The 144,179-nt window shown below is 33.4% G+C and overlaps 13 protein-coding genes across 13 annotated transcripts; 5 read left to right on the forward strand and 8 right to left on the reverse strand.

Annotated features, from left to right (window-relative positions):
- Positions 1-67: 67 nt before the first annotated feature.
- LOTGIDRAFT_165782 (hypothetical protein) lies at positions 68-5,240 on the forward strand (the record flags this gene model as incomplete). The annotated part of the gene is made up of 3 exons (XM_009062802.1): positions 68-137; positions 1,508-1,843; positions 5,185-5,240. The coding sequence occupies 3 exons, from the start codon at positions 68-70 to the stop codon at positions 5,238-5,240; spliced, it is 462 nt and encodes a 153-aa protein (XP_009061050.1).
- A 1,053-nt stretch (positions 5,241-6,293) lies between these two features.
- On the reverse strand, positions 6,294-6,467 carry LOTGIDRAFT_60240 (hypothetical protein; the record flags this gene model as incomplete). The annotated part of the gene is made up of 1 exon (XM_009062688.1): positions 6,294-6,467. A coding segment is annotated over one exon (174 nt), but the record flags the coding sequence as incomplete, so codon positions are not given.
- Positions 6,468-11,529: 5,062 nt separating this feature from the next.
- Positions 11,530-16,528, forward strand: LOTGIDRAFT_219437 (hypothetical protein). Its single transcript, XM_009062803.1, has 10 exons — positions 11,530-11,566; positions 11,995-12,170; positions 12,523-12,651; positions 12,842-12,958; positions 13,595-13,742; positions 14,120-14,292; positions 14,706-14,808; positions 15,310-15,407; positions 15,596-15,750; positions 15,971-16,528. The coding sequence occupies exons 1-10, from the start codon at positions 11,551-11,553 to the stop codon at positions 16,050-16,052; spliced, it is 1,197 nt and encodes a 398-aa protein (XP_009061051.1). The 5' UTR covers positions 11,530-11,550; the 3' UTR covers positions 16,053-16,528.
- Positions 16,529-21,107: 4,579 nt separating this feature from the next.
- On the reverse strand, positions 21,108-22,834 carry LOTGIDRAFT_165785 (hypothetical protein; the record flags this gene model as incomplete). The annotated part of the gene is made up of 3 exons (XM_009062804.1): positions 21,108-21,340; positions 21,799-21,884; positions 22,311-22,834. The coding sequence occupies 3 exons, from the start codon at positions 22,832-22,834 to the stop codon at positions 21,108-21,110; spliced, it is 843 nt and encodes a 280-aa protein (XP_009061052.1).
- Positions 22,835-25,849: 3,015 nt separating this feature from the next.
- On the reverse strand, positions 25,850-29,199 carry LOTGIDRAFT_126319 (hypothetical protein; the record flags this gene model as incomplete). The annotated part of the gene is made up of 8 exons (XM_009062805.1): positions 25,850-25,903; positions 26,313-26,481; positions 27,021-27,154; positions 27,590-27,679; positions 27,869-27,992; positions 28,257-28,411; positions 28,831-28,914; positions 29,119-29,199. 8 exons carry the CDS (start codon positions 29,197-29,199, stop codon positions 25,850-25,852), a joined length of 891 nt encoding a protein of 296 aa, XP_009061053.1.
- Positions 29,200-29,658: 459 nt separating this feature from the next.
- Positions 29,659-31,367, forward strand: LOTGIDRAFT_234648 (hypothetical protein). The gene is made up of 3 exons (XM_009062806.1): positions 29,659-29,838; positions 30,349-30,520; positions 30,869-31,367. Exons 1-3 carry the CDS (start codon positions 29,736-29,738, stop codon positions 30,966-30,968), a joined length of 375 nt encoding a protein of 124 aa, XP_009061054.1. The 5' UTR covers positions 29,659-29,735; the 3' UTR covers positions 30,969-31,367.
- A 3,612-nt stretch (positions 31,368-34,979) lies between these two features.
- LOTGIDRAFT_165788 (hypothetical protein) lies at positions 34,980-38,363 on the reverse strand (the record flags this gene model as incomplete). Its single annotated transcript, XM_009062807.1, has 7 exons — positions 34,980-35,189; positions 35,557-35,693; positions 36,100-36,205; positions 36,651-36,707; positions 37,135-37,215; positions 37,719-37,906; positions 38,306-38,363. The coding sequence occupies 7 exons, from the start codon at positions 38,361-38,363 to the stop codon at positions 34,980-34,982; spliced, it is 837 nt and encodes a 278-aa protein (XP_009061055.1).
- Positions 38,364-44,364: 6,001 nt separating this feature from the next.
- Positions 44,365-58,303, reverse strand: LOTGIDRAFT_219442 (hypothetical protein; the record flags this gene model as incomplete). The annotated part of the gene is made up of 9 exons (XM_009062808.1): positions 44,365-46,510; positions 47,765-47,882; positions 49,942-50,040; positions 50,338-50,497; positions 50,940-51,068; positions 51,195-51,261; positions 51,563-51,688; positions 52,212-52,319; positions 58,247-58,303. The coding sequence occupies 9 exons, from the start codon at positions 58,301-58,303 to the stop codon at positions 46,343-46,345; spliced, it is 1,032 nt and encodes a 343-aa protein (XP_009061056.1). The 3' UTR covers positions 44,365-46,342.
- Positions 58,304-58,775: 472 nt separating this feature from the next.
- LOTGIDRAFT_126173 (hypothetical protein) lies at positions 58,776-73,446 on the forward strand (the record flags this gene model as incomplete). Its single annotated transcript, XM_009062809.1, has 23 exons — positions 58,776-58,900; positions 59,346-59,421; positions 59,711-59,785; positions 60,146-60,241; positions 60,749-60,909; positions 61,073-61,139; positions 61,332-61,514; positions 62,199-62,369; positions 62,564-62,661; positions 62,899-63,025; positions 63,750-63,812; positions 64,324-64,456; positions 64,968-65,020; positions 67,958-68,125; positions 68,662-68,914; positions 69,821-70,036; positions 70,202-70,419; positions 70,523-70,608; positions 70,950-71,059; positions 71,645-71,814; positions 72,306-72,348; positions 72,577-72,759; positions 73,157-73,446. The coding sequence occupies 23 exons, from the start codon at positions 58,776-58,778 to the stop codon at positions 73,444-73,446; spliced, it is 3,165 nt and encodes a 1,054-aa protein (XP_009061057.1).
- Positions 73,447-79,311: 5,865 nt separating this feature from the next.
- Positions 79,312-82,155, reverse strand: LOTGIDRAFT_165792 (hypothetical protein; the record flags this gene model as incomplete). Its single annotated transcript, XM_009062810.1, has 3 exons — positions 79,312-79,546; positions 80,067-81,729; positions 82,086-82,155. The coding sequence occupies 3 exons, from the start codon at positions 82,153-82,155 to the stop codon at positions 79,312-79,314; spliced, it is 1,968 nt and encodes a 655-aa protein (XP_009061058.1).
- A 4,976-nt stretch (positions 82,156-87,131) lies between these two features.
- Positions 87,132-87,314, forward strand: LOTGIDRAFT_79466 (hypothetical protein; the record flags this gene model as incomplete). The annotated part of the gene is made up of 1 exon (XM_009062695.1): positions 87,132-87,314. A coding segment is annotated over one exon (183 nt), but the record flags the coding sequence as incomplete, so codon positions are not given.
- Positions 87,315-88,818: 1,504 nt separating this feature from the next.
- Positions 88,819-90,662, reverse strand: LOTGIDRAFT_234653 (hypothetical protein). Its single transcript, XM_009062811.1, has 2 exons — positions 90,560-90,662; positions 88,819-89,708 (listed from the first exon to the last, which is right to left on the reverse strand). Exons 1-2 carry the CDS (start codon positions 90,610-90,612, stop codon positions 89,120-89,122), a joined length of 642 nt encoding a protein of 213 aa, XP_009061059.1. The 5' UTR covers positions 90,613-90,662; the 3' UTR covers positions 88,819-89,119.
- Positions 90,663-111,484: 20,822 nt separating this feature from the next.
- On the reverse strand, positions 111,485-112,167 carry LOTGIDRAFT_165795 (hypothetical protein; the record flags this gene model as incomplete). The annotated part of the gene is made up of 2 exons (XM_009062812.1): positions 111,485-111,501; positions 111,876-112,167. 2 exons carry the CDS (start codon positions 112,165-112,167, stop codon positions 111,485-111,487), a joined length of 309 nt encoding a protein of 102 aa, XP_009061060.1.
- Positions 112,168-144,179: the final 32,012 nt, after the last annotated feature.

Below are 144,179 nucleotides of genomic sequence, written 5' to 3' on the forward strand. Positions count from 1 at the left end.
AATTACTGAAATCAACGGCGAAAGAGGAATTACAGGAACTCTAGAGTCTAGTCTAACCCTCTCAACAATGTATGCAGGTTGGAGCGAGCCGCCACAAGCTTCTTTTACTATTCCCCATGTAACATTCCTTGTAAATGGTAGGTTTGTTTTACTATATGCAACACTTGAATAATGATAATAATAATACGATAATAATGATAATAATAATAATGATGATAACATTATCAATAATAATCATAATATTAATAATAATAGGAGTAAAATGGTCCCGTCTAACATTCAATCAGCTATGAGAGAATCGAGCTGCGTTAGCTTCTAAAATTAATATTTAAACGAATTTATCTCTTTAAGTTAAAGTAACTTGACAAACTTTCAGATTGAAATAAACAAACAGTTCACATGATCTAACTCTACTAGATGACGAGTATAATGGCCACCGGAGTATTTTTTCTTTATTATGGTGTCTAAAAAAAGTAATTGTTCAGAGCGTTTGCATTTCAACTTTGCAATTTAATCATTTAATTTATATAATAGTAACCAACCATGATCCAAACAAAAATAAACAAGTAAACAATAAAACGGGGTAATAAATTAATATCGTGTCAGACATTCAAGACTATTGTACAATGGTGTGGGTTAACTTTAATTATTTCCCGGCTAATTATTTCAAATATTCCCTTAATTAAATGCAATAATGGTCACGATCGCCCGATGAATGGTCATAAAGTTACTTTTCATATCAACATTAACCTTAAATTTTTCTAAATTAAAATCTAAAAACATTGTCAGAGGTCATCGCGTGATGACTGGCGATTTAAAGCATTTCATTGAATCATATGCAATTGGCATGAATGAACCATTCATTTCGAGAAAAAATATAGTCGACTATTTGTTGTCACGTAAAGCCATTATCGAGCAGCGAATAGACGAGGTGCTGTGTCTGATGCGCTGTAGGATATTTGGTAGGGAACGGTATGTTTCTACTATTTTCTAGATATACTACGCCTAACATTGTCATCTTTTTGCAAATTCATTGTCGTCATTTTGTGTTTTTCACTCTAAGGATTCCATAAAACCAACAAACACACAGGTTCCTCTTTTCCAGTCGTTTTCAAAATTTAAGCATGCGCCCAAATTTTGGACGAATACCCACTCTAGTATGCAACCAAGAAAATGATTCAATCAAAGATTTAGAACTCATATTTAGAAAATTTCTAAAGATTTTCTGTTGATGTTTCAGAACTATAATAGCCTAGTAAAATTGTTAAATTGAATTTTGTCCGATCAATACCGGTTTGCTGTGTAACTTTACATTTTAATTTTTTTTAATAATCATTTGTTCATAGGATGGAATATTTAGGTTGTTTAAAAGCACTATTATTTTGGATGGGGTGTTATAGTCACTTACAAAAAAGATAAGCGAAGCAATATTCCGAAAGGACGGATTTGTTATTTCTTTTTTTGATTTTTTTGCTTGTCTGTAAAATCTATTTTGTTTTCATTTCAGGGCAAAAACATCAGTGTTTCAACAAAGTATCTTCCACAAGATATGAAATGTGCACTGAAAGTCGATCGTACACATTTTTTCATGAAATATTCGAGTCAAACGAAGGTAAACCATTGGATGCTGTTGTATCGTTTCCTGATGTCTTGTATGTTTTCTCTGGAAAGGTTGTGTACTATGTCAAGAAAAATAGCACTAAAGTGGATCAAAACGTCAAGTACATCGCAGTTGAAAAGGCAAAAGTCGACGATCCCGCGGACTCGAACATGTGGACCAATATTCCGATAGGTCATACAGCTATTACCATGGTTAATGAGAAAATGGCGGTCGTTTTTACTGGTAACAAATATTACTTGTATGATACTACAAGCAAAACTGTTCTGGCGGGTGGTTATTTAGATAGTCAGACAGATAAGTACCAATCATGCAAAATCGAGTCACAAAAGAAAGAAAGTTTTGCTGAGAAACCAACAAATACTGAGACTTTTGCTGAGAAACGAACAAATACTGAGACTTTTGCTGAGAAACCGACAAATACTGAAAGTTTTGCTGAGAAACCAACAAATACTGAAAGTTTTGCTGAGAAACCATCAAATACTGAAAGTTTTGCTGAGAAACCAACAAATACTGAAAGTTTTGCTGAGAAACCAACAAATACTGAGACTTTTGCTGAGAAACCAACAAATACTGAGACTTTTGCTGAGAAACCAACAAATACTGAAAGTTTTGCTGAGAAACCAACAAATACTGAAAGTTTTGCTGAGAAACCAACAAATACTGAAAGTTTTGCTGAGAAACCAACAAATACTGAAAGTTTTGCTGAGAAACCAACAAATACTGAGACCTTTGCTGAGAAACCAACAAATACTGAGACTTTTGCGGAGAAACCAACAAATACTGAAGCTTTGGCCGAGAAACCAACAAATACTGAGAAACAAACAAATTAACAGCGAATTTCAAACTGATAAAGCAAAAATCATTGGGTTACAGACAAATGCTGAGTAACAGACAAATACAGATCTACCAACAAATACTGAGTTACAAACTGAGAAACCAACATATCCTGAGTTACAAACTGAGAAACCAACACATGCTGAGTTACAAACTGAGAAACCAACACATCCTGAGTTACAAACTGAGAAACCAACAAATACTGAGTTACAAACTGAGAAACCAACACATCCTGAGTTACAAACTGAGAAACCAACACATGCTGAGTTACAAACTGAGAAACAAACACATCCTGAGTTACAAACTGAGAAACCAACAAATACTGAATTACAAACTGAGAAACCAACACATCCTGAGTTACAAACTGAGAAACCAACACATGCTGAGTTACAAACTGAGAAACCAACACATCCTGAGTTACAAACTGAGAAACCAACAAATACTGAGTTACAAACTGAGAAACCAACACATCCTGAGTTACAAACTGAGAAACCAACACATGCTGAGTTACAAACTGAGAAACCAACACATGCTGAGTTACAAACTGAGAAACCAACAAATACTGAGATGAAAACTGAGAAACCAACACATCCTGAGTTACAAACTGAGAAACCAACACATGCTGAATTACAAACTGAGAAATCTCTATATCCTGGAAATGAAATAAATTGTTAATTAAAAAATTGTACAAAAAATTAATATGTAAAATCTATTATCCGATTGTAAATATTAATCTATAATTATTGCTTTCACATATACTCTGTGGCCTTTGGCATAGCATACAAATACAACTATTGAATTATTATGTATAAACCTTCAAATACTGAGTTATAAAATGAGAAACTTACAATTAATTGTTAACTGTTTTAATCGTAGTATTGTTTTAAATGTATAATATGGTTATTGTCATTATATTCATTGTATATGTATTTATATTGTATCGGTATATATGTTTATCATACTATATAAGCTAAAGCCTTATAAAACTAAAATTAAAAATTGAACAAATAAGCTACGTATTGAGAAACAAACGAATTCCAAATACCAAACTGTGAAATCAACAAATACTGAGTTACAAATTGCCAAAAAAAACTGGTTTACAAACTAAGAAACTAAGCAATCAACAAATGCAAAGATACAGACAAATACTGAGAGAAACCAGCTAATTCCAAATATCCCACTGAGAAACCAACAGATACTCAGTTACAAATTGGCAAAAAATACTGAATTGCAAACTGAGAAACAAACAAATATAGAACTTCAAACCAACAAACATTGAGTTTCAATCTGATAAGCAAACAAATTACATGTTCCAAATATAGAAACCAACAAATAGTGAGTTACAAACTGAGTTACAAACAAATACTGAGTTACAAACTGAGAATTACAAATTACAAGTCTCAAATATAGAAACCAACAAATAGTGAGTTACAAACTGAGTTACAAACAATTACTGTGTTACAGACAATTACTGAGTTACAGACAAATACTGTGTTACAGACAATTACTGAGTTACAAACTGAGAAACCAATAAATTACAACTACAAAACTGAAAATGTAAAAATTACTGAGTTACAAACTGACAAAAACAGCAAATACTTGGTTACAAGCTGAGAAACAAAAAAATACAAAGACTCCTACAGAGTAACATATACAGGAATGTTGTAGTCATGGATTCCAGGGTGTTGATTTATGATGAAGATTCAGAGAAAAAGTTCTTGTCACAGTTGACTGGGAAAGAAAGAAAGAAATAAAAAATGCAATCAATAAAGAAAGAACGATTTCTTTGGGGACTTTTTGTACAATATTGACATAACTGCAGACATAAAGTCTGAACCAGTTATTACGAAAGAAAATGTTCTTTTTTTTTGTCAAGGAAATGCCCTGTTGGTATATATTTCTACTAAATATATGTAGAATTATATGTATATTTAGAACTGTGATAAAAAAAAAAAAATTTAATGTCGGCTATTAACATATCAGTCGATGATCTCATTTTTCAACAAGAAAAATTTTTTGTGGTCGATATTATCCATTAAAAGTCTATATTTATCGGAATAAATAACTAATAAAAAAGACGTTCTGTGACGCTTAAAGTAAAGTAAAACACCAAATTTAGTGCAAACTGCTAACTAATCAATAAGTGCATTCGGTTTTTAAATTACTCTTTTTAATATTCAGGTTGATCAAGTAGATACATAGTAGTATAAGAGTATATTTTAGAAATCTTTTGAAAATATTGTACAAAGAAGTAATAAGCATTTTTTTAAACTCTTGGTACAATATTTGTCGTGTAGAACATGTTATGGCCATTTTAGCATTTATTGAACGTTTTAAACTTATTTCGTTTTTTCACAATATTACACAAGCTAATTCCTGAAATTTAGTATATCATATTATCTTTTCGTTTCTTATTGTGACAATTGATGCATAAAAAGAACCATTTTTAAATGAACCATCATGGCAGAATGTAGAATTCTCAAATTAACATTTTTTATCAGTTTGAACTTATCAGTTTTCAGTTAGTTCTCAGACTTTATCAGATTGTTGTATCAATATTGTAAAAGGGGCCAGGAATGTCTAATAATACGTTAATCGCTCTACGCTCTACGCTCTACTTCTACAGTTATCAGATGTATAATAATTCAACTTTTCATTCATCTTATGTTTTATCCTTTTAATTATATAAACATTTAAAAAACCAGATTCTTGTTCAACTATATCCACAGCGCATTATCGTACCACTCCTCCTGACCCGCTGGCAGCCACAATAGAACAGTTTTAATAATGAAATTGTGAATATTGTTCAGTTAAAAGGGCGTAAACTGGTGTCCGTGAGTTGAAACAAATTTAGGTACGACGATCCCGCAGTTCTCATCTCAGTGTCTGATAGCTATCTCGACAGTTGTTGTTGCCTCGGACAGCTGTCAGTGTCAGATGTTTCAGTCTAGTTGAAGGTCTTAGTGTAAGACAAATTCTAATCTAAAGAAAATTTGATGTGTTGACACAAAGCTGTTAATTCAAATGACAGCTCAGATACGCAACTCATGATACAAAATTTGAAGAATGTGGAATGACTCGTAGCTCTGTCATCCTGTTCTCTCCAGTCGTAAATGTTTTTTGTCTCTATTTGATATTGATTTGAATATATTACCGACATTACTTGTAGAATGAACTGCTTATTTCAATCTCTTTACAAGTTTTATATAAGACATTCCCTTGTGGCACTACAAAAGAATCTCTCCAAAGATGGAAGGTTTAACATCTAATGACAATAAGAAAATCGTGACAGTTATTCATAATGTGTTTCTACATTACCAGATAGAAACCTATCCCTTTCTGCTTTTAATAAGACATTCATGAACTTTTACATGTTTACTTGATTTAAATATTGATAACATACAAAAATAGAAGAGATAACAATCAACAAGTTCATACAGGTATAAAGCATATAAATTTTTAACAACCGTTCCTCTGCAATACTCTAGTTATGTTACGGAAGTTCAGTTCAGTTGTTGAGGTCCTTCAATTGTCAATAATCACGTGAGTACATAATTAATAAAAAAAGAACTAATAATAGATAAATAACAATCTGACATAGATCTTTCAGCAGGATTTTGTCACAGATGAATAAATAACATACAATAACATTTAAGATAAATAACAAAAGTTCTCCATCAGATCACACAGAAACAGAGAGTCAAATAAATAACAATTGATAACAAAGTAGACCCCCGAGCACTATCATAATCTGTATATTGAACACACCCGTTCACACAAACAACCCATACTTTTCTTGACGTTTTCGGCAGGCGATAGCGGAAAGGGTCTTGGTATTTTTTGAACGATTTCTCTTGTTAGCAAACCATTTTCTAACCTGACTATAGGTGATGCCACAAGCATTAGATAAATCTTCAATTACTTCATTGTTGGGATAAGGATGCTCTTCGTGTGCTGTGTACCATGCTTCGAGCTTCTGGATGGTGGATTTGGAAAGTACTGGTCTAGATCTAGCGATCGATGAGTTTGTCACAGGTGGGGTTACGGGTATGGAACTGGTGGTAGTGGTAATCACTTGATTAGGAACAATGGAACTGGTGGTCGATGGACTGGTGTTTTTCGGTGTTGGGGAAGCTTGAATTAGGTTAATCAAACCAGGAGACGACAAACATCTGGCTTGAGATTGAACAGCAACCGAGGCTGTTGGAATTGGCGTAGGTGCACCCATCTTAAAAGGTGTTGATGTACATGGTGTGGTAGACGGTTCCAAATAAATGGCATTGTTGATGACGCTGTGAATAGGATAACTCACTAGAGACTGACACAGTAATTGTACACTTTGATGGACACGGTTGATGATTTGAACTCTTTGGTCGTCGTAGTGGTTGTTGAGAAGATCACTGTAGTAAATATCACGACTATTCTTTGATAAAGCAGCGAAACGTTCCTGTTCGTTGGCAGCGGTCTGGTACTGGTACATGGTACGTATAGTTGTCACTTGATAAGGATTCACTGCCTCGAGAAGTTGTAACTGATCATAGAGTTTCTTTTCCATGTCAGCGATGTTCGGTTTCGTGGTGACCATCTTCTTCAGTTCTAAATCCGTATGGAGAACATCACACAATGCTGTAAAATATGGATGATTTGAGAGGGGACTATCATGTGGTACGGAAGATAATATAGAAGAAGCATTCCTGGTCGATCGGGTTCCAAAACTATCAGGAAAGGAAAAGGAATCATTAAGCGGACGACTTTCAACAATAAAGGAACCATCTAATGAAAAATTTATGGATGAAGTAGAGGAATTGGTGGCTGTAAGAGGTGACTGGAATGGATCAGTTAAAGATGCCAGGTCTGGTGTAGTTGGTGGTTCAGAATTGGAATCCATGGACGCAGACAACATAGCTAAAAACGTATCCGAGAAGAGGCGGATTTTTGGTGTAGCGGGCGGAGTTGGATGTGAACCATTCTGGTAGTCTGAAAAAGTAAATTAATTATTCAATCGCATGTTATGTATCGGGGTTCAAAAGCACAAACAACGTCCCTATCTATAATGTATATATATGAAAGATTAAATTGGTGCTCAATGGTGCTGGTCAGATGAGAGGCAAAGGAGGCTGGTGCTGACTGATGCAAAGAATACACTGCTGTGTCCGCAGACACAGAAATTGAAAAGAATCCTTGCTTACCACTTGAGCTATGAGCGGGTGTCAGATTGACAAGCTGAAACGTGTGACCATCAATAGGGATAGCTGACAAACCACAATAATTGGTTTTGGGAGCGAGGTCGGCTGTTTGCTGACGAAAATCCATAACGTATTGTCACGGTAAATAATTGGATGGTTAGGTGTGCTCAAGTTGAGTAACCGAGGATGGTATGATGAGGAATGCTCAAAAAATATATATACCTTTTCGGCATCCCTTTCATGGTGGCATCGGCAGAGTCCAAAACCATTCTGGGAAACCATTATCAAACATGTCCGCTTATCCTTTGGTATTCCCATGTTTATATTGCACACGGAGAAACCCTCGGGATCAAAGCCAATGCAAAATATGTTTTCGTAGACTCAATATCGAGAGGGATTAGCCTTTTCCGCCATGATTGTTAATTGGTCAATCAGATACTGTATAGATTAATGGAATCATTAAGCCTAATTAATCACCTTGCTAATTAGTAATCAAGCTGTTTTATTTCAGTAATCTTTATTATATGAAATTGATATTAATAAATAATTATCATTGCTATATATAAATTGAAATCCGTCATTGACAAATAAACATGTTAAATTAAACAAAATTCGGTACTTTCCTATAATCATTTTTTTTCTATAAAAAAGCAACTCTTCAATTTGAAATTTTAAGACACATATATGAAAATAAAAAAGATTTTAGTTTCAATTCTGTACCAAAACCCCATTTTCTCATTTCTTACTCAAAAAGTTTTTGTTAGAAAAATTCTAATTCTAAGGAATTTTCTCTAGAAATCATTTTTACTTATTTTAGAAAATCTATGTACAGTTGTAAAAAAGTTGACGAAAGTTGTACTTTAAAAGGCAGAGGCCGAGGTGGCAATGTAAAAATTTCGCTGAAAATCGCCATGTATAGAAACCCTTTTATGCTACGTATTTCAATATTACGTAAATCGAATCATTCCTGGATGACTGCTTTGATTGTCGGAGCAACTTGAAATGATTGTTTCAATCATCATAAAAATCGATGGGTTGAATGTAACGTTTCTTGTTCCATGGCCATACTCTAGGATCATAAATTTTTCTTCGAAGTTCGGTACGAAATTTACCATCAGTCATCTCCTCTTCCAAGATCTGCAAATCTCGATGAAGACCTTCCAGTCTCTCATGGACATATTTACTCCGTTTCTGAGCAACTTGTTCTGGTGTATCACGAATGATGTTCCGTTTGTTAAAGATTTTCTCGCGATCTTCGCCAATGGATTTTTCTAATAACAGTGGATAATGAGTTCTATAAAACTCAAACGTTTTCGCCTGCGATTCGTCAATGATAATGGGTCGCAGTTGTGTAGAATTGGCCAATGACTTAAAACTATCTTCACTCACTAAAATAGGAGGAGGAATCATAGTTGTTGGTCGACGTAACATAATGTGGCTGTTTGACTTTTCTTGTTCTTCCGAAACCTTTGGAACCTCTGTGGTGGTCTTTACTGTTGCATATTTTGCAAAAGGTTTCTGTTTTGTTTCTATTGATGGTAGGATCGTTTGTGATGAATCATCGTTTGTTCTCTTGGAAAGCTTGGTAGAAAAATGAGGTTGGGTCCAGGGATACCCTTGTTTGTTGTGACCAGCTGAATATCTGAAGCATCCCTTTTTAGAATATACAGGTGATTGGTGACTTAGTTGTTTACTGGCCTCATTTCTTATGCGAGTTTCTGAAATGAAAATGAATGAAAAGTATGAAAATACCATTTGCTATCTTGCTCACGTTATGCTTTCTTGTCGTCAAACTAAGTGGTCAGAATATTTTGCTATCACCTAAACCAATTGTTCGCAGTTACCAGTAGTCTTTTGTTCACATCGATTGCAACCGATCCGGTGAGATCCTCTGATTAGCCAGATGACAACTTAAGTTCACGAAGGTTCTTTTCTACCAGCTGGTCCTTGGCCAAACCTCTTGTTATTGACCTTTCCAATTGTGAGTGAAGATGACCTGTTTTACCCCTCCTGTCAACTGAGATTAAAACCCACAACCAAATTTATTCTGGTCACATCTGATCTCTACACTTACTTTCAGCAGAGCCCGCCCCTGCCAAAGGGCTCTCATAAAGATTTTTCCATATTACAAGTTTCACGGCACAGTTTGATTTTATCAAGTGATCCATATCTTATAAGTAAAACATTTTCTAGTTTCATTACGTCACAATGAAATGTCGAAACAATCGAATTAGCTGAACCTCATTTGAATTATTAAGATATGCCTGCCAGACTACCAGGCTATAAAACTTATTCATCCAAAAATTTCAATTACTTTTACTTTCTTGTATCTTTGATTATTGAGCGGGGAACAATTTAGTCTATTATCTCTAGACCTATCAATGGATCCAGGATCCATCTCAAATTCCTAGACTAGCTTGAAACCATCTTATTCAGTGTGTCGTAACTTTAACTCTCCCTCGACGTTTTTCGTTTATTAACATCCCCTGAGATTTTCGTTGGTGATATGATGTCTCAGTTTAGTTAGAGTACACGTTTTACAACACAGTAAAAAAAATAATTGTGATCTACTGTAGACCTGCACCTATTTCAAAGCGACCAGGAATTATGTTTGATATTATGCCGAACGTACCTTTCTTCTGTCGCCTCTTAAATCGTTTGAATTCCGTGTATCGTGTAAGGTATTCCATCAGATCCACAATATTGCTTCTTTTATATCCTATAGCCCAAAATCGTGAACAATGTTTCAATATGTCACAAAGCTTAATTAAGGGTCCATTCCCACTGCTGTCTGTCCAAGTTACGATGCGTCATTGGTTTACAGATTTTGTTTTGATGAACGTAGAATGAAAACAATCATGGCCATACATTACACAATTTGATCGAAACAATAATTTCAGATATCGAGAGAAGTACCAACAAAAGAATGGAATAAAAAGCCAATCTGCCTATAATTTTAACAATGTGAACAGAGCTTGATATTTCGATACGATACTAGGCCTACCACTGTATAAGAAAGAAGTGGGTCCTATAGGTATATATTGATAGTGTGGTAACTTTGTTACTTTGCGTCTCAAATTACGCATTGTTTAAAATTAATCAGCCGATCGACCAACGCCAGTTATTAGCCTACTATAATTATCTTCGGGGCGCTCAATTGGAGAGTTTTGCTCGTTAAAAACGGAAAAACTAGATGAACGCCATACATAATTCAAAATGACAGAGACAGAATAAAGAAGGGTTAATTTTTAATGAGACATAGCCTATCCGGTTTCGTATCGTTCGATTGATGTCGTTAGAAGCCAGAAGTGGAACGGGCGATACCTGTACATGCTTTCTTTAAATTATTAAACCTTCTTTGTTTAAAATACATTTTATTTGGCAACAGAAGACTGATTTTAATGATCTAATAGTTTGGATGGCAAAGATTAATTTGTTGAGATTAAACTGGATAGATTTTAAGTCGTTATTAACCCTGGGATACGTTTCGTAAGGCATTTTAGCCTACTGCCGCCTTAATGATATAGTTTATAGTGTTGTTCCCTTTTATTCAATGCATGTACACCTAAAGTTTGTTTTAATATTTTGAAAAATCATACAGTATCAAAAGGTGGTTCTAGTTACTTTATTAAACGTAAAGTGAAGGAAAACCATTTACCCCCATTCTCCCCAACTTGTTTTACCGAATAGTCTTGTGATTTCTTGGAATTGTGGATGCATATTAGGCTATCTAAAACGAAGTGGCAAGACCATATAATAATATATAAACTATATAATTATATAACTCTATGAGCGAAACCAAAAATCGTTACGAAATGAGAAAAAGAACAGAACGAATTATTTGCCCAATCGGACCAAAGAACCCGACTTAACCCCAACAATTGAAGGTGAAGGTCACCTAAAAACAACATGGCGCTGTCGAGAGGTAAGCTTAAAATTTGATTTTTTGAGAAAATAATCTGAAAATCTTTCTTAAAAACAATGTCACGGATGGTTTTACGGTTATTCAACCATTTAAATCCAGACACTGTTGCCATATAGCCAAACAAATATCGGAATTCGTCGTGATGTGGAGTCTTGAGTTGTTGCAAACTTTTTCCTAATGAATTTTGGAACTTGGACTTTGGACTGAACTATGTTATGTCATGTCTATAATGACTAGGGACCAAAACCTACAGTAAAAGTGTATGTTCAGGTAATTTTGATAAATGCTATGGAAAAGGGAAAAAAACTTCTAGAAATGGAAGATCCTGCAAAAAACCACATGGGCACATGTAGGTCCTATACTCCCTGAAAAAAGTAACTCTGCAGTTGCATATTAACTGTTGTTACTTTCAGTCTTTTTCTTTTAAGCTGTAAAGGGTGTGTTTATAGTAGCTGCTAAAAGAACTGCTTTCGGTACCTATGGAGGTAAATTGGCAGGGTTGTCTTCAACTGACCTAGCTGCCTTGGCTTCTAAGAGTGCTATAGAAAGTATTAATCTAAAACCAGAACTTATTAACTCTGTTACGTTTGGTAACGTTATTCAGGTAGGTCTAAGTTTATTATTAAGTGTAAGCTTATGTCTTTATTGTGGAATTTTATATTGAATGTGCAATTAAGTTGAGAGCGACACACTAGCTCGCTATCCATTGCAACCATGTGTTCTCTCCAGAGATGATTTTCAACCTGGTTTTTTCATCCTGATACAGTTGCAGATCTTCTTCAAGATTTCCCTCGAATTTTTATCAGTCTAAGAAGTAGAAAAGCAGGACAAAAAAACTTCATTTCATGTCATTTCCAACCTAAATGAGGACGAACTGGTAGCTGACAAATTGAATCCTTTCTAAATCAAATTTTCTAACACTGTTATAATTGCTATACTCTCTCATTATTTTATAGTCTTCCAGTGATGCAGCTTATATTGCACGACATGTTGGATTGAAGTGTGGTTTATCAGTAGAAACACCAGCCTTAACTGTTAATAGATTATGTGGCTCAGGCTTTCAGGCCGTTGTCAATGGGGCACAGGTTGGTTTCTTTTACCTCATTGATTTTTGAAATGTCATAGGCAAGAAGCTATCAGAAAATATATCAATTCTTGTTAGGGGATAAAAAATATCTGAAACTGCATTCATTTAAACATAGCTTGTAATTTTGACTGAGAATCAAGTTACATTATAATGCCTATTTATGTTTATGTCATGTTTTGCTTTTGTAGGAAATAGAACTGGGAGAATGTGATATTGTTTTAGTTGGTGGATCAGAAAATATGAGTCAAGCCCCATATGCTGTCAGAAACATCAGATTTGGTACCAAGTTAGGAACAGACCTCAAGGTAACATAAGGAAATTTAGTATATATGAGTATATTCATCAGTAGACTTACCAGGTGACAGAATTCCTGTACAATCTGATGAATCTGATTAGTCAGGTCTAAGAATTTAAATGGTATGCTCATTTTAAGAAGTAGTATTCCTTAAAGAACAGTATGCAAATTTTCATATCAAAAACATCATAAATTGTACCTAAAAAAATTCTCAAAGTATGCTATTCATAACTATGTATCTTCTTAATCAAACTGTATTTGTAATAAAGGTGTTTATTTACAACAGTGAGTTTTCAGCCAAACTGATGAGTAAGGTCTGTTTCATCCCAATTGATGAATTAATGCCTGTTTTAGTCTTCTCTGATGAGTAATGTCTGTTTCAACTCTACTGTCTCTTTAGGTATTTTGATGAGTGATGCCTGTTTCAGCCCCACTGATGAGTTGTCTGTTTCAACCTGACTGTTGGGCAATGTTTGTTTCAGTCCCACTGATGAATAATGTCTGTTGCAGCCCAACTGATGAGTGTCTGTTTCAAAGCGACAGTTGAGCAATATTTGTTTCAGTCCCACTGATAAGCCGTGTCTGTTTCAGACCAACTGATGGTAATATCTGTTTCAGTTCTACTGAAGAGTAATGTCTGTTTCAGCTTGAAGATACACTATGGGCAGGTTTGACAGATCAGTATATTAAACTACCAATGGGTATAACAGCTGAAAATCTAGCTCAGAAATATAACATTAGCAGACAAGATTGTGATGAATATGCCTTTAGAACACAGACCAATTGGATTAAAGGTGAGTTTTTATGGCATGGTCCATTTGTTCAACAAGGGATGAAATGGGAACTATGCCAGAGTTCGTGAATGGAGTAAAAACAAGATACTACTTAATCAACAACAGTTCTTAGGAATATATTGTTCTAACTTTGTGACCTAGGCCTTTGCCTTTATGGAAATTTTATTCTCATATCACTCTAACAAAGGAAACTGGACATTTCACAACAAAACTGTGTAATGTTCTTGCAGGGCACTCTTGACATTAGTCTATGCTTTCGGCCTGTTTTGTAGAGAATTGGACTTGAGCTATGGATAACTGAAAGTGAGCACTAGTACATCAAATATTTTGACAAGTTTTGATTTCGTATTTATATATTGACTTCATTTATTTTTCAGCTAATGAAAATGGATATTTCAAAGATGAGATTACTCCTGTGAAAGTGAAGGGTAGAAAAGGGGAAGAAGTATTTGAAGTTGATGAACATCCTAGAGTGACACCAGTAGAAAAGTTAGCCAAGTTAGCACCTGTGTTTAAAAAAGATGGTACAGTTTCAGCTGGAAATGCCTCTGTGCAGTTTCTTTTCACTTAACACCCTGATTTCTCTTGCTTTGTAATTGGTAATGAATGGAAAATCTTTCATTCAGGCTTGGTCTGCATTTAAGAAACTTTTTTTTCTCAATCTGTTGAAAATAGTAGATTCTTTTAGTGGAAATGTGCTGAGACGGATTGACGTAAGTGTTGACAATATATGTCAATATCCGTGAACTTTTTTAGACAAATACGAAATTTTAAAACAGAGTTTATCAGTGTCCTTGATAGACATAGATTTTGAAAACGTCTTTACAATCCCTTTTGATTTCACATGACCACTATGTCAAAAGTGCTGTTTCTCTTTTGGGTGGCTCAGTGAATAGGATCTTTGCTTGCTAACCTGGGGATTTAAGTTTTTGTTGACATAATGTGAAATGGTATCTATTTCAGGGTGTTTGTGATGGTGCAGGTGCCTTGATATTAGCTAGTGAAGCTGCAGTTAAAAAACATAATTTAACTCCATTAGCTAGACTTGTTTCTTATGGCATATCAGGTAAAATTAATGTTGTATATATCGGAAGAACTCTAACTTGTTCATATTGATTTTTATGTTTTTCTTTCAACTTTTTAGAAATGAGAGTAACAAAATTTACTTATGGCTCAATTTTTGTTGTATCTTTTGTGATTTGCTTGTCTTGATGTTTTGGCATAATTTGTCCTCCTGTCTGTTCATCTGCCATCTGTACAGTGCCTTGTGCTTTATCTTGAGATCTTATATTTGACTTGGCCCTATAATGCCATAGATTGGACATACTTTATCCAAATAGCTTAATGAGGCACTGAATTTGTGTTAATATTTACAAAACAAACATTATGTAAACGCATGTAGATTGGCTGGTTTGAAAACACCTGAAATCATGAATAATTTTAATGAATACCAGTCCTTAATACCAGGTTAACCTGCTGAAGTGAAACATGGTAGATATATACAAAAGTTTCTGAGGAGCTGATGCAAAATCATGCTTAAAGTATTATTTTTGATTTTTTTCTGTAGGTTGTGACCCTAGTATCATGGGTATTGGACCAGCTCCATCTTCTAGAGCAGCATTGAAAGCTGGTGGTGTGGATTTGAAAAATATGGATCTTGTAGAGGTGAGTGCAAACTTATGAATTACACATGATGCCACATGGCAACTGAGTTTCTCAATGTCGGTCAATTTGCAAACTCTTACTTTACCAGCCATGGTTGGAGTATGTTGACATGGAAACCATTCTGTGATAATTTATAGGACTAAAATAGAACATAGAGAAATACTATGGTTTATTTGTTTGTCTTTCAGGTTAATGAAGCTTTTGCACCTCAGTTTTTAGCTGTGGTGAAAGAATTAGGATTAAATATAGATATTACTAATACTTGTGGTGGAGCTATAGCTTTAGGTCATCCACTAGGTGCATCTGGTGCTAGAATTACTGCTCATTTAACACATCAACTACGGTAAGGAAAATGGAATTTTTTGGAAAGCTGCAAAGGAAAAAGTGATATATTGATCTATTTCAGCTGGTAGATTGTTTCAATGCCTGCAGCATATATTGGATGCACCCATGTCCATCTGTCCACAATTGCTCGTTGGTGGCACAATTGATGTATTTTGACGAAACATGAAATTGTTTATTATAATATCCAAGACTCATAAGCCCTATGTTGTATATTTTAGGAGAATCAATGGTAAATATGGTTTAGGAACAGCCTGTATTGGTGGTGGACAAGGTATTGCTGTTATTCTAGAACGGGTATAAAATAACAGAACAGAAAGTTAGGAATTAACACTTAAACTACATTGAATATGCTCTTATCGAAAAAGTCTTGAGAAATTTAAACGTAGATGCGATGTGCCAAATATAAAATTGAGAAATCATTTGTCACCTTTCTCCTGTTATAATTATAGTTCCAGTTCTTGACCGTTTTAGCCATGTATAGTCCAGCAAAATTATTTGTGCATGTACAGGGAGCGGAGGTTTCAAAACATAAACAGTCCATTATTACTTTAGGTAGTTTAAGTTGTTAGGTGGTTAATATATTTCTAACTTGTATTATTGAAATGACAATTAATTTACCTCATGATAAAGTGGACTGATCAATTGATCATGTTTATGAATTAAATCGTCCCTGGATCTACACAAATAAATTGATGGTACTATAATATTTATGGTTCATGACAATTATTGTTATTGTTATTATCAAATTTTGTAATAATATAATTTATATAAACTAGACTTTTCTCTTGATTTCCCCCTTTTACAGTTGCATTTAAGGGAATTCTCTTATTCACATTCTCTCATTGTTAATTTCATTGTTGATATAGTGGTAAATTGAGGGAATCTCTCAAACAGATACTTCCAATGTTAATGTCATTGTTGATATACTGGGGTGATGAAATGGATCTCTTATTCAGATACTATCAATGTTGATATAGTGGTGTCATGTAATGGATCGCTTTTACAGATGCTATCAATGCTGTGCAATTGTTAATATATAGAGGTGCAATGAGGGAATTTTTCATGAAGATACTATCAATGTTCATATAATATGTCATTGTTGACAAAGAGGTGCAGTAAGGGAATTTTTCATGCAGATACTATCAATGTTAATATGCCATTGTTGATATATTGGTGTCATGAAATGGATCTCTTATACAGATGCTATCAATGCTATGTAATTGTTAATATTATGTCATTGTTGATATAGAGGTGCAATAAGGAAATTTTCCATGCAGATACTATCAATGTTAATATGTTATTCTTAATATATTGGTGTCATGAAATGGATCTCTTATACAGATACTATCAATGCTGTGTAATTGTTAATGTTATGTCATTGTTGATATAGGGGTGCAATAAGGAATTTGTTCATGCAGATACTATCAATGTTAATACGTCATTATTGACATAGAGGTGCAATAAGGGAATTTTCCATGTAGATACTATCAATGTTAATATGTCATTGTTGATATAGAGGTGCAATGAGGGAATTTTCCATGAAGATACTATCAATGTTAATACGTCATTGTTGACATAGAGGTGCAATGAGGGAATTTTCCATGTAGATACTATCAATGTTAATACGTCATTGTTGACATAGAGGTTCAATAAGGGAATTTTCCAAGTAGATACTATCAATGTTAATACGTCATTGTTGACATAGAGGTGCACTGAGAAAATTTCCATATACGTCATTACTGCCCTTTAACTGGTGACTGGTTGGTCTTATGAAATCTCAGTTAATTCATTAATAGATAATTCAAGTCGGAATGATACATTATACGTAGTCTGATATATTGTCTACAGACAAAGAATCATTAAAATTATAAAGAAACAGAAGCCACATGCACCATAAAGAACGTCATATTATATCTCACCACAATAACACCATAGTAAGGGAATAGTTTATTTCAATTCGACCTCTTGCGGTTGGTTTTCAAGACGAAATAAATTTATTCAATAAACATAACGATAGATAACAATGCCAGATAACATTGCCGATACAAATAATCACACATGAATATAGTACTTACATACATACTTGTTTTAACAATTTTGGATAATTGTTTTTACTGGCTATTTTCATTAATTGATTTATTTTAGACAAACTATTTAGCCTTAATCACCCATAAAACTACAAGTATTCTTTGAGCGTTTTTCAATAATTACGAAGTTTTATGGATTTATCGTATTATAGTCGAATACGCACTCTTCTTTGCCAAATTTTAGAATTAAACTTTTACGTTCACTTTAAAAGCAGTATGATGTAAGCCGACATCTGACCAATATTTGTTTTTTTTTCTCCTTTATGCAACGTGATGGCGATGGAATTTTAAAAAAAAAATTAGGAAGGCCAACAGAGTTATTTGTATTGAGATGTTAAAACAATCGTTCACATAAAATTTAAAAAAATCTATTTGCACCATTCCATTTTCAATCAGATGTTTGTGGCTCCTGCAATTACACAAAAACTTTGCGTTTTATGACGTCACTATCTCTTTGAAAATTGAAATAGTCCAAATTGTTCTAGACGTAATGCTTTTAAACAACCTCTTTACAACCCATTTAACTGTTTCATTTAGTTCCAGCAAGACTTTTCCATAAGTTAAGCCTATGCTTCGTTCTTGTCATCTTGTAAGTAACTACCGATAAGGTCTCCTCTTTCTGTTGTTACAGAATTAGGCGGAATCACTTTTCTCATTTTGGAGATAAAACTCATTTGAACTCTGAATTTGTTTATTGACGATGCTGGGTTTAATAACCAATAGCGACTCTGTCTTTTCTTTTAGTTTGCTTCAGATGATCAGACAAACGAAGCTTGTTATGGGTGACTTTATAAAAGGTCTTCGATTCAGTTGAACCCATTTTTAATCTGAAAACAGAAGGAAAGCAATACGAAAAGAGAACTAATTTCGGTTTGAAACGAAAATTTAAGTTTTCTACTGAAATTTTATGGAGTTGATTTTCAGTTATTTATTTTATTTTACAAAAGAAAATTCGACGTCCAGTTTGCCTACAATTTTAAAAGCGTATCGAGAATCTTCAGCATACAGTTCGGTATTAACATTATTTTATGCAAATTTACACTGTTTGTACTTCTGTACTTCTTTCTCTGATTGTAGAAGATACTGTACGACTACATCCGTTGTAGAAGTAATTGTTCGTTTTCATGAGTTATTTTTTCAACAGGAAGATCTAAATTACTGTCGTTGTTTTTAACAGGAAAGAAGACCTGATAGCATACGAGAAAAACATATTTTCCTTCTTAAATTAGGATTTTTGAAAAGGAAATCGCGATTCTATATTCATGTTTAGACAACTTTCTCCCACCAAAACTTCACAATATCAATCTATTACGAATTTCGTATAGTTATACCTCGACTGCACCTTTCTTGTGTCACGGATTGTAGCGACTAGATTGGATTGTACTCCAGCGAACACAGCCAATCAGATCTCTCAAGAGAAAGGCTGTCAACAATATGGCATATGTTTAAAGATTTTCTGTCGATCCCTCTTATTGGCTGTATTCGCTAACTTACAATCCAATTAAATCGCAACATTTATGTGAATCATGAAAGGTGATAGCTTGATTTGACATTGTGAAGATATTCCAAACTAAACTAACCTTTTACCTGTTACGTTTAGGTTTGTGAATGTAAAAATGTCTCCAAGTTGTCTAATTGTACACTACCAACCGAGAGAACTTAATCTAAGTTACCGTATTACTTTTCAGATATGTTGCAGACAAGTAGGACGTAAAACTCCATTGATTTCATTTTCATTTTTTTACTCTTCAGATTGAAAAATTATTCTTCGTATATTTACAATAATTTGATAATTAGGAATTAATGTTTCCTCCTAATGAATAATTCTATTATATTACCTTACATAAAATAGTTTACCATGACGTTTATTTCTTAAATCAGAACAATTATTAGCTCCTTAATTTCAGATTTGTATTGTAAAGCAAAATGTTACAAGACAATGCGAAATTTTAAGGGAAGCGGTTGGGAAATCCAGACCACGTATTCTCGAAACGATCTTAGCGCTAGGATGTCCTAGAATCACTGTTAGAAGATAAGAATCTAGGACATCCTAGTTCTAAGATCGTTTCGAGAATACATGGCCTACTTCGTAGCTCTCTGTTTCGAGACCTACATCTATCTTCTAAAATTATTTTGAGAAGACAACTAAATGGAAACGGGTTTTAGTCTTCGTGGAATTCCATTCAAACAAAAGTTAATGCAGCCTATAAATTTCGCTTTTCAATTTAAAAAAAACCCCTTTATTTCTTATCTTTTTTTCAATGGCACCATAGTTAGATACAAGAGTTTTCAACGTGGGGAATATTGTGAAATTTGGAGGTAGCCTAATGAGGTGCTTTGTAGTCTAGCATAAAATTTTCGGATAATTAGAATTTATGTGGTTTTTTTTCAGCCAGGCTATATCTCCGACATGAAAAAGAGTGCAATTAAATCCTAAGAGGAAAATCTCTAAATAGTTAGGATTTATAGGGGGAATGGGGGTAATGCAATCCTGAGAGAAAAAATGGAAAAAAGGTTGTTCAAATAGATTTTAACTTACCCGTATTTTGTTTTCGTGATAGTAGAAGACACCGATCACACGTACGGCCTTCGTTAACAGTAAGATAAGTTAACGTCCGAGCTATATAGCTAAAGCTGATATCGCAGACAATGACATCAATTTCATTTATAACATTCCACTCGCATCGGTTCTTTTAATGATTGGATAATAAGCTACTATACTAAAAATTGTATACGCCTACATAAGAATGTGGGCGTACGAACGCACTCTAGCTCCATCAGTCGGGACACTTTACTTTTAAACCCATTACTACTTAACTTGCAATGGACATGACGAACGATTAGATCTTGAAGGAGTTCGAATATGCCGACGTTTCGAAAAAATGTCTTTAATATTGCCCACAATACCTAGAAGCCTCAAAATCGGATTGTTGGTACGATCTATGCCAGAGTTCATATCCGGTTTGATGAAACTTGTGCGCATTGCCTGGCAAGCATACCTATCACAATATATAGGCCTATTATATTATAACTTTTTTTTAAAGTTTTTATATTCTCTAATGATTGTCACTTTAGTGTCCGTTTGGGATCCAAGCGATCTATCCATTTGTGTGGTTTTTTTAGGCAGGATTGTTACCCAATTTTAGGACCTATAATATTATGCGAGGGCAAATTTTGTCCATATTGAGCTAGTGTGGACATAACCGACAATAAAATGAATAAGTCTAATCTGGATTAATTCATTTCTATTTATTATATTTGACAGGAATTATACAAGGGTAGATAATTCATGTCTATTTACTGCCATGGAAACAGTTCTTCCGCTCGAAACATGACCGTCGTAAACAGGAAGCCCTTCGTCTGACCGACTCTTTTCAACTCTCCAATGGTAGATGTTCTGCATGACACTCAAAACACAAAACAACACACAGATACACAGTATGATGATACATGATAAAGCTGCTGTTGATCTAAATTTCATTAAAATGTACAAAGCCAAAGCTGAAATATAAAATAGTAATTGCAGCATTCCTCTCATTATAGTTTCCGTACACTAAATTTATACCTCGTCTAAGAAAAAAGCGATTCGTTTATTGGGCAATCTTCGGCAGTTTCTGCATCTGTCTCAATAAAGAATTTAGGTCAATTCTTGGTAGTTTCCGTAAAGCTGAATCGGTCTCGGATATGATGGTTGATTTCGTTGTGTATTCTTGGGTCTGCCTCTTTACTTCCGGCAATAATTTGTCAAGTATTAGTAAAATTGCAACTGAATATAATCCAAACCCAAACTAACAGCCTTTGCGCGATAATTCTGACAATTTCTTATGTATTTAATCCAAAATCCAAAACAACATATTGACGAAACATTGGTAACAGCTAATCAGATAAGATACTCTGAATCGCGAATTTCGCGAATGTTATGAATAGCAAAAAAAAAAAAAATTCTAGAATTTACTTACCAACCATATAAACTGGTATAGATAAGAAAAAACTAAACACTGCTATAAACCTACTACTGGAACATTCTTTAAGGTACTTGAAAGCCCTGAAATATATTTAACAACAATTCCGATGGAGATGAGATAAAAATCATTGTTTGTGACCATTTTTTTCAGAAAATCATCAAGAGTTAGTTTCCAACAAATTTGTGAACGTTTAGATGTTTGCTCATGTGGATCATTAATTCTCTGCAAGTTTTACCTTTGGATTGGTTTTAATTGTGCTTTTGCAAATAAAGCCAATCAGCCCCTAGCATCTGCCAGCTTATACAGCCAATTCAAGCCCTAGACAAATAGAATGAAAACAAAATGGCTACACGTGTACTCGAGGGCTCGAACTGGCTGTATTAGCTTGCAGACAATCCAGTTGTTGTGCTGCAATTTCAATAGTACAAGAAAGGGGCCTTAATGATGTTAAACTGAGTTTGTAATAGCGTGACATTGTGAAGATTATACCACAATGGGTATCATACCTTTCAGATCCTTCATAGGTGCGAAGAATTTTGGCAGTAAAGAAACATTGCATAGAACACACCATTAGACAGCTCAGATCGAGTCCAATCACAAGGGTGGCTAAAGATGTGGTCGCTTCATACACTATAGAATACATGGCGGACGAATTGAGCATTCCATCACCGGAAGTGTTCTTTAACCCATCTTCCAAGCTCTCAAGTGATATCAAAACTTGGAATGATAATGCGGAAAGAATTAACGAAGCCAAACATAAAACTGCCAAACTGTAGAGGAATTTGACAGCACTGTTGTCTGCCGGCTCCGCCACTGAAACGTGGGAATCACTTGCCAGACTTGGATGCGACAGGTTCAAACTTCGCCTTGAAAAACTGGATGGTCTGCTAAGATTTCCATTGGTTCTGTTTAATAGAGCTGTTATTCTGGAACCATTGTCACTCCTTGGTTCGTCTGTTTTCTGTAACAGAACATCCAATAGTTCCCTATCTCTACAACTACTATCTGTAGATCGGTTTATCTCTTGCATAATATGTATATGATCATTTTTGGTATCTTAATATTTCTGAAAGAGAATCAAATCTGAATCTACAAATATCCGAAGACAATATTAAGTATTTTCATTAAATTCTTGTAAAACTGCAAGCAGTTATCTACGAAGCCAATGAGGAAAATTGGTCAGCTTATACAGCCAATTCAAGCCCTAGACAAATAGAATGAAAACAAAATGGCTACACGTGTACTCGAGGGCTCGAACTGGCTGTATTAGCTTGCAGACAATATATGATCATTTTTGGTATCTTAATATTTCTGAAGCCAATGAGGAAAATTGGTCTGTTTGTTTTTCTAGTCATAGGAAAAATCGTTTTTTAACTACCAATTTGTAGCTGTGTGCCTTGAATGTTAATATTTTATTTCAGTCGTGAAATGCAGAAAAAATATCAATAGTAGAGCTATGTCTAGCTGTAATTTAGATTTTAAAATCAGTTTTATTTAGTGCTTAAGGACTAAGGTTCTATATAAGAGAATTTATTATCAGTTTAATGGTTGAGACCAGTAGATTAATGTCTAGCGTCAATACTCTAGGGAAATTGGTCTGTATACTCGTTACACAGCTAATATCTCATTTATATACCATTGCCTTCTCTATTTGTACAAGGAATATCTCTAAGTGTAATACAGCAATGAGGACAATATAATGGAAATCGAAATCTTGTTAGAGTTAAGGAATTTTGTTCTGTTATATGTAAGAGTTTAAATGTATGTACGCACCTTCAATAGGTCTTGAGCATCGCGATGAAACCACCAAACTATTATGCTGTAATGTAAAATATTGTTAATTTAGCCTAAACAGTAACAACTTATTCAAACGGATCTAATAATAGGTCGGGATTTTTGCATACTTTCCTTACTTTGCCCATGTATCCATAAGGGTGAACTATCAATATGCACTCTGGCCTATATCCATAATAGACTGGCCCATGTCCATTTACCGGTTGGCCTACAGTCATATAAGGAAGCTCATATGCATATACTTGATGGCGTTTAATCATAAAATTGGGAGCCTCGGTGGCTAAGTGAGTAAGACGCTTGCTCGCTAACCTGAAGGTTCGGGGTTTAATCCCGGTATAACTCGAAGATAATACCTTCGAATTTTTCAACCCAGTTTCCCCCTGTCAGTAATGAGGTAAGAGGGACTGATATGGAAAGAGCGTCTAGTCGTTCGGATGGGACAATAAACAGAGGTTTCGTTTGCTACAGGCTGTGTACGTTAAAGATCCCTCGACAGTTGGAAATCGAAAATGTCCATACTGGTGGGACCTATATCCATAATAGGTTGACTCATATATATATACCGGTTGGCCTACATGTGAAAGGGGTCCTATATCCAATTACCAGATATATATGTATATAGGCTGGCCCATATCCCATACCGGATGTACCTATATTCATTTCTAGGTGCTCTTACATCCATAAATAGCTCACTTATGGAGGTCTATCAGATGGGTGCTCCATATTCTGTTATTCAAAAACATCTGAGATTATGCTAATTGTTCTAGAAAAATTATTTCTGGGAGGAATATTCCAAAGATGTTATCTCGATAAGTGTGTTATCGCCCGCTAAAACGTCCAAGTGCTGTGGACATTATCTCCGGTGATAACAATATCTCCGTCATATATATACATTGTATAACAAACTACTTACAGATATGAATTAAGAATACTAAAAACCAAAATATTATCATGGAGGAATTATTCCTGTAAATGAATGTAACTCTTCTTTAGTAATTATCACACAGATATACCATTATCCTTTTGGTGCCGATGTAAAATATTTGTTAAAACACTCTTAATGATAAGGCTTGGATCAGTAATAAGGCTTCCAAATGTGTTTTCTATCGATGAGTGGAAATATTTTGATTCCTTCATGGATATCGACCAGCTTGAATACCATGGCTCCTCTATCCTTATTCATCTTACAGCAGAGAGTGAGAGTCTTTAGTCAGCTTTATTGATCAATTTTCGGTTACTGAATAAATCTTTAGGTTCCGTATTACGCCACTGTTAGTCCGAGCTTCTGGTAATTGTTGTAAACTAAAGTACAGAGTTTTCATATAGCATACTTATGAACTAGTGAAATCGGGGGCTTTTTCAATGCAGGGGGGAGGGGGGGCGGATTTATTCAAAAGGGGTCGGACCGTAGGTGCGAATTCGATTCCAGAGTACAGCGGCATGAGAACGTTTCAGTTGTGCCCTCAGAAATATTATAGAAAGAAATGCACCTTCTTGCATCTTACTGAATTACTGTCATCCAGTGCAAATATGCAAAGGATAAAATTCGCTACGCGTGCTCCTTCGTAACGACGCTTCTGTGGGTGGAGATGGGTCCCAAAACGAACGAATGGTTTTCCTGTCACTCGACCATAAAATGTTCGAATAGTGCGTCACTTTGATGTTCTCGGATGCCAAATTGTGCCTTTTTTACGTCTATAACAGACACTCTACTCAACCAAGCTTGGTCATTTGTCGGACACAGGAAACATGCTTAGAAAGATCAAAATCTATACGTATGTCTCCCTTACAATATATGAAAATTTTAACTAAAAGTAAGTTATCTTGTCGTTAAAGGAGCACCTTCACTTTCCGTTCGACCAATCATACCTTAGTTTCAGAAACAGGAATTCACATCTCCCCCACCCACCCACTCCTTTTCTCTGCCCTTGCTGTAATCTCTTTCTTGTCTCTTTATATTTATTAAATTATGGCCAATAACTACAAAACGATTCATCCAATTATTACTAAATTCGAACATGACCGAGATCTCAAGTGGTAATGTGGACGGGCAATGGAGGCAACAGTAGGGCCTAATATACATCCAGAATTCTATGTAGGTGCATAAAAATGAATAAAGACTTGTATTAAGTGCCAAGCCAAAAGTCTTTATAAAGGGACAATGGATGACATATATGACAACAATATTTCTCCATAACTTTTTTTATTCTTTGTACAAAATATATACAGTATATAGTCATGTTGTTCTTTACTACTTCTTACTTTTAACATTTTGTCGTCTTGATTTACCCAGTCTTTTATTGTTCTGGAAAATATAAGAATAATGTTTAGTGTTAGGAAATTTACATTTACTCGAATCATATCAACATTAAACTCTAAAAGGTAGTGTTTCCAGGTTGCTAACTAGCTACAAACCTCATCTTCTTAATGTCAAACTATTATGATCTCTGTTTAAAACAGTGGTTCCCAATCTTTTTCAGCCTTCACACCCCTGGAGCAATCACCTGGACCTTTCACACCCCGAAAAATTTGTTTCATCCACATTTCCAGCATGTGATGATGTTTGGTGCTCTCTCAATTCAAAATTAATTCTTCTCCTACACTAGTTGGCCACACCCTAGTCCCACACCCCTAGGGGGTGAAAACAACCCAGAGAAAATTTTTGAAAGGATTCTGTAGTAGTATAGATGATTGCAAGTATAAATTGCAATAACTGTATAACTTACCATTGAACCACCCTTTTTGGAAGATTTTTTAATTTTAGAAAAATTTCTTCCATATTGTTTAACATCATTGACTGATTCTTTCGTGTTACTTTTAGATCTTTTCTTCTGGCCACCAAAACCAAATTTAGCATTTTTATATATCCTTTTCTTATTGGGCCTGCATTATAATATATAATATAAACATAAACAGTTATACTAATGATTTTGCTCTGGTTATAGGTGTGAGCAAGTTGTATTTGAAAAGTGATACATATTTTGGGTGTGCTTAGGTGTGTGGAACCTACAAAGGATATAAATCTGCAGACATTTGAGCTGTCCAGTCTCTTAGGTCTGGAAAATAGAGCCAATTCAACAACCCTGCCCTACAAAGTTTATGGAACTGGTAATATCTGCCTTAAATAAATTCTCATTTTGTATGAAAGAAAATTCAAAAGATACCAGAGTTTTTCCAATCACATTGTTATTGTGTGCTGATACTGAAAAGTTTGTAACTTACGCATATTTTTCACCCTTCTTGGTCTTTTTATTCTGTTTACCATTTCTGTCATTCTCTTCAAAATCATCATTGTTCAAAAAATCTAACTTATCTTTCTGTCCTACAAACATAACAATAACCAAAATAAATTCCAGTGCAATGCATGGAGGCTTAATAATTTGAGCTTTAGAATACAGCAATCTAAAGCATCACAATATGACGTCATTTCAGAGCATTTTTCAAATTTGTATGGAAGGAACGTCTTAAAATTTAACTGACCTTTTCTATATTTCTTAACAGCCTCCAGCATATCTCTTTTTTCTTTCTGTCTCTTCTGTAATACTTCTTTTTGAACCTAAATCAATAAAAGATATAGGTCAGAAGAGTTGGAATAATTACAAGTATATCACTAGTAAATTTCCCCACAAAGTCATACAGAAAAATAGTGAAAATAAAATCAGGATATTACCTTTAAAACAGAACAGTCTTCAAATTAAAATCATAAAAAATATTAGGCTTTATATGTTTACTTTTAATCTGAAATCACTTTTCCTGACAAAAACATTAAAAATTTAGGTTGAAAATTGCTTTCTATGGTAGGTATAAAGTACAAAATGAAAATATGTGCCCATTTATATCAACTGAAAATTTTCTAAGACTTACAATATCATTTGAAGCCAATTTTCTAATTTGCTTAAAAAATAATCGGAAAAGACTTTCAACAGTATTTGTAGCTGATATTTGTAATTTTTCTTAAAAATACTGTGGAAAATTGTATTTATTTTCTTACCTGTTTACCATATTTACGTAAATCTCTTAATTTCTTAGCTTTTTCCGATCTTTCCATACCAAGTTGCTTTTCTAACAATTTTTCTCGTACCTAAAACATAGAAAAATTGTAATAATAGTGATGAAGATGCATCAAACTACTACATGTAACCTGTTATCATTTTAATCTTATTCATGACTCTAGTCATCTTATCTCACAACTCAAGTTGTCAAGTTGATATTTTTTCTAATGATTGCTGCAACTAAATCAACAAGAAAAAATTCCTTAACACAACCTTACCCTTTTCATGTGATCATCAGATTTGGCCATCTCAGCAAAATAATCTTCAGGTCTTTTAGTTTTTAAACCTACTTTATGTAATTTAGGTAAGGCTTCTAAAACTGCTGACTGTGCCTGTCTGTAACTGAAAACAAAGAAACTTCTTAAATATATAGTTGATTAAAATCCAGTGGCTGGGCCACTTGTTTACGGGGCTGCGGCTTCCACACAATCAGTAGATATAGCCCTTTCTATATTTGCCTTATCAGCTGGTAGAGCTCAATTTCACTTGTCAATATCACTTTCTACTCTATCAAATTTTACTCTTAGTTCTTGTACAATTCAACAAAAATATACATCAATTTAGACTATTATCACTTTCAATTCATTATCACAACACCAAACTTACAATGTCATTTCTCGTTTGAAATCATTATGAATATCTTGTTGACTATCCTCTTCTTCAATACCGGGTAGAACTCTGGCTGGTGTATTAACCATATCTAATCTCTCAATCCAATCTAAGTTCACTTTCATTTCATCTAACTTTTGTAACAGCCCAATCTTCAATAAAAATATTTCAAAAATAAATTGTTACTTTATGATATCCAGCTTGAGCAGGCAAATATTTAATAAATATTCACTTTCAGCTACATGTAACAAAAGGCTGGACAGCCTAGTTATTTGAGAGGCAACAGAAATCATCTCTTTTTATACAAATGTGCTGATACATAGACAGTTTCATATTGATTGGCATTAAAAGTATGCATGTTTGGAAGTGTTTAATATAAATATGAGGGGTGTCAAATACATGATAGACATGCTATATTCATCTGTGTCTCTAATACTAACAAATCTAACTTCTGGTTCACCTGAAATTTGGCAGAAACCTTAACATGATGATGTACTGATTGTCAAGTTCAAATTATTATTAACTTAGCCACTCAAACAATTCTACTGCTTCAAATATAAATTTTACAAACCTTATTCTTTATCAGCTGTTTCTTAGGAGCAGCTTCTATGACAAAACCTGATTTTAACTTGCCTTCAGCAAATGCCTTCTGCAACTGTAATATGAATGATTAATCTCCTTCAACATGTTACATCTATTAGTATTTTATTTAAGTCTCAGCAGTGTTGCCCCCACCCCTCATGCATTTCAATTTCTCTCATTTGATATGATGGGTATCCAATAGTTATGTACAAAGATCGGTAACATTGGCATGATGGCTATTTGTTTTGACCAAAAAAAAAAAAGACAAACTAAAAACCTCTTCATCGGAATCGATACTGTCAGAGTCACTACTCTCTGGGTCAGATAATTCGCCACTAAATTTTTTGAAAAGCGTCATATCTAATTTTCTTTAAAATACTTGTTATTATTTTAAAACACATGTGCATCTATAACCGGAAGTAAACATTGCATAGATGGCGCTATGTGCGTGAAACAAAAATTCAGAGGTTTCGGACTAAAAATATTTTTAAAAATATAAAATTACCAACGCGTCGAACCAAATTATTTGGAGTCATCTATTCTAGTGGCTGTTCTTTAATTATATCTTTCTACTCATGACATTTTAAGTCATGCAAAATTTTAATTTTAGTCCCTGAGTGTGTCTTAGTAATCAAGACTAGTTCAAATACGATGCTCAAAATTATTTTGATAAAACAATGCAAAATTATTTAGAGATAAAATTAAAAATTAAAAATTTATCTCTCCCTTAAAAGTTTATCTAAAAAACTACCCAATTTATCACCAAAAGATTCATTATTAAAAAAGAATCGAATTGTTGTTAGTCTATAAGGTACATCACCGAAGGTCAAGGACAAGGGTAACGATTCTGAAAGTCTGTTGACTTTTCGTTGCTCTTAACTTGTATCTGCCATCATGGGGCAAGTATCAAGTTCTCCGGATACAGTTGTTCCAGATTATAGAAAGGATCAGTCAAATGATCCTATGATAGGTTTTCCCAATGGTAGAAAGGAAAGAGGTACGACTGCCTTGTGCCTTCTGATTTATATCGAAAAAGCAAACCCATTTTATTAGGCCTATTTCTAATAAACTGTCACTTTGTAAACTTACTAAGAGCAAGGCTACTATCTTAAGTTGTCATACTCATTTGGAACAAAGACTAAGTCAAATATCAGCAACATTCGTTTTACCAAAAAATAGTATGGCAGTAGATCCAGTCTTGGAGTAATGACTGTCCAAGAATGGAAAGATCTTTTCTACCACCTAGTAAAATGCTGATGGTTAAGTTTGATTTATCTCGGTTTGGGTGAACCTTTTCTGATTTATTACCCATGACTTAATAAAAACACATCAAATTTGGCTTGTAAACACAATAAGGGGTATAGTTTTTATCCGATCTTGATGATACTTGGTGTGCATGTACCGGGTATACATTGATGAGATGATATCTCAGTCAAGTTTGAATTTGTTGATGAGACCTTCTTCATGTGAATTTAATGTTTATATTATTATTTTATTATATTTTCAGTTGCACCATTAACACAGGACCAAATGGACAATGCATTGGTCCCATTAATGTACCGTGATTATTGTGTTGATAAATATGTTGCTTTACAAAGTTGTCTATCAAAACAAAGCTTTTTCAACACATGGGCCTGTAATGCACAGTGGCATCACTTAGAAGACTGCCACAAAGCAGAGTATGTATTCAGCTTATTTGATATCACTTTCCCCTGAAAAATCACCCCCTTTCGATAGAAAAATGTATATGTCATAAATAAGCTTATAACATAATGTTTTTGCTTGTGTGATTAATAAGTATCGGAATTAAGGACAATATTTTAATAGTACTATCAAATTTTGTCTGCAATAGCAAAAGCCAGTTTACTATTGTTATGAACAGTTTATATGTTTTTGTATATTGGTATCAGAGAAATTCTATGATTGAATGGATGGTGTGATAAATATTGTTAGTACTAGATTTTGATTTGATGCATTTTTTCCCCACTTAATAGACTAGAAATTTACTTATTTGATTTCTATTTCAGTGCAATTTTAAGACATAAAGAACACGAAAGAGAGAGAAGACTATTAGAAAGAAAAAGGAGAATTCAAGCTAAAGCTAATAGTTCTGTGGAGGCTATTTAATTTACAAATAACTGAATGAGACAAATATTGTGTTAATATGTATAGTCCAGCAAATATATTTGTCCACATCTGGAGATGATTCAAAACATGAACACATGCAGCCTTTTTTTACGAAGATAATTGAACACACAAGTATGGCTTTTATAGGTTCATTACCTTTTAGTCTAAAAACCATATCTGATCTCTGATCTCTGATTGTTCACTAATACCTTTGTTGGACTATATTTGAATATCAATGTGAGCAGTTTTTGGATACATTTGAAGGACTTATGGAAAAAAGGACAACGTACCAGGTGTAGGTTTATATGATTGAAATTGTAAAATTATTTGAGAGAATTAAATTTTAGTGTGACAAGTTCGGATTTTTTTTATCTCTTTCAATAAATCAAAACCTTACACAATCTAATCATGGCATTAAGTTGAGGGTTGATTGGGGCTTGAATATATGTAAATAGTCTTCTGAAGTACTAGAAATGTACGGAAATCACTTAATTCCTACAACATACCTCAAGAAAAGACTGAGTTGTTTATTTATATTTCAAACACAGATAATTCTGGACACAGATGACATTGAAGGCTCAAATTTCGACAGTGAGCTGTGAACACTGTTATTGATTAGCTTAGCTAAAATTCAAGTTTCAGAGACTAATGTAAGACTGGTCAAATGAATGTCCTGTCCCTTTCAGATTCATACATGTAGTTGGAAATCTGTCTACGATGGTAGCTATTTGGGATGGATACAAGAGCCTTTCTTCCTTCGAAATTGGTTAACACAATTTTTATTGAACACAATGTTTCTACAAAGAATTCAACACTTGATTATTTTCATTACTATTATTTAATATGATCTCTACCCCTATATGTTCAATAAGACACACAAAGCTTTCAAATTTACTCGATCCAAATCTGTGGATACCCTTTAGCGAAACACTAGGTGCATTAAGTTATTACTAGCTTTATCTTAAACCTTGACTGTGATAGCCACCTTTTTTGTATGATAGAATGCAGCGATTTGATTGGATTGTACGCCAAAGCATACAGCCCAAAGTCCTTGACAGAAAGACTGTAAACATTGTTTACAGAATTTCTGTTGAGGGCTCTGATTGGCAGTATTTGCTAACATACAACCTAACCATCGCTGCATTTACAAAATTCCACGAAAGGTGGCTGTTGAAGTCAAGGTATAAGAGAAGATGCACATGGTTAAGCATTGATCAACTTAAGTTTTTTTTAAGTAAATTATGTTAAGATTGTCTTTACACCTAAATGACACAGAAAAATCATTGCTATTAATGTCAATATAAGGACTGAAAGTAAGTAAATAGTTCTGAATCCAATCTTGATGCTTGACAATAATATACCAACCTAGACTAGAATTCTAACACTAGGAAAAATATTTAAAAAAGCTAACAAAGTGAAAAATAAAAAAGCTTGGTCAAAAATTATATCAAAAATATAAATAAAACAGCATTCATATGAAACAGAAAGCAACCGATATAATTCTTCAAAATCAATTCTGTATTATGTCAGATCTATTCAAAACTAAAATTTGACATATTTGTTTATTTTGGCTCAGAGTACATAAAATCCTTAACCCCTAACATATAGAAATTATAAGATTCATCTGACATATAGTAATTATAAGATGCATCTGACATAGAAATTTTAAGATACATCAGACATAGAAATTATAACTAAGATACATCTGACATAAATTTTAAGATACATCAGACATATAGAAATTATAACTAAGACACATCTGACATAAAAATTATGACTAAGATACATCAGACATATAGAAATTATTAGATACATCAGACATGTAGAAATTACAAGATACATCAGACATGTACAATTACAAGATACATCTGACATCTTTCAAATATACCTCAAACTCGGAGTTTCACTTTCTATTTCTATAAAATTTGTCTTTTGTATATATCAGCGTCTCAAGAAAAGACAAGTCGTCATTTTAACTTTCAACCATGGATAATTCTGAACAAACATGGATTTGAAGGCACAAATTTCAACGGTGCTGTGAACACCATTACTGGTTAGCTCAAAGCCTCAAACGATGGGGAACCTGTCCCTTTAAAAAATGCACCGGGAGAAATGAAATCAAGAAATATACAAAGTAAATAAGAAAAACTATAAAAGGTTATTAAACAGAAGTATGTGATATAAAAAGGTGAAAAATATCTTAAATACTATATTATATAAAAAGATACACAACTGAAGCAATAAGGTAAACATGATTTTCTAAATCTCAAGTTATCCTGACAACTGAGGGTTGAAAAACATTTTATTTTTCATCAACTTTCTCCATTCCAAATAAAAATGTATAGAACTTCAATTAAATGTTAGCTATAAATCACTAACTGACCATAAAATTATTTAGAAATATTAAAGGGATTGTAAATTTTGTGTGTGAATCTTGGACACTGATAGCATCTTTCCAATTTTCAGTCAGACGTCTGTTGTTCCTGCAATTCCACTAAAACTAGTATCATAAAACACAAAGGTGACATCATCAAACACCTAGCTTTTGTGGAATTGTAGGCACCTCAGATGTCTCATTGAAATTTGGAATGATGCAAATTGATGCTATCAGTGTCCCATATACATATAAAACTTTGAGAAAACCTCTGTACAATCTTTTTAAAGGTAAAATTCAGGATACTTTTTGGCATAGTGTAACGTAATAATTCAGAATATATAATACAACTAACTAGCATGCAATATGATGGATAAATTACAAAACATATAATAACACTTTAAAAGGATACTACCTCTTTAGAAGAGCCAAAAAAGTGAAATTTTTAAACTTTGCCAATATGAGTCTTTGTTATACAGTGGACTTACATGGTGTCATTAACTATACAACAGAATCCCCTCTAAATTCCAATAAATCCATTAAACTAAGTAATTATTCATTAAACTAAGTAATTATTCATTAAAATAAGTAATTATTCATTAAACTAAGTAATATTGAAACATGCTTAAAAGCGTTTTTCAATAGTTATTTAGTTTAATGGAGATATCGTCTCATTTAGAGATTCTATTCTTTAGTCATGACACCTGGTAAAATTAACTGAAAAATATTATACTCTTTTTGACCAAGTTTGAGAATGTTATGTCCATTTTAAGAGGTAGTATTCCTTTACTATTCTCTACCTAACAATATTTTAGTAGATGATTATTCCACACAAAACACACAGTTTTATTTTGAGCAGAAATTAACATTGCAGTTTAACCTCAATAACATTATTACTGTTAGTTAAATATTAACAATCAAAATATGTAAAATAAGATAATATAATGCCTTATATCAAAAGACAATTTTTTATTACACAATTTGATCAATCGAGTGAAGACATTTTTTTGTGAGTTTATCTGCAATTTTGATAACAAAGTGACTGGTTACCATTGGTTTTCCTTTCAACAGATCAGAACAATCAATTTTGCATTTGAACTTCTGATGGTCACAATGTCACAGACTTCATAAATCACCTTTCTGGTATCACTGAATGCAGCAATTTGATTCGATTATACACCTGCGATCCAGCCAATCAGAGCTATCGGCAGAAAGATGAAAAAAATTACAATTGGCTGTATCTCTTAACATATAATCCAACCAAATTGCTACATAAACTCACTTCAGTGATAAAAGAGATGTGGCTATTGTAGTCAAGGTATAAGACACAGTCCGTAATAGTTTGACAGTGTGAAGATGACATAAAATATGGATGACATAAAACAACAGCAACACTAGGTGTTGAGTAAGGACTGAAATCGTCACACATAACAAAGAGCTCGGAAAAATCAAAGGATCCCCTATCATTGATGGAAAAAAATAACTTAATGATTATATATAATGGTCAAGATTAGGTGGAACTGATATATAATCTGCCATATCCAACTAACAATTCTATTTTGAACAATGTTTTTGCTTTTCAATATGTGTTTGCTCCTTTAAATAACAAATCATTTTCTTTAAAAAAACCTACATAATTAACTGTGCTTGGATTTCACACCGTTTTTGGTTATTCCATTGCTTTTTTTATTCTGTGAACTCTTTTGATATGCTTTACGGTAAAAATCAGCAAAGAGGGCTAAGAATATAATGGCATACAGCCCTATCCAATATACAAAAATCATGGAATAATTACATTCTATAAATAATAACTGAGATGAATGAATGACCACACATATAAACTGCGTCTGCAAAAAAACAAAAACAATTTTAGAACAAATTTCCAAACTAAAGAGTCATAGGGTTAAATCTATGTTTTTAAAGTCTGCATGAGAAAGTTTGGTGAACGTCATTTTTCCTTTCTGAGTCAGCCTTAATTGGTGCCGATAACTCTAGAAAAATGAATTACAGGTTTGGTAGACAAGATCGTTGAAAGATTAAGTTATCTCCTTTCTTTCAGTTGTAAGAATACTTCTAATGATGGCTTTTGTCTGTTCAGTACATTGAAGATGCCATCTCAAAATATACTCCGAGACAGTTGTAGCTCTTATTTTAATCTACTTCTCGCATGTAAAGTTCAATATAAGTTAGATCTGAAAGTATTTTTACACTTACAATTTGCATTTTGGTCATGTATTTTTTCCACCATAGATATTTCTGAAAGGCTGGACCGAGTGCAGCCAAACCGTAATATGTGTACATCATAAAATGTATAAAACTGTTTAATAATGCATGAAATGTTCCAAATCCTCCTGAAATTTAAAAGTTAAATTAAAGAATGAAATTCTGATGATTAGAAAAGTTAGCCGTTAAAACTCACTTTCATGTCATGTCTTATAAAAGACTATGTGATACAAGATAAAAAATTGTTTTTTACTTTTCTGCTCTTATTTGTGCTAATGAGGTTGGACAATGCCATGCAGTGTATAATGAGGGATATTTTGAAAGCGGCAGAAGTCTGCACTTTTTCTATTTCCAATTGACTGCACAAACTGTAACATACAGGGCCTAATTGTCCTATCAGGTGGAAACCAGGTAGAAATATCTGAAACTATTGTCTAGACCTATGCGAAAATTGAACCCTGGAACTAGAGGGCAAGCGTCTAACTTACTGAGCCACTACGGCTCCCAAGGAAAATAGATTAAATATCATCATACCAGGTGCAAACTTGACACCAAACCACCAGGAGAAAGGCATAATACCATGATGAAATACATGTAGAAAGGAAACCTGATTGTTTTTCTTACGTAACAAAAAGAAAACCTGAAAACAAATCAGATGAAGTCATAAAAAGAACAAAATTTTTCAACCGGGACACAATTTTTTATGGATGTGAATAACAATAAAGTTGAATGGAGTTTTACGTACTTTTCTGCACCATCTGGGCTAATTCAAGCTATTACGAACTTTGTCTTATACCTTCAGAGCTACATTTACAGATTTCTGCGATACAATAATAGTGGCTATTGTAGTCAAGGTATAAGAAGCAGTTCACAATAGCCTGACATTGTGAAAATGCCTTTCAGTAAGATATTGAATTTTTTCTTATTTCAATGTCTAGCTTTTCCTCAGAGTTAGCTCAGTCAGAAGTGAGTTAGATTGTCGTCTGCTAGTTACTTGCCCCATCTCAAGACAAGAAAATTACTGATGCAGCTATAAGCTTTTGAGGGGAACCCTTCAAAAATATAATATATTACACCAAACTTACAGTATCAAAGAGTTCTATAAACTTAGAAAAATAAAACCACCAACAAACATTAACCATCTGTAAAATAATAAAAGAAATTTAAATGAAATTCCACAGAACACAATACAAAGAAAAATGTCATCGGATCATGGATTTAAAGTGCAAGAGCTAAAAAAGCCAAAAATGACAAGGGTCTCACCTAGGCCAGGTTCTGTCGACTACAGATTTCAGATGGCCTGAGATTAATTTTGAGCATTGAAAGGAGGTAATTTTCACTACAAAAAAAAGACCTTTCAGAGGCCTGAAGAGGAGGCCCTAGCCCAATAGTCTACCCTCTAAATACACCCTAGATACCTAGGGTGGAACAAATACTTTACTGAGAATTTGGAATAGGGGATCTAGATCTGCTGTCAGATTAGTTTTCTTCTGTTAATCTTCATTATTTTTCATTTGATCTACCATCAACTATTTAAATTCATCTCAAAGATCAATATGATTTACTTACTCTTAAAGCTTTAGGTGAATGTGAATAATCAACAGGTTGACAACCATAACTATAACCAGTCATCCAACCAGATAACAAAAACTATCAAAATATAATGAAGTTATATTATTTTATATTTTAGAGCTATATGAATATAAGATTAATTAAATATTGTGAAAAATCTGACAATATTGATACTGATATATTACTGAGTGCAATTCATACAATTTTAAAACATGTTATCAAATTTGAAACTAGAATTATAATCCTTTAAAGGTCATGGGTAACCATTTTTCAAGGTTGATTTGGGTCTTTATATGTGTAAATAGTCCTCAGAAGTAAAAGAACTGCACAAAAATCGCAGTCCCTTCAAATTTCACTTCATATATGTCTTTTCTTTATGTGGCGTAGTCATCATTTTAACCTTCAAACACGGTTAATTCTGGACACACATGGATTTCAAAGCTCAAATTTTGACAGTGAGCTGTGTACACTATTACTGAGTAGTTCGGCTAAAAATTTCCATTTCTGAGACTACAGTTTAATTGGTGGAATAAATGGCAAACATGTCCCTTTAATTAATAACTTCTCCTGTATTTACTTACCTCAACAAAGATATACCCTGATAATATAACCATAGCAAAATTATAAACAACTAGGACGTTCTTTAAATTCATTGGTTCTCTCTTCTCCATGAATGATGGTCCCAGTTTAACAATAATAAAATAAGCTAGACATATAAATAAACTTGGCCATGGTGATGACATTAAAGTCCATCCTTCAACTCTAGAATCTGTAAAAATGATTATTATTACTTCAAACGCTGCACCAAAAGAGCACCAAATATTTTTACTCTGTTTTGACATCAAACGGAACCAACTCCAGACGAACTGATTGGCAAAAACCTATCTTTTTTTTGGACATAAGCAAAAAAACGCTAGAAAAAGTGCTAGAACTACTCTGACAACAGACTTATGATCAGATAATTGTTTTGGAAAAAACAGGGCCAGCCTCCTTCCTAAACCATTTCCTATTTCGCGTTGTAGTTTTGGAGAATGCTATGCCATGTTGTGTTGGACAGCAGCCCGTATGTTTAGTTAATGCATTTAAATTATTTCTATTTGTTTGTTTTGTCAAACCTTGTCAAGTCAGATCTGGTGTTTAAACCCCTTAAGAATATTAAGATACTAACCGGCTTTGGTCATCAATTCATCATAACTTCTAACAGCTGATGTTAACAGGTTGGCCATATTGCTTCAATCTCTGCCAGTACCCAATTAATCAATTATCTGAAATAAAAAATTTGATAGGTGTAGCTTTCTCAATCTGATGCAGAGCTGGATGTTTCACTTCCCATTTTTGGTGCAGGGTACTTCTCTTTCAAACCATGATCTGATGCGATTCTTCTTTAAATTGTGTGCTATGGCATATTGACACAAAAGCATTAATGTTAGTATTATCTAACCAATCAAAAATACACTTGAAAATGTTAACATAATAAATATGTAGTTTTCCAGAAATCTTCACTGATTGAAAGAAATTTCTGATAGCAAAAAAATGTTCATTCATGTAGGCATTTAAAATTTCAAATAAAATTTTCTAAAAATGTTAAATAAATTTAAAAAGTTTGACCATTATTCAACAACTTAAAAGAAACACAGCTTAAGTACCAGTACAGTACTAATGATCTGAACAGCAAATCTCAAATCCAAAATAATCAATCTTAAATGAGGAATATTTCATTATGAAAAGTGGTATCAAGTGTCTAGAAGAGTACGCATACCCTGCTTGGTACCTAAGGTTGAAATATAAAGTTTGGCCTGCATTAAAACTGCCCTTTTTCAAGGTATTTACAACCAAAATAGTAGTCAAATAAGTTTTGTTTGTTCATTAACACATATCAGTGACATAACATAGAAGATAACATTAAAGGTCATATAGATTGAAGGTTAAATAATGATGATGAGACATTTTTCACCCGACTGTACAATAACAGACAATTTTTCTCAATTGTAAAATAACAGATTTTTCAATTGATAACAGGAGATTTTTTACTTGACTGTACAGAAATGGAAAATTTTTCACTTAACTGTACAATAACTGGATATCTTTCACTGTACATAGAATGAAAGGAGATGTTTTACTAGACTGTACATAAGATTTTTTCACATGAGTGTACAATAAAAGGAGATTTTATCACTTTACTGTACAATAAGAGGAGATTTTATCACTTGACTGTACAATAAAAGGATATTTTTCATCAATAATAGATTTCACTTTTCTGTACACTAACTGATTTCTCTGACTGTACAATAACACTGTATAATAATTTTTCCACTTGACAGGACAATAACAAAGACTTTTCCACTTGACTTAAAATATAACATTTTTCCTTTGATTTCTGTCCTACCATGAAACTTGTCTGAACATTGTTGCAGGCTTAAAGGTGTCACAACAAATGATCAGAAAATTGAACAAAGGTGATCTAAAAATGAACCTAGTAGTAGAATGAAGGTACAGTGATTGTTGTTGTTGGCCATGACATGTGACAAAATCTTGAAAATATGTAATTAGTCTTCAGAAGTACTTCAGGAATTTCTTTTCCCATTTCTATAGATGTCTTTACACACATAGATTTCAAGGCTCAAATTTTGATGGTGAGCAGTGAACACTTTTACTGACTGGCTTGGCCAGAAAGCTGACGTTTCTGAGACAATGGTACAATTGGTAAAAAACAGGCGCAACTGTCCCTAAGCGTATTGGATCTCTGAAAGGTGACATACTGTTTGGACACAAATATGTTTTTGCGTGAAATTGTTGTATGTTGACTTTGCTGTAAAATAAAATTATCATATTGATAATTATATTACGCAACTTTTCAAAAATGGTTTAAAAACTTTCATTACTAGTACATAAAGTTTAAATCTGTTCAGTGGCTATGATTCAAAACTTTTTGTACATCTATCTCAGTGAAAATTTTTAGAAACTCAACTTACAACCTTTTTCTTGTGACATCAACGATATATATCCACTAACTATATTATACTTTTTGCAATATTTCAACAATTTCCATATTATAACTTTTTGCGTTCACTAGTTTTAATTACTATCGTTCTGTTCATTTATAAATCCTTATAAATATTATTTCACTGTAAATTATATCAATTTGTTTTGTCCAATTTTACTATTATTAAGTCATTTATTATATCAATTATATATATTTTTATTGTAGTCTCTTTCTTCCTGCCACAAGGCAGTCTCTAAAAAATATCGAAAACAAGACTTTGAATCTTGGACCATGGATTTTGTACTGGGAACTTACAAATATAAAATTAACCAGCTGTATCATGTAATACATATAAATAAATGGATATTTAATACTGGTAACCTCCCTATCAAATAATTAAATCAACATATCAATCAAAGGGTTTCGTTCATAACTTAATGACTCTTATCACACATTTTTGTTTTTAGTATTCATAATAAAACAACCCACAAGCCAGAAAACTTACTACTAGAGAGATAGGATAATCTCCACGAAAACATTGAACACATTTTTCTTTACTCAACAAAATTTAATAACTAAAATATATGAAGTCTGCCTAGAGCCAGTAAAGAAACTTCAATTATTTTTTAAAGATTGTTACCATAATATATCACAGGCTAAAATCAATAGAATATTTACCAAATATTTTATTGTGTACAAAAAAAATCCAAATTACTTTCGAACAAATTTAGTTAGAAAATTAGTCTGTAAATTGTTAATACTCCAGAACTCTTAAAGATGGGTTCCCTTAGTTTCATTTATAAAAATGAAAATGCTAATACATAAATGAATAGAAAGTAGAGTTGTTCTAATGTCTTGGAAAAATACCACTTTGTCTCACAGCTAAATTAGAAGAGAATTGCCAGCAGAAGTCCAACGAGTGACCGATCAAGAAAGGTCAAAAAGTGTGGCCTGAACACCTTGTTACCTTTCAACCACCCTAATCTCTGACTCTAGTCGGTACAGCATAACAATAAAGCTGGATGAATTCTATTCTAGCATTGATTGATACACACCTTGTTGGCATGTTTGAAGAGTACAAAGTCTATACAAGTACATTGTAACCTAATGTATGAATCGTTTATAAAAAACTTACTTACTAGATCTAGGCTAATTTACTGTTTGTATTTGTTACAGTAGCCTACAGTGAAATTTGCCAATTTTGATTTGAATATCAACTTTAAAACAGTACTTTAAACTTTTGTAAGTTTACATGAGTTAGAAATAGGCATACACTTCTTTCAACAAAAAAAAATTCATATCATAAATCAATGTTTACATTTTATTAAGGCAAAGAAAGTTCAAGATCAACATTTTTAGGCTAATATTCCAAATCTCATTAAAAATAATTGATAAAATTCGAATTATATAGATCTAAAGCATTTGATTTGAGTACAATAGACTAAATTCTAATGGATAACAACATTGAATTTGAGCTTACTCCTTCAGTCTTTCAGTCCTTAGCTTGGGCTTATCGCCTTACCAATACCGGTTTTCACACCCGTTATTTTCTCCCCACCAGCCACAAAGCAATGTTAATAAACTTTTAGGGCTTGTATTTTTACGTTAACGAATCAATACCTGTATCAAAATCGGCCTTATTTTCTTCTGTTTACCTTCCAAAGCCGGTTGTTACGGTGAGTGTCCCAAACTCTACTACTTAGCCATGCGGATTTTTTTTGACATGTATTTAGTCTTCAATATCCAGTCTTTCTAAACAATTTTGATTCCAGACCACAACTATTTATCATTAATAAAACATAGCTGAATGCTATTTCACCCTTATTGAAGTTAAAAAAAATAGACAGACTCTACATGAAATTATTTTTTGCAAAAGTTTATAAACAAATCAGTGCATTATAGAATAAATACCCAATCAAACTCTTGACCCGATCAAAACTGTATTATGGCGGGGGATAAGTGCCACAAATCAACATCAAACAACCATCACCGAATTACGAAAAATAAATACCTATTTCTTATTCTGCCGAAATAGACCCACTAAATGTAATATATGGCAAGACACTAAATCAATTCAACGCAAATGAATCACGTGTATAGACATAGTTTGCTTACAAATTATATTATAATTATACAAAAGTTTTAGCCAATATACACCTTCTAATCTACAATATGGCAGGGGATATCTGCCACAAATTAATGTTAAAACGCAACATAGTTTTAGACCTTGTATTCATTTCTTATTCTGCTAAAATATCCTACACATTTTTGTTTAAGATGGCATGATTTAATTCATAATAATGGCCCAGCTGGCAGCTGATATTTGTACTGTCCAAGGCTGTGTATATGTGACAAGAATACAATCAAACTGCTTAGAAAGGGCAGACTAAGGCAGACAATTACAACTTCAGATGATCCATCAAAGCTCATGTTGAACTATCAGAGAAAGTTCATTTCTGTGGTCAGTGACTAGATGGACTCATACAAAATATTTTATCCATTTAGTTAGATTGTGCTTGGAACTTTGGATAGTAATTGTGCTTTTTTGGGGTCAAATTGTAAACGGACAATCATTCTGAAGGTTTCTTGTGACCTACATGCATTGAAATTGTTTGGACTCTACTTTACAGTTAAATTGTTTCCAAATATATCACAACTCCTTATGAGGACACTTTTACATCTCATTGCCCAGAGACAAGAGAAGCATGCGCAGTAGCATATTTAAGGAGAGGGCCATTAGGTCTTATTTTGAAGTAAAAATTGAGCTCAACATTCTCCTTGGCTTATGGGAGCCTCTGGCAGCCCCTTGTCTCCCGGGCTTTACTCAGATACGCCCTTGATAATGCACAAATAGCAGCCCTCTAGTCTCAAAATTGATCTGAATGAACATACATCATGGAGGCTGAATTCAGGATAATCAAGGCTATAGTCTTGAATACAGAGTCTTGAATAAAAGAAAAGAGATGACCATTTTATATATTATTTAATATTGACATCATATATATATAGATTATTTACATGTCACATTACCACATAATTTTTACATCATATTATATGACTAATGTAAACTAATACAAATTTCACATACAGATGGATATCTTTTTTATTCTAGCACAAACTTATTGAGGTGTGTAATGACATTAATGTTGGTATTCCAAATATCGGTATCCCAAGATGGCTATTTATTATCATTTTAAGATATCCTTGGAACTTCAACACCAAATTTGGACACCATGGAAATTGCCAAGGTGTTATGACATTAATATGGATATCCCCGGATATTTTTTCTCAGATTACCAAAGATGTAATGAAATGTATATTGGTATCTCAGGTTGTTCTTTATCAATCATTACATTAAATAGTGTAATGAAACCCCAATAGGTATTAGAGTCAAGCCGTAAATACTATTATTAGTGATAACACTGATGTCAAATTCAATATTAATTTTAAATGTACCTAATAACAAACATAACCCAAATATGTTCTAGTGAAGCTTCTATATACAATTCTATGTAATTGAGCGTAAACCTTTTTGGAACCCCAAATTCTCTCCGCCAATGAAAGGAACTTGGGTACGCATTGCCATTGCAGTATACATCTATCCTGGAAGGAAAGGGTTCCTCAAGGTTTAGCATGTCTATGACATCTACTTACAATGTATTGAATGTGAAGTGAAATAGGTGGACACTAAAGAGATAGTAATAAGGTCTCCTAAATAGTTTATCTGTATCAGGGACACTGATATCACCGATTTGCACCATTCCAATTTTCAATCAGATGTCTGTGGTTTCTGCAATTCCACTAAAACTAAGTGTTTGATGACATCACTGATTGCCAAAGGCATTGTGTGATAAAGCATATTTGGTGATGTCATTAAACACTTAGAGTGGAATTGCAGGAACCATAGATGTCTGATTAATAATTTGAATGGTGATACACATAAAATTTAAGAAAACCTCTTTACAACCCCTTTAATAGTACACATTGAAATAGCATTTAGATTGAAAGATGCATGTATGCGCATATTAATGCATGTACCTACAAATAAGATTATCATATATATATTGTTTCAGAAAGTATACAATGCTGTATAATAGTGCAATTGTAGCAAACACTATAAAGCAAATGAACCCGCAATCATATTAAAGGGACAGATTTGCCATTTTCGGGGATTTATTTTGGGTCTTGAATATATGTAAATAGTCTTCAAGAGTACTAGAAAAATATGAAAATCATAATTCCTTCAAAAATACCCTCAAAAACTAGGAATTACGCTTTCTTTTAAAAAAATGGTGAACCTTTCCCTTTAAATATGAAATATTTTATTTCCTTTTTTTCAGTGGGTTAATTCAAGAAATTAATGATGTCTCCCTAACTATATATACCGCAAATTTCATTAGTCCAATTACAATGAATATAATACAAATAACAACAATATATAATACAATTAAAATAGGTATGGTTATTGTTAGAAACCCTCTCACTGTATATACTAATTTCATTACTCACAAGCACACTGAAACTTCATAATCTGCATATTTTTAATTATATATTTCAATATTCAATAACACAGTTAATTAATTAGTAACAGAGCCATATATAGAAATATTAAAACAGAAGCTAGTTAATATTACTCAGAATTTTATGCAATGCTATCTGGACTATTTCAATCAAAATCTAACATCGGTAGTTGTACAGACACACATTTGTCTAGATACTATAAACTTTCTCTTATACCTTGACTACAATAATCATTTTTCTTGGATTACAGAATGCAGCAATTTGTTCAGATTGTATGCCAGCGATTACAGCCAATCAGAGCACTCAACAGACAGACTGTTAACATTATGGATTATCATTTACAGACAATTTATTGAGGGATCTGATTAGCTGCACTACATTTACAAAACTAGAAGGTGGCTATTGTAGTCAAGGTATAAAACAGAAGTTCATCATATCCTGACCATCGACTCGAACAGTCCACTTGTCCACTGTTTTAATATTTTTATTTTTAGACTTCTGTACTTAATTCTTAGCCGAGTTCACAAATGGATTTTGTACCCAACAGATGAATGGGATCACTAATCTTGGAGTCTATACCTACATATTCCTGTGCCAGTGATTTCGCTACTTCACAACTGCAATGAAATAATCCACAATACTTAAACCACAATAGTAAATGATAGAAGGATAGATTTAAAGAACTATTTAAGAATCTCTTTTAATACATGTACATCAAAAATCTAAGTTACATGGAAAAAGTGTTTAACAGAGCTAGTGTCCTATATCATAAATTCTACATTCTTATGAAGGTGCTTTTCTATTGCCCCGTACATGGTCTGGAAAAGCTAAATAAAGGTTTAAATTGGTGTAACTTTGGTCAGGTATTGGTTCATTTGATAATGAATATTGTATATGACATATTACATGGAAACATACAAACAAAAGCATACATTATCACCAAACAAAAAGATTTTGCTTTTAGAGTTACCTCCCTTTCTAGAATTCTTTTGTGATGAAAGTAAATTTTCGAAATATAGATTGAGCAAAATTTTATTTATTTATTAGTTTGTTTCGAACAAGCAAAAATAAGCATAGATTAATTTACCATTTTTCTGTTTAAGAGAAGAAAAGGCTGAATCATAAAAAGTTCATAAGATTTGCTCACAACATATAAACATACAGATTGGAATGATAATATAAGAGGGACACACGTAAAAAAAAAAAAAAAAAATGTTGAAATGAACGTTTCCTCAACTTGCTACTAAGTATTGAATATGGTTGAAAAATAATAGCTATAGCAAACAACAGAATTTTTCAAAAATCATAATGTTTTATTTTTTAAGACCACCCAAATAAGCTTTAAAATTTATCAGTTCATCTCATCTTTCTTAGTCACATAGGTGATCTTGTAAAAAGCAACTATAATAATAATAAAGCATAAACATTTGCACAAAATAAATTAAGATTTTAAACTTTGCGTATCATCACATATATCATATACCACTAATCTTCAACTTTCTTTATCAATAATCAAAGTATTTGGACAGACGAACACTGTCTGTTTACAATAATTGAATTTTTCCAATCATGAAAAAAAAATCACGAAAAAATTGGCATCCATGTAAAATTTCCATAACAGATTTGGATTTGTATAATTCGCCTGTCTAAATACTGATTTTCCCTATCTCATGATATACTCCAGTAAGTTTTCTCTATCTTCTAATAACGATTTCCACCAGTGCCATATTGCTGGGCCACACCTCTAGCAGCTCCTGCAGCAGCCTGGGCAGTGGCTGTTTGTACACCTTCATTTCTCATGACACCTGTAGCAAACTCAGCCTGTGCTTTCTGGAAGCTAGCACCAGTGCTTCTATAGATTCGATGAACCTACAAGAAAATAAAATTAAATATATCTTGCTACCTGTTGTACTGATCTTCTTTCAATTTGAGAATTTCTTGTGGATAATTCCTCATCCAAATATTTTCTCTCACATCTGATAGAGCTATCTATGTCACATTTCATAATGGAAATCTGGCTTGTGGTTTAATTACAATTTAAGATAATTTCATTTCCAGACTGATATTACCATTCTTCCATGAAGTTATAACTGTACTAAACACGAAAATCTTCATAACAGTCTGGAAACTATCATATTATCTTTCCTTTAAATCTTCATCTTTAATTATAGACAAACCACATGTCAAATTTTCATTTTGAAAATGCAACTGGCTAGTTTTAAAATCTTTCCTTGCTTCAATAATAATGATTTGTCTATGATATAAATTCAAGTTTAATTTGATAACAGAATCATTGTAAAATTGCACATGAAAATGAAAACATTGACACAATATCAACAGGCAATCATGCAATTTACTACACACTTCTATTAAACTATGGTAAATAAATATAATTATACATTATTACTAGTGTACTACCTCAGTTGGTTTATAAGGGATTGCCAATGGAAAAGAGGGAACCAGAGATACAGAGATACCACTTTCAGAAAAACATAAGATCTTAACTGAATCATTAAAAATTTAATTTGAATTCAGAAATATCAAGGCAAAAAATATCAAGTTTGGTTTTTATGAAAATGTGATACAATAAAACGATATAAATAATTGTGTTTTCACTGAGAATTGTGAAGAAAAGCTGGCAAGATCATAAAGTCACATATTACAAGACTGCTGTTTGATTGGAAGTTAGAACTATTAGTTACCAATACGAATGAGATAAAGCTGACTTTTGCATTTCCATTGAATAAAGTGTAAACCAGTTTAAATGTAGCCTTCTTTTGTCCCCTTATAAATTGCCAAACACAAAAAGAGAGGTTTTCAGTTCCCTAATCAACCATCGTTTGGCAATTTTCCCAGTGGAAACACACGAAAGCTAGATTAAAACTGGCTTAAAGACAGGTTTTCTCTCATTGGGAACACAATTACAAATCTATAAGAAATCGACCTATGACTTAAATATCCAAATAAGATCTTATTCTCTTCTGAAACAAAATTTCCCAAGCAAATATTATGTGGTGCAGCCATAAGCTAAGATTCATTGATTCACACACTGTATCTTCTGTAGCAGAGAAATGGTTTAGGAGAAAGTTGCCTTCAATTTTCATTTCATTGCACTGACTTTACCTTTATTAGTAACACAAGAGAGCATACAGCTTCCAATGTGAAGAATAAAGCTACAAATAACATGACAGCACCCGCTCCGGAACTGGTACCGATGGTTTTTAATCCATTTATCCACCCTCTACAAACAAAATATAGCATGTGAGCAAAGAATATGCAGAATAATATAGTGGGTATTGGTTCATCAAGGTGATTAGGCTATCCCTCTGTCATGCATAAATCTAAAAACTAAACCAGAGGTACACACAAGTAAAAAGAAAATGACAGCAAGGGGCTGAAAGTAAAACATGTTCATTTGACTATGAAAAGGCATATTTTGTTTTCCCTAAAGTATTTTTTAAGAAAAAATGGTAAGAAATGACTTCAACTATTTTAACAAAGTTTTTCAAAATGAATTTTTGAACATTTTGATTAATAATTTAGTAAGTTTAAGGTTAACAAAATAATGCCTGATCATATAGAGACTAAATACAAATGGCTTGAAAAAGATAAAGTCGTTGGATAGTTGCTTAATAAAGCTAAACTTAATTTAGAAAAATTGGCTTCTGGTTCATCTGCAATTAAGATGTAAAAGTGGCAAATGTCTATATAGCCACTAATCACTAATCAATAATTTCTTTAATTGCAGACAAACCAGTGAATTGATTTATATTCTAAAAAGTGTTGTGAGATACCAGTAGATGGAATTGAGCTCTATTAGCAGGTTAAGCAAGAGACGACTTTATCTGATGGCAGCTTAAGAAAGGAAGGTTTGCAATAATACTTCAAAAGTTCAATCACATATTCTTAGAGCAAAAATTTGGTTCAGATTCTACTTCTAAATTAAACAGCATGGATCATAAGTCAATATATAAAAGAGGCAGTATGCATTGTAGCAGAAATTAAATAAAATTATTTTTTTAATGCCATTGGTATTTGAGATGTTCCCTTGAAATATTCATTTGCAACCCTTCTTATCCCACCAATATTCTTTTACATTTGAAATGATATAGCTAGCTTCAACAGTCAAACTATCAGTCGAACTCTAAAACTTTAAAATTATTTGACACTATTTAAGCAAGGATAAATACATAGTTCTCGTTAATGCCTTACAAATGACTGATTTTAAGAAAACACCAATACAATTAGCTATATCGTATACAAATATAAAGGAATACTAATCTTAAACCATGCATAATCTAGACCTACAAAAATGACCATTAAAATTACTTTTTCATTTCTAAAGCACATTATTTAAGACTTCATTTGGAGCTTTGTTGACTGAAAGAGGCTTCAATAATTTGTGCCTCAAAGTGAAAAGAAATTTTTTATGGTCATTTAAACCCAGGAAAAAATACACCAAAATTAAAGTTAGGCTAAATCAACGTCTGCTGCATGCAATCATTCAGGAGAATAAACAGCCATGACAAAATCTTGACCACATTTAAGGGGATGTATACCTTGACTAATGTGGCAAAACTTATAATAGCCAAGAAGCCAAAAAAGAGTCCCAAAAAGATCATAATAAGTCCTGCAGCCACATTTGTTTTGACTACTCCCAGTCCACTGATGATTCCACTGAAAAAATGGGTGAAATGTACAGAGAAATATTAGATATTTTCTTTATAGCAAACACAAATCTACATAGATGTTTTGTTTCATGTATTTTCTGTGGGTAACTACATTTGCCACCTATGAATATTAGCTAATCATTTCAACTTATGCTATTTCTTAATAATAACCAATTCTAATTTTAACATCCATATTACAAATGGTCCTGATAAAGTGAACCGTGTTTGTGTAGGGTATCTTGCCCTGATAAAAATAACTATTTACACCAGTATATCTGTGCTGCATCTGGCTCACTTCAAACAAAATATGAGTTGCTCTCTAACAAAAAAGTGTAGAAAAGGTCAACAAAGAATCAAAATGGCCGACAATAATAATAATTTGTATGTGTATAGAAACTGGGTCTGGTTCATTTTAGCATTTACATAGCAAGTTGAACGGCCAAATCCGAATGAGATCAACTTTTATCTTGCATTCCAGGTCTATTTTGCTGGGCCAGGCACATTTAGACACATTAACATTTGTAAATATTAAAGATTGCCATATGAGATTCAGATCTGGAGTTTTAGGTCTAATTTAAAGTAAGCTAGCCCAGGGTATGAAATAATATATGGAAGATTTGATCTACTTACACTGTGAAATCGGTCAATCCTAAACATTGTATAACATATACACAGAATTGAAAGAAAAAAACAAAAAAGAACACGAAAAAGTTGAATGAACTATCACTCCTGTAAAATAAAAGACATATTCTTTTAAGTATGATTAATTTTTTTTTATCCATTAATCAATTCAGATTTATTTCAAACAAATCAAAAGCCTTTGGTGGAAAACTAAACCTTTGCCTAATTTTTTCTAGTTCTTCATGGTTTTCACATTAACTATTACTATCATCAATTGATTATGCAACAACCTCTATTAAGCAATCGCTTTCAATAACAATAACAAAGTCACTCTTTATCAATTCAATTAACAATTGATAAACGACCACCTCCATGAAAGTGAAAATTGTGTTTTATGCTACATACCTGAACGCCTTGTATAATGGTCTATACCAACAGACAAATGAGCAAGGAGTAAACAGGACAAACCATAATATAGACAATCCAAAACACGTTCCACCAGATGATTCAACAATAAAATAGGCTAATGAAGCTAATAGATTTAGAAATAACACTACTGTATGGACTGAAATAGAAAAACATATCAAAACTGAGGATTTCTAGGATAGAATAATGGATTAGCCTTTCACTCTAATCAGGGTAGAGTCATTTTCACAGTGTCAAGTTTTTAGTGGCTGCATCTCATACAGAAGTTTGTCAATGCAGCAATTTGATTGGATTGTATGCTAGTGAATATAGCCAATCTGAGCCCTCGAGAGAAAGACAGTAAAAAATAATTATGCATGAAACTGAGGGATCTAGTTGGCTATAATCACTGGCATACAATCCAATCAAATCACTGACATTAAAACAAGAAAGTGTGCCATTGCAGTCAAGGTATAAGATGAAGACGTAATATCTTGAACATTGTAAAAATGTGGTTGCCTTACTGCTGAAATGCCAACATAATCCTTTACTTGGATTCAAGACCCCCCTCCCCCGAAAATATGTAGGAAATGAAGCCTTACACATCCATAAATAGTAGACAAATTTAACAATACGTTGAAATTCTAAGGGAATATCTACACTGAAATCTTGGTAAAAACAGGGTCCAACTGGAAACCACTTGGGGAATGGTGGAAAATTATTTTCTCTACCTGAAAATAAAAAATAAAATATAGAAATTAATTAACACACAAAGTATTCTCTTTGACATTAGATATCAGCCCATTAATGACAGTTTTATTTTTCTCAAATTATTTGTCTCTTTGGCAATTACTTACTTCCAGCTTGCATGTTTTTCAAATCTTGTTCTTTTCTTTGTAATTCTGCAGCCTTCTTTTCTAGTTCCTGAAATAAGTTCACCAGAAACTAAAATTTTTGACAAGAATTGGATAGCAATTAATATCCTTCTTATAAATGGGAAATCCATATTTGGATGTGAGTGTTCACCCCCTGATAAAGTGCATTCGAAAAAAAAAATTATGCTATTTGTTAAAAATTCAAGAGAACATAATCTTAAAAAGCATTTCCTCGGATCATGGTTGGCATGTGCGCATAGTAACATATACAATAAACACAAAACCAAGCATTTTGATCTGCATTTAAATTAGATTGACACACGGTCAAATTTCTCCAAGTTGATCTTTACCTCTTGTCTCCTCTGTAATTCACTTGTATCAACTTTCTGTGCTGAAGACTGAGAGTAAGGTGGAGGGGGGTCTTCAGATGGTGTCATGATTGCAGGCTGGGATGACTTGGGAGGAGGAACACCAGCCTGAAACAAATAAGGTCTGCATTCAAGAAATATTGTACAAAAATTTCATGTTGATCTTAGTAAGGTGATACGTTGATTATGCCTTGTTATTTTTTTGCCTTGTTATCGCTCACTATTTTGGTGTCTGTGTTATGCCATTTCCAGCCTCAAAGTTTTCATCAACAAGGGCTACACATTATATACAGGTAAATGTGTTTTTCCAGATTTTTATGGGGCAAGAAAGGGGTGCCCAATATACACGCTTATGCATTATATTCAGAAATATACCGTACATCCATTTTCATATCTGAAGAACCATGAACAGTAATGGAAGCACAGGTTATTCAGCCTCACTTTCAATGCTTTTCAATTATGTCAGAAACAATAAGATGTATCTTCCTCATTTCAGCATTTTGGAATTGTCAGACAACAAATTTTGGCCACTTTCATGATTAGTGACTTCTCTTTGAAATTTGGACATCAATTTAGGGAGACCCAAGGCCTACCCTCTTTCCTATTCTATTTACGTTAAGAAGAAACTTACTCCACCAGCAGCAGGTCTGGTTTGATTTCCTTGATCAAATGGATTATAATCATCTAGAGCACCAGTTCTATTACCACCTGTTCCTGTAGCTTGTTGTACAGACGGATCCTACAAAATAACAGACAGTCAATGATTAAAATGAACATTGCTTAACATATCCATAGAGTTGTCTGCTGAAGATTTCAAGCATTATGAACAGAAAACATCAGAAAATACAAATGGCAGAACCAATCCAGCCCCTTTCACATGATCCAATAGAACAAACATTATACATGGCCTAACCCCACAAAACTTCAGAGAAAAAACAAATGGAGCAGTACCAAGTCATGGAAAACTTTAAAAGATTTGAATACATTAAACATAGGTTGTTTCTGGTACTGTAGATTAAAAAACCCACGTTGGGTGACTATTCTCTATCAAAAAGAGTAGAAATTGTACAGAACAGGACCAGACAGACAGTATCTCTTTTTACTGTCTGATTTCACTAATCTGCACATTATTGAGAGTTCAATTCAAGTATTGACCAAATTCTACGATGTAGAAGGGATATTGTAGAAGGAACACTTGATAAATTTTCAGCTCACCACACTCAACTTTTCCCTTGATACAAAGCCAAAAGAGAAACCTTCAAATACGCTTAATCATGGTTATCACTCAATATATTGTAATCTAAGTCCTAACAACTGTAAAGATGAGATTCAAAATACCATCACCCTAAATTATTATAAGCACTTACATTATATAAATTATACATCTTGGATCATAATAATAACAATAATAATATGATAATTCAAAATTAGCACATGATACAATAATCAGAACATGAAATAGTCATCGAAGCGATGAAATACAAAATAATGAAAATATTAGTGAGCTTTCACATTATACATGTATTGATTGACTTTCATATAGTCATGGAACCTTCAAAATGTACATTAAATTTACAATAAACACTCCTGGACCAGCTGTGACATAAGGCTGTACATATATTAATCTTTGTTTCTGTTCATCTTAACTATTGACTTTTATATTATCACAAAATAAAGACAACCCTTGTACATGTATTATGAGAATGGCATCTTCACATTTTACTACTACAATCTTAGTAAAGGTACTTATACCTAATATGCCGTTGAAAGATTATATACGTCACAGTCACTATTTGTGTATCACAGAATGCAGCGATTTGAAAAGGAAGGTGGTTAAAAAACAAATGTGTTCTTACTGCAACAAAAAATGCTGAACAAGGAAATCTTTACATATGTCTTCAAATGCTGATTTCCTTGACAAAGTTTCAATGATGATAAAAATCCAACATCAATACAAAGTCTTGTATCACATGAAAAACATACAATTTCTAATGCTGGCCTAATAATCATTATTAGCATACATAAATAGAAGTATTTCACTGTCTATATATAACACATTGAAACATTAATATAATGGAATTCAAAAATTTGTTGATGGATTGCCAATTCGTTTCAGAATAAAATCATAGTATCGCTTATAAACATCACTTCAGATTATTCATAGGACAAAATCCTATCTCCAGCTAGATTTGTTGTGGAATTTCTACCAAACTTGATGGAATACTTGCAGATTTAATGAAGTTTATGTCATAATGGCACTAACTATGAAAGTGGATAAGTTGTATTTAGCATTCAGTGATAATGATGAGAAATCAAGAAAAGACAAGAAAGATAAGAATGCAGAAGACACTGAGAAAAGAGGTAATTTACTTTGATTTTCATTCTACTTTTAAGCTTACAATTGTTCGTATTATAGGACATTAAACTAAACCAAGACCTAGTGACAACAAGTTTTTGTTAAGTGTTAGTGTTAAACAATTGTTTTATACATGATAATAACTTCATTTAACAAGATTCAAAACTCAACTATGTTTCATATTTCTTTTTCAATTTGGGTGTGTCATACCTTTTCTTTTCATATCATTCTATACAATAGCCTTCCTCATGCTGATACATGTAGATACAGTACCTCATTATTTAAAGAGACTGTTGAGAGGCTTCCTAACAAAAAAAATTTTATGTGAAGTCATCAACCACTTAGTTTGAATGGAATTACAGGAACCACAGATGTCTGATTGAAAAATGGAATGGTCTAAATTGATGCTATCAGCGTCCCTGCTACACACACAAAATTTAGAAACCCCTTTACAATCCTTTTTAGTCCATTTTCAGCAACAATTAGCATAGATCAGGATATGACCGTCATTGTAAATATGACAGTACCCTACATTTAGAGTTCAAATTAAGAATAATCAGGCAAAATTTAGACATAATCTTTGTTCAGTAATTGAAGAAACTATTTTCAGTTGTTACATTAATTACAGTCAAGAGATAGTATATTTGATAACAGAGATTGCAAGGTATTATCAACGGATAAATGTCGTATATATGGATACAATCAAGGTCTTTAAAAGGACAGGTGTACCATTTTTTTTACCAATCATACTTTAGTCTCAGAAACAGGCTTTTTTTTATAGCTAAGCTAATCAGTAATAGTGTTCACAGCTCACTGTCTAAATTTGAGCCATCAAATCCATGTGTGTACAGAATTATGCGTGATTGAATGTTAAAATGACGACTCGTCAATTTAAAATACTCTGTGATATAAGCTTATAGAAAAGACATAATATATAGAAATAGTGAGTAAAATTCCAAGTTTGAGATATTTTTGAAGGAATTATGTGATTTTCATACAATTCTAGTACTTCTGAAGTCTCCTTATAGTCAAGACTCAAATCAACCCCCAAAAGTGGCACACCTGTCCCTTTAAGCCTAATTAATTCTCCTTTTCCATACCATATCTATGATCTGTAATTCAGAAACCTTGATAGTATGTGACAACACTATCACAGTAAAGTTTCAATGGCAAAATTGTGATTATTTTCTAGCATCTTCACAATGGTCAAAGTTTTACGAACGTTGTCTTATACCTTGACTACAATAGCCACTGTTATTCAAATGATAGGCCATCTAACTTTACCCCATGTGTACTTAATCATTACTATTCACAATTATCCACATCAATAACCCACTAGTACTACAATTCAGTAATTCAGATTTCCAACAATATAGTTTGACCTATTAAGTATTTAAGAGATTCAATAAGATTACTATTAGTACCGTACAGGCTGTTGTTTATAGTACCATATGGAAAAAAATAACTTGTCAGTAACCATGAAGCTGAATTACAATATAAGCTAATCATATGGACATTTGACATACCAGTAGTGAAAAAATCAATTATTACTGCCAAGTTCACAAATCAATGATCTGAAATACTGGTACAGTAGTTTTCATTATTCAAAGATGGGAATGGAATAGACATGGTACAGATTCAGGTCTGCTGTAGGATTATCAATACAGTAGACATTTTTTTTATCTGTATCGATAATCCCACATAGTACACTGCAATGGACCTCCTCTATTAAAGATGGGTTCCTTTTTTTCATTCATGAAAATGCTAATACTTATATGAATAGAAAGTAGAGGTGGTCTGATGACTTAGAGAAATACGAGTTTGTCTCACATGTCCATAATTAATTCATAATTAGCTAAATTAAAGAATTACAAGCAGAATTCCAATGAGTGACCGATCAAGAGAGTTCAAAAAGTCTTTTTTTGTTTATCCAGACTGTACATACATGGAATTTATGATTGGTTAAAACTCTTATATATGTCATAAGAACGTAATGATATGATTAAGAATACATGATAATTCATTAGAAACACCAATTAATCAAATAGTTTGCTTAATTTGACACTAAAAAACAAGGAAGCCTATCTTTAAGGTTTAATAATTTATATTTAAATTTTAAATAAAAACTGCATCTAGATGTTAGAACTGACTGTATTACGATAAATATCAGTACTGGTTCAGGAACTGATATTATTAATATATATTTGAAAATAACGCAATATTTCCTTGATGAATTATCACAGGATATCCTTTAATTTTGTTTAGGTATGGCCATCTACACATTTTAACAGTAAATTAAATACCACAATTTTAGTCTTTGAATCAAGCAAGAAGAAAAAGAATATCATTATAATGAGTTAAAGAAATGAATTTTTCTTCCATGTGTCTGAAATCCAAAATATTGCAATAATGTTGAAAATATCCAGACTGTTATACAGGTTGTCTAAATATAGTTTGGGAATATTAATTGGAATTATTGATTGCATCTGTGGTAAAAACTTAACAACTATAATAACTATTCTGTAGAGATCAATACATCTACTGAATTACAATACTTATTACTGCAAGATTACTTGATAATTTGTCATCAAACAGCTGTTGAGGCATGGCTTTTATTATTACATTACTATGCAGCCTATATATAACTATCAAAAATTCCTTTGAATTTGGCAAAAGGGAAATAGAATATAAACTTTCAGGAAGGAATTAGCCAACTCTTTTTTGCTTCCTAACTGTCAATGGAATTTTCATGACACAGTCTGTATCACATGGCACCTTCATACATATTTCCCGTCTTGCTGACTGTACCGGTACTCTATTTTCTTGTCTGCAGCAGAGATTGAGTACTTTCAGTCAATATACCCATGTATCAAATATAAAGTCAATAATATGCAAGGCTGGGAAATGGGTATCGATAAGCAAACTGAGATCAATTATCGATGGCAGACTACCCATCAATAATCAATTAACAATCACAATAATTCATTTGAAAAACCCTGTAAATACTAAATTAATAACATGTCAAAATTCTTATTTTCATGGGCAATTTTTGGGTCATAGAAGTATATTCTTACTTTGATCGTTTAATAAGCTTATTTTTTATTGTGGGTATATTATGTTTTGAAGGGAACATATATGAAAGATTATTGCATGTTAATTGGTACAATGAAGAAATTGTACCTTTGACATATAATAATTGATTATGAAATTTGATAATCGATTATAAATTCCAAGCGACGATAATCCATTTTTTTGAGAAAGTACAACAATATGAACAGATAATGATGTATCAGGGCAGTGAATGCATAGAAGCAAGTTCCAATAATACATGATAATAAATTCAAGTTTTAGGAAACTTCCATTCAGAACTTAGTAAGCATAATCTTTATTCTGCAAATATGACTACAATGAAAAATTTTTCTAATGATAAGTAGATTTGAAAAAAGAAAACGGACAATCAAGAATAAAACCTTTTTTCAGAATTCCTTTTTAGAAAGTAGAGTTGTTTAAGTATGTTTGTTTTTTAAAAAGCAATTGTGAGACCATTTTGGTTTAGGGCCATTTTGACTATAACCCTCAAAAATAGCCATGATTTGATTTGAACAATACTAAACCCATCTTAATCAAATAATATTAAAATTCTAAAGCTCAAGGGAGGCAATCTATGATAAAAGAGTTTTACTAACGGATATTAAAATCAGAAAACAAGGTTAACCTGTCAATAGTAGGACTACTACACAAACAACCTGTCAATACATTGTGTTTCAACATCAGAGACCTATCCTAAATATGATGGGACAACCTAGTATGACCTGACCCCTACTCAATGGGGAAATGATAGTTTGAAAGGGACTGTGAGCCTCAAATCTACCCATTGCCATCAGATCAGTACTGATAAAACAGGCTTATTATATCAATGACGATGTAATACCATTTTAGTCGTTATCAGCGATTAGTGCAGACACAATTGGTGAATTGATACATCATGATATAAAACAACATGATAATATGCTTATCGTACCCCCAGCCTGTGTATCAGTAATTCTATGAAAGGTTCTGTGTCTTGGTCCCTGTTCTGTTTTTTGAGTGCTATACTTGCCTAGGCTAGCACCACCATATTACCAACTATTATTCATGGACAGCAAATTGTTTGCTGTTTGTACTGATTGCGCAAGAATTACAGATTTTAAATAAAGGTTAAAATCAAACAGAATATTTAGTCAGTAGGACTATTCCAGAAGTAAGTAGTAGTTGTAGTCTGAATCCAATTCCCTTGGACTTTTTGTTTGGAAGAGTCAAAGAAATCTTACCGCAAACGGATTCGACGCCTCTGGATCAGCAAACGGGTTACTATCAAAGCCGGACATTATTTATTCCTGTCAGGAATACACAACAAAAGTCAATAATAAGATATAGTCTGAAATATTATTCGTATGTCACATGAAACGAGCATAAATTCAGATTTTTATCAAGATGTCATTTGTGAGGTGTTTTTCTAATGGCAGATTACTTATGACGCATGCGCATCAATGTCGATCACATGAAATTACGTCATTTCTTTATTTTATTCAGGTTGATTTTTAGATTAATCGTTATTCTTATAATAAATTGATCAATGACTATGACATTGTATTTATTTTTATAACACACTAAATACGAAGAGACCTTATCAAGTGTGTCCATATGGCACGTGTCGCTTATGAATATTTATTAGCCATTGCCCATCTACTTCCGGTTAATGTGTCAAATGAAAACAAGCATCAGAAAATTTTTACTGTTGAATAATTTCTGTTTACCTCTGAGCATTTTTAACCAATTGTGGTATTTGATACAGGAATAATGGCGGGAAATGGCTTCCAGTCATCGTATGCTAATGATAAGCCGCCTTCATCAACAGGCAGTGGAGAAGCTGAGATGTCAACTGACCCAGCCAGTAGTAGCTTCTTCACAAGTGACTTCAAAAGGTAGAAAGATTGCTACAATTTACCCAATATTCCTAACTTTATGTGGTTGTTTTAAAAGAAAAGTCAAAGTCTTTGATATCACACAGTTGGATTATGGATAGAGTTATTGGTTGCAGCAAATACAGGTCTGCCATCCAGAGGCTGCAGTGATTGCAGGTCTGCCAGACTCCAGAGATAAGTTCATAGACAGGAATAATGTCTCTATTCTATTCATCTAGGCTATCCTGATAGGAAGATAGAGACTGTGAGAGTGAAAGATCCCTCTGTTTGACAATTTTACTCTTAACACTATATTATTAGACATAATACTTTAATAAATACTTGTTATCTGTACTGCAGGTACCAATACATGTAGTAATACTTCTCTTGCATTACTATAACATGAGAATTGTTGAAGATATGTTAGCGTGTGTTTTTCTTATTGATTTGAATCTTTAATTAACAGGCATGAAGATTTAAAGACAATGCTAGATAGTAATAAAGACGCCCAGAAATTAGAAGCTATGAAAAGAATTGTTGGGGTACGGTGCTGTTTATTATGGCTTTAATGCAGACTGAGCCTCAGTTGTTAGTTGTTGGATTTGTGAGTTAGGTTTAAGAATTAATGCCCACTAGGCTAAATTGAGGTCCTGACTGATCATTGGAGACTCTTTGACAGATTCGAATAAAAAGAATGTCAAAGGGAAGCATAAGGCCTCGTCTGTGTTAAATCTACCCAAAGCCTGTTTCATTATCATTTGCATAAAAACTGAGAAAATGAAGAGTAAGGATGTTTTTTGTAATTTTCATTTATTCTGTTTAAAATTTCAGATGGTAGCAAAAGGCAAAGATGCATCTGAGTTATTCCCAGCGGTTGTTAAAAATGTTGTGGCCAAAAATCTAGAGGTATATTTATACTATTATGAAAGTTTCATTTGATTTGGTTTGAGGGTTGAACAATTTCATATATATATATAGGAAATGACTTCCAAAGCATCTTTAAATGGTAGAATCTCCCTTTGTCCCCTGTAGCCTGTAACCCTCAGTAGATCTTGTCAATTTCCTAAATTTTTTTGTTCCATACTGGGACCCCTGCCCTAGTCAAGAATGTCAAGAAAGTTTCAGTATCAAAATGACTGTGACAGCAACTATTATATTTGATTTATACAAATTGATCTGAAGGTATTTTCAGTACAGATGATATCATAGAGTAATCCAATAAGTCACTTTGCTTTAATATTGATAATATGCTACGTGTATTTCTAGATAAAGAAGTTAGTATATGTATATTTAACAAGATATGCTGAAGAACAACAAGATTTAGCCTTATTATCTATAAGTACTTTCCAGAGAGCTTTAAGAGTGAGTATTATTTTCAACTCTGAAAACCAGTGTATATATTCTCTGTTTCAAAAGTTCACCTCAATTCTAAAATTTAAAAGGATATAGTCTTCTTAATATTTATTCAATTGTAGGAGAACCTTAAGTATGATATAATTCTTAAACATGTTATGGATAAATCAGTCTTGGAGTTCTATAGATATATCCCTTACAAGGAGTGTAAAGAGGTTTTCTAAATTTTTTATTACTTAACGGAAAATATACTTTATCACATAAGGCCCTTTGAGATTATTAATGCCATCAAACACTGGAATTACAGAAACTGTTTGATCTAAAATTGGAATGGTGTAAATTGATGCTATCATGTGTATGCGATACACATTAAAAAATTTAGAAAAGCTCTTTACATTCTGTTTAAAAGGTTGCTTGTACTTGATACAAACACTTTGAGTAAGAATAGCTGAAATGAAAATAGGCACATGTATTGTCTGGTAAACATGTATCAGTAATTTGTATTTTGTATTTTAGGATCCTAACCAGTTGATACGTGCTAGTGCATTACGTGTATTGTCTAGTATACGTGTATCAGTAATTACACCAATAATGATGTTAGCTATTAAAGAAGCTGTTATGGATATGTCACCTTATGTTCGTAAAACAGCTGCTCATGCCATACCTAAATTATATAGGTAAGTTTGCGATTTAGAATCTATTTTTATTCATCCATTCATTTTATGCCTTTGATAAAACTCTAAATAATAACATGTTTCAGGTTCTGTTTTAATATCTCTATATCGCTCTACAAATCATGTACTATATTAACAGTAAAAATATTTTGTTTTTACATGATAGTTTAGATCCAGAAACTAAAGAACAGCTGATAGAAGTTATTGAGAGATTATTAGGAGATAAAACTACTGTAAGTAGAAATTCAAATACTCATTGCTCTCCTAAATGAAAATTAACCTAAAACAAAGGTTTTGTTTGATTACAGAAGAAAACGTATTAATTACAAAATTTGTGCTTAAATATGATATGTGTGGCAGATTAAATAACCTCTTTGTAAATTATCGTCCAAAGACGGGTAAATTATGTAATTTGTCTATTATAGTTAGTAGCAGGTAGTGCTATACAAGCATTTGAAGAAGTCTGTCCAGAACGTATTGACTTAATACATAAAAACTATCGTAAACTATGTAATTTACTGGTGGATGTTGAAGAATGGGGACAAGTTGTTATTATTAATATGTTAACCAGATATTGTAGAACACAGTTTGTTAATCCTAATCTTGATGTAAGTTAATCTTGACTTAATTCAATCTGAATCTTGACTTAAAATTAATCTGAATCTTGACTTAAAATTAATCTCTATCTTGACTTAAAATTAATCTCAATCTTGACTTAAAATTAATCTCAATCTTGACTTAATTCTATCTGAATCTTATCTTAATTCAATCTTAATCTTGACTTGATTGAATCTGAATCTTGACTTGATTGAATCTGAATCTTGACTTGATTGGATCTGAATCTTGACTTGATTTTATCTGAATCTTGACTTGAAATTAATCTGAATCTGGACTTAAATTGATCTGAATCTGGACTTGATTCATGCTGAATCTTGACTTAAATCAACCTGAATCTTGACTTGATTCTATCTAAATCTTAACTTAATTCAATCTGAATCTTGATTTAATTCAATCTGAATCTAATCTTAATTCAGTGTGAATTTTCAATTGATCTGGATCTTGTGACTTTATCAATCTGAATTTTGACTTAATTCAATCTGAATTTTGACTTAATTCAATCTGAATTTTGACTTAATTCAATCTGAATTTTTACTTAATTCAATCTGAATTTTTACTTAATTCAGTCTGAATCTTATCTTGATTAGGCCGGTCTATTTTCTTCTTAATTTTCTACTTGTAAAACCAAGTATAATTTTGAAGCTTTTTATGGATCCTTTAATCTATTTATGTAGGATATGGGAGAAGAAGAAGATAAACCATTCTATGAAGATTCAGAAAAAGAAGATTCAGAAGAAGAGAAAGAAGATGATATGAAGAATAAGAAGGCACCATATATTATGGATCCTGACCATAGATTATTATTACGTCAAGCTAAACCATTACTTAATAGTAGAAATGCTGCTGTAAGTTATTCAATAAAATATGTTGAATGTCTCTTGAATGGGGGTGCACATTCACAGAGTGGCCTCAGGTGTTCTAGGATTCAATGAAATTAATATTTTTACTCCAAATTTTTTTCTTCAGCTAATAGATGTTATAAAAATATGAATGAGCCTTTTATTTTTTTTCATGAGTTTGTGAATTCTAATGCTTCTAGGTTGTAATGGCAGTAGGACAACTCTACCATCATTGTGCACCAAAAGCTGAAACTGGTGTCATGTCTAAAGCTTTAATAAGATTATTACGCAGTCAAAAGTAGGTTTGGATATTTAAATGTCATTTTCAAAATCTGCCCTTAGCATATAAATGGTTTTGCCTAATTTCATATTATCATTAAATATCATTAAAAATGCTATTTTAGTAGGAAACCATATTCTGTTTCACTATCAAATTTGCAACATTAGAAATCATATTGAAAAATGATTATTCAAAATGGCTTCCAAAATGGCTGCCATGTATAAGATGGTAATTTTTTATTGGTTTGTTTTGTAGAGAAATCCAGTACGTGGTATTAAGTAATGTAGCTACTATGACTAGTCGAAGAAAAGGAATGTTTGAACCATATTTAAAAAGTTTTTATATTCGTTCGAGTGATCCATTACATATTAAACTTCTGAAGGTATGTACTGTTTAAATGTGCCCTCATACCATAGCAGACATCAGTAGTGTATGCCATGCTGTATAGTTGCGAATAATGAAAGTGGCGATAGGTTCAGAACGCATCTCAGACCTCAGTTGATAAGAGTTGTGTTGAAAACTTAAGGCTGCTATTTTTATTACGCAACTGGGAAGAAAATTTTCTGATGCTGTATATCTGCTCTCCCATTACAAATTATTTTTTGAATCTCATACGTTAATGTAGAAAGTTGGGAGGTCTTCTGCTAGGATGGTTGCAGATTCACAATGATGAAGTATTACGAACTGTGTTTTATACCTCAACTACAATAGCCACCTTACTTGTATCATGGAAGTTTTTAAACACAGTGATTTGATTGGATTGTATGTTAATGAATACAGCCAATAAAAGCCCTCGACAAAAAAAAATCTGTAAATAACAAGCCACACTGTTTACAGTCTTTCTGTTGATGGCTCTGATTGGCTGTAATCGCCCCTAACAAAGTTCTATATTCCATAATACAAGAACAGTGGCTATTGTAGTTGAAGCTTAAGACAAAGTTGGTAATACCTTGACCACTGTGAAGATGGGATGGGTTAAGAAGTGTTCTCTTCATCTTTTATTTGTCAAACTATGATTTCAAGAGTTTTGGAAACACCTTAAAACATTGATGTGTAACGCTCTTATCAATTGTCTTGTATTATAAAGAATATGAATATTTTTACAGTTAGAGATCTTAACTAATCTAGCTACAGAGACCAATATATCAACTATACTTCGAGAATTCCAAGTGAGTATTTTACTTCATATCTTTCTAACGAACAACATGAACAGATAAAAAGAACCATATCGTAGAATCTCGTGGATCTTGTCTTACAGATGGTCCAAGGTCAAACGTCTTAAATTTTTTAGTCTCTTTAATATGTGACCTAAATTTTCATGCAAGAATTTTCTGTGATATCAATAAATGTATTTTAGACATTTGTAGACATATGTAACCAGTCCTATTCTATAATATTGATAGTGTATTTTATATTGTAGACATATGTATCCAGTCCTATTCTGTAATATTAATGGTGTATTTTGTATTGTAGACATATGTATCCAGTCCTATTCTATGATGTTAATGATGTATTTTATATTGTAGACATATATAACCAGTCCTATTCTGCAATATTAATGGTGTATTTTATATTGTTGACACACCAGTCCTATTCTGTAATATTAATGGTGTATTTTATATTGTAGACATATATAACCAGTCCTATTTTGTAATATTAATGATGTATTTAATATTGTAGACATATGTAACCAGCCCTGATAAAGACTTTGCAGCTGCTACTATACAAGCTATTGGACGAAGTGCTAGTAGTATAGCTGAAGTTACTGATACTTGTTTAAATGGTTTGGTACATCTTATGTCTAATAGAGATGGTAAGCTATATATATTATAAACAACTAAGATAAATAATATGAACTAAAAAGATTGGCCAATACACAGCAAGGTGCATTGATCTTAAGACGGTCTGGATGTTCAAGAGTGTCTTTGAGAAATCTGAAACAAGCTTATTCTCACCAGCCTCTGATGGATGGTATCATCAAAAGCTTTTGGCTTTATTTAAAGGGGATTTTTGCAACTTCAAAACTGATAAGGTTTATGTTACATCCACCAAATCTGTATCAAATGTTTAAGAGGAATAATTCAAACACATCATATACAAATCATCCATGTCATGTCTTAAATACAAAATGGTGGGGATGTTACAAAAAACATCGGCAAGATGTGTTATATTGCTTTTACACATTGCTGTTTTCTCTTTATCAACCTACTTTTTGTCCAGTTTTTGTTGGTATTTGCATTAGCTAAGCTTCATTCCATAAGATTTTAGCATGTTAAGTTAATTTTAAGCTTTTCCATTACAATATAGACAATCTTCTTTTCCAGAGAGTGTAGTAGCTGAAAGCGTTGTTGTTATTAAGAAACTCTTACAAATGAGGGTAAGTAATATTTGTGGAATTTTTCGATCACCATTCCGGTACAGCTGGTCTGCTGGAAACACGATATATCTCTTCTATGAATATTGAATTTGTATTGACAAATTTGTTATAGTCAGCCAAAGATATTAATGCAAATCTGGGAACAATTCAAACCATAAAAAAGAACAGTCTATATTGTTAAAAGGACAGATTCGTCATTTAAGAGTGTTGATTTGTGTCTTGAATATATGTGAATAGTTTTCAGAGGTACTAAAAGTGTACAAAAAATTGCATAATTCTTTCAAAAATATCTCGAACTAGGAATTTCTCTTTTTATTTCTTTATAATGTCTTTGTATATGATAGAGACTCAAGAAAAGGCGAGTACTCTTTATAAATATCTAACGTGGATAATTCTGGTCACACATAGATTTGAAAGCTCAACACTATTACTGATTAGCTAGGTTAAAAATACCCATTTCTCAGACTAAGATTAGATTGATCAAACAGATGGCAAACCTGTCCCTTTACGGTATATTGTAGTCAGAAAACTTATTTGTCATATTCACTTTTTGAATGCTCATGGATTGCTTAAATAGATATCTTTGCTTGTCTATATTATAATAAATTATGTGTATTTGACCATTTTTTCTGTAAAAATTGAATTTGTTAGTCATATTTCTAAATAAGTACCGTTTCTTTCTATTAGAAAACAGGACGCAAGCAATCGGTAGGACATTTTTTAGCCTTTTGGTTTTTGGGATATTTTTGATAAGATTTTATTTTTCAGCTTGCATTTTTTTTTCCATCATGTAAATTCTATTTCTACTTTTGACTTGGTGTAAAATTTTCTGACAAATTGAGGAATAGCCTATATCCAATGAATAAGACATTTCCATTGGATCATAAATATAAATGCAGACGTCAAAGGTGAAGGGTTATGTCTAAACATGTTAAGGGTTTGATTATGATGATGGCTTGTGAAGATGATTTAGGCCATTAGAACCTGTGGCTTATACCTTGACTTCAAAAGCAGTCTTTCATGTATCACCAAAGTTTGCTAAAATGCAGTGATTTCATTGGATTGTATACTAGCAAAACAGCCAATCAAGAGATAGCGACAAAAATTATGTTAACACTAAGCCATAATGTTTACAGTCTTTCTGTCAAGGGCTCTGATTGGCTGTATTGGCTGGCATACAATCCAATCAAATCGATGTATTCCGTGATACAAAAAGGCAGCTTTTGTAGTCAAGGTATGAGCTGAAGGTTGTGATAGCTTGACATAGTGAAGATTGTGAGATCAAGGATTTCTTTCTTTATAATGGCTAATTATCATGGGTGCATGCTTTTCTGTGTTTCCAACATATTGCTGCTCTTGTGTTGCATTGGTGGGAATAAAAGGGTTAAATCTAACTTTGCATGAACTTTTCCTATTTTTACATGAATTTTAGGGATGGTTGGTTTAGGGTTAAAATTTTCCCCTATTTTTTATTACAATCATGCCCTTGAATTTCATTTCCATGTCTTATAAACAATCTATATAGTGTTGAATTATGTATAATATCTTTAAAAATCAGCATAAAAACCAACTATTTCTGACTGTCATCTCTTCAGGTGTTTGTCAAAAGTATATTCCATAGTCAGATAAGATCTTTTCCATTATTTCCATGGTCCATCTTTTTGACTTATTATATAGTTCTGTTAATAGTCAGCATCTTTGGACTATTTATATAGTTCAGATAACAGTTGGGCATCTTTTGGGACTGTTTATATAGTTTTAATAACAGTGGGCAACTTCTGATTTAAATAGTCCAGATATCAGTCTGCATCTTTGGACTCTTCATATAGTTCTTAAAAAAGTCTGTAACTTTTGGACAATTTATATAGTTCAGATAACAGTTGGGCATCTTTTGGGACTATTTATATAGTTTTAATAACAGTGGGCAACTTCTGATTTAAATAGTCCAGATATCAGTCTGCATCTTTGGACTCTTCATATAGTTCTTAAAAAAGTCAGCAACTTTTGGACTATTTATATAGTTCAGATAACAGTTGGGCATCTTTTTGGACTGTTTATATAGTTTTAATAACAGTGGGCAACTTCTGATTTAAATAGTCCAGATATCAGTCTGCATCTTTGGACTCTTCATATAGTTCTTAAAAAAGTCAGCAACTTTTGGACTATTTATATAGTTCAGATAACAGTTGGGCATCTTTTTGGACTGTTTATATAGTTTTAATAACAGTGGGCAACTTCTGATTTAAATAGTCCAGATATCAGTCTGCATCTTTGGATTATTTCCATAGTTCAGATAACAGTTGGGCATCTTTTGGGACTATTTATATAGTTTTAATAACAGTGGGCAACTTTTGATTTAAATAGTTCAGATAACAGTTTGAATCTTTGGACTCTTCATATAGTTCTTAAAAAAGTCAGCAACTTTTGGACTATTTATATAGTTCAGATAACAGTTGGGCATCTTTTGGGACTATTTATATAGTTTTAATAACAGTGGGCAACTTTTGATTTAAATAGTTCAGATAACAGTTTGAATCTTTGGACTCTTCATATAGTTCTTAAAAAAGTCTGCAACTTTTGGACTATTTATATAGTTCTTTAAAAAGTCGACAACATTTGGACTATTTATATAGTTCAGGTAACAGATGGGCATCTTTTACTAGACTAGGTATGAAGAGGGTAAAACTTTGTCAAAGGTTACTAAACCTATATCATGGCCATATCTGTGCTATATCTTTCTACTTTTTCCTTCCTTTAACTTTATAATTAAATTAATAACCTTATTCACCACTCTTGCTCTTCTTTCAGACTCTTTATGTAAAGTTTGTAATTTAATCCACTTTGATATATCTAAGTTAAAAGACCAGCTAAAAATTGATTTTCTTAATGTTAAGGATGCCAAATCCATCATCATAAATAGAAAATATCTTATTTCAGCCGTCAGAACATAAAGATATTATAGTCCATATGGCTAAAATGGTAGATAAAATAACAGTACCTATGGCTAGAGCCTCTATATTATGGTTAATAGGTGAATACAGTGAACGAGTACCTAAAATAGCTCCAGATGTCTTGAGAAAGATGGCTAAGACATTTATTACTGAGGTAAGATCTACATTTACAGCTTATACTTCTTTGTGAGTGAGTTATGTTTTTGCTTGCTACTGTATATTTGCATGTATTATGCACAGTTTTTTTTTAACTAAACAGAGCTGGCCAAACTGGGAGTGCACAAAATTTCGAAACATTTGACCAGATGTTTGTTATTATTTACAGATATAATGGAAGGTTAAAGGGGTTAAGTCGGGCAATTTTTGATATAGGGTTGAAGCATTTTTCAACCTGGTTGCCGCTTATCTGTTATGCATAATCATGGAATTGACATTAAAAAGATCATGAAACGTGGCCAAAATTTCTGCATTTGCCTATAATAGTATACCAGTAACCAAGAAAAAGTGCAAAATGATACCTCTGAATTCAATGTTATTCTGCTTCATAAAAAGTTCGGTAATTTTCTTTGTCAACATACATCAATTGGCTTTCTCTGTAAAATAAAATCTGTATGAAAGATAACAGAGCATTTTCTGTTCTGTAAAATAAAATGCAAGGCATAATTAATACATGTTGCTGTTCTGTTACAGGAAGACATTGTAAAGTTACAGATATTGAATTTAGCAGCTAAATTATGTATCACAAATCCTAAGCAATGTAAATTATTGTGTCAGTATGTATTCAACTTGGCTAAATATGATCAAAATTATGACATTCGTGACCGATCACGATTTTTACGCCAACTTATTCTACCTGGTGAAAACGGAAGTGTCCTTGCTAAATATGCCAAAAAGATATTTTTATCAACTAAGCCTGCTCCTGTACTTGCTTCCAAATTTAAAGGTATGTAATTCATGCATTGATTTTATTTCCCAGGATTTTTTTTGATAGCCAAACATGAAATTGTAACACATTATGTAATGGACCAGGAATTACAATAATAAAATATTTTCACTGTTAAAATATGCTCAATGCAATTATAGAGCGATATAGACCAGGAATTATGTTCTTAAGCATTTATGTATTGATTGGGGTTGCGGAAGTACTCTTCTGAAAAATATTACCAGGATTGAGAACAAGCTTCAACCTTCTCCTATATAACCCAGTCTCTTGTCACGATATATAACCCAGTCTCTAGTCACGATATATAACCCAGTCTCTTGTCACGATATATAACCCAGTCTCTAGTCACAATATATAACCCAGTCTCTATAACCCAGTCTCTAGTCACGATATATAACCCAATCTCTAGTCACAATATATAACCCAGTCTCTATAACCCAGTCTCTAGTCACGATATATAACCCAATCTCTAGTCATGATATATAACCCAGTCTCTAGTCACGATATATAACCAGTCACAATATATAACCCATTCTCTAGTCAAGATCTTTATCCCAGTCTGTAGACACGATATACACCCCAGTCTCTAGTCAAGTTCTTTATCCCAGTCTGTAGACACGATATACACCCAAGTCTCTAGTCAAGTTCTTTATCCCAGTCTGTAGACACGATATACACCCCATTCTCTAGTCAAGATCTTTATCCCAGTCTGTAGACACGATATACACCCCAGTCTGTAGACACGATATACACCCCAGTCTGTAGACACGATCTTTATCCCAGTCTGTAGACACGATATACACCCCATTCTCTAGTCAAGATCTTTATCCCAGTCTGTAGACACGATGTACACCCCAGTCTGTAGACACGATATACACCCCAGTCACGATTTTGTTTTGCTTATAGATCGTGACCTCTATCAACTGGGAACTCTGTCTCATTTATTGAATATTAAATGCCATGGTTATCAGGAACTACCAGAATGGCCAGAATCAGCGCCTGACTCTAGTGTCAGGAATGTAGAAGTTGTCATGCCATGGGTTGAGAAACCTCAACACTCCCAACAGAAGAAGAAAAAAGAATCCAAATCCTTTTATTCTGAATCAGAGTCCAGTGAAGAAGGTATGATATCTTAAGTTCTTGTTTTAATGTTTTTTAAGAAACTAAAGAGCACCGTCTCTTGTCTCCAAATTTTGAAGATGCAATCTTATGCATTTCAATGGCATTCTAAAATAGTTATATTTGCCTGATTGTACACTGCCTGGTTAAATATTACTTTTTTTCCAGAAGAATCAAGTAATAGTAGTGATGATAATGATGACAGTAGTGATGAGAATTCAGATAGTGATGCTGAGAACAGTGATAGTGACAAACAATCCTCTAAAAAACAATCATCTAGTGAAGATAGTTCTTCAGATAGTGACTCTGATAGTGACTCCAGTGATTCATCAGAGGAAGATTCTAGTGATGATAGTGATAAAGTCATCAAGAAACCTGCTGCTAAGGTACTTTTAATTTCCATCTGAGTATTGAAGATCAATGCCACGAGTTTTGGCCAAGGAACAGCAAGTTGAATTTAGATCTTTAATTTTCTGATTCTTATTTCAGCCTGAAGTAAAAAGTAAAAGTAAAAAAGTTGTTGAAACCAAGCCAAAATCCAATGCTGATTTATTATTAGACTTAGATGATAGTAAGTACTGAATCATAATAAATCATTTATCCTGGTGTTCAACATTTTATGGGTTTTTGTTAATATTGAAATGTCAGCTTTGATATAAATTGGAGCAGAGATTAGAATGATTGAAAATAACAAGTTACTATTCAACAAAAGTAGAATAATTCTTGATTTATGAACTAAAAACTGTCAGATTTCCAAAACTCTTCATTCCAACTATAATTCAAAATATATTTATTAAATTAATGCCATTACTACTCATATTAAATACATAAAATATATCTATATACATTCTATATATACCCACATCCATGTGTATTTAACATTGCCCATTTCAAACAGAACAAATGGGATGTAGAGCTTTAATATCTCCTCTGTAATTATAGTAGGTGGAGTAGCTAGTAATGATACAAGTACTGGTGCTACACCAGCTGGTAATATGTTAACACCAACACTAGCTAGTGGTATTAGTAACTTATCTATTAGTGGTACTAAAGATACAGCCTTACCACAGGTACTGTCATAGTTTTTGTATTATTCTATTCTTTTGATTTTGCCTCAGGAATCCTGGGACTTCAATATTTGATGCTTGGGTCCTAAATTGAAGAGAATTCAATCTTGGAAGGGTGGAAATGGTATCTATCAGTTTCATTAGAGCTGCTCTACCAACCACATCATTATGTAATAAATATCCAAGGGCTGATAGTGAACATATTCCTGGGACTTCAGGGTATATTATGATGTATTTTTTGATTCACCCTCAGTATTCAAAGACACAGGACTGATACTGAAAATAGCATCTAGTAGTTTGGATAGGACAATAAGCTGCAGGCCCAAATGCTACAAATTCCCTTAAAAGGTACACAGAGTAGGCTAAATGGATGTTTTTCTCTCATTGCATACCCACAGCACACTTGTTAATGTTGACCATCTTCATTTACAAAGTGAAGGGAAGAAAAGTTGATTCTATAGAACAAATGAGTAATCTCTATTAATTAGGAGACGTTGTAATGATGATTAATTAATTTTTTTGTAGATAATTCCACCTTCAACAGTAGAGAGTAAATCTTATGAGTTATTAAATCGTATAACTGGTAGTGGTTTAAGTATAAATTATAAATTTACTAGAACAGTATCAGTATTTTCACCTAAAATGGTATCAATAGAACTGATGTTTACTAATAGTGGTGATGAACCTTTAACTAATATCAAACTAGGAGAAAAGGTAAGTGCTTTAGCGCTTTAATGAAACTTTCTATGTCTCATGCTTGACTTAATGATCACTGGATTGGTGAATACTGCAAGTTTGGGAGACAAGTTAGAACAGGGTCCCTAAGAAATCATAGACCTTTTCATACTGTTTGATTGAAGCCAGAATTGGAACAGAATCTGTTCTGAACTCCACATAATTGGACCAATAGTTTGTAAGTTACTGCCCTTGTCCTAATATTTCCTTTGACAAATTTGTGGCTATGGAAATGATAATGAATTATTTCAAGGGACTTTTTTGACTGATTAAATGACCATAGGGATATAACTAAATGTTTTCATTACTAGCTGATAGAGCTCAATTTCAGCTATACATACCCATTTTCAGAAATTAAATCTAATGTCTGGTTGTCCTACAATTCTACAGAAACGGTATAACCATTGTCCCATGCACCTATGAAATAATAGTTATGACAGATATATTAAAAATTTGATATTGTATTTTAGAAATTACAAACTGGCATGGAAATTCAAGAATTTTCTGAAATAGGTTAGTTCTTTATTACTTTATTATTGTATAGTGAAATCTGAAAAAATGATTATACAGTTCAATATGCAATATATATTCAAAAGTTATTTAATACACTGTTGTATTACCTATTGTATAAATTTCTTTTTTTTTTAAGATTTTGACTTAATGTCATTAAAAAAAATAGCCAGTAAGTGAGCTTTCAGACTCTTTAACAAATTACTCATAGAAGAACTGTATTAATTGTAGGTTCTATTGCTCCTGGTATGAGGAGTACTGTATTAATTGGTATTAACTTTAATGATACAACCCAACCAGCTAAATTTGATATCTGTACAGCTCAACAAAAACATTCTGTTAGTATTTCTGCTCCAGTAGGGGAGATAATTCAACCGTATTCATTGATAGACTCTGAGTTTACCAGTCAGCAAGGTTTGTACTCTCATATCTTATCTCTTAAATGAATTCTATTTAAGTTCTCAAATTTGAACAAATCTGTCCATAAAAATCAGTGATTATTGAATTTTTTTCGATAATTACTTAGGTTCATGGATAATTACTTAGTTGCATGGATTGAAAAACAAATTGATCCTTCTATCAGGGTCACTGGTCAGAAAGTTCATCTGCATTCCCTTTGTAACGAGCTCACATTATTACAAATTAATTAGGAACTCGTGAGACAAACTGGTATTTCCCGATCAATAGAACAACTCTACTTTCGATTTATATAAGTATTAGCCGTCCCAAAATGGAAATATATAAATAAATGAAAATAAGGGAACCCATCTTTAATAATCATATTCCATAGGTTAAATAATCTCTTTTTCAGGAAAACTTTCTGGTATGAATGAAAATTCTGGAAAAATAACACTAACAAAAGATAATCAGGATGCTAAGAGCATCTGTATGTGTGTTCATTCTGTAGCTAATGTTATACAAGTTCCTGGAAGTAATGAAAATGTCTATAGATTTTCAGGAAAAACTGTTGCTTCAGGAACTTTGGTGCTGATTTCTGTTACAGTAAATGATAGTAGTGCTAAACTAACTGTAAATTGTGAGAAAATGGTGATAGGTACCATGTTGTTAAAGGATTTAAAGAATTATTTTGAGAGCGTTTAGGTCTTTAAATGTTTTGTTAGTTCATATAAGGGAAAATATTTCAATTATCCAGAACACTTTTCAGATTGAAAATCTTACCTCTGGTTTGTAAATTTAACTTTTCTTCAATACAGATATAACCAATATTATCATTTTATAAGTAATAACTTCGGGTTGATATTTACCTGAAGTTATTAATTGTAGACAAACCAGAGGGTAGATTTTGAGTGTTACAGATAGCTGAAGTTGAGCTTTATCAATTGTCAAAACAATGACAAGTACATGTTCATGAATATCTCTTTTAAAGATTTACAAACTTTAAATTTTCAATGTATCTTCCAACATGCTTTTTTATATGATTATTCCCATTTTAAATACTTAAAAATAGCAAATGACAATAGCCATTAATGTTAATATTTGCAGACAAACGTATTTCTTGAATTGACAAAAGTTGACAGAGTTCTTATTACATTATTTGTTGGAATTGAAATTTGTGACGGTTTTCATTTTTTTGAGTGGATACTAGATTGAAATTTATTGTCAAAAGAAACACAGTTCTTTATCATTATTAAGTTGCTTATCAATTTGTTATTTATTTCCTCATTTTGGTCATCATATGGTTATTAATGATTAAAGGTCAATAGTAAAGACTTCAAAGTGGGATATTTCACTCTATATAATGTCACACATAACATTGATTATATTACAAATAAATTATTATACATACATGTACTCTGTTGTATTTATTGCTCAGGATGTTACAAGGCGATGAAAGTTAAAGATATACTACCTCTTAGGTTGATCAAAAAATTTAAATTTAACTTCACCAAAATGTTTCTTTGTTCATCAGTTGACTTGGTATTAAAACTATATAAGCTTAGAGATTCTATTCTTTAGTCATGGCACCTGATAAGTCCAACAGATGAATATATACACTTGTTGACCAAGTTTGAGATTGTATGTCAATTCTCAGAGGTAGTCTTCTTTTAACCACATAAACTGTCATCTCTATTGCATTCACAATCCACAATGCCTGTGTCAGTCGAATTTCTATCATGGCACTCAGCATGGTGTCGTCTAACTTTAATCCTTTCCTCTCAAATAATAGTTCAGTCAATATAGTGATGAATCCAAAAACAAATTGCTAATATCAATGAGCAAGATCACAGCAGTTTTATTATGAATCATATCATATATAATACACTATAATGCAAGGTATTAAGAAGATCATAGCATTTCAAAATAATGCCAAAGTATTGTCTGGAAGACACTGATGGCATCAATTTGCACTATTCCAATTTTCAATCAGACGTCTTTGGTTCCTGCAGTTCCACTAAAACTAAATGTTTGATGATGTCAATAATCTTTAAGGGCCTCTATGACGTCATCAAACACCTACATTTTATGCAACCACAAATGGCTGAATGAAGATTGGAATTATGCAAATTGACGCTATCAGTGTCCCCAACACACATAAAAACATTAGTTAACCTTTTTACAATACAAATTGCATATAGTAATTAAAATTCTAAACATTATTATGGTAATGAAACTGGTGATGAGCAAATATACAGAAGCAAGCATAATATGAAAATTAACAGTACATTTTTTTACTTATTTTTTTTCACAAGGGGATTAATTTTAGTATTGATGTACATGAATCAATGATACACAAGCTTTTAAGTGACATCTTTATAAATGAACAAGAGATTTTCTGTAAAAAAACATAGTATAATATAATGAACATTTTTTATGTATGATTAAGGGCCCTATTTTTATACCAATCTAGTCACAACGCGAAAAGTCAAATTTTCAGTGTATTAAGGGGGAGGGACATTGGGTATTAACAAAGGCTAAAATAACCTCAACAATGAAAAATGGTAAGACTGAATTTAAAATTCAAAAGTATTGTGATAAAAATGTTTCTCTAGGAGAATCAAACAAAACATTTCTAATGTCTTGGATTGAAGGTGAATCATGATTTTTTAGTAGGCCCAAAATATTTCTCTTAAAGGGACAGGTTCATCATTTTTTAGTCTCAGAAACGGGAATTCTTTAACTAAGCCAACCAGTAATATTCTTCACAGTTCACCGTCCGAATTGAGACTTAAATCCATGTGTGTCCAGAATTATATGTTTTTGAAAGTTAAAAAGTCATATTTTCTTAAGACACCTACATAAATAGAAAAGAAATCTATAGAAAAAGGCGAATATAAATTTCTAGTTTGAGATATTTTTGAAGGAATTATGCAATTTTCGTACATTTCTAGTATTTCTGAAGACTATTTATATATTCAAGACTAATATCAACCCACAGAAATGGTAATCTTGTCCCTTTAATACATCTGAAAGTTTTAACTAAAAAATATGAATGTCTGAAAAAATTTGCCTCCAAATCCCATTATAAATAATCTATTATATGCTTTGCATAATTTAATCTGTTATACAGCATAAAAAATATGGCACATATATATAACAACTCAAAATAACAATTAATAAGAATAACTATATCATTAAATAACTCTCCAGCTTACAAGGTAGAGACAATAACATCAGTACACATGAAATCAAATGAGTGACATCACTAATACTGTTAAAGCCACAAATAAACTGTACTGTGTGAGATTAACTATACAGTAAAAAATAGAAGAAGTGAACACACCAGGCAAAGGTTCGGGCACTTGTATTGATGATCCTGCTCCGTATACTGCACCAGACATTGTACCTCATCTAGTCGTGGCTTTATAGTTTGTAACGTGTCATAATCCTTTCTCCCGTTGAACATAATTCTAGATTTTGTTGACACTGTAACATTATTTTTTGTTTTTTCATTTATTCCAATAGCAAGAGTAATCCTAGTATGACCACATTGCATAAATTCATTTGCTACTAACAATATCAACATTTTTTGGCTGATTTTAGAATATTTTCACCAATTTCATTATTTTAGGCTCCTTTCTCAGACTTTGATAATTTACATAATTCCAAATGTCTGAAAAAGGGGCCTGAAAGTGACATAACACATACTGAATCATTCGGAGATAATTAATATACAACTTTCATTATAACCAAATATCCTTTTAAGAATTATTTTTGCATAATATCATGTTTAAAGGAATACTAACTCTTAGAATTCTGTTGTAAAATTATGACCCATGTAAGTCCACTTTTGGCCGGGTCTTAAAAATTCATCTTAAGAGGTAGTATTCCTTTAAATGATACTGGATGCCCAAGAAATAATCAAATTTAGTATATAAATTAGGGTGAAAGAGTAAGTACTATATACATAATTATTATATATAAGATTATACAATAACATCATTCAATATATTACTAATATACATAATCTTTTTATAATTCAATACCGTATAGCACTTTCATCAGGTAGTAAAATATGAATATTACAAACATATTAATAGTCAAGTCTACAATGGTTAGAAGGACATAGGATACTTAATTTTTCGAAATAATTATTTTCATGTTTTATCATCTATTTTTAGTTCTCTTTTTTACCTTCAAATTTTATTTTCAAAATTTTGATTTGTCTTCTGTCAATTTTTTTTTTTATTAAATTTCTTTTCTTTCAAAAAATACAAAAATGATAGTTCAAAAATCAAAATTAAGCATGTCCTAAATGAACCACCAATAAACTCCACTGAAAAATATTTCATACGCTTGATTATACAGCTGAATTCCATTTCTATCAAACAAAATTATCACACATTGACTTAGTTTTAACAATATTCTATAAAACTTCATTCTTATATATAAATCATACCAATATATACATAAATATATGGATGTAGTTGGAATGAAGATATTTGTGCACGGATACAAAACATAAACATGTGAATCAGTCAACAATAGTTTTAAGTAGTTACAGTAGTAAGCAACGCATCATAAGTTTGACTTACAGATACTATCCTTCAAAAATAAAATAGAATACTGGTGTTTGGATCATGCCTTGATGTGGACAAATTTCTTTGACTAACTATATTTATAATCACAAAATGACATTAAGGCATTTTTACAGTCTATTAGACCAAACTTCTATTCCAAACTTTTTACAGCTCTATTTACATTATATATGCTTCAATTAATAACTGTGGTGGCTATTTTAAATATAAAGGCCAATAAAAAAAAACAGAACGAAAGTTTGGTTAAATTTGAATTAGACAAGGTATTTATATTTAAACAATTTACATCAACACAGATCAAAGTGTGCATTTATAAAAGCGAAGCATCTACAACGATTTGTTTACAATGTACATTTATTTTAGCGACCGAACTCAACCAAATCATGGCTCATAGCACTTTGATAGGATTTGTTTGAAATCCAAGATGGCAGTCCGCATTGGTACCAAGTACACACATTTCGAGAACTTGTTAACTAGAGTTATAGGAATAAAGACAAAATATCATATTGACCAGCGTTTGAATTGTTTAACAACAAAGAGAAATTGATTTTATTAGAAGATTAAACTCGTCTATAATCAGGAAGTAGACAATTTGATTCCAAATCAACTTGATGCAAGACATCTCGATGACCTGCAAAGCTCAACTCAGTATGTGCAGATGGTCATTTATTGAAATTGGACTGATTTGTACCATGTATGATTTCATTATCTACAAACACCTCAGATATTTTACAAAAATTTTAACATGTAAATAAAATCTTATTTAAATAATTCAACTTTATTTTTTCACATCAATCTCAATTGATGTAAGCTCATATGTTAAGGCACAATTTTACTGCTTAAGAACACATACATACAGTGTACTCTGTACTCCAACATGCATTGAGACTGTAAAAATATGTCTGATTACAGAGAATGTCTGAAAACACAATTTTCTGTATTTTTATCATCTGTTACTATTTATAACATAAACCGCTAGCTATTTATCGTTACTTTTTTTAAAATTCTGCATATAGAGTGACCAAATCAAACTTTTCATCAATAACATTGTCTACTGGTAACTCAAAATCGACAGAATTCAAGTCAATATTCACAGCACAGTAGGACATGTAAAATGATTGGCTCTGGCTAGTTGTTTACAGATATTATTTGAAGATTATCAGCTGGTGTAGAATTAGTAAACATTTTACATTTTATTAGGGTCCGTAACATCTCCATCCTAAAAAATTAGATCAATGTTTTGTTTCTTTTTTGTTTTCTGACAAAATCTAACAGGTCTATACCACAATCTTGTTTACTGATATTATTTAAGCTAATGGAAGGGTAGGTTGTCAAATTTTGTTCCAAAACAAATCAAACAGAATATCTGAAATCTATTGGGTCCCAGAGGCCTATTGACGATTGAGATATATACACACAAACATTCTGTTTCACTTTGCTCCCTCTGAAATTCAACCCTTATCCTGTCTTCATTAGCCCAATTAGGTGCAGAAAAGTATGACGTAAAAAACTCCATTCATTTCATTACTGAACCCTTATCTGCTCCAGTGAACCCTTATCTGCTCTACTGAACCCTTATCTGCTCCAGTGAACCCTTATCTGCTCCAGTGAACCCTTATCTGCTCCAGTATCTGCTCCAGTGAACCCTTATCTGCTCTACTGAACCCTTATCTGCTCCAGTGAACCCTTATCTGCTCCAGTGAACCCTTATCTGCTCCAGTATCTGCTCCAGTGAACCCTTATCTGCTCCAGAAAAGTATGACTATAACTCCATTCATTTCATTACTGAACCCTTAAGAGCTCCAGTGAACCCTTAAGAGCTGCAGTGAACCCTTATCTGCTCCACTGAACACTTATTTGATCGCTCAGAGCTCCACTGGTAATGTGTATTTATCCTTTATATTCTCAGACACCTTACCAATATCAAATATACCGGTACAAGAAATGTCTTACTTACATTTTAACAGTGCTACAACTTTTCTTTTAAATATGTTTGTTCTGAATCTTCATTGTTGTTGTTACCATTTCTGACATTTTCACTTTCTTTAATTCTTGTTTGATCTGGATCATTGATACTCATAGCCGATATTGGTTTATGTTCATTGATTCCATATTCTTGCAACATCTTCTTTTCTCTGTTTTGAGCATTAAGAGGTCCAGTATTTTGAGCACCATCTTGAGATAGAGTACTGTCATGAGAGCTGCTGAAAGCAAAATATCTGCCTGTGTACATTACCAAATCTTATGATATGTACTTATTACTACTAGTCATCATATTGCTGGATATTCTCAGCTACTATTTGAGTTAAAGGGATTGTAAAGCAGTTTTCAATTTTTTTATGTGTATCAGTGACATTGACAGCATCACTTTTCGCCACTCCAATTTTCAGTCAGACACTTGTGGTACCGCGATTCTACTAAATGAAGTGTTTGATGATGTCACTAATCAAGGGCCTTATGTGATACAAACTTATTTTATGACTTACTACACTTCGTTTAGTGGAATTACAGGAACCACAGATGACTGAATGAAAATTGGAATGGTACAAATTGATGTTAACAAATGAAAATAATACCTTACAATTCATTAGAATTGAAACTTTAGCCTTTTAAGAAAAAAAAATGAGCATACAAATTTTTCCAAATTCTTACAAACTCTGTGTGCAGTAATTTACGAAACCTGATAAATCTTTGATACAATTTACAGAACTGTTATCCCATTACCTGAATGTCATTGGTTCATCCATCATCTGCTCATCACTACTGCTATAATCATCTTTATCACAACCTGGCTGTTCCTCATAATCTGACTCATTATCATGATTCGTCCTGTTATACAGCTTATTCCCTGATCCAATTTGTACATTCTCTGCCTGGATTTTGTAAACAGGAGGATTTGTGTAGTAATGGTGATGATGAACCTCTGAGTAGCTTTTCTCACTCAATGGATGATCAATGGAGCTGGCCGATTCACCAACATATGACTTTTCCTTTCCAACTGACTTTGATTGGGAATTGGTGTTTGTTTTGTAACCAGATGAACGTGATTCAGAACTAGCAGAAGGTTGTATTACTGACTGAGATCCTGGTGTAGGAGGATTGCTTATAACAGAATGAGGAACTGAGTCAGCTGAACTTTTATTCTCACCAGCAAGATCCTCTGCTGTAGCTAATGGACATGATATCGGATTACCAGAGGACCTTTGAGGACATTCGGTTAATGCTACATTAGAAACCGGTGGTGGAACACTAGAAGAAGCAGCAAGCGAACAATGTTCAAAATTCTCTCTCCCTCCAAAAGGAGCGTAAGTGTTACTGGCAGTTGAAGGAGTATCAGAAACAATGTCTTCAGGATCCACTGATGAACCGTCATCTCTTTCTTCAACTGCTGGTCTAACTGGCAGACTTTTTGACCCATTCTCTGATTGTTGCTTTAATTGCTCATTTTTCTGGGCCACAGAAAGTTCAAATTTATTCACAAAATTCTCTATTTGAAAATTAGTCGAGCTGGACTGAATTTCACTTCTGTCTCTCTGTTGCTCAACTGATCTTAGAAAATCCTCATGCTCCTTTTTTTCCTGGTTTTTCTTTTTTAATTCTTCCAAAGCTTCTTGTCGTGCTTTTGCTTCAAACTTCAGAACCCACCTCATTTGTTGTTGCAAGTGCTGATTTTGATGGTTTCTTTTAACAGAAATCCTGTCATTGAAAAGGGTAGTTATTGAGGATAAGTAAAAATCTTCCTCTTCAGACGAGTAACGTATTCCTTTTAGTGTATTTATACTAAGTGGAATTTTGTAAGGTTTAGAACTTTTATCTTCGGTAAACACTGGTACCACACACCATCTTTTATTCGGATTGGTAATAGCTTCCATTAAACAAGCTTCACTAGAATATTCCGTCCATTTATCTTTAACAAAATTAGCAGTAACATAGAGCATCACAAATGTACATCGTTCTATTCCAAACTCTAGAGCCCTGAAGTTGTTTCCGCATGATGTAGCAATGCGTGCATAACTAATTATACTTGGTTTCTGTTTATCACTTAGAACCACATTTTCTTCAATTTTGTCACAGAATGCTTTACAATCTTCTTTATCATCATCATGATATAATATCATAGCATCATGGAAGCCAAATGCCGTTTCAAAATCCATATAATTTTGATAGAGTGGGATTTTGTTTTCTAATTCTTTATCATCTTCAGAAATGTCGCTTTTAAAAGGTTCAAATTTCTTATCCAACATTTGGCTGACAAATTCAGTTATCATTAAATTGCTTGACTTTTTATTGGGTGGAACTGGTGTATATACAGGACATGATTCAGGTGAAACAGGCACTGCATCCATTGATACACTTGATTCCATCCTATGTATGGATTTATTTTTATCTATAACACAGAAAAAAGGAAATTACTTGTATTTATCAGTTTGATTAGATAAACATTCAAAAATCACCAATCCATGCACTCCTTGTTGAAAATATTTGAATTTGGTCCCCTATTAGTTAATCTCATTTAAATTCTGTTAAAAAAATATGTCGTTTGCAGATAAATCTTGCCCTTTAAACATTATCAAGCTTACTAATTTGTTATCCACGAAATAAATGATCTTAACACTTTCAAAATTTTTTTTTGGTAAACAATCTAAAATTTAATGACATATTACTAAATTGTTTGAGATTAATGATGTTCACAGTGTGCCCAGACCATATTTTGTTTAGAAATGTATCTTTGGGAAACCTTACCTTTAGAAAGTTCTTGAAGAGCTGTCTCAGACTGCGTCTTTTTCTTTTCTTTTGATTCATTAATTCCCATCTTTTTAGGCACTTTTGCAATTCTGCTAATCATTTTTAAGGATCATTGAAAACTATACAATCACCAGAACTATTAAATTTAGAAAATTTTGATCACAATGTTATCTTTAGAATGATTAACCCCATATTTGCTTATTTATATAACTCTTTGAAAAAAATACCCATTAACGTCATATACATGTAACTATATTGATATAAGTTTTTTAAAAAGTGCTGGCATGATATATCTGTGAATCCTTGTATGGCAATTTGACATGTCACCACGATATACAATATTTCAATACTGGACAATACCTCATCATAACCATAATCATAATAATGCTCAATTGTTAATAAGAGTAAATATCCATAAGAGTTTTCATTACCATTCATTATCATAAACAAAACATGCTGAGGAAATTTAGACTGAAGTCAATTCTAGACATTGTTGACATTTTACAGACACCAAGAAATTAAAACACCCAATGGCGATGACAGTTAGAAAACATAAGAACTTTTTACTAAGTTAGAATTTATAAATATCAATTTAAAACAGTCATTTACCTTAGAGTCTTCTAGCTAAGAAAACATGTAATTGTGTCATTCTCTAAAAATAGTTGACTAAGTTATTTTCTTCAAAGTAGATGACTTCTTTCAGCAAAATGGTTTTTCCCTTCGTAGAAAACAACCCACTGAACTAAATAAGGAAAAGTCTTGAACGTCAGGACGCAAAAATGGTATGACTAAAACCCGAATATTACTTAAATTGAAAAATAAGCAGGCTGAACGAAAAAATAGAAGATTCGGCCACTGTGAGTGAAGTATATCAGATTTTATGTGCTATCGAGCAGATTTCTTCTTCTTTCAAGGTGTAACTAAGTCGATCAAGGCCAATGACATTAACATTGATACCATTCATCCAAATTCCGTCAATTAGTGATGTCGCCTGGCTATGTTTAGTCCCTGGTTCATTTGAATATCAGTCATCTCGTTATATGCTGCAACTGACAAGCTCGTCACCTTCTTTGACTACCTCGATGCCACGTGGATGACGAGCTCGATTTGGGAAATTGCTGATTGGTGCGTGTACGGGTACTCTATCAGAACAAACAATGATGTCGAGGGGTGGCACACACGTCTTAACCAACGTGCCAAGAGAGGTTCTCTACAGCTGTATATACCCATCCCCTAGTTGTACAAAGAAGCTGTAATGGTAAAGGTCACGGCATGTCTAATATCTGAAAAGAAAGTGAAACGATTTCAAACAAAACGTACCCGAACACAACAAGCGAGCATATATTCAATTTGGGCCACATATGACAGTGGGGATATGTCAATCAATTCCTTATTAAAGAAAATTGGACGTGTAGTGGCACTTTAGGAGTGTAGGAATGTGGTGTTGGGTTGTATGTATTGGGTTGTATGTATTGTTATTGCTTGTTACTGAATAAATTATTGTCTCCCTTTACGAGAACTCTTTTTTTTAATATGACAAAATATTGTCGCCGAGTGATGTTTTGTCACCGAGTTAACCAACAAAAATTTGTCGCCGAGTTGACATGTCACCTAGTTGACCGCATACCGTTTAGACCTTCCAGTACCGTACTCAAATTCACTTAACTATTAGTAGATCTAGCTAATATTGTTTGTTCGACATATTTATCCCCCCAAAAAGAGTCATCTAACAACTTGTGCGCATGAAGCCAGCGTGACCCACAAAAAACATTTCCATCTTTTCTAAATTAAAATGCCAGCCCATTTCTTTAAGGTATGGAATATGTCACCCCCCCATACTCAGTTAAAAATGGCAAAATTTCACTTATTGCCGACATGTAGACGGAAACATCTGTCTCTTTTCCAGCCTCTGATAGCTTTTTGGACAGATGTCAGCTCTAAATCCGCTGACAACTGTCAAAATATCCATCAGGGGCTGGAATAGAGGCAGATGTTTTGGACTAGCCCACATGGTCCAGAAAAGTACGGTGTGAAATTTCATATTATATTTCATTTTGTGCCTGAATACATTGTTGCTTTGAAATTTACATCCTCTAGAAAAAAATGATAAGTTTGAGTCCACCATAGAGTTAGAGTTTATAGAGTTTATGGGATCCACTGATCTATATAAATACTAGGATCTATATAAAAACTATTTATTACGAAAGCAAAAGTAGCTGAATACGTTGTAATCATACAGTTATAAATAGAACATATGGGTGTATTCAATGTTATGTTTTAGATGTAGTGGCGTTAGGAAACATAAGTTGAGGGGCCGATCAGTACAACAAAATTTTCTAGGGCGGCCACAGGTAATTTTTTGACTATGTAAATTGTTAAAAAACATTGAAGTGGGGGTGTGGGAGGAGGAAATGCTACTGTAATCCTCGTAAACTTTTCGTGAAATTAGCCTACCCCAAGACAGCTTACAAAGTGCTATTCAACATAGGAATTATATTATAATAATTATAAATATTATAATGTACACAGAATTATAACAGTTGTTCAAGATGGCGTCCAAGATGGCTGCAAGAACAACAGGATTGTTAATATCTCAATTACTGTGCAAGATTCCTTAATTTCCAATTGTACTGCACCCACAAAGATAACTACGCGTTGTTCATTATTTTGTGCCCGGGGCAAAGAAAATATGTGCAATACCGGCATAATGAGCATGGTGACGATCGACTGAATAAACTTTTTACGTATTATCTTAACATAAATCAGGCGTTGGTTAAAACTGGAACCTCATCTTTCAATTTGGTTCCCTGTTTTTTTTTTTTTTTTTAAATTTAAGCCCCCTTTCAAAGGATTGCGACATTGACAGTGTGTTGGCTTACTGCCTATTTGATTTTGATATATTTACAATCCAAAATTTTACCTAGACCGAAACATCTGTCTCTATTCTAAGTATTTGGAAAGATGTCGGCTAGGCCTAAATATCCACGAATGATCGAATGGGTGAATAAACTTCAAACAGTTTTGGAACGTAGGGCCTAGGGTCTATTTTTAGATGTCAACATGAAATCTGCCTGCATACAGTTAAAGTGATACTACGTCTTAGAATTAACATAAAATTTAAGAATTTTTAGATATATACCTGTTATGTTAATTATTACACCAGGACACGTATTCTCGAAATGATCTTAGCGCTAGGACATCCTAGAATCAATGTTAAAAGATAAGACCCTAGGACATCCTAGCGCTAAGATCCTTTCGAGAATACGTGTCCTGGTGTCATAAATAACATAACTGGATCCTTATATAATCCGATAAAGTAAGTAATTATACATAAATATGCAATTAACTATTGAATATATATTTAATATTAATATTAAGCATTTTTCAATAATTACTGAGTTTTATGAATTTTCCAATTTTCCAGATTTTACATGGATTCTGTTGTAACTTTATGACACCAGGTAAGCTAACTGATGAATACTCATATTGACCATTTCGAGAACTTAAATTTTATGTTCCTTCTAAGACGTAGTATCACTTTAAGATAAGCTGGCATGAAAAAAAAAAGATTAATTTTATAAGGTCATACAATTCAGATGAGACTGGTCCATGCTTAAATAGCAAATAAAATGGCGCCGAAATGGCATAGAGTCATATATAGAACAACGTTGTTCTATAATATATAACTGTATGTTATTCTTAAAGTTTCAACTTCAAGGGAGGTAATTCCAGATAAGTTTTTTTTAAAATTTAAGATCAACGGAAGGGAAGCAACCTTCAATAATTTTTGTCGATATCTCGCGGTTGAATTATCCTGACAACAGCGAACCTCATCTTCACCTTGTCAAGATAGTACGAACTTCGTCTTGGCCAGTGTAGGAGGTAAGTATTGGGCCATGCCCCCTCCCATTGGGCCATAAAAAATGAAAAATGTATTCTACTTTGCCAAAATCGAGTAAGATGTAGCCTTGGCCTCACACATTATTTAACTTTCGTCTTCCAAAAACGCCCCACTTACGTATCCTATAATATTGATGTAATAATATTATATAAAACTATCATGGTGGCGTAATGATATCGGGTAATATCAAATGTAATATAAGATTATCACTTATTACTTTCTGTCAACATTATACATGTAGTAGACTTCATTTTGCCATATTCGTTCAACAGTGAACATACATAACATCACCGTGGATGCGTTCGTTTTCCTAACCAAGGTAGGCCTATAGTTGAATTTTATTTATTGGGGCAAATATGTTTATTAATGTGATTCTTTTCTGATCATCACATTGTTATTCTGTCATTTGAACTTACCATCTAATGGGGCTTGAAAGAAGAGACCAGGCTAACTTTTTAACTCACTGGCGTTGGCATTAATTTTTCTTACCTTGAGAAGGATTTGAACCCACGGCGTCAAGCAGACGACAACTTGATACCATCTGAGCTTTTTGGTGTTAGGGTGTTACGGCAAAAGAATTCCCATACAAAGCCTATGTCATGATGTTAAAACCGTATATTTCTAAGTGCTATGATAAGTAGTATCGTGGATAGTTCTGACGACATTTGGCACTCGCCAATGTTAGCGTGTTACGAGAAGCTGTGAGCCACTAAGCCTTGTTTGCTGAGAAGCTATTTCTCAATTTGGTTTAGATTTTCCAGTTTCGTTCCAGAAAAGAGATCAATGAAGCAGGCTTAAAACCATATTCAAAATGATCTTATCTTTCGGATGCACTATAGTAGGTTGACATCCCTCGACAATTGGTAGATGGAAGATGATGCCACTGGCCAGGGTCCATCTGAGATTGTCCGAATTTCTAATCTATTTATGAGATTATTGCCCGAAAAACTGGACGACCCCCCCTCCCCCCTTTGCCTCCGCCACTGTTCAGAGACAGAATTTGAATCACTTCTTAGTCTATTATTTTCTTATTTTATTAGGTTATGGCGTATTCTAGCAGAGATAACCACTTAACAGCTCCAAACCTTGAAGAACGCTTGAATCAAGTTATTAATCATCCTGATAACCGTTACTTCAACTCAAGGCGGAAGTTCGTAGCAAACGACAACAAAGGTTGTGATTATTGGCAGAAACGATTAAAAAATAATGACGCCGCCAAAAAATCAAGATGGAAGCGAAAATCTTTGGAAACTTACATGGAAAAAAGATTGGCTATACTTGTACAGGAAAATCAAATGTTAAGATTGGAACTTAAAAATTTACGTGATGCCGATGTTTACGTGAGTGTTACAAACGGACGATCAGAAATTAAAAGCTCGCCCCATTCTGTCCAACCTACGCAGTTAAAGCAAATTAATATCGAAGAGACCGGCAAATCATTGAAACCAAAAAGTGATGTGTGCATACCTTTAAAATTCCGTCATAAAAATCAAGTCCATTCAATTTTTAATAGAGATATTATATGATTATTTGAAAAAAATTAAGTGTAAAAAATTATATATGTAAATGTAATTCTAAGCCCATCGTCTATGTTTTTGTTGGGCCTATGATTATGTGTCCCGCCTACAGTTGAAAAATTGTATTTACTTGATAACGTATGAAGACAGCAATAATAAGAGCAGAGATTAGTGAGTTGTGGTTGGTTTGCCAAATTTGCGCAACCAAGACTGTCTGAAATCACATAAAATGACTAGAAGAGCAGACTTTGGACGACTTGACAACCGTATTTCATGATATATAATAGTAGCTCTAATATTTGCTATACCATCTCTGATAAAGCTCAACTTAAGCCACCCGTTGCAGTTGTACAGTTGGACAGGTTTACTATTTCCGGGGGTTGATATTGGTCTTGAATATGTGTAAATAGTTTTCAGAAGTATGAGAAATATATAAAAATGTACTAAATCGCATAATTCCTTCAAAAATATCTCAAACTTGGAATTCTACTTTAATGTCTTTTACATATATGGCAGAGTCTCAAGAAAACACGAGTGGTCATTTTAACAAACGCGGATTAGAATTCCCGTTTCCGACGCTAAGGTACAATTTTCGTCAAATGGATGGCGAATCTGTCCCTTTAAAATGTTTTGCTAAATCTGGAGCAACAAAGCAGGGCGTAAAACTCAATTTCAATATATCTTTAATTTACATGGTTTAATGGATATGTCCTATAGGATTTATAGTTGAAATAATTTAGTGTTTATGAAGGGGTTTGAAATATGTTATATGAACTCTTAATAATAATTGTAAATTACGTGAAATAACAGGATATATTATATCATGTGTTATACGATGCATTATATAATATAAACAATATTATAATATATATTATATGGTCTTGTATAGATAATCTCTCATAATTATTTCAATAACTAAGTTATATAATTGTTATAACAAGCTTTATACCTCGGGATATTTCATCTAGTTTACCCTGTCATGGAGAGACTGGCGTGAAAAATCGTTTCGACAGGTCAGCGGTATGAGCCTACTCTTTCGATTTCCAAATCACAAGGAATCTTCAACGGGCATAGCCTGTAGCACACGGGGCTTCGGTTTAAAGTCCCCATCAGAACGACTACACGCTTTTTCCATGTCAGCCCTCACAAAACATCGAAGCTCAGTGAAGTTGAGGAACTTTCTGCCCATATCGTAATTGGAAATGAAAATTGTCAGAGCTCCTCGTATTTGAGTTGACAACAGACAGGTGTCCGGAAATAATTGGTTCCCTTTGTATGATGTGGAAATCCTTTTTGAATATCAACTAAAATTGAAATGATATGATTTTATTGTGAAAATCAATTTGATATCAAAAATGTATATACAGCAAGTTTAGTTGTCAAGAAATGATTACATTAACACAAACAGAAGTGTTCTAAACTGTTTTGAATCAAGTCACTTCATTGTTTCAAGTAATATTCATATAAGTTCTATTACATTTCTCATATATTATGATATCACCAAATATATGCAATCTGAGAAAAAAGAAAGCCCCGCCAGTATTGATATCGTTTCCGATCTCAAATCTTCACCTTCCTGTTTATGTGCCCTAGACCTGCAATATCCTTAAACGTTATAAAGTTTCAGTAGTGTTAAACTCAGTGGTTGATGTGGATGAAAGATTACTACCAGAATCTGATGGTCTTGGTTCTGTCGTTTTAGTGATGTTTCTCCTTTTAGTGCTTTCAGAATAGATAACGCTGGGATTGTTCTCAGCCTCCAGTAGATCAGACCTGTCTACATTTTGGTAGGTTGGTACATCATTAACACCATTAACGTTCGGACTTGGTTGAATATCAGAATCCGCGTCTCCGGAGTACGACATGTTTGAGCGGAGTTTTACACGAGGGATACCGAAGCTTAAGAAAGATTCGGCTTCCAGATGAAAACCATCTTCCCCGTGAACGTAATCATGAACTGCCCGAGACAAGGCAAACTCGGACACACCTCTACCAATGGCAAAATTTGGTTCGGTCAGTGTTCGTAATATTCGTGTATGATTTCGAATGTACTTCTTCGATTTCGGGTAACTGAAGATTCGATGTCGTTCTTCGATAAGGTCCACCATGACACTGTTCAGCTTCGTTCTCCAGGAGGTCCATTCATGAAGACCAGGCAGGTTGCGTGAATACCCCTCGAATACCTCTTCATTGCAAGAATTTCTACATAAAGAAAGTAAAACCCACTTTTTACAATGTAACATATGGAAACTCATTTTCTCGATGTCGATAGACATGTGCAATTGCCATCATTTTTGTAACACGTAATACAGCGATTTGATTGGATTGTACGACAGTGAATACTGCCAACCAGAGCCCTCGACAGAAATGCTGTAGAAATTATGGCTTTCTGCCGAAGCCTCTGTTCCAATCAAAACGTTTTATTTACAAATTTCCATAATCCAAGAAAGTTGACTATTGCAGTCAAGGTATAAGTACAAAGTTCGTAATAGTTTGACTACGACCACATGTCACTCAAAGAGACCATAAGCTTGAAGTGTTCACCTGGCTTTAACACTAGGCAGAATCAAAATGCACAAATTCACAATCGGATTGAAATTCCGATTAAGATGTATCGTTTCGTGTTCTATCTGAAGATTACTGCGCTTGTTATCTTTGATCTGACTAAATTTTTTATCAAATCATTTTCAGATAAAATTTGAATAATAGCTGACCAATCAAAACAGTCAGAACTGTCGGAATATATATCAGAATTCATCACATCACAGGAAATCTAAGAGCGTTCGATTAATAGATTATTACTTGACACAGAACATGATTTGCATAATTTCGTCATATCATTGACAGTCACTCTCAGAAATAAACAGAAATACATGAAGGGAATTCACTGAATCGAACTGATTTGTAGACATTTGGTTTTGTCTTTCTGTCCTCCTGAATAACGCAGATTAGATATTCGATTCAAGGAACAAAGATAATATTTTTACCCTGAATCAACAATGCATATAAATTAAGGGAACAAATATCAGCCCGAATCAATGTAAAATAATTACCTATGAGCCGACTTGGTAGGCGATTTCACAGAACGGTCAAAATGGACCTCCATTTCCTACGGATATTCCCCAGACGGCAAGAGGCTTAACGCTGTTGAATGAGACTTTAATCCCAAAGTGAACTGAGTTTTCAATGACCAACGTGAACTGAATTCTGACTGACCATTGTGAACCTAAAACTTAACGATTTTCAGATTGCTCAACATATGTCACCAATCAAGTTAAATGCGGTAGGGATGGTTTCCAAACCAATAAATCGATGCAAACCCAGAAACGGTGCTCATTAGGTAATGGATTGTGAAAATGTAAGCCTTATTTATTTCGCAACGGAGACAACTCAGACCACAATTCTGCGCAGTTTAGTTTCAATGATTTCCCATTTAAACAAAGGACTTTGCAAATAATCAATTTTTGCACTAGATTTGCTCAGATTTGTTGATTTGGAAATCTATCCACCAAAAAATAACATTTGACATGGTTAAGTCAAACAAGAAGCATTTTGAAAATTTACTAACCATGGTTCACATCGGAACCATACAATACCCTATTCGTTTTAGAAACACAAAGAAGAAATTACAAATTATTTTATTTGACAAATTAATTTATTCCAAAGATTTTGAAAACAAATGGAAATACTGAACGCAATTGATTAGATATAAGAAATGAAGCTTTCGTTTGCACTTATCAAATTGCTGAAATGAATAACGCCATGCAGTGTACAGTGTGTGTCATTCTGAACAGAAGAGGTAGAACGTATATTTCCATTTCATTTCATTTCATTTCACACAGCAGAAAATTGCACTTTACGTGTAACATTCGACATTGAGTTTGTCAACAATTACTGAAAGGCATAATAGGCATAATATCTTGAAACTGATACTTGAAGTGATATTTCAAAATCACCTCCTCTTTTGAAAAATCAAAATAAACTTATGATTAGTAATATAACTAATGTGAATATTCGAAAATATAAAAACGTAAAGACGAATCGTCATTGGCAAAGAATTCACTTGAAATGTTTCTCGGTCAATCAAGTCTTTCAACAGTTTTCATCGGAAAATGACATTTAAAAACATCACGAATTCGAATCCTCCAGACACGAATCTATTATGAAATCAGTTTCGGTTGTATAGTTATATGTAGTCTTGCTAATTCGTGTAGTTTCCCGTTGTAAAAGAGCTTTGTTTTGTAATTGCGGACACTGAAAACGTTCTCTTTTCACAAATTCTGTATAATAATAATCTAAAGACATTTCGGCTTCCTCCCGTCGCACATATTTTATCATTAATAACACCATACTCAATGCATAAAAGGACAACACACAAATTATGTACATAAAGGCATCAAATTCGTGTCCGTCTTTGTCGTAATATCCGGTTTTGTTGGCGTTACTTTCGTTTCCGCAATAAATGTCATATTTTGTGTCGTTTCCTAATAATATATCTAGAATTATTGTCCTATTTTCATATTGTGAACCGTTTATTGAGCTCATTTCTGTGCTCTGAGTTCACAATCCACTATTGTCCGATATTAAAAACATACGCATGTTTTGTGGATTCCACAAAAGTTACGACACTCCAAGCAATAAATGGCTCCACAACACAAAATCAAGCCTAATTTTGATATCTTTTCCAAATTCGATAAAAAACGTCTGACAATATTTTGAGTGTTTAATTCAATTTGATTCAAGTTAACTTTATGAAGCCTTCTCTCGATTATTTGATTTGTGCTCACCCGTAAAATATATTTGAATCTAATATGGCCACATCGCCTTATCAACATGTCCGACACTATTACATATTTCTATCGTGTTTCACTTAAGCATGTAAACCTCGTAGTAGGGACTTAGGTAATAAATGTTCATGTCACGTGATTTTCAAACCGGCCAATCATCACACTTATAATTGCGCTTTATTGTCCATCTTCACACATATGTATGAAACTGGTGAATAATATAGGAGTAAGGGCAACAATTCTCGTGATCGGCGAATAGAGCTGATAACACCATGCACTAACATAGAGCTGATAACACCATGTACTACTATAGAGCAGATAACATAATACTATAGAGCCGATAACGCCATATAATAATATGGATCCAATAACACCATATAATACTATCGAGTCTGTAACACAATACTACAGAACCGATAATACCATATAGTAATATAGAGCTGATAACATCATACTTTATACAACCGATAACACTACTATACAATAATATAGAGCCGAGAGCCGATAACGCCATACAATACTATAAGAGCCGATAATACATTATTATAGAGTCGAGATAACATCATACAGTACGATAGAATCGATAACAACATATTACAGATAACACAATACTATAGAGCCGATAACACCATACTATAGAGCCGATAACACCATACTATAGAGCCGATAACACCATACTATAGAGCCGATAACCGAACGTTTTCCAGTATAAGGTGGCTCAATATCCTGACACTGGTCAACATTTCAATCGTAAACATTCATTAACTGAAGACAGAGAGAAACTGTCAAGCAGCCCCAAGGCAATTTCCACTTGTTCAATTATTCAAAAGGTTGAAGGTGAATCTATTGCCATCAATTATTGTGTCGCTTTGTTTATCTTGAGCTGTCCGGTCATTTCCACTTTTGTACAAGATACAGAATTATTAATTCATCGGCAATACATATACTGAAAAATAAAGTCATTTAAAAAGACACAAGTTATAAGCTATAGTGAAAATTGTGTACAAATCGATAAGAGGCTTAGTGATAAGGAGGTTCGTAGTGAAGAACTTGAAATCTAAATCGGCCGGAGGTGTTTAATCAAATGTTGTACTATTCCTATTATGTTTTAGTTATTCAGTGGCCCTAGCTTCATTTCATTCAATTTAGATTTGAGTCTCTTTTAAAGTGATACTACGTCTTAGAATGAACATAAAATATGAGTATATATTCATCAGCTAGCTTACCCGGTGTCATAAAGTTACAACAGAATCCCTGTAAAATCTGGAAAATTCATAAAACTCAGTAATTATTGAAAAACGCATTATCTTGATATATAAGCGCTGTTTAATAGTTAATTCCTATATTTATGAATGATTACTAAGTTTTTTGGATTTATCGGATTATATTAGGATCCTGTTACGTTATTTATGACACCAGATATATCTACTGGCTCTTATACGCCAAGTGTAAAATTTTTGAATTTTTAAATTCTACGACGTAGTATCACTTTAAGCGCAAGACAGTTTTTCGACCTACTTTCCTCACGGAGGTCGGACAGGCCGGGCAGACTGGCGAAAGGAAATTGCATCAAGTACGACAGTAAATAGAGATTATTTAACAATAAAAATTTGATAAAATTTCACAAACAATTTCCTCGCATTGCAAACGTTTAGTGTATCTCCATTTTAAACTTGCATGCAGCTTTGCACAAACAATTATGATAGCTTGTCACGAATTCTAATAAAAATTTGATAGAATTCCCTAAAATTCAAAAGCTGGTGGCCAATAATTCTGAACTTTTATGCTATATGCTTGCAATGAAACTGAATTTATGTTGCTTTCATTCATTCTATTACTCGATGAACTTAACCTATTTATCTATCAACGTTGGCTTTTTTTTATCTTGGAAATAAAGACGACGTGAATTAAAAACAAGCTATAAGTTATAATTAAAGTTTCGAAACGAGTGATTATCTTGTTTTCTAATCCGAATAATTCTGCTTTGTCAAATACCAGTATTATCATGTCAAAGCGGCATAGGCTACGTCATGAACAAAGTCCATCAATTGTGGCTAACGAAAACTTGAAAACATAATGATTATTTTCTGTTTTAAACTGACCAAATTCCAGCATCTAAGCTTTCTTTCGATTGAGTTTTTGAGTACTACGAATTTTGAATTTTTAGATTTAAGAAAACTATCCAAAAATCTCTGGACTTACCGTTAATTTTAGAACGCCAAACTTTTTGGTTGCTATTGAAAAACTACTGTACGAATTTGAGCACATTAAACATGTAGAGAAATATGTCTTCTACGTATTCTGAAAGTTTCAAATAAAAATATTGAGCCATCATGATGCGAATCATCAAAACTAGGTTGAACTTCTTAATTATTAACTCTTAGTTTTATTTATTATAAGTTGCATTACCAACACCAACTTAAAAACATAGCGACGGTAAAACGTTTACGTAAACCTTTTAACTTGTTTTTTTTTTCAATTCACTTAAAAAATCAGAATGCAACTTTAATTAATAGTGTTTGTATCCAGGTAAGAATCATTCGGACTACGATAGTGCAGTTCTTAATGAATTATTGAACAGTTGGTTTTTTTCTGGTATTTTTCACGAAGGTGACTTATCATTTAGTTAAAACATTGTACATACATTTTCTTCTTTCAGCTATAATAATTTGTTTGTCTTGTACTTTACAATAATCTGAAAAATGTGACATTTTAGCTCCCGAAAAGTCAAAATTTTGTATCTAATTAAGGCATGGTTGAGGTCGATCTTAGCTGTGATAGCCACCACGGTTAGTGATTTTTATACAGTCCGACTGTCCAAAATTTCAATTCTATAACAAATAAGAAAATATATCGTATTCAACTTATCAAACAGCATGAAACAATAATCAATAAAAATAAAATTAATAAAAAAATAATTTAGGACGAAAACTAATCTTTGACACCAAATGGACGTTTCAGTTATTTGCATTTCACTTTTTTGCACTTCATTATTGAAGAACTTCATCTACGTGAGTTTCTTGATACACAGATAGAAGTTGACAAAAATTGTATTAAAACCAAGTTTTTTCCTTACCGAAGATATTTGACCATTTATCATCCGTCATACAAATTCGTTCATTGTTGATCTACACAGCTTGCACAGTTTTGTCTTCAGTAACCAGCATAGGTCGTGGTACTACATTCTGAGAGCATCGCTCAATTCAAATTTCAAGACTCCCATACAATAAAATGATACTAAGGTCACTTACGTTCGACGAGCCAAGAAACAGTTACATCATCAATGGAAAATTCATAAGAAAAAACTTACGCTCTAGTATCCAGTATTCCCTTCGTATAGATCTAGAAATCCAAGTAAAATAGACAACTAGCTCTAATGCAATCTCGATAATTCATCAAATAACTACACATGCAGGAAGTTAGTCCGGAAAACATAGTGTTTACACGCTGTGTTCAATTATATCTTTGATAAATTACTATACCAAGATTTACGTTCTATGTCATTGGGTTTATAAAGAGTGCAGAGATAGAGGAGGGGGTGAAAATGGGAACGCCATTTCGCCTACTCGATCACGATTTTTAAAGGAGAACCTTCAATATCCGTTCGACCAATCATACCATAGTCTCAGAAACAGGAATTAGCTTTCCTTATCAGTAATAGTGTTCACAGCTCATCGTCGAAATTTGAGACTTCAAATCCGTGTGTATCCATGATTATTCACGTTTGAAAGTTAAAATTCGACTCGAATAGACAGTGAAATTTCTAGTTTGAGGTATATATATTTGAAGGGATTATGTGATTTTTGGTGCGTTTTATAGTACTTCTTAAGACTATTAAAGCACAATAAAGACCCAAATCAATCCCCGAAAATGCCGACTGTTCCCCTTTAATCTGCCGATGGATCTTTAGCGAACTCACAGATCCTTGATGTGTACAATCTTAAGGAAGCGGTCCTTTACGCATGTGAGCTCTTCACATTCTGCGTCAGTGGCGGGAGAGCAATATTAAAAAAAAAATCTGCTATTGATGAGGAATTTTTCTTTCCACCAATCCAAACCAATACTGATGACAAGACAGACAGAACTTGGTATTTCGGACTAAAGTAACAAGAGAAATGGTTTCACATTCTATGAAAATGTCATGTTCAGTGAAACTTTTTGGTTTATTAAATCTCTTATTATACCCATCGACTGTATTTATTTTCCCGCGAACATCACGTCTGTTGATTCACGTAGAAGCATATCAAATAACCTCTAGTCTGGACCAAGAGCCGTTAATGTTCGTGCCTAACTCTACAGAAATCGCAACTTTGGTATCGACGTAATGTTTTGGCGTTATAGATGCAACAAAAAGTATATCTATGTACATATATGCTCACAAGCTCACATAGCTCGGTTTCAACCATCTGTAGCACTTTCCAAAATTAAAATCAGCTCCTGTCCTTCAACAATACTTAGTTTTCCATTATTATTCCGTCTCTACACACAATATATCAATGAACTAAAAATGTGATAGAAGCCTATATATGAATGTTAAAGGGACAGTTGGTTATTCTATTTTGACAAATCGTACCTTTGTCTCAGAATCGGGAATTTTTTAAGCTTTTAGTTCACAGCTTACTGTCGAAAATTGAGCCTTAAATAGTGCAATTGTCCGTTTAGAAAGATACTGAAAGCGACGGTTTGTTTTGTTGGATTACAGAAGAGCCAGATGTCCAATTCAATTTAAGATTACAAATGACCCACATTTCAGGAGACGCCATTTCCGGTCAAGACTAATTCTTGATTAGATTTACTCCAAACAATCTACTCTTCAGCCTTTCTATTATTTCTGAGAGGTTTTCCAATGAATAGTTGGGGCTTCAAATGTCAAATGTGACGCCTTCCAGGTCAATATAACCTACCTCAAATATCTGCCTAACCCAAACATAACATACACCAATAAATGAGGGATTGTAAAAGGTGATACTGTTTCTTACCAGCTTATTTGAAGACTTCTTTGATCAAGCTTTCCATTTAGACCAATATTGGGTGCCAGGAAGGTGGAGACATCAGTAACCAGGTTATCCAGCCTCAGTGACTGAATGTCTAAGGTTCAATCCCTCCATAGGTTAAGATAATACCTTTTTCCCCTGTCAGTGATTCAGGTCGGAGGGGCTAACATGGAAAAATCGCTAAATCGTTCGAATGGGACAATATACCGAGGCCCCATGTGCTTCAGGCTGTGCAGTTGGAAAACGAAAAAGAGTAGGCTAATGCCAAAATAATCAGCATTTGTCCTCAATGAAATTGGTGAGTTGATAAAACTTTGCATATCGGAGTAAAAGTTTTTTTGGTGCGATTTTCGTCAATCTCAACAGCTGAGCCTTATCTTATCTGACCTAAATGTTTCTCATCTGTCACTGATAGGTACTGTATCAAAATGTCACGAGGTATCTTCAGTCTTGGCAGTATTAGTTACTTTTCTATTCCAATGATACCACATGTTGTGTGGGCTAATGATACCCAATTAAAAATGGATGTCACTTAAGCTCTTCAATGAAAGACACAAAAAGTATGTAATGGTTTTTTACATCACTTTCACGAACATTGAGGACATTTTCTTTTCAAAACAAGTCGCAGACGACAGCTCCACAAGAAAAAGAACTCGTTCCCTAATGGAATCTATTTCTGTTGATTTGTGACAGATTTTGTGGACTAGTTTATTCAATAAGTTTAACAACGATATACAGTATTGTGCATACTTGAAAACCAATGAACCAAAAACCATAGATATGGCAACGCCTAGACTTCTGGTCTACGCCTTGAAAACTGTATTGTGTTTCCGTCTATCTGCTTTTAACTGAAATACAACCTCTTGTACAAGGTATGTGCGTTTCAAAAACCAAAAGGAGTGAACCATAAGCCATGGATTATGAGACGTTGTGAAATCTTCTTATCTATGCCTTGGTCAGTGGGTCAACTACAATAACGCTGGTTGAACCAAGTCCACGGGCCCCTACCCCCAGAAAAAATGCAGGAGAGCAAATGCTAAAAAGAATTTCCGGGGGAAGCGACCTCAACCCATTTAGGTTCATCTTTTTGAGCCATTGGCCTTGACATACTTGAAAACTGTATTGTAGTTTCGTCTATCTGCTGAATGACAACCACTAGTACAAGGTATGAGCGTCACAGATACCTTTTAGCGTAAAACTTATGGTTGAGCAGCGAGGTAGCTGCACAGGTGCCCATCGCCGTTGTAACCACAATTTTCTTGTTCCATTGGTGGCTGTCAATGATTATCTGTTCAAGTCTTTAGTCTTAAAATGTAGTCCATAATTAGTCTGCCAATGATACATCTAGACTTAAATGTAGAGTCAAAAATAATTATAATGATTATCAGTGACATTATGTTAAGGAATATTTCCATCAGATGTCTGTGGTTCTTGTAAGTATAGAATTGGTTAATCATATATGCCGTCACTACAGAAACAGCTGGTAGTACTTTATTAGTACTTTAATTATAAGGCTTAATTTAGAGCAAGCACAAAACCCACAGACATCTGACTGAAAATTGGAATGGTGCAAATAATGGTGTCTCTGATATATATGAAAACCTCTTTACAATCTCTTTCAATTTTCTTGTAAAATAAGAGACACTTATAGTAAACTATTTAACAACTGTGGTTTGGCGTTTACTATAAATTTGTTCAGTTGTCTCCCATTACCAAACTATACACACCGTCGTCCCGAATCGTTTCATGGTCATTCGCTCAACTATATGAGTTGCGGACCCTCCTTGCAGGGAGGGGACGGGGGACCTGGTTCAAACAGTCACAGTTCATGGTACATTCTATTTGCTACACAAAAATAAATCACTTTCATCACATCCTTGAGTTCGTCATTGTCAATTAACATCATTATCATCATCCAAAAACCATGATTATCACTCTCATCACTTTCATCACATCCTTGAGTTCGTCATTTTCAATTATCGTCATCATCAAAAAACCATGACTATCACTCTCATCACTTTCATCACATCCATGAGTTCGTCATTGTCAATTATCGTCATCATAAAAAAACCATGACTATCACTCTCATCACTTTCATCACATCCTTGAGTTCGTCATTGTCAATTACATTTGCTACACAGAAAATACAACGCCATCATCATCGTCATTAATATGAAATAATCAACGTCTTCATCATAGTTGTATTGTGTTAAGTGATACCAATTATTGGTGCACAGAAAGTACATCATCAGTATTATCATCGTCGTCATCATTCTTGACAATTAACCTTTCATTTCATACCATATTCATTTTTTACATTGTTTCCATGGGTTTGGGGCAGAAAAAGAAGGAAGTAGATCTTGTTTCATTCCAATGTTTCCATATCCGGTTGATCCCGAGCAGCGAGTTCCCGGAAGATAAATATAGGTTTAATCAATCATTGTTCACAGTGGCTTTACATTGTCGGTGATTTTCAATTTGTGATCAATCATTTTCTATTGTGAATGACCTTTCTCACACGATTTGCATAGATTATTTCATAGGCTTCTGATGTAACCATGGTCATATCGCTAGCTGTCCTGGTGAGTGTTTTATATCTGTCAACTCTTGACAATTACCTTTTTTTAAAATTCCCTTCTTGTATCTTGTCAGTAAGTAAGATCTTATTGGAATAATGCGGAAAGATGACTAATTACTATCACAAAAACGAAACGCCGATCGAGATAAGAACCCACGCCCACTATTTGTTCAACGTAACAAACAAATAACTTCATGAACAGTTTTCAACGCATTACCCGACTGTACGACAGAATCCCTATTACATTTACTCTGTCAGATTCAAGAACCAAGTGAAGTAGGCTAACTGTGTCTAATAAGAAATGGAATTTTAATATTTGCCATATTCCAAAATCAATTCTAATATTGATTTAATGGCCTTCCTTTGTATGAATCTATCTGCATGTTCAAATATTAGAATCTCGTTTTGGACTGGGCATAATATTGATCCTTAATACTAACAAGATTTTGGATTATCTGTGCATTGATTTAAGTAACAAACATCCTTGAAGATACGATATTCAAACTTAATGGTATACTACCTCTTAGGATGACCAAATTTTTTAAAAATCAAAATGAGTTTGTGTTCATCAGTGTACTTACCTTATGTCATAACTATACAACGGAATCCCTCCATAATCCAATAAATCCATAAAACTATGTGATGATTCATTAAAATAAGTACTTTTGAAACATGTTTAGAAGCGTGTTTCAATAATTAGTTAGTTATATCGTCTGGTAAGTCCAACTGATCAATATACACAATTGTCGACCAAGTTTGAGACTTTAAATTTTAAGTCCATTCTAAGAGGTAGTCTCCCTTTAAGTAAATAAAACCAAGACTAAAAGGAATATATTAGAAGCTTCACAAGAAAGTTGAATTCTAATGGTTATTGTCGTGAGGTGATATTGAGGTGTTGGCTAGATGGTAATGGACCTATAGTAGATCACAAAACAAATTCACTGCATTGTGCCAAACATATCACTGACGGCTCCGAATATCTCCAATGAATTCTGGGACATTTACCTTAATTTGCCCCAGAAAGACGTTGGTTGACGATAATGTGCGTTTCACAAAAAGTCTGTAAGTGAGCAGCTAATCTCAAAATTGAAAAAAAACTCGTAGCTTACAGGAAAAAACTGATTTGGAAGCTTACGAATTTTTTTTAAACTGGCATGAGAAAAGGTACCATATTGACTGACTGTAGTCATTTTTGGTCTGTATGAATAAAATTTTCTGTTGTACGAAGATAGATTTAAGGGCAACCGCTAGTTTCAATTCGTCAACCAACAACGCTTTCATCAATTCTATTATGGTTGAACGGAATGTCTTGCACTTTTTAATGACTGGCTTTCCTTGGCGAATGTATTCAAGCATGCTACACAGTGATATTGCATGTTGTCATAAACGTTCAACTCATAAAAAGAAAGAAAATCCTAGCGATTCTAATATACCAACATAAAACCAGACAGATGAATGATAAATTTCTCCAGAGAATGACACATTCACTGACTCGATGGTAATAACAGAATCTATTTATTCCACATAAGTTTAATTAAAACATGGAATTAATTTCTTCATGACCCCAAGATATGTATTACATTAGACCCTAACCTGGCTCTCACAGAACTCTCATGACCGTGCTTAATTAGTTCTCCACCGTTAGACCAGTATAATTGAATACTTTGATTAAGCAAACAATTGAAGTAGAGTAATGGAATTGACATCTTTGGAACTAATGTCAGATCTAGATGGTTAGCCAAGGAAATGAAGAAAATCTCATTATAGACCAAGTATTGTGTGCATGTGGTAGATAGATAAATAGGTTTTAATAGATAGAAACAGAGTTTTAATGAATAGATCGAAGGTTTTAATTTAATGGTAGACATTGTTAATAAATAACTGGGTTATACAGTGGGTTTAAAAGTAGCCAACAATCGGCGACAACCGTAAATGTCTGCGTTTGTCTCGTTTCGTCGACTATTCGTCGCTGATATATATTTTTCAGAAACGTTACCTAGCACGCTCTCCCACTCCACTATTTATTTCAATGAAAAAATGTGCGATAAATCGCTTTTTTCTTTGCATTGTTTCCTCGTTCCTCCCCCCTTCTTAAATATTATATACCCATTCTAAGAGATAATGTTCCTTTAAGTTGAAGCTTACCAGAACTAAATGAATTTCAACATAGATTTGAATTCTTATGAATGTTATTTAATGGGTAACCTTGATGTTATGAACTTGTTCGAGTAGGTAATCCGGAAAGCTAATATTAACAATATTGAGACACATAACTCATAACTAATTGACAAGTGCAGCCAGTTTCACAATGGATATATAAGGTCATTAAACATCTAAATGGAACTTTTTCGTAGAATCCAATGCAGATAAATTTTATTACAGGTTGAATTATAAAGATTGACAAAACAGTTTTTTAAATTTGATTTGACTTTTCTTGGTTTAAAAGAAAAACGAGCACAAAAACACTCAATCCAATTTAATTCGGATTACAATTTCGTTCCTATTTGTGTGCTATTTTCGTCTACATTGTAATCTAACAAGTTGTCTAGTGTAGTTCCTTTCTAATGGCCCTATTTTTAACCAATCAAAGCGTTTAATTTAGGACAATTTCTTGCATAAATGTCATATAATAAACTAAAATAATTAGAATATTTAAAAAATCATCGACTTAAAATTCTCTTTATTTTCACTACCGAAATAGCATAAACAAGACGCTTTAGAACTCTCCAATATGGCAGACGATGACACCGTATTAATGACGTCATTCCTATCTAGTGTATTACATGTATAGCTCCCGAGAACGTTATAAGCCCCGTTTACATTACTACTGGGCCGGACCCCTTTCGCATTTGCCGGCTCGACCTGGGTCGAGCCCACTTGATAAATGCCGTTTATACTTAAGGCGTCGTAGTGGGCCGAGCCCGTTCGAAATCGAACTCTCCAGTCACTGGAGGTACATTCACTGTAACAAAATGCTTTTCTTTTTGTTATTTTGGGGGAAAAGATGCCCCATCAGTTACAACACCAACGAGATGATGATGTGTTATTTAGATTACCATAGTCAAAATCGGAGAGTCCGTTTAGGGCAGTATCTTGTTCGAAGGAAAGTTGAACCGCGTTGTGTTGACATTATTATAAGATTGCGGGAAAAAACGTGTTGTTGTCGGAAGCGGAAAACTACACACACACATGCGCAGTTAGCGTTATAAAGCGTGCCAGGCCCAGTGGCGCGTTTACACTGTATGTTCAAGTCAACCGAACTGGGCCGAGCCCATCTCTTGTAAAGAGTCTCGGCCCACTTAAAACTAGTGCCGAACCGGTGTCGAGCCCACTTTACCCGTTTACATTACGCAATTTTTTTCCGAGTCAGGCTCGAACCGGGCCGAGCTCAGATGAATACTGACAATGTAAACGGGGCTATAGTTTCGATTACTTCAAAGAGGATCTAGAAGAGATTCCGCATCGGTGGCATCCACTCGTTACGACAAATTTCCAACGTGATATAACTGCGGTTCCCTGGACGTCGCTTTTCTAAAAACATGATAACCTTTTAGTCGATCCAACTTCCGTTTGAAAAAACCGACTTTCTCAATGATCCGTTGAGACTCTTTAGAATAATTTGAAACGTTATTATTAAAATGATTATTTTTAAAATACATAAAGTAAGGCCTGTCTGTAACAAATGAGTTTTACTTTTTTAAGGGACATGTTCGCCATTCATTTGACCAATTATACTGAGTCTCAGAAACAGGAATAAGCTAATCGGTATTGTGTTCACATCTCACCGTCGAAATTTGTGCCTTCAAATCCATGTGTGTCCAGAATTATCCGCGTTTGAAAGTTAAAATGACAACTCGTCTTTTCTTGAAGCTCTGATATAGATAATACATAATAATATATAGAAGGAGAAATTTCTGATGTTTTTGAAGAATTATGCGATTTTCGTAAATTTCTAGTACTTCTGAAGACTATTTACATATATTCAAAACCTAAATCATCCCTAAAAAATGGCGAATGTGTCCCTTTAAATATTATAGTTAAATTATCTTAATGCGTATGAAGATTTAGACAATGTTCTGTGAAATACGTGTCAAACCTCACTAAAATGATAATGAAATTGGAAAACAGGATTTGGTTATAAAGCCACAGTCATTAGGTCTGTCAGCTAGAGGATAAGGAAAATGGAACAAAATGTAAAGAGACATTAGAACGAAAAGCCGGGGTTATTCCTAGATAAAAGGAATAATAACAATAACGTTGAAAGGGATTAGAACGTGTTTTATATTGAAGAAACGGAGCTTAAACAGAATTCAAATAATTACTTTTAGGTTTATCTGTATATTCCGAACTTTTACACCGGGTACAGGCAAACCGTCTATTTTGGTGTACACTAAACACAATTCGCCCAACGTTAGTTCAGCCGCTTGCAATGAACTCATATCACACAGATGAAAGACGATACAAATTCGGCATCCATTTAAAATTGTTCGTTTTTCGTCTGCATGTCTGTAATTTTAGATCACATGACCAAATTATGACGTCACTGTCCAAATGACTATTCAAATAATTACATTAGGGTTAAGATTCGTAATTTCCGCGTTTTAACCAAGTCCGTAATGTCCACACTGAAATCTTATTGGTCAAAAAACCTTATCATCCTATCGTTGTTTAGGATTTATCTACTGAGTTAAAGTTCAACCTGATTAACACTGATTGGTGACAATTGGTTTAATCAGTCGGCACATTCAAAGCCGTGCAGTCACATTTTTTTCGGAATTACTCGTATCTAAGTCGACAAAAACTAGCAATTTTGTGTAAAATTGAATTCTAATTTTTCAGGAATATGTAACATTCATCTATTTCTCAGCTGCTAAAATTTTGAGTCTGACAGTATTTTAGTTTGGTGTGTACAAGTCAAAACGTTGTGATGGACTACCAAACTGTATGAAAGTCTGCGTTCACTCGTCTTGGTGATGAAGTTACGATAGACTAGATAGGCAACCGATTAGCTTGGATACTGAATGGTTGTAGTCTTTATTATCAAGACTTTTGGTTATCGACAGTCGTCTGTTTTGGTCGAAACAATTTTTTTTTTTGCTGTTTTTTGCTTTTTTTTGGATGTCACTGATATAAATCTATTAAGGGTATGTAAGTGGTAATTGGCTACACCCTGAAAAGATAAAAAACCAAAGCATCCATTATGGCCAGCAAGTTGACTCGATTTGTACCACTATGAGATATCTTAAGAAGGCTATTCATGCAATGAACCCGTTTTATGCCTGCACAAATCTTTATGAAACATTATAAATCATGTATATATTGAGGTGCAGTTCGGAAAGCGTCTAAAGGTATTTAAAGTTTTCAGCAAGATAGGTGGAAACTGAAATAGCTGTATAGAGTTCATTAGCAAATGGGTATGTCAGACAACCATTTCCGGAGGCAGTTCTTTTAAAGCTTCTGATTGACATAGCTAAATTAGTATAACAGTCAATCAGGATCTCTTAGTCTTGTCGCCGTCCTTTATCTGGTAAAATTCATTTCATTAAAGGGACTGTAAAGAGGTTTTCTATGTGTATCGGGGATACTGATAGTATCGATTTACATTATTTTTAGTTTCAGTCAGACGTCTGTGATTCCTGCAATTCCACTAAAACAAAGCGTTTTATGACGTTACTAATCGCAAAATATTAAGCTTGTATCACACAAGGCCCCTCGTTATTAGTGACGACGACATACACATAGTTTTAGTGGAATTTCCAGGAACCATAGACATCTGATTTAAAAATGGAACGGTGCAAATTGATACTATCAGTGTTCCCGATACACATAAATTTTCAAGAAAACCTCTTTACAATCCCTTTAATTCAGGAAACCCGCTTTCTGGCTATCTTATACTGCTATATATTATCACCCTGACAATCTCCTGGACATATTCTTCCGTCTTATTCACACTATCTGAATATATTAATAATTTTCTTGTTATGTATCTTCTAAAATTGATTTTTTTGTTCGTTGTTTCCAGCAATTGTTGTGGTAGACAATATAACTATGACAACCCTTCAGCAAATTCTTTTATCTTAAATAAACCATCATCGAAATTCCACAGCCGGCTTCATAAAAATATATTGGACAAAATCGAAATTAGATTGGATTCTTTACCAGATCGTGAAGGTATTTTGTCCATTGAAGAATATCTTCTCAAAAGTTACACGTTGTTTCTTTTGAGGCGATAGCTACAAAATCTTTTTTTTTATTTCGATAATCCGACCACATCCAATTCCCCAGCAGTAATATAATAATATGATATTATGACGAATTTAGCTTTAGTCGTGGTGAAAGTTCTCCAAAACTAGCGACAGAAATGTTCGTCGGGATGAACTCCAAAGAAAAACGACATTTGCATTGGCTCAACTATCATAGAGAATGGTTGAACCAAGTCCACAGGATCCAAACCCTCAAAATTTTCCGTTAACAGGCATGAAATTGACACTCAGATGGGTGTCAGAATGCAGGAGAGCATATGTTAGAAATTCCCGGGGGAGGGGCCCCAACCCTCTTTAACTCCCCTCTCATCTAATTGAGCCACTGGTCATTTGATGTCTAGCCCTGAACATAATGACGATATCACATCGTTATATCACTGTAGACTAGGTAGGACCAGAGTTGTAGGGCTTTATCTCGTAAAAAAAATCATATACGATTTCCTCTCCAACAATACAACGTCCAATGCAAAGACAAAAAACGAAGGGGTCGGTTTAATTAAAATTTGACCTACTTTCGTTTCTTTTCTTTCTTTTTTTTATCAGTTTTTAGTTTTAGTATAACCACTTCAGAGTAGGCCTACTGTAAAATGGCCATATTGAAAATAAAAACTAATAAGAAAACGAAACGAATGTTGGGTCTAATTCTAATTGAATTACGAAGGGGTAAATATATAAATTTCGGACGCTTTGAAGAAAGATGTAGATGCCCTGCATATATCACACTACCAAAAAACCCTTTTAAAATTTCTTTTGATGTAAAATATTCACAATAGCATGTTCCTATAAATACATGTATAGTAAAACATTAATAATCAATTATACGTCTACCCTTTCGTTATAATGTGTTTATAGCAAATCATTTCGTCTCCTTTATTATTCTTCCATTCTTCTATTTAATTTATTTAATGTACTTATTGTTCTATAAGCATTATATCTCTAGTTTTATCTGCACAAAACATCAACCAAACAATGTATGACGTGTTCTGTTAGAATCATTAAGGAAATGGTATTAAAAGGCATTTTTAAAGACATTCAAAAGAAGTTTCCCTGCCTTTGCATCTGGCTCATATTCACAATTTCAAGCTCAAATTAATCAATTGTATCACGCAATGCAGCGCTTTGATTGGATTGTATGCCAGCGAATACAACCAGTGAGAGCCCTCGACCGAAAGACTGTATACATTATGGTTTAGTGTTTACAGATTTTTGTCGACGCCTCATGGCTCTATTTGCTAGCGTACAATCCAATCCAATCAAATCACCGCATTTACAACTTCAGTGATGCAAGAAATGTGACTATTGCAGTCAAGGTATAATAAGGCACCATTTCAGAATTGGGGCATTTTATTCGGCTTGAATGCGATTGTTACGTCATGTGCTCACGTTGGAATTACAGCAGCCAGAGACTGAAAAGCAATCCATATTCCGTAATGGTAATTTATTGCCTTTGGGTAGCCTCTCAAACCATTTTGAACTAAATCTTTCACATCACAATACCTGTTTTTCAAAATTGACACCGAATAGATTGGTTTGTTGATTGAAGTGTACTTGGCTTTTAACATTGATTTTTAGTAATTGATACAACGTAATCCTAGAATAAGTTCTGCTAAAAATAGAAACTATTGGTAATGTATGAAAAAATGAAACGTGTTGTGTTTTAGAAACTTGATCATTACATTAATAAAACATGAAATTACACTTAAATTGCTAGATACGAAGGGCGTTTAGTGTCTACATGTTATTTTTTATATCGTTTAACATTGTTTAACAGTTTAATATCAGTCGTTAATCAGACACGTAGGAAGCAATCGAGAGGTTGAAATTTTTGGATATATTTAATCTTTTAAAATTCTCTCAGATATACTTCAAGATGCCGTTGTCCATCCCTAAAATATGAAAGTCATCGAATAAAACTTGACCAAGTACTGCCCCTAACAAAATAGCATGCCAACAAATACAATATCATCAAGGCAACCTGTGGCCTCCATCTTCTTCGACCACCGATCGCAACCGTTTTTGTTATCTGCTCCCATGAAGTGACTATTCTGCCTTTCAATTCCTGTTCAGTAAGTTTGTTCCAGGTACACCTTTTCCTTCAGAGAATGGCATAATCCATCTGATTACATGGAGGACAAAGGTTGAAATAAGCAAGTTGCTATTGTATTTTTTGATATGCTATTTTGTTCGGGGCAATACTTGTACAATTTTTATTCCATGACTTTCATATTTTCACGGTTGGGCAACGACATCTTGAAGTACAATGTATATCTGTGAGAATTTTGACAGAGATCAGATTACCAACAGCTGAGATACTACCTGTTGAACTTCGGGGCGTTTGTTTGGAACACCTGATATGTACAAAAAAAAAATATACTTGAACGCCGGAAAACGTGAAGAAAAGGCGAGAAAAAATTGTGAGATTATTATCAAAATTGACAGGAAAGCACTTGAACCTTGATTGAAACGTACACGCAAATCTTCTTCTAAATATTGAGATAGGATTTCATAAACATCCTCTCGCCTGGAATGTGTATGATTTTGACGTGGGCGTATAAATGAATTGAAGTCCCATTGTTGAGGATTACATTGGGCTAATACGGATGGAGAGGTGATGTGTGTTTGGGGTGTGAGGAAAAGGGGGTGGGGTAAATACGCCCACAAAACAATATGAGTTTATCTTCTCCTAAATATTGAGTAGGATTTCATAAACATCCTCTAGCCTGGTGTATGATTTTTATGTGGATGTATAAATGAATTGAAGTCCCATTGTTGAGGATTACAGTGGGCTAATACGGATGGAGAGTGTGATGTGTGTGTGGGGTGTCAGGAAAAGGGGGTGGGGTAAATACGCCCACAAAACAATATGAGTTTATCTTCTCCTAAATATTGAGTAGGATTTCATAAACATCCTCTAGCCTGGAAATTGTATGATTTTTATGTGGATGTATAAATGAATTGAAGTCCCATTGTTGAGGGTAACATTGGGCTAATACGGAAGGGGAGTGGGAGTGGTTACGGAAAAGGGGGTGGGATATTTCGGTAAATACGCCCACAAAACAATATGAGTTTGAATAATAAATGATATTATATTATACTGAATACTTCTTAATAATGCTCAATGATTTATATATTTACACAGTAATATACAATAATACGGTAAAAGGCACACATGTCAATACTGCGATACACACTTTACATTCCTCCTGTTAAAATATAACAAATAATTAATGTTAGCTATGCGGACACTCCAAAATGCCCTGTTTCTCTAGCGATGCCACCACGATTCATTTTAATATACAAAACTGAGCATACGGAAGTATAAGACCCTTTTATCCTGAAATAGGTACCGTGATTCGGATGTTGTCAGCGATGAAGGGAATGCTCACTCTTTTCAGGACACCTGTCGCCACTCGGCATCTCTTTATAACCACAAATCAATGTCAACTAATAGGTATCAGTAAACTAGCAAGCAGTCTTTGTAAACTAAAAGACATTCTTTGTAAATTAACAGACAGGCTTTGTTAACCTACAGACATTCTTTGTAAATAGCAGATAGTCTCTGTAAATTAACGGACAGTCTATGTAATCTAACGGACCGTCTCTGTAAACTAACTGACAATCTCTGTAAACTAACTGACATTCTTTGTAAACTAACTGACAATCTTTGAAAAGTAGTTGACAGTCACAGTAAAGTATCAATCTCGCTGTAAATTAACAGAAAATCTGGACATTCTTACTGGTTACTGAATTCTATCTTGTTCTAAAAAATGTCTTTAACAGGAAGGACAAGCAACGCATCCAAACATCCACTGAACAAACCATCGCAAAAAAACAAATAAGACTTATGTACAATTATATGTAGACATAATAACCATGCTATTATCTGGAATGATCTAAAAAAAATTGAAGATTCATTTTTACCAAGCTAAAAGCATCACCAGATAAGACGGTCTCTGAGGCGTTGCTTTTGAGATGTTTTACTTGCAAAATGTAATCACGGTAAAACGTAGTTTATGTATATAATCCTTCATAATGGAGGTATTGATTGAAAAAAGATTCATTAAAAATCCTTTCTTGATGCACATTTGTGACTTTACATCTTCCAAATTGATCCAAAGACATTTACAAATCGAGTTTTGGAATAGGAGAACGGTCATACAAATATATTTTGGCGCCAAACAAAAAGGCATGTAAATCTAACTGATTAATTTCAAGCAGAATGTACACTGTTTCATATCGAACGCATAAAAAATTCAAAAAAAAAAATCTTGAATATTTCTAAAATCATTAGTTACATTCAATTAGAGCTTAAATATATATATATATATATTTTTAAATATAGTTTTCAACGATGTTTGTACTTTGCGTATTAATTCGAACGTTTTGCCACTCGCTACAGTTAAGAACATAAAATAACAAATCACAGCTCAAGCGAAACATTGCACAACAAATTTCAGTTGGTACCGACTTGACAGTTTTAGAAAGCTACAAGACTGAAAAACAAATGTTTGTGTTATCAAAATCTGTAACTTGCCACAACGTAAGTATTGAACTCTTGTAACATAAACAAATTAAAAAGTTAAATATCATCACTTGTTCTGTGATATTAAATTCGCTTTTTTTTTTTATAAATGTTTATGTTCAAATGAATTCGTTTGATATTTTATACAAAATAAATAACATCGATTGGAATATTTCTTTTGATAAAAAACAGGTTAAAATCAGAACTGCTTTTCCGTACAACCATGAAAAAGGGCTATTTCCATTTATGATCAAGGATGTCGTAATCTTTGAACCAAAATTCTGAAATTTGAAAGAATAATGGATGACGAGTGTGCGATTTTAAACTGAATTCGTGAATTTTGAAAATCTTTTATTTCATACATTTGTTCATTCAAATTAACCCCCAGTTGTACGTGGAAAGAGCAAGCCAATGCTGTTGTCCTAGAAATATTTCCCTCACTGCACACTGCCTAGTGTTGCCGGTTTATATAAACCAAATAAAGCATTAAAAATTAAATTCAATAGTTTTCGTCTCAGTTAGGAATTAATCAATACTAATACCAATTCAAATTTTTACTTTCGTTTAGGTCAGTTTATGCGATTTGGTGGTTTGGATTTAATACCAACCATAATCCTATATCTAATCTAATGTCATTGATAAAAACAAAACAAACATCTTCGATCGATGCATTTCGTTTGATCAAGGCATTGAAAATTGTGCTTATTATATAAAATAATTAAACGGTACAAGAAAAAAACATGTAACACACTATTAACATGTCTGTACATAACATTCCAATTTGTCAAACACACAAACTTAAATCACGTCGCTTCTAACCGCAGACACATTCATTCACATTATAATGAATTCTACAATAAAAAAGACAGTTTGAATAATGAAAAGGACAAGTGAGATGAAACAGAAAAAGTTCCATGTGATGAATTAAACATTGTTTGGAGCCACGTCGTAATTAAGTTTTTATGCATGAATTATTCCCCTTGGTCGACTTCTTTTGGTGACGTCTGTTTCACATTAATTTCTGATATTTTATAAACTATAATAATACATGCACAATTTCTTGAAACCTGCTGTTGAAACGTGAATTGTTACGTCACAAATCCAGTATTCCTGTGTATCAAACGAATATTTTGTAAAGCCTGGTAAGATGGAAATAAGGATTTGGCTTATGAAGCTATGATTATCCTGTATATCCACTACAGCAATCAAACTATGGTATTGTCACCTTGTTCTGTTTTCTTTTCGTTGCTGTCCGGAAGAGCTTCTTCCACGCCGGCTTCTTCACTTAATCCCAAGTCACTTTCGTAGAGTTTGAGTAATGGTTTATATATGCCCACTTCTCCAAAACATTTCTTTCGAATTTTCACATATTTCAGTAAACACAATATAAACGTTGCAATGTACACAGATATAAACGCTAAAATGTAATAAAACGCTTTCATTTGTTCCTCTGCTTGTTTGTTAAAAGTGTCACCTCTGGCGGTAGTCACGTCACCCGTGACGTGTGTGTCATTCATTTTTACGTTGATTTTGACGTTACGATGGTCTGTAACGCAGGTTCTACTGTTACAATATTATATCAATACCGTCCGTATGAAACGAAGACATATCTATAGATCTACTGGAATTTTTGCTTATCTCTGTACTTTTATCACTAGCGTACTAATGGTACGGTATATAATTACATTACACATCTAATTATCCATTCTTCTCAAAGGTCACTTAAGGTCATCTCGTCATTTCATAACATACGTTAATAACGTCAATAAATAGCGGAGTAGGGAAACTCTGTTAACAAAACCAGAGGGTGCACAAGGCTTTTAAATTCCATACAATCACCAAACTACTATGACACTAGTTGCATACGAATTTCCATGTTTCTGCTCAAGAGTAAAAATTGATACACCACAACTGAACGATCACTCACTCTGTCGGAACTAAGTGTGTATCGCTAATGAACAATTCCACGCGAAAACATTGCCAAATCTCCTTATGACTTAAGTTAGCAACGTAGTTTTTTGCATGGACAATGGATATATTCAATGATTTTGTGCTGGTATTTCCCTCACCAAATACGTACCATATACCACTATCTCACAATATTAATATAACACAGAATTTTGTTTGCTTTAACACAGTAATATCAATTACTTAGCGATTATTTTTTTAGTATCGATGTAATATAATAGAACGATGCAATATTAATAGTCTCACGAGTATTGCGCATTCATCTTACAATAACAAAAGTGTTGTATTTCGCTTTCCAGTCATTTCGCATATAAAAAAATCACGCTGAAATCCATTAAGTCACACTTTAATGAGCAGCCTGTCAATTTCATCAATGAAACGACAGATATTCAATTCTATCAGTAGTTGTTGCGTGTTCTGCAGTCATACCACTCATCCAAAACACGAACCTAGTTTCTTAATCACATAATGTTCAGATTCTATGATTGATATTGTTCCAGTGTAATTGCCATTAATCAAATTTATTATTTATTCAACCCAAGCCGTAACCATAACAATAGAAACTGCAATCCGATCCAACCAGCTAGCACTAAGGAGACTGGCAATATATATGTCTATATGTAAAGTTATACGCGGAGTAGAAACAGGCCATATATATAGATACAATGCTATAGTATTGATTGTAACATATATATCAGCTGGTGGCTACCTGAAATGACAAGATAATCAACATTAGAAAAATTCTTTTATTACAAGTCACGACAGAGAAAACTTTACATGGTAGATATCCCAAGGGAGGTCACCAAGGGCATGAACGAAATTGATTTCTGCGTTTACTTACAAAAAGGTTGGGCTACAAAACAAAGTGGCCATGCTGATTGTTATTGTTTAATATTGCTGTAACGTTTAATTTCAAGGGATTGTAAAGAGGTTTTCTAAATTTTTATTGTGTATCGGAAACACTGATAGCAACTTTGCATCATTCTAATTTTCAATCAGACGTTTGGTTCCTGCACAACTCCAAAAAACTGTGATGATGTCACCAATCGCGAAGGGCCATACGTAATAATTAAGTGACGTCATCAAACACTTATATTTTTTGTGGAATTGTAGGAACCATAGACATCTGATTGAAAATTGGAATGGTACAAATTGACGCTGTCAGTGTCCCTGATACACATAAAATATAGGTTTATATTTTTCATATACGTTAATCAAAATTGAAACAACCAAAAGGCCCATATTCATTTACAGATGGCTCTTGCGCATGAAAAACTACCCTAATGTACACAATTAATGTTTAAACGTACAAACATGGTACATGTTCCTTTATTAATTGAGCGAGATCTTCACATAAATGCAATAATGTTGTCATGAACCCCGTCTCAGTCCTTGACATCATTTGTTATTTTTCTTTTAACACGGGCGTTTGTAAATGCAGCGATTCGATTGGATTGTACACCAGGGAATGTATCCAATCAGAACACTCGATTGCACGTTCAGCCATATTGTTTACTATATTTCCTTTGACGGATTGGTTTTTAATCTAATCAATCCAATCAATTCGATACATTCACAAACTTGTAACCTTAATAAAGGACAACTATCTAATGATGTCAAGGTGTTAGACGTAGTTAGTAACATTGTGAAGATGCTAGAGTTTATGTGTGTACGTTAGACCAGAAATGACTTGTTTTGTTTTGATTTAAAGTACATGTACACTTAAAAACATTTTAAGGCTGATTGCACGAATATAAAAAAAAAAAAGCTAAATTGTGATTGCTTTCAGAACGCTCAATAAGTGTCAATTGGGGTTGAATGTTCTAGTAAGAAACGTCGGCATTGCTTCATACTCTCAAAAAGCATTACCTTGCTAAGAGCCTAATTATTATGTACTGTTTTGTCGTACAATTGTACTTGCTCAATAGCAGTATATAATGCTTCTGCAATAATATGTATAATAATTATTTTGTACATAAAAAAATCTCTTCCAATCCCAGAAAGGCGATTAAAGGAAAAAATCGTATAGGCAATTTGTACGATTACACAATGCTGATAATGACAACAAATCTAATAATTGCGTTTCAGAAATATACAAAAAAATCTCAGATTTTTCTTAACAAAATTATTAATAAAAGAAATCTCAAAAACTACAGGAATATTAAAATAACCTCGAGCCAAATAAGACAATAAATCATTGTTTTTTTTTTAAACCGGGTCTTTTTTTCTCTCTAAACAAAGTTAATTAAATGAACAGAGATTGAAATACCTTTATAAATACAATTCTAATTCTCTAAGATGAAAATTATGGGAACTATAATGAACCTTACAAGAGACAGTAGACTAAGACATACGTCAATTATAAATTTCCCCTCCATCAAAGTCAAATTGCAAGAACAAAAAGAAAGAATTGTATACAGTATATTGGATAGATCCAAGTTTGGATAATTAGAAGTTGTAGTTTCTTTTAAGAAGGTGGTGGTAACGTGGAAATCGAATAAGTAAAAAGCAGCTGTCCTTGAAAAATTTGCACACTGCATGGCGTTGCCCATCTTCATTAGCTGTAGAAAGTATGACGTAAAACTCATTCTATTTTATCTAACGATATTTTTGTGGTTTTTCTGTTAAACCGTAAACGTAGTGAAGATGAAATTGGTTCACTTCAAGCAAACCTTTATTTCAATAGAAACACTATAATTTCACAGATGTCTTACAGCATTCTACCTACTAAACCATAAAACAGCGTGACTTGTCATTATTAATGTAGAAAATGGTGTCTATTCCGGTTTCTATTAAGACACTTGTAGAGCTTCTTGCTTAAGGCTGTTGTTGACAGGATCTGAGCTATTCTTTAAAATCATGGCAAGTAACTTTAATGTCATGATTAAGAAAAGCCACCATGAGATGGACGAACATGAAATTCAACTGAAACTGGAAGTAAAATTTCAAATTCGGAATATCTTGATTAGTATTGTTGACTAATCCATTGACTAAATCGTACGGACTAGAAAATTTCCTTTGAACCGATGCTTATCTGAAACCCCAAATCTAACAGAACAGTTCAGCAATGCGTTGGTAGCAGCAAAATTAAATTTTAGTATGAGGAAGTATATCAATCAAAAATAAGTAATTCATAATGACAAGTGGTATCGGGTGTCTAGAAGAGTAAGTATACCTTATCTAATACAAATATTCCAAAATTTGGTTGATCAAAAGATAACAATTGGAGTGAACAAAATCCACGAGGACGAACAAATATTTGAACAGTGTATGATAATAAAGCGCAAAACGAAAAAAAAACAACACAAAAACGACTGATTTAAGATAAGAAATAAGAAACTTATAAATTTAACCTTTTGAATAATTAATCACATCTGAGATTGGGAATAGTCAGACTGAACCCTACCAGACTGTAAACACGTCAATCTTTTAGCACTCAGGTAAAAGCTAATGGTTCTATTTAATCGACAATTATACTTTTGTGAAATTTAACCGTAATAGCTCGTCACAACGTTACGGTGACGGAACATAATTAACTCAGAGCACGTTAAGGTCACCATAAGCGTGGTATAAACGAGAAGGAAGCGTAAGATACCGTACGGTGGCAGCCATTGTCGCTAACAATCGCCGTCGAGAATGTCCTTAGACCAAGCCCATAAACGCAATAGAAAATTAAGTGCACTAAGCCCATAGATTGTATTAGAAACGCAAAATGGTTGCATATGCTGCACATTTCACTTTTCTTTCGTTTTCTTAACGTTTGCCAGCGCCCAAATACGCGTTAAGTCGCCGTAAGATTACAAATGCTCGCAATACTTTAATGAAATGAGCCTCATGTACTACATCTTAACAATGCCAAGATTTTACGAACTTATACCTTGAATGTAATAGCTATCGTTTTTGTATCATGGAATACAGTGATTAGATTGGATTGTACGCCAGCAAATACAGTCAATCAGAGCACTCGACAGAAAGACTAATCATTGTGGCTTATTGTTACAGACTTTCTGTGATAAAAGAATAATAACTATTGCAATCAAGGTATGAGATCTAAAAAAGAAGAAAAAACATCGAGCATATAATTCTCTCTAAACAAAGCCAAAGACAGTCTAAACATACATTATAACATAGGCCTTTTGAAATACTTTTTTATCCTTGGAATCTCGATTTCAACGCAAACAGCAGTTCATTCAGTACTTTTTAGCGAACTAATTAGATATAATTAAGAACTCTCTTTTTCGTTGTGCAAGTGAATCTTATTCCAACACCTCAGAGGTTTGATATTCAACAAAGCGTTAATAATATATGAAGTATAACGGAGTAAAAAGAAATCATCGATCGCATATCTATAATCACGGTATAACTGCAATGCTTTCAAAAAATTACAAAGTTTGAATAATTCAGTTCTCTGAAAGAGCAAATTGAAAAATCACCCAGATTGAACGCCTTTGATAATGAGTTTTAGAATTTAATATCTTGAAGGAGAGCTGTTGGAGGGGGGTGAGGGGGGGGGGGGGGGTGATTATCGTTCAAATAAGTACTGGGATACTGACTAAGTGCTGTCAAAAATATTTAGTTATTTGAAGACTGCCCCTTTAAAACACTGACGGGATGATACTTCTAAGTTACAATTTCAAAATAAGGATTTTGGTCAATGTTTTTTAATAATTTGAGCACCCGACTTTCCCTACTTAAAAAATCAGACTACCCTTTTAATTCACTGACAGTATGATACTTTAAGTTAAAATTTTTAAATAAGGATTTTGGTCTATGGTTTTTAATAATTTGAGCAACCAACTTTCCCTACTTAAAAAATCAGACTATCCCTTTAAAGTAAAACACTGGCGGCAAGATACTGTTCAGTTACAATTTTTAAATAAGGATTTTGGTCAATATTTTTCACTCATTTGAGCACCCAACTTTCCCTACTTAAAAAAATCAGACTGTCCCTTTAAACCATTGACGGCGTGATGCTTTAAGTTAAAATTTTTAAGTAAGGATTTTGGTCTATATTTTTTACTCATTTGAGTACCCGACTATCCCTACTTAAAAAATAAGTATTTTGGTCTATGGTTTTTAATTTGAGCACCAGACTAAATTATTTCTGAACTTATATGTGAAGTCACAATATTTAATGTAGAATTAATCATACACGAGACTTCCTCTGGGGAATCATAGCCGACATACAAACATATGTATAATTTAAACAACAACACACCAATAATGAGGCGATAATTACCGCGAGATTTAATAGTAATGGCGAACATAAGTCTATGTTTAGTTTAGAGCCTCCGTTCCCAAATGTGGTGTTTTCATCCCCTTGGTGTGTGGGACTGGTATGTCTGGGTGTGGTCAACTGTTTCAGGAGAAGCATTTATCTATGGGGGTTCAATATGGTTTCAGGAATTTTTAGTTCATGTTTTTCAATCGATTGGCGTGAATCATCTATAACCATAGAGTTAACCTAATCCGGTTGGAAACCTGGGGGTGTTATCATTAGCTTGAATAAAAAATCAAAAAATATACAGTAGTGTTTTGAATGTCAATTGCTTTTGGAGTGGGGGTGGTTAAATGATTGCTCCGGGGTTGTGGGGGTAGAAAAAAAAATTGAATCACTGGTTTAAAGTAAGAATTTGACATTTAACAGATTGAGTTTTAATAGTTTTGTTTAAAAGTGATTAAAATATTTTTTTCAATCTTTGTATGTGTGATAGTGATTGAAAGCTGATACTCGACTGACTGTAGAAAGAACAGGCCATGGAATCAGAATTTTACATCTATGGGGAATTGTTTAGGACACACGTATAGCTTTTAAATTGCACGGTCCAATAAGGGCGGCTGATGCTATATCATTCAAATATATAATTATCTTTTGTTCGGCCATTATAACTTCTGAGGCTTTAAACATTCTGATATAACTTGGCAATTATTGAACCTTTGAAATTTAAGATACATCGATGTGGCTCCATGGACGTTAAATTGCCTAAGTGGATATTACAATACAAGTTATAAGTGAATGTTGGTTGTAAATGTCTACTAACTTTATACATCGTGATCGACATTATCACCATTAGTTAAATTAAATAGATTCCAAATCACATTCCAAGTTATGCAATACGAATAGCATCAAGTTATTATTTTATCATTTTGGATGCTATTACAGAATCATTAACATCGATAGCATCAGACATATTGAAATATTGTATAAAGTATCAAGTATTTCAAAATATATCATATCTGTCCGTGACGATATCACATCCGTATATCACATCTGAGGAACTGGTTGATTTGACGATGTACTAATCTGTATCTAAGGTAATGTACCTACTTACGTTATGAATCAATTAGTAATAAAATGCTGTAACATTGCTTTTTTGTTATTTTTGTCAAATGGATTACATATATTTCGAATAGGTTGAGAAACAAGTCGATTTCTGCAGACATGACCTCCAATGGAGACGATGCAAGACAATATTTGGCGGTGTACAATGAGTAAAGTGATCAAATCGTTCCGAATCGCCTTTATCCACTTTCTGGTCTATGGATCTTCAACAGACGCACATTGTACTAAGAAAGCTGAATAAGATTTATGTTCAGAATGATTCCAAATAAATGAAAAGAGGAATTATGTTTAAAGAACTAGAATTATGTTCAGAACAAATCTATATACTTGAAATCTGTTTTGAGAATACGAATTATGTTCAGAACGAATCTATATACTTGAATAGTTGAAGTCTGTTTAGAGAATTAGAATTATGTTTAGAATGGATCTATACTTGAATATTTGAAGTCTGTTTTGAAAATTAAAATTATGTTCAGAATGATTCTATATACTTGAATAGTCTGTTTAGAGAATTAGAATTATGTTCAGAACGAATCTATTTGCTTGAATAGTTGAAGTCTGCTTAGGACTGGTGTAGACCATCAGGGGTATAGGTTTCCAACAATCAATTTGAATCAACACTATTCAATAAAACTCGTGTTATTGACCAATATTCAAATTAACCACTTGACAAAGTAATATCTATTATCGTGAGATTTCTATTGTAATGCATTCTAATGTGAGCAAGAATAGGTCAAGTCGGGAAGAAATTAATTACTTATGTAGAAGACATACCAAATCAACTCTCTCTCTCTCGACAGTTCCGTCTATAAAGCAAACAAATGGTTATTGTGGCCCTGAATGGACGCCTTCCAGTCAAAAGATTTATATTGAATTTATACGGCGCCATCACCATCGGATTACGTTAATTTCATGGACTTTTTACAATTTCCGGCTTCAAGATTGATGAAATTAGGTAGAATGCTTTGTTCGATTTTCATTCACTTTGTCAACGTTTTTATTGTTAACTTTCCGATACATTTACTGTCTTCGAAATTGAATCTTTTGTTCGACTATTTGTTTCTATTCCATTGTCGCGTTTCTTACGTTTCAACTTCTTATCAAACAGTTTGAGCGTGCAGAGATTTGTCGATGTCTAAATACTCGAAGAATAGAAAAAATTATTTGAGGATCATGAGAACAAAACTTCATAAGTTATAGAGAATTGCATTACTATTAATCAGTACGTGAGCTTGTAACAAAGTAATTTTTACGATTGTACGCTGCAATACTCAAAATGTAAAGTCACCCACTGATTGCTATTTGCAAGCTTCACAGACATGTATAGAATTCATTATTCGAAGCGCCTCCAGCAGGTTAATACTTCTCAGGATTTTATCCAGAACATTTACCTTGAATAAGTCATCTTCACTCATAATTCCAGTCGACCAAGCTGTTAATTGGTACGGATAATCCCAGAAAAGGACCAGCTGGTAGAAAGGATACATTTACTTGACTGTGGACCTGATTTGTTATCTTTGTAAAATATAGTTGTTTCTTTCTTTAAATGAAGATCACAATGCGATATTAATATACCATTATTACATGCACCAGACTACTGTCAGGTTAAGACACCAGTGGCATAAAGTTGGGGGCTTACTGTGCCTCACGAGAAACATCTGCCACGGTTAAGTTAATATTTGAATTTTGACCAATCTGTCTGATACAGCAAAAATCCGAAGACTTGTTTTACCAAAGAAGTAATCACAACTTTTCCTATCAGCCCAGATATAAAATTTTAATTAATTTCAGTATATCGAACGTTTCTGAAAGCGACAGATAAATTTCCTTAAGAATACTGGTTATATCAAAGTTAAGTCTTTTTTCATAAACTTCACATTGTCAAGAATGCCTCTGGGATATTTCTTTCAAAAACAGTCTGGTTGCTATACTGGTTTTCACAAAAAGTGACTACAATGACTAAGTTCAACTTCTTTGAGAAGAGTTCCAAATGTCTTTGACCACTTGATTTACTGTCATGTAAATGGACACATTTTAGCGCGGCCTGGTTCGGAGCGATAACGGAACGTGTTATAGCGACCTCGTGTAACGAAAATGGAAAGGTGAAGGGGTGGTGGGGGTGGGGGGGGGGGGGGGGGGGCACGACGATTGAAAATTGTCAGAAACGACTGTTAACGATAAGTCACAAACAACTCGAAGGCATTCATGTAAACCGTAGAAATGCAGTCTGATTATTCTTGACGCTAATGAGAAAGCTTATCTTCTAGTTTCTTCCAATTTGTCTTTAGTCAAGACTGAGATGTGAAAATTACTTTCCTGCGAATCAGAGAGGATTGAGTGTAATTTGACGCCATCGTTAAGGATTAAGTCTTCAGACTTTGATAGATGACAAAAGTCGTTGTTAATTCTTATTTCACGTGATGCTATGCGGCCAAATAAATGTTGAATTGACCGAATTATTTTTATAGCATTGCGAAATAGACTGTCGAGTCATATTATTCTGGTTTTAACACATTCTACTACTACATGTATTTGCTTTTTGAGTTAGTGAGGTTTGTAACCTGTAAGGAACGAATTGAAAAAGACATTGCATGTTTTCTTTTGTTTTTATCCAATTTAATTTAGACAAAGTTTTTTCGTAGTGTTTATATTTACTCAATAATGAAAATCTACACTTGTGTTTTGAATTGGTACGATTTTGTGCTCCCGTAATCAGAGATTTGAAAAGCGGTTGTCGGTTTCTCCATCATGCTTTCCAATTCCTTTCAAAACATTCCAAAATTCAATCGTGTTTGAAATAAACCTAATTTTTTTCCACATAAAATATACTTATGAGTATCTACGGTTCCTATAATAGAGAACCTTTATATATCACCATTAAAGGATAGGAGCTACATATGCTTAGGAAACATGTTTTGCCTTGTACACGTGTAAGAGAACCATGTGTTTAAAAACGTTACATATTGTTTCATGTTTCTTTTATGTCAAAAAATCCCATAAGACACACTTTAAAAAGATTGAAAACTTATCTGTAAAAATGATAAGGATAATGTTACCGAGGGATTTACCGGATTACTGAGGATAATAACTCTTCTACTACATTATCAGATTACAGAATTGCATGAGCTTGTTATCATAAGACTTTAAGCTTTATTTGTTTATCATCTTTCCCCGATGTGACATAGTTTTCGGGAGGATGGTGCATGGCATGGTATCTCCTAGTAGATATGACAAATCCAGTTTTTTTCAACATTTATATCTATGTAAAGATTTCTTCAATACTTGTCTTCGCCAAATCCTAGGCATCAGAAGGCCAGAGAGAGTCTTCAGTGAGGAACTCTTGTTCCAAACGATTCAAGACCCAATCACCAAGAGGAGGAAGTGAACATGAGTTGGATGGTCACACCCTGTGTAGAAGACAGGCCCACATTCAACGTCAAGCACTGTACTGAAACCCATAAGAGAGACACCAGTCACCATCAGGAGAAGAACTCTACAGGTAGAACTCAAGTCCACCAACACTACCTGTTAAGATGCCAAGAAGCTCAAGATAAGTCAAGGCAGTGTAAACCCTATGGACCAACCGGAATAAAAAGGACTAAAGAAGAAAGAAAGATTTCATTGATGTCAAAATGTTCTGCACTGTCTATAGTATAATATTTTGCTCCAAACCGATGCCTCTCTTCGACGTGGTTTGTCAAAAAAATAATTTTCTAACATTGACAGACTCAAAGTCGTAAGCAGTTGTAATATATCAGTTGAATAAAGAAAAGCATAAAAAAGGATCAGAAAGCAAAATTATGAACATAACTGGTAAGACTTATATCACGTTACACTAGGTAGACCCCATAAACCATATTTTGTTATTCTATTCCCGACTGCCTCTCTTATCCAATTATGAGAATCACCTATTTCATGGCATATCTATCAAGAAATCTGACGTCTGAGCGAGTGATATCAATTATATAATATGATAGCCTTATTACCATCAAAGAATATAAAACCAACATTACACAATTTATGAGCGGAACTATGATTAGGAATTTTCGTTTAGTAATTTTTCCCATAAGTTATTGCCTTGTTTTTAGTAAGAAAGTACAGAGAGAGCACAGAAGCGACGCAAAATTGTCATATCGTTTACTAATTTCAAGCCCAGGTGGTTTCAGCGAACAGCTTCTTATCAGCGCTGTACTGAACATGTAGAAAATATGTCCAGGGTACTGCATCATGATCAAAGCAAGTGAAATTACCAAAACTTAATTCCTATTTCCATAAGTCACTTATACTTGACATAAACGAGGAATTATGTATAAGCAAGATTATATCGTAAATGACAAATACACGAATCTTTGGTTTGTTGCCAGAGAGGCACACACGAACGCCATTTTAGCAACGCTATTTTTTCAATCTAAAATTGCTGTGAGTATGTAGAATTAAATTGAGCATTGAATTACGAAGTGTGTTCGTCAGATGGTCGGAGTACATAGTCTCAAGTCACATCCAGTCATTCTCTCTGTTGTTAACCGCTTTTCAGTATGTCTTCAATCATGTTCTTAAGCATAAATTTCACGACACTTTAGATTATTCTCATCCTTAGAGAGCAATTTCCATTAGGAGAGAAAATTGCATGAGTTGTGATAATCTTCCACTGAAATAGCTAGCGGTAAATGTGGTAGCCGACTTTCATATTTTCAGCTTAAATGGCCAGCGGTATATCCGCGTCCTGTTATAATTTTCAAGGCTTATTTAGTTCCATGATTGAGTTAAATTACTGCCTAATAAAACTTTCTATTAACTTGGCTTTCGTGAGATACAGTGATATGTTAAATTGTCTACAGAAATTGAAGAGAAGATTGAGAATTAAAATAGAAAACTTTCACAATTCAATTTAAAGGGATAGGTAGGCCATTTTTGGACCAATCATACTTTAGTCTCAGATACTTGAATTTTTTAGCTGAGCTAATCAGTAATGGTGTTCACAGCTCACAGCCTTCAAATCCTTGTGTGTCCAGAACTTTCTGCGTTTGAATGTTAAAATGACGACTCGTCATTATAGAATACTGTGTGATGTGTAGAAAAGACATAATTATATAGAAATAGTGAGTAAAATTCCTAGTGTGAAGTTTTAAGGAATTCTGTGATTATCGAACATTTCTTGTACTTCTGAAGACTTACAACCCCTCATAATGGCGCGCTCGTCCCTTTAAAAAAAACCTTATCAATCAGACTGTTGGATATGTCATGATATTTTTTTAACAAATCTACAGTGTTATTTTTCATATGCGTTGCCCAGTCGGCCCAGCTGTAAATGTGTACGATAATCCGAGAAAGATCAATGCCAAGAGGTTTGGCCAAGTACCAGCTGGTGAAAGGATCCTTAACTGTGAATCTAAGTTGTTATCCTTGTAAAATATAGTTGTGTCTTTCTTTTATTTCTTTCTTATTTCTTTTAGTCGTAATATATCGTAAAAAATGACTAGAAGTTAGGGAAGCATGGACAAGCTTAAAAATGCGGAACACACTATTCTCATGATTGGTTTTCAATATAGACGTTTTCGCTTTTCATAATGGAAAACCTATACCTACATTATGAAAGATTAAGTAGTAAAATAGTGAATTTACATTATACAATTCATTACAGTCCTTTTAATACAATCATACAATTAATCAGCAATACAATACTATACAACAGTTTTTACACGACATTTATAATGACAAATACTATAGGCTAAATTTCATATTCTTGTAGCGATCGAACCCTTTTGTTATTAGCTCTTTTGTCTAAAGACTAAAATAAAAGACTCTATTCTTTTCTGTATATTAATCTAACGATTATTCAATATTATCCGTTAGAAATACAATACAATGAATGCTTTTATATGAATTCTAACCTTACTTAAGTTAAAAGTTATTGATATTTTCTTTGTTATGATATTAAATGAATTATTGTCTCGATCAAGTATTGTTTTCAATAAGCATGTATAATGTTTTAATACCCTTGAGAGTCTTGAGGTCGATAACTTAACGATTTTCAGCTATAGTACCATCACGCCAATCTAATTGATGTCTGCTCTATGGGTACTGATTACTATATAACTTGGTACTTCTACTAATGAATTACAAATTGGTTGCTGTATTTTTTTAACCAGCTTATCTGGCTGGTTAAAGATATGATTGCTATTTTCTACTCCAAATTACTTCACTCAAAGTACTATAATTTTGATCCAGATTCCCAAATGCTAATGAGAATTGGAGATTCACATGAAAACATCAATAAGGTAGAACAACCTCATTCTTTTAAAAACCTACTTCAGATCTAGTATAAAATTCTTATTTTTCATCATTCAAACCTTACATTGGAAACAGTTCCCCCAAGTCCATACAAACATAAAAGCTTGGGTCCAATTTCGTGGTTGAACTTTAAACGCTAAAACGTTCGCCAATCCGGTTGTCCGGTATGAGACCCAACTGAGAAGACAATAGCATCAACGACCCGAACTACAAAACTAAACCCGAAATCCAAAACAACACATTGGCGAAACATTGCTAGCAGTTTATGAACTTTTCACGTGAGGAAGTGTATCAATTATACGTGAGTAAGTATATCATAATGAAAAGTGGTATTAGGTGTCTTCAAGAGTAAGCTTGGCGCCACACCGAAACGGAACAAAATGGTTGCCTTTAATTATCAAACAAGCTTAGTTAACAGTGAGCGGAGAAAGATGATGAAGGATTATGGCTGGTTTATCTCCAGTAGTTTTAACGACCTTGAGACTAATTAACAAGTAAATAGAATTAAGTGCGTCTATGTTTCAATTCCAGTAAGCAAATTTAAAGTGTCTAGTATTCGAGTTGGAATCGATCTACCTCCAACTATACATGTCTTTTCATATCAAGTAATTGACAAGTTTATCTGCGTCTTACACAAGTTTCACCTTATCTTAGACGCTCTAAATCAATTTCCTAACCACTTGAAAAAGTACAGAGGACATTTGAAAGAATTTGAAATATTCCGTCAGGGGAATTGCCTAAATAATATGAAAGGAATTTCATTACTTTTCCCTTGATTTGAAACTTGTTTTCTTCAATTTCTAGGTTTCTAGCTAGAGATATGAGTATTTTCTTTTCTTATCAGTTAGGTCTCTGTTATACCTCAAGTAGGGGATTTCCCCTCTAGTTTCTTTTGAATGCTAGAAAATACTACGTCACTTTGTAACATTTATTAAAGTCTAAGTATTTGTTTACTGACTACCAATTTCAGTTCACATAATGGAACAGACATGCAATTTGTCTGCATGTGAATTTAAATGAAATGAGTTTTACGTCCTACTTTTCTGGATCATGTGGGCTAATGAAGACGGGCAACGTCATACAGGATGCAATGCGGGAAATTTTGCCAGGACAGCGGCATTACGCTGCTCTTTTTCGATCTGCAACTGTCGAGGGATCTTTAATGTGCACAGCCTGTAGCACACGGAGCCTCGGTTTATTGTCCCATCCGATCGACTAGACGCTTTATCCATGTCAGCCCCTCTTACCTGCATCACTGACAGGGGGAAACCGGTGCATGTGGATGAAAGCATGCAGGTGGAAATTACGACAGTAAGTTACCATCTGTTTGTATCATTCTTCCATACAGATATCAGCAATGACGTTAAAATATCGGCAATATCTGACATAAAAACTAACTTTCAGTTCAAGCTATGTGAAGCAATACAGTAGTACAATACTTCATATTATTACCCACATACGAACAGTTAATTATGCTTAAGGGCTATAATTTGAACAAATTCTTGAATCAATTCCTATTATTGACATTTGGACTTGGCATTTAAAATTGAATTACTTCAATAATCATGAAAATTGGCTTGAAGTAACAATTTCTAGTTGGAATTCAACATCAGGAACTCCACAAATTGCCAATCAAATCTCTTCATATTTCATCACTATTGGATTCCAGAATACAGTAATTTTATAGTAATCCCATTTAGAAATCATGCTGGTTGCTTTTAATACAGTCAATCAACACATAGTCGTTGGTAATACAGTATACGACATAGTGATGAACTGTTTTCCAGATAATTTCAGATATATCAGATTATTGTTTATAAGACATATAGAAGTAGAAAGATTACAATAAAACACTAAAACACTAAGATATATGGATATACTATTTCTGTATTTATTGCGGAACACATACAGGTATCGTTATCAAGTAAAATGATTAACAATTTATAAGGAGATCTTAGAAGCCATTTGTTGTTAATCATTTTACTGGATAAAAAACGTAGTATGTAATAAATGCAAAAGTAGTATATCCATATCTTAGTGTTTTATTATATCAGATTAAGCTACCAGTTAACACAACAGAAATTGCTTATGTATGTATGTGTTATTCGACAACCATCAAAATGATCCGAACTGGGCTGTTATTGTATGCTCCCGATTATTTCTCGATTATTCAAAATAATTATGCTATGAGATTCTGTGGCATAAAAATCGGACCGTCGATAGCTCATGACTGATTCGGATCGGGTGTCAGTAGTTAATGATTTAAGATGCTAATATTTTGTTTACTTCTTTACCTCGAAAGAATCTTAAGCCTCGTTTAATACCGAAACGGAACTCGTTTGGTTTAAATTGATATATCGTTACTCATTCATTATATATGTTTTTCATATCGGAACTTATTAGAAATCAATACAATCAAAGCATTTTAAATGTTTGATGCGGAGAAGAAATTCAAAGAAAAGCTAACAGCATAAAGTGTACATGGATTATTTTTTTCAAGTTATTCAACTACAGAAGTTTTACATGGCTTTTCCTCTCCGGCAAAATGTTAGATGACACTTAAAAAAGATTTGCCTTCAGATAAGATTGACAAGGGTCGTTGAGAACAACTTAAAATTTATTTCATCATGTGTCATATAAAAGAAATTTGTCAATTAAAAAAGGACATAATGGCTTTAACATGGAAACTCAGATCTTCGGCATTGATTTTTCTTACTTCACAAAGAGATAGTTACTAATTTAAAATGCACCGTCTTTCATTTAATCACGTTCCTTTTTAATTCCGCTCTACAGATTTTTATCATTTGAAAGACAATTTATTATACGTATTCATTGATTTCTCCCATAGCCTCGTCATACCAGAAAGGAGTCCTTGCGGTCACAAAAAATTAGCCCAAAATATGATGTAAAGCTCGCCATGAGCGTGGTATAAGCATGGGGGAAGCGTCAGATACCGTAACGGTGGTCGCCAAGAGATCGCCACAGAATCGAGAATGTCTTTAGATAATTGTCTTAACATCTCTCTAAGCGTGAAAAGAGATTGAAGTGTACCAATCTCATATTTTTGTTTTATTATTAAAAACGCGCTTTAGGAACGCAATATGGTCGCAGGTTGATAGTGACTGTTGTACAATTCGTAATTTTTTATCGCGTTTTCTTCACGTTCGCTGTAAGATCTCAAATATTCGCCGTCTGGTGTGGCGGGGCTATAACAGTAGAATAGACGGGTCATGGAGAGCATCATTAATCAGGGTGTAAAATATATCAGGCAATGAAGCATAGACTCATGTGACTCGGTTTAAGAGTTGGAATTAGTAAGTAGCATGAATATCTTTAAAAAGCGAAATGATTACAGACTTGAATTTTGTAAGATGTAAATTAGACCTTTTACAGTCCAGACTGTGTCATTGCGACCAGATGTAATCATCTGTAAACTGGCCCACTTTTTAATATGATGCACCTTAAACTACGTAGAGACCTAACTCAACACGTATCTATATTTCCATGAGCTCAAATGTAGAGGGCAGAGTTATTAAGTCAGTGGCGTTTATAGAAATCATCAGGTAAGTGGCAACCAAATTTTCCGGGAGGTGGGAGGGGGTGGGGGTGATTCTTTTACTATGTAGATGGATAAAACAAATTGAAATAGAAATGCCACTGTATTAGGCGTCTGAATAGTCTCTGAACATATGTTCTCATATTGAACATTCTCTGCACTCTCTGGTCTTAAGACGATTCGGGTCGCCATTCGCAAGATAGATCTGAAGTCTGGAGCATTTTATCAAATACGAAGCAAAATTAAACTCGGTTAGCTAAAACTCAAATTTGGAGTGTTGAAACAAAATTTTTCAATCTAAATTGAACTCTGACGCCAACGTCTACAGTAAATCAGAGCTCTTGACAGAAAGACTGTAAACAATAAGCCAATTTAGTTTTTCTGCCATGAGATCTGATTGGCTATAGTCTGCATCTACAAACTTCTGTGGCTATTGCAGTCAAGGTATTAGACGCAGTTCGTAATAGCCTGTCAATGTGAATATGCATGCATGTGTACTAAAAAGCCCCGAGTTATATCATGGCGGACATATATACTTTAAGTTTATAGCTAACTGAATCACAAATAAACATCAAACAATAATGTCTTGTTTAGATCAGTCCATTTAATACCATACGTCCATAAAGTTTAATTGATTTCTACAGACAACAAAATAATTAGTTTTCGATAATGATATCTTATAGGTCAAGGAGTCAAGTGTCAACTTTTCGATTTAAAACTAACACAATTCTTATAGCAAGAAATTTTATTTAGACATGTTAACGTTCGATAAGTCACGCACAATATGTTTTACATCAGAACAAAAAAAAATTATAAACCGATATTAGATTACATTCGTGATACTCAATTTCAATATCCTACAGAGTTTCGCACGTTTCTACATATATGGATTGATTCAATATAAGAAAAAGCCACAGGAATATTCGTGTAAGATCCTGTTATTTTCTGCTCCCATTTCGTTATAAAATTTTAAAGGCAAGATATTGTAGGAACTCTCTCCTACTACAACTACTGGTTCAGGATCATGTCTGCTTCGATAGGGAAAATTCCATATCGCAGACGTTTAGTAAAGAGCGACATGCTCCCACTCTTCTCTAGGGAACAATGATTATATACTGGTACCACTGCTTATATGGTATAATTTGACAATTTGATAGCACATTTGTCAACAATAATATCTATATAACTCATGTTGATGTATAGTCATTTGTAATACGTCCAATAGGAGTAAAATTATCCGACTTAAAAACATTAACATCGACTTCCTTAGACCAAACTCTATAAAACAAGAGATTAATTATGACTGGTTTATAAACAAAAGTCCCTTTTTCGTAAATATACAAGAATGCAATTGCAATACACAAAGAAACAATCAGATTATAAGAATTATACTGATTTCTGATAATTAATTAGTCGTTGAAAATTTCTTTTTCCTAGTAGCTCATATTTCAATTGTATCGCTTCCGAATGAAATACTTGAGAAAAACACGGCCTTCTATTGTCAAGTACAAGTAATGGAAAAACAAAAACTGGTATCCAGCAGCTATGTTATTATCTTTCCGTCGTATTTCTAAATGTCATTTTGCACTTTTAAGACTTCCTTTATCACGATTGTACTAATGAATAAAAGCATATTTTTCTATATAAGAACAACATTTGAAACGCTTGATGTCTACGCAGGATGTTGGTGGCTGACGTTTGTAGCTATTCAGTTATGTGTTAAAGGGGCATTCTGTTAAGTTTTTTTTGCATAGGTAAAAAATATTTTTGACTCAAATTTCTGATAACTATACACAATGTAGGGAAACGTGCTTCTTAACATATCTGAAAGTTTTAACTAAAAAATCCAGTTTTTTTAACGCCAAACCTATTTAAAAGGTTCCTTATGCTTTTTGCTAGCTGTTACAAAACTATCGCACGGATTTAAGCAAAATACCGTGCTTAATTGTAGATAATATGTCTCCTACATATTCTAAAGGTTTCAATTAATAACATCGAGCATATTATAAAGCATAGCACCAAAACTAGGTCAAACTAAATATACTATTAGAAGGTTCCGTTCTTTAAATCTTTTTAAAACAAATTCAGTTTGATCAAGTAAATACATAGAAATATTATCAGGTATTATTAACGATGTTTTTAATTTTGCAAATTTTACACACTGCCCACTTTAAATAACACATACTATAAACATAATATTAAACTTTGTAAATATCTCAAAAGAGATTCCGGGTTGACAAACTCAGTTGTAAAGTGATCTCGGTTTTTAGTGCCTGAAATTATTATCCAGTACAAATACAATAATTTGTTGAACTCAAAATCTTAAATCAGGTAATCTATAGCCTTCGTTATTTTATTTTTGACTATGTCTAGTCAAATGATATGCTGACAAATTTTGGAAATTGTAGACTTTATCTAAGATTGTCGATATGATATAAGCACTGAAGTATAAATATTTACATACTAGTATTCAGATAGCTCGATATTAAAGCCCGTTTAAAATTAAGAGTACAAAGCTTCGGGTCTTGATTCGGTTTATGAAAATATGAATTTAGGGACAAAAAGCAAACAATTCAAATATGCAATGCAATATCATTTTTTTAAGTAATATTACTACGAGTCAACACTTGGACATTTAAGAAAATCCTATAGACGATGTTATAAGCAGATACTAACAAATTTGATAAAGAAATGTCAGAAGACATGAAAGATGAACAAATGCACTATCCGTTAAGAAACTAAGAAGAACACTTTCTTACCTTCTCAGTAGAAGAGTTATCCAGGTTAAATCAGTTATAGCCAACAAAGTCAATATCGTCTAATGGAACTCAATATTTCAGTAATATTCCCATTCAAAATCCCCCTTCGTATGCCTGAATGGAGAGATCGACTGGATCTGAACTGCGTGCGGAATGATTAAGTAAATGAAGCCAATAAACAAGACTTTATTGTTCTGATACCGAACATTTTATCAGCCTCTGTTGACATCTCTATAGTATAGAAGATAAAAGAAAGCATTGGTGTATTCAATAACCAGTGTGTTGATTTCTATTGGAAACTTTAGTACGATCGAGTATATAGGTCTTTTGTATAGGCTGTTTGGATTACCAGATAGCGACAAGGCTAAGATGAAAAATTAAGTGACTGTAGATTTCTGTAAAGTGTTCAAAGAATTGAATTGTATTCTTTGACAGACTATCTGATTATGTTACATGTAACCAATATTGTTCGAATTTTCAACCGATTTCCGAGAAGGAAAAGTCGTAAATTACCATTTTTTAAATCCAAAGGCCACAAAGGTAAATTGCAATACACGATTGTTTAATATTAAATAACGAAGCACAATTTTATGGTATACTACTCCTTAGTTTTATTACACACGACGTTTCAACAATCTACATTGTCACCTGAAGATCTCTACCCCTAAATGTCGCTAAAGGATTAATTGTTTAATATATGCTTTATGAGCATATGTCTAATCTCTTTTTATATATCGTTTAGATTTACAAAATATTTTCACTATAAAACAGTATATAGAGGAAGAAAAGTCAAAACAATTTATAATGATAACAACTCACAAAGTGGTCCTCTCTACCAGACAGTCCATGACCAATGTCTTGGCATCTTCCGGATTATCAATACTTTTCCCAGTGCCTAGTGTTGACATTTGCATGCTTTGTTGTTATTAGCTATTATGTACTGATATTGTTTGTTAAATTGACAAAGTTTCGTAAATTTGAAATCAAAGACCAAAGCCCACAAAATTGTGTGACAGAAAACAAAACCATTTCATGAAAACAGTCTAAACGAAATATTTTGATACGGCCTAAGCAATGATTTTCAAAAGGCTAATTACGATAGAATTAATGATAGTGCTACATTTACAACTTTTCCTATGTACGTGATGGCTGTATACAATCAGTTTCACTCGTTTTAATGAAGTCTTATGTTTGTCAGGAAACCTTTTCATCATTGTGTCCACAACCACCAAATTATCTTGTGAAGCCAACGATACGTTTCAAGATCAATTTGAATTCATTTGTCGATTTTAATGAGCTAGGTTGGAATCAGCAACGTATTCTTTACAGAAAGCATGGAATTATCTCTAGAAATCAAACTTATTTTTCAGGTTTTCACCGGAATAAATTGATTATTTTCGTGATAATTTCTAACAGAAGTGCATGAAAACATGTAATTTCTCTTCACAGTATTTGTCAAACCGTCACAAAGAGATTAATGAGAAAAAATGTATATAATTGTATGTTATTATCCCCCGTGGAAACGTAATGAGACATGACAATATTTCGTTATTAAATTGATTTTAAAGTGCCCAGCATATAAACAAATACACGCCAATCTAACTTATTTGAAAGCTTTAAATTCTGCCGTTAATTCTTTAACGCAAAAGGTTATTTAAAAGGTTTACGTAAATTCGTTATGCTCTTTGATGGGTGTTAGGAAACTATTGTACGGATTTAAGCAAAATAAATGCCTATTCGTAGAGAAATAAGTCTCCTTCATATATGAAAGGTGGTTGCGCAACACAGCAATTGGACTTTCTTGCAATATCAAATAACGGAAGTGAGACTTCAATTTCATTCTCTATTATAAGATTGAAATACGGTTAAAAATGTTTGATAGTAAACAGTTTCTTATATGTGTAAAACTTCATTCCAATATATTTTGACTCGAATACATCAATTGGCAAATATTTTATATTTCATCTCGAAATAATTTTATTTTGTATTTTTGTTTTCTTTTCTTCAGGTGACAACAGTAAACGTTCATAGTTACCATGAATTTCTGTCTGAAAATGAAAAAGTCCCATGAGCTTGAAGAAGACATCTTCACATTATTACATTCAGTTGACCCGGTATATGGATATAGATAATCAGGCAGGGAATAACCAATGTCAAGAAGTTTGCCCAAGGACCAGCTGCAAGACAGGATCCTCATGAAATTAAATTGTTATCCATGTAAAATACAGTTTCTTTCTTTTCCTCAATTCAACCTTCTGTTTTTTCAACTGGAATGGAATAAATGGGAACTAAAAGACAGTTCATTTACACTATCTTTACAGATGAAATTTCTACAGCTAGAAACGGAAGTAAGATTTTATATGACCAATTAAATTTGTCGGTTGAAGAAGTTCCAACATATGTGACATTTCAATGAGAGCTAATGAAGAGTTTCAGTCGATTTTATTTCTGCTACAATAATTTCTTTCTATTACAGATTTTCGAGTTTAAAGAAAAGAGATTTAAACTTGATTTAAAGCTAACGTGAAATCGTAAACTATTATTTCTTATAGAATTAAAATACTTTATAGCATTTTGTTAACAAAAAGAAGTTTTTAATATGAGATTTATTTTTTTGAGCACGTTACGTATTTTCAGTTGATAACATTAAATTATTAGCGGTTGATAGAAGAACATTATTTAAGACAGATAACAAAGATTGTCTATTAGGAGTAATAATTGTTATATACCGAGTGCCAAAATAATAAAATATTTTTACTGTTAAAATAGTGCTTAATACATCAATTGTTGAGCGATATACAAATATTAAAACAGAATACTGTTAAAATAGTGCATAATACATCATTTTCAGAGCGATATATGAAAATTTAAACAACACCTGAAACAAGTTACAACTCAAAAGTTCACCCTGTCGTAAACCCCGAATAACAACATTTCAGGTTTTGGTTGTCTTTAATGAGTGTATGCCGCAATATCCTATTTTTCTGTTCTTGTTAATGTACTGCCCTATCCTCAGTAAGTAATAGTTATTTTTGTGGTAACGGATCATCATCTACCTACCACCTATTGTCGGAAGATCCTCCGGGGGATATACTGTTGAATATACTCCATGGCATTTATTGTATAATAGCTGCAAACTAAATAGCTGGGAACCGAACTGAATTTTCGTCTGTATCAGACAATTAGACCATTGAGTGCTAACCCAGTGCATCTACTACCACAGGGATTGGTTGAACCAACTCCACGCCTCCAAGACCCAAGGGGGCGCAGTACCTCACGTTAGTATCTAAAAGGTTACCACACAATAACATGGTTTATAACTTATGCTGGGGATCTACCAAGCATATTATGTTGGAAAGAAATTCCAGGAGTGGGGCTCCAAACCACAGCCATCCCCCTCCCCTCCACTCATCAAGTTGAAACTGCGGTAACCTATGAATATGTGGTTTCCTTCTTTCAGTGATGCGAATTTGGAGGGACGGATATTGAAAAGGCACATGCATGGTTCGGATCGGAAATAAGGTTGGTTTTGAAATCCATTTTTTAAATAAAGTATAGCTTACATGCTTAAAGCATACGTAAATTTATGAAGCATAACCTTGCTAAAAGAAAACCTTCATGATAACTTTGACAAGAGCAAAAAAGTCCAATAACATTGTACTTGAAATCACCATAGCGACAACACCGGAAGTAATAAAACCATACAGCAGACCAACTTTTCTGGTTTCTATTCCAGTTGATATATTATTTCCTTAGGAAGGATTAGATCTTTAGTTTTCAAACTGTAATTATTCCTTAAAGCTTAGTCTTGTCCCAGATACTGATATATAACGTTCATTACGGAAGTGTTCGTCATTAAATAAAAAACCAAGTCATATAAAAGCTGTAATCCCCAAGATACGGAACGAAATTAAACATTTTCCAGACCTATTGCTTTTTATCTATTATTTATAGTGAAGGATTTTTTTATTAGCTTTGATGTCTTTACCTGTATGGTTGGCTGGATTTAAAAGAAATTGGTCTAATGTAGATCAAAGATGGACTAGAAATAAGTCCTTTGAACATCCTGTGACACAGCCAAATATTGTGAAATAAAGTTTGGGTTAATAAGCCAGAATTGCCTTTCATTATCAATTATTTTAGTGTCAACAGTAAGATTAAGTAGAATAGTCTTGTCTCGTCCAAATCTCACAATATAAAGATGCAATAGCCGGAGACTCCCTTCTAAAATTCTTAGGTCCACTATTTTCATATTCATGAACAACTAGCATTTGGCGCTTCATATGATTAGGCTGATTAAGACGAACAATGTCATGAAGTGTGCAAGGAAATCCTCTCGTTATGCAGCTGTTGCAGTATCATTTATAATCTGTAGAATACGGGTTTATGAGATGCATACCTGACACTATTTTGATCCATGTCGGTATCGAACCCTGGACCACAAAGTTGACCAAGAAAGGGTTTTTCGTACCGAGTCGCTGCAGTCCCATAGGTAGTAAACTGGATTGTTTTCTGAATTTGAGTTTATAATTTTATAAGCTTTCAGATATTGAAGCCTCGTCTATTTTGTTGATTAGCGATGTAACGTTTACCAGAACAGACAATGGGAATTGATTTATTGGTTAAAAGGTCTTATCAGCTGCTGACCGACTAATTGATTAGGTACTTGATGAAGTTTTATCAAATAGGTTAGGTTTGGATATTGAATTCATTACTTGAGAGAAAAACAAGAGGATTGATTCATAGATTACTCGGTCTGTGGTCATAAGGTTTGGCTTATATCTTAACACATCGCGGACACACGGACATTAGGTCGTCCTGCAGTGGGACTAATAAAGACTGGCAACGCCATGCAATGCGCATTGAGGATCTTGTAGGATCTAACTTAAATACAACAATTTTAATCATACCAAACTCACTAGCGAATCTAAAACATTTTGGGAGTCACGATCTTTTCGACAAACTGGTATTTGGTGTTGGTGGACAGGAATGTTGGTGAAGTTATTCTTTGGCATATTAACAGAAGTCCACTCCCTCCCCCGAATAGAATTGGAACTACATCTTGCATTTTGTCTATTCATCATCCGGTAAATTATAGACTGTAGTAATTCTTTCAAACACATTGATTCCAATTCGTTTTGTTGTAAGATAATTACAATGGATTAACCGAGTTGTTGTATAATGAAATCATAGTGACTATTGGTGGTCAAAAGGTTATATCTGAACATTTAATTCCTCGCTCAAAGGATAGCAATTAAACTAGGAAATTATTCTGTTGGTCGTTATTTGGGATTATAGGGGGATTAATGGATTAAGAATATTACTAACGAATGGCAGATGAATATGAATATCTAACACAGGGAGAAGCGTTAGCTCACCTAGTTAAGTGCTAAAGACTGCAATATAACGATCCATCAACACTTAAAAATTGGCAGAGAATCTTTCATTTCCCAAAATGTTCCCCTTTTTCCACCAATCTCTGAATTATTAATCGCGGTAAATTGCCCCTTTATCGCCTTTTCTTGTAGGAAACTATCATGCAAATTGATATTCGAAAGACGAAGCTAAATCACGCGTCGGTCCTCCATACACATGAAATGTACCATCATCTCATACTTATTATCACTGCCGGAAACAACTATCAATGGTGTGACAAACTGTTTCTGCTTGGCTGATAAGACATAAATGGCGGCTTTGGAAAATGATTTATCGATCCGCAAGGAATTTACTAATGCAACGTGACAGAAGTTTTTCTTGAAGGTAGTAATGCAAGAATGTATTGTTTACCACATGAAGTTTGTTTTGAACATCTTGTGTTTTTGCGCTTAGAGCAGCCATATATTCACATATTATTTGGTTAGGGGCAGTACTTGTACAATTTTTATTCGATGACTTTCATATTTTTACATCTTGAAGTATATCTGTGAGAATTTTGAAAGAGATCAGATTACCAACAGCTGAGCTGCTACTCGTCGAACTTTGAGCCTTTTTGGACACCCGGTATATTAATGCTTTCCAGGTACGTCCTCATACGGTGGTGTTTATTGGTACTCAGGTTAAGAACCAATATTTCGCATGGTAATCGGGCAACCTACTTCGTGTCTATATTTCACAGACTTTACTTGTATACGTATCCATGGCCGAAGATAATATCTGATGATCATCAAAATTATTTTGTCAATATTTGAATCTAGTTTTAGTCTTATGACCAAGAAAATTGTCTGATAATTCGTCTATTGTTGAGAACAGACACATTAATAGTAATTGGATAATCAATAAGGGATGGGGCAATCCGTTCAGAAGTTGGAAGATAAAAGCAAAATGCCGGTCTGATGGTTTATTATTTTAAGAGAAAAGCTCCGCGAGTGAACCAATGACTTGGAATAAACGTGAAACAGCCCTTGGAATGAATTGCTTACAGCTTTTATACAAAGTAAAATTAGTCTAAAATTGCCTTTATAAAAGATATCTAGTTGGGGAAAATCAGCAAAGCATCGCTGGTTTCAGAGATTAAGAATTCTCCTGTATGGGCTACGGAGACGGGACTTTTTGCCTGGTTGCTCTACACAACACTCAAGCTTGTAAGAACAGCAACCTATATTCAAGGTGATCCTTCAATCAACGGCCAGTCCTCACCACCCGGACCTCAAAGTATTTCGATACCCAATTCTAGGGAGATCATTTATGCGTACGACCTATGGTTCTTGAGCTGGCCCAGGGACCACAAATCTGATTCATACTTAGCTTTAACTAAATTTGAAGCATTTATTACAGGTGCATATCTGAATATGCATTATCACATTTATCTTCAAATTTTACCTTTTCTGAATGGAGGAGTATTATGAATTCGAAGTAAAACTAAGCTGAGCATGAGAAATATTTTGTGACCCTGAAGCCTGTTTGACAATTCGATTCTGTTTCCAGGAACAAATCATCTAGAGACTATAGAGCTATTGAGTAGTCTTCTAAATATGTTCTTCCTATAGTACAAGTACAATTTCAGATTTATGTAGTACTCTTACGTAAGATAACAATAGAGTTTCAAGTATGATTTGTTGTGTTTCATAACAATTATTATCCAGTCCCGTGTCAACGAACAATATTTTTAATTGTGCTCTCACCATTGAACCTAAGCTTCCAGTACAGCAACACTGTGATTTTGTTAGATAATTTTTTTAGAACCGTGTTCTTCAGTTAATCTTAAATCTGCAGTTACTAACAGGCTGATTATGAGCTCTACTTGTACTAATTGCTGTAGCGGAAATCTCAAGCGCTATGGGACATTCCCATCCTATCAGACCACCTTATGAGAGGTGAACGACTAGATTGGTAATTTTCAAATTGCTTTATTGTAAATTTGAGAAACGGGACACGAAAAACAATACGTTAATTACCAACATTATTGCTGACAATTCATATTTATATAGAAGAATAAAGTATAATAACCAAACCAAAGATTCTAAATGTGACATATCATTATGTTTAAGGCAGTTTAAAATGTATCCTTTGTTGAAACTCTGCCATTGATAATAAAGTTTGCTTGACACAGCCATTCATCACAAGTATAATTCAAGAAAAACATAAGTTTTCTAGCGATGGCAAATGTCACAAACCAACATTTTACAGTTACATTTAAAGAGGAAATCGTCTGCATAAATCTAATTTCCTGTCTGTTAGCAATTTTCTGTGAAATCATGCAAAGAAGAAGAACGTCAAGTTGAATTCAAGATATGTTCTAACAACAATCTACCGAAGCGATTCTAATAGTCTTGTGTTAATAAAATTCTGAGTGTTTTGTACTGTTTTTCTTCTTTTTTTCATGCAGTGTTCGATAATTGATGCGGAATTATCCATTAGATATTTTTTAGTCAATATGTTGCAATATTATCAAATAAAAGTTCTTCGGTCGAATTCACACTTGGTACGGTACCGATTTTAATGCAATTAATTGTACTCCATTTCAAGTGTTACAAAGACAAATTTGGTCACTGAATTATTAAAATCTATTTAGTGATGACCTCAACCGAATGACATATAAATTACTAGGTTATTGGTGCCAAATAAACAGTTAACATTGTGAACCTACATTATATATGGATGCTGTTTGGTCCCGACATAGGTTGAAAAAGACTTGTGGAGATTGTCAGTGATGCAATTTGGAGGGGTTGAATTGAAAAACGCACCCAGTCGATGCCCCGTGTGCTAAAGGATAAGAATGTAAATGCCAGGGTTTTAGCAAATTGCTCACCTCCTGCGTTCATTAGCTCGAACAAGTGCAAAAAAGTAGGGTGTAAATAACTGTTTGACTTCTTCTGTTTTATAATTGCCAATTTGACAATATCTTTTGAAAATTTCTTATACGGCAAATAATATAATTAACCTTATAAAGAAATCATACTATTGTTTTGTTATATCAATAATTCACTTTCAAACGTTCCAGAAATAGAAAGACATTAGTACATGTTGAGTAAGATTTGTAGGGAAATAGCGTGAGTTAAAATCTGTTTAGACAATATCTATTACAATATTTATTATTTTAGTGAGACGTAATATTGCCTGATAGAAATTAATTGAAAAAGTCAAGGACGCTAATAGATACTAATTACTATTTTGCATGATACAAATGACCGAATGATAATCATCATTTATTTCAACTTTAACTTTGGCAATGACATATCTTACTGGGACAAAAAACTCGAGACCCCGATTGCGATTGTTCACGTTTTTAACTACGAACAAAATAAAGAATAGGCTCGATTCCCTTCAATACATTACATATCGGTGTCCGCATCAGGACATGATCTATTTTATTTCTTGAGATCTGTATTAAGCAATTTCATGGACACCTTTATGGACAGCATGAAACTCGGTTTGATAATGCCTGAAAATGATTCTCATTTGTACAAGAATTTCATTGACAGATAGATATGCTGAAATGTGATTAGGTAAAGAAAACCTTTACTATTTAAGTTATTAATGCAGCTATTAACACTGCAGTTAAGCCAAATGAGACATACATTATGGTCCGGACACAAACAGTTTTGGTCGGTGAATTTTGTCGCTGACTAGAGCTTTGTCAAGCGTTTAACCGACCGACTGCAGGCACACGAGGAGACAAAAAATCGCAAGTAGGTCGTTTTCAACTTTGTTGACAATCTCGTGTGGATCGTGCAATTGAAAAGGAAATGAACCTGATGGGTGATGACGTTCTATCTTGCAGACGAAAAATCTATAAGCAACAAATATCCAACTAGTTTGATATTATAAATCCTGTCGGCAACACAGTAATCTCGTCTCTGAAGCGCGGGCACACGGCAACAAAAATCGTGTACCCGCAACCTTATGCAAACAATTACAGACAACAGCGGAGATATGTGTAATACCATCATATGTAAGACAATCGTTTTTTAAGAATCAAATATTGTGCCCAATTCAAGTAAAATTTTGCTCCTAGAAAGAAAATGGAAAATCGCTACTCTTCAATCATCTTAGTCTCAAACAAACCGATAGTAAAAATCTTTGGAAATCCATTTCATTCAGTTAGATTCAGATAGTAACCTGAAACACCTCCCATCAAAGAAAGATATTTTTGAAAACATTCTTATGACAGGAAATGTGTGAATATCTTTTCTTTACCAGGACAAAGAAATACCAGTATGTTTTCGTGTGATTTCTGCATTTATTAATGTTGTGAAAATAATTGCCAACTGAAGCAAAATTATTACCAGCATAAAAATACTTTGCCAATTCTTGTCACCTATTTGTGCGATGAGTTAACTATATTTGATCATAATCTATTTCTAACAATAATGGTAACATGAAAGGGACAGGTTTACTGTCCTTTCGACCGATAGTACCTTAGTCTCAGAAATGCGGATTTTGTCAACTCAACGCCCGAAAATGGCAAACGAGGGCAAATAAAGCCCAACTTGATCTCGGCGTGTTCCCTGATTCTATAGATAAGATCTGGTCGACTGAATATTATAATGAAATGAAAATAGAATATTTGAACGAACTAGGAACTGAAAATGACATCGGTATGTTCCCTATTCTGTAGGTTGTAAAGAGTTTGAACGAACATGGAACTAAAACAGATGATTTTAAACCCGTCTTGATCTAGGCGGTCTTTCCCTTGGACAGTTTCTCATAAAATGTCTCGCTAACATAAGCGAAAAAAGCTTTCTGAGGTTACTTGTGGCCAACATTCATACTTCTCTGTACATCGTGCTGATACCATTATACGTTCATTTATTTCCAGTTGAACTGCACCATTCATGACGACAGTATATTCACTATAGTATCTACGATTCCTTTAGAATCTACCTTGTAATAATAATCTGTCTTTTTGTAACTTCGATTTTTATATTCAAATAACCCGTGACAAATAAAACACAAAAAATTGCCTTCATTTGGTTAGGAGTTCGATCGATTTGAACTTGATGTTAACTTTAATAACCCTTGACTATGAGTTAGACATGGGCAGAACTGGTGCTTAGAAAATCTTTGAATATTGATGGTCTAGTTAGATAAAGCGTTATTGACAATAAACATAATCATGATGACCTTTAACCTAGTAATTTTGGCAATAATCACACTATATTGTTGTAAAGAATGGATCAGACGAAGTAAATTTCTCTTAAAATATATCGATTAGATATCTCAAATGGGTCAGGATTTCCATATAGATCTTCACTGCTTTCAATAGTCAAAGTCGTCTGCAAGTTTTCTTATCGTATTTCCTCTTATCACCAATATTAATAACCAAAATACGGCTTCTTTCAACCAGTCGATGTCAAAATGAGAAATTGAAAGAGCTTTCATCTGGAATTGAATCTAAGATAAAGAAAAGAATCTGATATTAAATTCTAGAGAAGAAAAATGATTTATTGAATGAGGAATTTTTTTTGTAGATGTAATCATTCATATGATCAGGTCCCGACCATTTCGATCGTGTGCTTTAACTGTGTTTCAACCACTCTTCGTTATGTTATCACAAGAAATAACAATTCTTGGGTTTCTCATAAAAAGTTACCTTCGTTATGATGTCACGAGTAATAACAATCCGCTGGTTTCTGACATATACATGTACCTTCCTTCCTTAAGTTATCACAAGTTATAATAATCCCGGTGATTTTTACAAATATATATCTACGTTATCTTATCACAGGTTATAACAATCTCAGTATTTCTTACAAACATATACCTACGTTTATGATCTTTGATCATTATATACCTACGTTATGTTATCACAAGTTATAACAATCCCAGGGATTTTTACAAACATTTATCTGCGTTAACATATCACAAGTTATAATAATCCCGAGGATTTTTACAAATATATATCTACGTTATCTTATCACAGGTTATAACAATCTTACAAACATATACCTACGTTATGTTATCACAAGTTATAACAATCCCAGGGTTTCTTACAAACATATATCTACATTAAGTTATCACAATTTATAAAAATCCCAGGGTTTCATACAAACATATATCTACATTAAGTTATCACAAGTTATAACAATCCCGGGTTTTTTTTACAAACATATATCTACATTAAGTTATCACAAGTTATAACAATCCCGGGTTTTTTTTACAAACATATATCTACATTAAGTTATCACAAGTTGTAACAACCCCAGGTTTTTTTTACAAACATATATCTACATTAAGTTATCACAAGTTATAACAATCCAGGGTTTCTTACAAACATTTATCTACGCTATGTTATCACAAGTTATAACAATCCCAGGGATTTTTACAAACATTTATCTGCGTTATCATATCACAAGTTATAATAATCCCGGGGATTTTTACAAATATATATCTACGTTATCTTATCACAAGTTATAACAATCCCAGTGTTTCTTACAAACATATACCTACGTTATGTTATCACAAGTTATAACAATCCCAGGGTTTCTTACAAACATTTATCTACATTAAGTAATCACAAATTATAACAATCCCAGGGTTTTTTACAAGCATATATCTACATTAAGTTATCACAAGTAATAAAGTCATCACAAGTTGTAACAATCCCTGGGATTCGTACAAAAAATCACCTACGCTATGTTATCACAAATAATAACAACTACAGTAGGGTGTCTTACAATAAATTCACTAAGAGTAGTTTAAATTGTCATTGGATACGTATCTTGACTTCATCCTCATTGTTATCGAGATGATGACTTGAATATGAACAGTGTTTCCTTACAAATTACCATCACGTTTACTAAGCCTTAAATGGATATTTTGCGATCGCCTGGAGCGTAAAAAGCATTAACCGTCGCTTGTAACGGTGTGCTTGCTTCGTAAAATGACCCCACTAATTTATAGGTTCAACCACATTTGATAAAAGATTATCCCGAAACCTTCCTTATAAATGATGCTGATGACTCTTGGCAGTGCGATCTTTAGAAAGGATCAGCCCCTATTTAAGATCTATTTGACTACATGATTTGAATCCAGTACATGTTGCAGTTCAATAAAGAATGCAATCGGGATAAGCAGCACCCAATCCAATAACAGAAATTGGCTACAACGTCTAGACCTCCAATTCCATATATAGACAAATTACTACCTCTTCAACCACAAAGAAGAGAAATA

The sequence above is a fragment of the Lottia gigantea genome (genome assembly GCF_000327385.1).
Source record: "Lottia gigantea unplaced genomic scaffold LOTGIsca_53, whole genome shotgun sequence".
Taxonomy (NCBI): Eukaryota; Metazoa; Mollusca; class Gastropoda; family Lottiidae; genus Lottia; species Lottia gigantea.

What these genes read in the sequence shown, in the direction of transcription:
- LOTGIDRAFT_219437 (XM_009062803.1), top strand. An exon ending in CCGTTGTCAATGGGGCACAG is followed by an intron (nt 12,652 to 12,841) that starts GTTGGTTTCTTT and finishes TTGCTTTTGTAG; the next exon opens with GAAATAGAACTGGGAGAATG. An exon ending in CATTTAACACATCAACTACG is followed by an intron (nt 15,751 to 15,970) that starts GTAAGGAAAATG and finishes TGTATATTTTAG; the next exon opens with GAGAATCAATGGTAAATATG.
- LOTGIDRAFT_234648 (XM_009062806.1), top strand. Translation starts at nt 29,736, where the DNA reads ATGGGGCAAGTATCAAGTTCTCCGGATACAGTTGTTCCAGATTATAGA. An exon ending in CAATGGTAGAAAGGAAAGAG is followed by an intron (nt 29,839 to 30,348) that starts GTACGACTGCCT and finishes TTATATTTTCAG; the next exon opens with TTGCACCATTAACACAGGAC. An exon ending in GAAGACTGCCACAAAGCAGA is followed by an intron (nt 30,521 to 30,868) that starts GTATGTATTCAG and finishes TTTCTATTTCAG; the next exon opens with TGCAATTTTAAGACATAAAG.
- LOTGIDRAFT_234653 (XM_009062811.1), bottom strand. Translation starts at nt 90,612, where the DNA reads ATGGAGGTCCATTTTGACCGTTCTGTGAAATCGCCTACCAAGTCGGCT. An exon ending in CCTACCAAGTCGGCTCATAG is followed by an intron (nt 89,709 to 90,559) that starts GTAATTATTTTA and finishes TTCTTTATGTAG; the next exon opens with AAATTCTTGCAATGAAGAGG.